The sequence below is a fragment of the Thunnus maccoyii genome, chromosome 9 (assembly GCF_910596095.1).
Source record: "Thunnus maccoyii chromosome 9, fThuMac1.1, whole genome shotgun sequence".
Classification (NCBI taxonomy): domain Eukaryota; kingdom Metazoa; phylum Chordata; class Actinopteri; order Scombriformes; family Scombridae; genus Thunnus; species Thunnus maccoyii.
In genome coordinates, this window is record NC_056541.1 from 2,653,966 (window position 1) to 2,763,729 (window position 109,764).

Sequence of the window (109,764 nt, forward strand, 5' to 3'; positions counted from 1 at the left end):
TGGAGATCCCAGCCAAAAGGAACAAAAGATGGGGAAGTTACTGAGCCAGCCACGCGATGGGCCGTTGCACCCAGCTCATCCCTTTAAACTACTACAAGGGAAAATCTAATCTAAACTTAACCAAAACAAAACCTAATAACTGACTACCGGTGATCTCCACCCCGAACTGAAATAATAAACTAAAATAACAAAACGCAACACTCTAAAACATGCTGGGGAAAAATAACCGAGGGGAAAAAGGGAGAAAGATTCCCCAGAAGCTGTGCTGCAGGCTGTTGGGCATGTGTGTCTCACACACTGCTCCTCAGGTCCCCCCTTCTTCTCTGATGGTTAATTGATTTCAGGTGCTCCACTCCTACAGAAAGGGGCAGGTAGGTGGGAGGGAGAGTACCAGAGAGAGAGAGACAAGCACAAGCAGTGTGCAATAATGCACATGCAGGGCCACACGTAATACTGCTCCTGATTAAAACATCTGTTTTGAGATTGATTTCCTCTCCATGTCAGTGTGTTTAAAGACAAGTACTTCATCTGCCAAACCATCTTTTTAAATCAGTAACACCCCACTGGACTTCTGTATAATGTTCATACTTTCCAAATTGTCACCTCTAACACAGCTGGTGTTGCTAAGCTGTTGCTGCAGTTATGGTTTGGCTGCAGTATAAACTGTAATTGTGTGTGAGATAAAATGAAAGCCCCAAAAATGTCTTTTCTCAGGACAATGTGTGAAACCACACCAGCTCTACCTTTCACTTTACGTGATAGCCACTGTACAAATACTTCCCCTCTACAAAGATTTGAAGAGAGAAGATGCTGATTTTAATCCTCTCCAGGTCAGAGCTGAAAACTTAATATGATCAACTCTATGTTGTATTTTCTTTCTGACTTTTAAATAGGTTTCATGAAAAAATCAGTACTTAAAATCATATTTTAAAAAGTGCTTGTATCATATCTTTTCATCTAAAAGAAGGATTTTGTATAACTGGCTTTTATAGACTATAGATACTCACCGGTCAATAGTACGTGAACAGTTCAGATCCACATTTTTTACCATGTAGTGTATTTACTCTTATAGTTTAGATAAAATTTTCTCTGAGATGACAAATAGACTTTACTGATTGCAGCTCTTAAAATTTCAATCTCTAAGGCTGAGAGTTGTTGACTCTGATTCAAGTTACATCATATGAGGATGGGCATTTGGTGTAACCTTGACTCATTTTCTAGTTTGTACATGTTATAAAACTTCTAACTCCTCCTCCTCTCTTTCTTTACAGTAGCAGCAGCTGAGCTTCATCACTTGACAGAAACTCTTCAGATCAGCAGCTGCGTGTGTGGAGGAGAAGAAGAAAATCGTTTCTTTTTCAAACAGAATAATTTATTTTTATCATGAAGGAACTCTCCACTGACGCCTTGTTCCTGTCTTTTGCACATATATGTTTCCTCTGTAGTTTTCTGGACGGAACTCGCGCTCAGGAGGCAGCTGCTGATGATGACGGGCTCCAGCGGGGGTTGACATGGCAACATAACGGGCAGGTTTTCAGCATCCTGAGCCGCGGTCCTCAGTACCGGCCGTCCAGCAGGAGGCAGACCGGGTCAACACGCCGCAACAGCACTGTGGTCGTCCTGAGCAGCTCTAATGACACCGTCTCCTCAGCGTCCCGGGGCTCCCCGCGGGTCCCCGCAGCCAGCAGCGCTGCGCAATTACGCGCCATGGCGCGTCAGCAGCAGCGGCAGCAGACGCCACCGCCAAACAGTGATGGAGACACTGCCCCGGTCAGACGGGAAGACATGATGGTCGGAGACGATCCGTACAACCCGTACAAGGCTTCTAATTATTACCCCTATTATAACTACTACAACTCGTACTACAGACCCAGACCCCGGGCCCAGCCCCGGCACGGATACGGGACCAGCTACCACCAGCACGGTAGGAAACAGACTGACTGGCCCTTTTACTCTTATATTTCTCTCTGGAAGAAGTATTCATAACTAAATTAGCTGTGAAATACATGTAATGAAATAAAAAGCACAACATTTCTTTCTGAATTGTAGTCGAGTTGAAATATAAGTAGCCTTAAATTGAAATACTCAAGTAAAATATAAGAATCTCAAAGTTGTAGTGAAGTACAATACTTGAGTAAATGTACTCCGTTACTTTCCACCACTGCATGTGTTGTTTTGCTTCATTTAAGTTTTCTTTGACCCTCATGTTGTGTTTCATCTTTAAACTTAATATAACCCCATAGTCATCATCATATTGGGCAAAACAGCCACCATCACCAATATATCCTAAACTGTTATTTTAACCCTTAATTATTATCTATATACTGTAAATATTCAGTAAAACGTTCATGTTGGTTCAAACTGAGTTTATAGTTTATCCTTCATTAAACTGTGAAAGGTCATGAAAGTCTGGTGTCTAAATGCCAGTTTTTATAGGCTCATTAGTATAGAATGTAAGTGTCAGTATATGTTCTCCCTCTCATATGTTTATGTGAAAAGGAGGACTGATCTTTCAGTTTATGGATGCCTGTCTTAAAGCCAATGCTGCCTTTTTTATTTCATATAGATTTGTAGGTTGATATTTCATTTTTTGATCCTTTGAAAAGGTGAAGAAATAAAATTGGCAAATTTGAAATGAATCTGTAAGTACTGTACTGTTGTAATCTGCTGTGAGGACTTATGTTTAAAGGGGAATTCCACCAAATTTAATCTCACGGCATATATCATATGTCATCCTTGCAGGGTGTCATAGTGAGCACTGAATGAGCTACGGTAAAGCTAGGAATCACACCCCCAACCCTGTGATGTCATAATGATGGACAGATATTTATAATGACATCTGCCTGCAAGGTTAAACTCAGGGCATAATGCCCAATAAATTTATAGTACACAAGAAAAAAATAAGCTCTTATAGCTGGGGTTTACAACAAAGTCTCATTATACTCCAAGCAAAGAAATGATTGAGTACAGCCTTCACCTGTCATCCGTCCTACTAAAACAAAACTAACTGTCCTTATGAGGGATCATACATGTCACTAGTTTTCATTCAGAAGATTAAAGAGGCTCCACAGACTGTTCACAGATATGCCTGTCATTCTTTTGCTTCATCTTAGCAGGTCTGAATCCGTTCTCACATGCTACTGTCATGTTAGCAGCTCGCACAATGATAATGCTAGCCTGTTAATGTTTAGCAGGTGTAATGGTTACCATGTTTACCGTGTTGGTTAAGCGTGTTAGTATGCTAGCATTTGCCATTTAGCACTGGGCAGTAGTCCATATTCATAATCTATAATCCAAGAAACAACAGAGCCTGTCATTTTCATGACACCATGAATCTGTTATGAGTTATGGTTAGTGGTTTAAGGAAGTCAGACTCCTTTTCTCCAGGACAGGATTAAATAAGGAGTGAAGAGAACTTTTTCCACCCGGAATCACTGAAGCTTCACACTACTGTCGCTATAATCTGACTGTTCTGTGTCTTTGTCCTGATTGCAGGTCTTCCTGATCTGGTTCCTGATCCATACTACATCCAGATCGCCACCTACGTTCAGAGACTTCCCATGTACAACCTGCGCTGTGCTGCAGAGGAGAACTGCCTCACCTCGTAAGACAACACACAGACCACTGCTGGTGTTTTCCTAATGTCAGAGGGAGGAACACTGTTGACTATGTCTCCTAACAACCCTAATTCCTGTTCTACTAATTACATACTTCTATAAAGAGGCTGAACTAGTCTAAAATCAACCACTCAGCTGTAACTTCAGTTCCCTCCAGTATGGCTGACAATCAGAACAGAAGCTTCTTTGCAGAGACAACAGGTAACAATGCAGGACCCTTCATCTGATAATGTGCTTTAGTTTTTAGATGCATATTCAAATTATACATTTGTGATTAAAGGACAGGTTCACAAATTTTCAAGTGTGTCTTAAAACAACAGTCAGGTGACTCAGTGAACACTGAAACCTGTTTTTTTTGCTGTAATCATTCCATCTGTTCATACTGACCATTAGAAGATCCCTTCATAATGCACTTACAATTAGGGCTGGGAAATAAGACCAAAATCTCATATCCCAATAACGATACCTATCCCAATATAGCACATTTTAATCCAATAAATAAGAAGTTGTTAATAAAAAGCTTTGCAAGTAAAAAGCCAAGAAGAGTAATTTATTAATGTGATCCGCACAAAAGATGGACAGACTCCAAATGACGACAAATATTGCCTTAAAAAGTGTACTTTGCATCACAATGATCGAGCAAAAATGAAACGATAGACATTTTTCTCTCGTTGCACGATATCTATCATCATATCGCACAGCCCTACTCACTATGTAAGTGATGGGGGCCAAAATCCACAGTCCTCCTTCTGTCCTCTCCTTCCCTCTGATATGACTAACTCAGACTGCTGAAACCTCATATAAGCTTCACATCAACTTTTAATGCATTTTTGCACTAAATGACTGTGTGGACACACTGTGGATTTTGGCCCCCATCACTTACTTTGAATGCACATTTGAAGGATCTTTTAATAGCCAGTATGAACAGGAGGAATGATTACAGCGAGGGAAACCTCTCTCACTGTTCATATGGACACCTGACTGTTGTTTTAGACACACTTGAAAAATTTCAGGTGATTGTGAACCATCCTTTAAACCAACTGACACTCAATTCTCACTTTGCCTGATTAGTAAAGAGTCACAGTCAGAATATCAATAGAAATATGAACAGCTAATTTAAACTTTAGCACAATATCCTCAACAATTAGCATCCTGTTGTCCTCTCTTTCATGGTGACCCAAAGAGATTTTACAATATATAAACATATCACTGATATGGTAGCTTGATACTCTCCATAAAAACTAACTTTTATCAAGATCAACATTATGATTATGTCTAAGTATTGCTCTGCATGTCTATAATCAGTGTTGGAGCTGCAACAGTTAGTCGATTTATCAATTTATCACCAATATTTTCATAATCCATGTAATTGTTTTGAGTCATTCTGGGGAGAAAAATACAAAAATTTAATGATTCCAACTTCTAGAATAGTAATATTTTGATAATAATACTATCAATATTCAGTAAACTGAATATCTTTGGGTTGTGGACTGTTGGTTGGGAAAAAACAAGACATTTGATAGACCAAACGAATAATCTATTAATTGAGAATAGAAAAACATTAGTTGCAGCCCTAATCAGTATTGCTTAGCTGTATTTTGTTGCGCTATGTTGCTTGCATGACTACATGCACCAAATAGTGGATATTGTTGCTGTATTATTGTTGTAATGTTTTGCGATTTCCTGTTTCTCTGTATGTATCGTGCACTATCTTGAGAATGCTTGTTTTATTGCTGTTAATGTCTTTATAGCATCTTGTAGTCTTCTATCTGTAATTTTTAACCATCACTTCATTGTTTTCACATCTTGCAAAAGGACTGCAGTTGAGAGACACATTTACAAAAATGTTGATTAGTGAGTGTTGTCCTAAGTAAATAAATTAAACTGAGGTTGGCATTTTTTTTTCTCTTTTCTTGAAATCACTTCAATATATTTGTGAAATTAGCAGCAAACCAACAGAATAATTATAAACTTTCAAAGTGTTTAATTATAGTCCAGTAATAATACAAATTAAATTAATAAATTGATTGATTAATTAAGCATTTTTAGAATCATCAGTTTATTCATATACTATAATTAAACCAGCCTGTCCTCAAAGAAAAACATCAGTAAAGGTCTTAAATTCAGGTCGGCAAAAATGACTTATGGTTACATTTACATCATCTAGCAACTGTTGTAATTATGACCCAATGCAGTGACGCTGTTCAGGGGATGTCAATGTAAAGTGACTTCCTTATCAGAAGGAGGTGGGTAGGGGTGATAGCTAGATAGTTAGCAAGATGGCAGAAAGTTGCCTTTGCTGCAGAAGACCACTGTTCGCCCCCTGCTTCCAATCAAGTGTCTTTCTCCTCGAAATACACCATGAGTCGCAGCTGCTTGGCTGTCCAAACTATGATCTTTCCCTAACCCTAACCAAGTGATTTGGTTTTTGTTACTAAACCTAACCAGACTTTAACCACAGCGTTGTCAGACCATAAAACATCATCATATAATATTATATAATATAAAACAGTTGTTCTGGTCCCCATCTGTCCTCTGAAAACACTCATGTAGTTCATTTTGGGAGTCTTTGGAAATAGACCTATTCTGTCGTTTTTGTATGAGGATGTGTTGTTGATGTGAGCCAACACTTTTTTATTCTGTTGGCACACTCCAGACCCCATAGAGAAAAGTGATTATTTTAAAAAGAACTTCATTAATGATAGGCATGAATGACAAGTTTAATCTGTCTGTTATTGTGTTTAAAAGCAAAAATGTGTTCCATCCACAGACCACTGACACTCACAGAAGTTTCCTTAGATATGTTTATTCTTGATTTTTGCTTTTTAATTTCATTACATTCAAGTCCAGGTTCATTTAAAGTCTTAAAAATGTTCAAATTGGCTTAGAATAAATGTGTCAACTAAAATTTAAACTACAAACCCTCCTCTCCTCTTGTTTCCTCCAGTTCCGCTAGTTATGCTCAGGATTATGACACCAGGGTTTTGTTGAGGTTTCCTCAGAGGGTGAAGAACCAGGGAACAGCCGACTTCCTGCCCAGCAAACCTCGATATGCCTGGGAGTGGCACAGCTGTCACAAGTAGGTAGCTAGTAGAGGCTATAAGTTAGCACTCATATCAGTGTCATTGCTTTCCTCCTTGGTTATGTTGTTGTTGCTGTTCAGTCACTTCCACAGCATGGATGAGTTCAGCCTGTACGAGCTGCTGGACGTCCAGTCTCAGAGGCCGGTGGCTGAGGGTCATAAGGCCAGCTTCTGTCTGGAGGACACTTCCTGCGACCCAGGATACTACCGCCGCTTCGCCTGCACCTCACATACCCAGGTACACACGCACACAAACACTTACCTGCTTATGCCAGAATTATTTTCTTTTTTTAAAATAATCTTTAATAATGATAATGATGAAAAATAAGCATCTGAACATTGATTTGGTGATACATTCTGTATTCTGGAGTGTATTAGCTGTTTTTTCTTGTGTGTATGTGTTCAGGGTTTGAGTCCAGGTTGCTATGACACCTACAACGCTGACATTGACTGTCAGTGGATCGACATCACTGACGTCTCTCCTGGAAAATACATCCTCAAGGTCTGACAGCTACAGAGACACTTCTGGAAAAAAATTGCTTTCCAAATTAAATTAGAAGATATGTGGTTGGTCCATGCCCCCCAGAATGACACATAGAAGCATTTTCAGATCTGACGCCTTTATCATCAAATTCAATAAAAAGATCATGGTTTGGGTTAGAATTACTACTTTGCTAAGGTTAGGAGACATTTGTAGTCTTGGGTACCATAATAACCAGGTGGTCAATAGAACAGATGCTCCAAAAAGTCACTTTATTAAAGACAATTATGATATTTCGACATCTTCATCAGGTAACATTCAACATGTGACCAAGAAGGTCCACATATAGACATCACCTGACTCCACACAGGTGTGGAGCCAATCTATTCGAAACTCTGAGAAAATAGCGATCGACATTTTTCATCATTTTCTAACATTTTATGGACCAAACAACTAATCAATTAATCGAGAAAACAATCGACAGATGAATCGATAATGAAAATAATCATTAGTTGCAGCTCTAAACTACGCACATGGCCAAACGCAAAAGAGGATGGAGTTAAGAGGATTTTCTTTAGAGCTGCAATGATTAGTTGACAAATTAGTCAATTGACAGAAAATTAAAAATGAATGGCCTCTGGGGGGAGCTGTCAATAGAAATTAGACATGTTTTGGGGAACTTGCTGAAATGACTGATTTTGATGTTTTTCTTGGGAAGACAGTCTTATTATTTACTAGAAATACTCACTAGAGCATCGAACATGAGTTATACGCTGCTTTACATCTTCAGTAAGAATCAATGGGCTTTGAGCTGAGAGCCACAGACGATGGATTTGTTAACAGTAAGAAAAGGAGAGATTAACACCAGCCTTATCTTTTAAACTTCTGCTTCAGGAGAAGTTACCTAATACAGGGATGACTGTTGTGTTTTCCTGGCAGGTGACAGTGAACCCGAGGCAGCAGGTTCCAGAGTCGAACTTCAACAACAACGTTGTTCGCTGTGATGTCCAGTACACCGGCACTGCCGCTCATGTCTCTGGATGCACCATGACATCGTAAGAAACTTATTTTACAGATGTTGTGCTTTATTTGATCTTTACTGCGCAGGTTTCCTCTTTTCCAAAGACAGAGAGAAGTCTCCTTATTTACCTTGTTTATTTCAGTCAGTTCAGGTTCACATTATAGATTCAAGATTTTAATTTTTTTTTTTTTGCTTCCCAAGGACTCGTATCTCTGTACCAAATGAAGAGCCATTATGGGCTTGAATACTTTTTGTGCAATAAAGAAAAATAGTTTTCATACTGTGTTGGAAGTCTTTGGGAAGCAGGAATTATCTGCACATTTTTTGGACTCAGAACCTGTACAAGAAAGATGTGATTTATTGTTAATTTATACATTTTTAAATCATGCTTTGCTCTTGTGTATATAACTGAATGTGAGGAGGACAAATATAATCTGTGTTTGCACCAATCTCTCATTTCACTCAGTTGTAGCTCGCTGCTGTCACAGTAAACAGATCATCTCTGTTTTCACTTCACATTATATAAAGAAATAGTTTTAGTCAAATTTAATGACAAGTTCTCACTTGAATGTTTAAAGTTTCAACCCTTTCACATTAATGCTTAAAGTAAAACAGCACTTGTGTATTTTTAAGGCTTCACACAAATGAAATGTCAGCGAGAAGTTTTTGAATTTGTGCAGCTCTTTCCAAAAGCATGATACAGGTGAAACAAACCCTTCAGTCTGTGATTCTGCTGGGACTTAAAGCATCAGCTATTCTGTTGACAGTATATGGGGGCCAAAATTATTCCTACAGAAATCCTACAAGTCAAAGATCCATTCACTGTCTATTTTATATCACACTGATGTAACACATTCAGATGTCTGCAACTCAGAAAACAGCTGTAAATATTCACCTGGAACACAGTGAGAAGAATATCTGCAACTTCTTAAAACACGTGGTTCCCCTTAATAAGACAAAAAACAGATAACAGGACCAAACATTATCTGTCAATCTTTAATGATCAATACTTGGTTGATTTTTTTTGTTTGTTTCTTGCAGCTACTGAGATTGATTCTGCAACATGAGATGGAAACGCAAACAGAGGAAACGGGTGAAGCTACAGAGCAGTGAAGCTTTATGTTACATGTGACATTAATAGTTCAATTTTAACCAGATTAAAGCAAAAACTGATTATTCAAACTGTTGTAAAAAAAACATTTGAAATGGTTTTTTTCAGTCGAAGCATGAACTGATCACTAGAACAAGATTACTCAATAACATTTTATTTTAACGACTGTGGCAGGTGATCAGTTTGTAATGGAAGTAAAATGGGTTTTTTATGCACAAAAGGAGGAAACTAACACCTGGACTTCTGTAGAGTTGCAGGTTCTGGTTCTTTACTTGAGTTTTTCCATTTTGGCAGAATTTGTACTTTTTATTCTCCTACATTTATCTGACAGCTGGAGTTACTGGTTACTTCCTTTCTTTGCAGATTTAGTTTTTACATCCAACACAAAAACAAATATGAGAAATAATTACACTGGAACTGCAACGATTAGTCGACAAATTAGTCGATCGATACAAAATTAATCAGCAACTATGTTGATAATAGTTTCATCTTTTCTGTCGCTTTTCAAAAATGACAAGTATTTTCTAATTTCAGCCTCACAAATGTGAGGATTTGCTTCTTCTCTGTCATATATGACAGTTAATTGATTATCTTTGAAGAATTTTGAGTTCTAGGAAATAATAGCAGCCATCTTTCATATTTTACAGCCAAACGATTCATCCATCATCAATAATTATTATTTGCAGCCCTAATTTTCATATCGTAGGGCTGTACTTGTTTTATGACCTTGACATAACAAGCTTGTTGTCTTTAGATCACAAAACAACAGTTAAAGACACCAAGAAAACCCTTTTATTATCTCAAGATGTAGAGAACATATCTTGAGAAAACAGTTTACTTTTTATTTTCTCATGTTTTTCATTTTCAAAGACTGATCACAAAATAATAATTTTGTGATTTCTTACGTGCATGTTCTCCCTGGCTTCTGTAGACGTCCCTTAACGTATGATATAACTTAAGGATAATTAAATGTTTTAAACTTTAAAAAATCCTGTGAATTCTCAGAGTAAATGTTTGTTTAGAAGTTACCACAAGGAACTTTTAACTGGTTATGAAACAGTCTCATGCTGCCTCTGTATGAACTACATAATCAAACGAGACCATCAGCAAGAAGATATATTTCTATAGAGTTATTCTAAATGTCTGCCACTGGGTCAGATTCTCCGCAAAATCAGACGAAACGATTTACAGCAAGCAGACCGGAAGAGCCTGTGTTTACATTACATGTAGCATTGTAGCATGAGAAAGGACAAAGACGTTACTAGGATGAGGGGAGGACAGGAGGAGGACAATCTTTTTGTTTGATAACGTTAAAAGTAAATTTAGACAGCTAAAAATGATGAGAGAAAAAGAGAGAGAGAGCATGAGTGAGCTGAGAGCACGATTGAGAGAGAGAGAGCAGCGGTGGTCAAAAGAGCTAGAAAGTGAGTGAAGAGAGTGAGCGGCTGTGTTTCGAGAACAAAGGAGTGCATCTGAGAAATAAAAGGTTATTTTCTGATTGTTTCATGGTGGTTACATTTTAAAGCACATATAAACACGCCCACACCTCCGCACAACCGTATTAGAAGGTGCCACATTGTCGGATTTGGTTTGAATGCAGCCTTACATGTAACCTCGCTGTATGAACTGTTTTAAAACAAAGTTAATTTGCTTCGCCATCATCATATTACAATTATTAATCTTACATAACCACAAATAGATACATTATCTCATTGCTATGCATCCTGCAAACAGCTGTGTTTAAAAAAGACAAATAGTATTAAAAATAAGTAGCGTTTGTCTTTCACTCACTTCCAAAACAAATGCACACGCTAGCCAAGATATTACTGCACGAGGCGGTGGTGCTCATGGGAAATGCAGTCTCATTTTGGGAAAACACTACCGCTTTTGTCCACAGGGGCCGCTAAAATCACAACAAGATGAAAGTTCCTTGTGGTAACTTTAAACTTGCTGTCAGGTTTCATTTTAACGGTGCCTCATGGTCCTGTTGGTGCTGTAGAGTAGATCTTTGATTTCTGGTGCTGAATGTGATTTCACTCATTTCACCCAAACTGAATCAATTAAACCAGACAAACACAGAACGAGCTGATGGTGGAAATCCTGTTGATAGTCAGATTAACTAGCTGCTGTGTGTTTTTGTTGTATAGAGTGTGTGTGCAAAGAACACAGTGTGTGTACTTGACCTTCTGTAACCATACATACCTGCAGAGCTGTATAGGCAAGCTCATGTTATCAACCTGCTTCACTGCTTCATATCACACTAATAAAGTTTGCTTGAATGTGAACTGTGTCATCATGTGAATGTTTATATTGCTGGGCCTCATATTCCATGTGCATGAGACAAAGGCAGGCCTGCATGCAGTCACAAAGCCTTGTAACAAGGAAGGACACCAAGTCAAACAAAGGGAGTCCAAAACAGACTCCATCTCCCAGCATGCTCTGCTCAGTTCGCACCTTGGTGTGAACTCTGTGGGAAGCCCCAGACTCTCATCTTTCATTGGCAGAGATGCACCAACACCACCATCAGACATATGTATTTGATACATTGAATTGGGTGAGTACAGACGCGCCAACCTCCAGACGGCGCCATCTTGCTATTGTCTAACCAAAGCACCATGGTCACATCCGCCATTTGGTCCTCGCATGACGTGACTTCCTCCCATAGTCATGTCCGCCATCTAAACCCTCGTGCGACATCATCACACCAGATCACATCTGCCATCTTGCCACCCACACAAGACTACCTTATTGTCTGGTTATAGGTCCCGTTTTCCAGGTGGTGCCCCGCTTTTATTAATTCATATTAATGATTTATTAATGTTAATAATTATCTCTGATAATTAATAATTATTGCTAATAACCAGCCGTGCACCTCACAGATCCAACAATATTAATCATGTTTGCTCTTTTCCACATTTTTAATTTGTATAGTGGAAACACCAGGAATCCACACCAGAAATATTATATATTGCATATTATATGTAGTTACAGGTTGATTTTATCACCAAAATATCTCTGAATGCTGGTCTCTGACTGTCCAGCTGAAAAAACAAGTTGTTTTGGGCTGGTGGACATAACGATTAAGAATAGCACATTTACCGCTTTGAAAAATACATGCTATGCTGGCAACAGCACAAGTCACACAACAGATATTATAACTGGCTGGCACGTAGGGCTGCAACTAACAATTATTTTCATTATCAATTATTTTCTCGATTAGTATATTAATGTGTTAAGTGGTTAAAAAAAATGCCATTCACAATTTCTTGTGAAATGTCTTGAAATGTCTTGTTTTGTCTGACTAAGAGTCTAAAATGTAAAGTTGTTCCTTAAACTACAGTGTATCTATTAGTTTACCATGCAGGAAGAAACAGAAAGATGAGTTAAACAAAAGTAATGTTTTTATTATCATCCTGCATGTAGGTCACTGTACAGACCAAGCTTAGAGCTTAAGGTGGACATACACTTTATAAGAAATAAACATCTACAAGAAGTGTGGCAGTACAAAGTATCTGTTACTACAGCTAAACAAACATGTAGGCTCGTCCATTGTTTGTAACACATGAAAAATGTCAGGAAAACAAATAAATCAGAAATGTGTCTTCTGACGAAGAGAGACAGAGCTTCTGAAATGTTTCCAGTGGACATGATGAAGACAAGATGAAGCCTGATCGGGTAATCAGGACATCTGAGGTAAATTGGCCGCAGATGAACGTGTCCCACAGCAGCCAAGTTTCCATATAAATTAATTCAAATTTTAAATGAATTTCCAATATTCAAATTAATGCTTGTTTCCATCCATTGCTGTTGTGTGAATATTAGCAGATAAACAGTTGGTGACGTTAATTCTCCAGTCGGTGCCATTAAACCATTACAGAAGAAGAGAACACAACGAGATGACATCATTAAAAGAGCAGAAGTCAAAGCTTAAACAATGGAAAACCATGTGGAAAACATGATGAAAATATGACATTTCTGTTTGTTCATGTATTCATCTGAGGAAGGTTACAGTCTCCTCATCGCTCCACACACATCTGATGTTTTCAGCTCTTCAGTGACGTTTAAGTCACATGATTCATGTACATCATCATTTATTCACCAAGTCTGTTTACATTTGCTTTTTATCCACACAACTACCTTTACAACTCAGGTAACAACAAACACCTTTTGTGATATTTCAAGATTTTTTTGAATGTTCTGTGTTTTCACTCAGGTTTTCTTTAAAGCACAAATGCAAATAAAAACAGGTGGATGGATAAACACTGAGTAACAGTAAACTTGTAAACTTCCAAATGGACCTTTAAGTGTAAGTAAACATATGTGAAAATAAGTAAAGTGTTCATAAAATATAGGATGTATCACAGGTTTTCTGTAACATTTTATCTAGTGTTCTGTGGTGTTTTGTATGTGGAGAGGAGTGTCAGTGCGGATATGCTGAGGAAAAGATTGACACAGTCTCTTCCTCTCCAGCATGAACACAAATACTGATGTTAATGTTCAGTTTTCAGGCAACAGCAGGACACAAACAGACAAGAGTTTTTTTAAATGTCTGTGTTGTTCAGTAATCCACTGTTGGACAGTCCATCTGTGCCCAAGGCTTGGATCCAATCCAATTCAATGTGTCTGCAATGTGCTCCAGACTCTTGCTGATGGACCACAACAGAGGAAGAGTTCGATTTTCCATCCTACCGACACTCCATTGCAGAACCACCAGCTCTCAGTGCAGCATGTTGAACCTGGCACGCTGAGAGCTGGAGATGTCCTGCTCAGCCTGCCTCCGAGCCTGACCGATCCTGGTCCTCAGGGGGGAGACAGCGGTTGGTGGTGTCGGTTCAGTCCGCTCTGATGATTCTGTCTGGTTTTCCTTTGCAGGCTCTCGCTGAGATACTGAGAGAACAGAAGATTTATTGAATTATTTTGAGCATCAGTGCAAATGAATTACTTTTAAAAAGTCATATCCCTGTCTGTACCTCTTATGTATTATAATTATATTCATGCATTCAAGTGTTTTTCTGATTGATTCTAAAAAAACACAGAAGGTCCTGTTGGAATATGGAGGGAATAAAACAGCTGCAGCCCCTAAAATGAGTGTCGGAAAATAGATTTAAGCCTAGATATAACATTTGACAAAAATAAATGAGCAGTGACTCTCAACTATTAATCTTAATCAATATTATTAATATTAATCTTAACTATTAACAATTAATCAACTATTGTGATGATTGAAAAATAATTTAAGTGATTTTTTATTAAAGCAGAAATATTTGCTTGTTGAAGCTTCTCAAATGTGATGATTTAATGCTTTTCTTTGTCATACATGAAACTAAATCTTTGGATTTTTGACTGTTGATCAGACAAAACAAGACATTTGAAGATGTCACCATGAGCTCTAAGAAATTATAACGCTCATTTTTACCTATTTTCTGACATTTCCTAGATGATTAATCAAGAAAATAATCAGCAGATTAATTTAGGGCTGCAGCTAAGGATTATTTTCATTATCAAACAATCTGTCAAGTATTTTCTCAATTAATTGATTAGTTGTTTGGTCCATAAATCAGGCCCATAAGATCACTGTTTCCCAAAGTACAAGATGACGTCCACAATAATTACTGTCACAGAGGACTAAAGAGACTAGTAAATATTGACATTCGAGAGGCTGGAAGCAGACAATTTGGACATTTGTTTTTTCTTTAAAAATGGCTCAAAACAATTAATCAATTATCTAAATAGTTGCCGATTTATTTAATAGTTGCTCTAGATTAATTGATAATGAAAATTATCATTAGTTGCAGCCCTACTACTCTACAACCCTGCCATGAAGGACGGCAAAGATGTTAGGAGGAGGGAGGGACACTGCTTTTCGTTTGATGACGTTTTAGTACAGTTAGACTTTGCTGTCGGCTTCCCGACTCCTTTTTAAAAAGATGAGAGAGAGAGAGAAAGCAGCTGTGGTCGAGCGAGCTAGAGAGTGAATGAAGAGAGGGAGCAGTGTTACTGAGAAAGCCTGTGAATAAGATCAATAAAACGTTATTTTCCGATTGTTTCACAGCGGTTTAGTTCTGGGGCATAATCACTCCCACACACTTCCGTTCAACCGTGCGGCGGCGCGCCTCAACGCGTGGCTGCTGGTGTAGAGCCCCATGTGGCGAGAAAGATGAACTAAAATCAACTTTCGGAGAAACGAAACCTAATGTCACGCTGTGGAGGCCAGAGCACAGAGCTGTACAATCCTGCCACGAAGGAGGACCGAGGACTAGACGTCACTAGGAAGAGGAGAGGAAATTTCTCTTAGTTTCAATGGTTTCACAGCGTTAGAAGTAAAGTTAGACTTTGTTGTCGGCTTCCTGAAAAAGACGAGAGAGAGAGGGAGAGAGAGAGAGAGAGAGAGAGAGAGAGAGAGAGAGAGAGAGGAACGGTGGTCGAGCGAGCTAGAGCGTGAATGAAGAGAGCGAGCAGTAGTAGCGCGGAAGCCTGTGAATGAGAGGAATAAAACGTTATTTTCCAATTGTTTCACGGCGGTTACAAATAAACACACCACACCTCCACACAACCCTGGGGAGGAGCGCCGCAACCCCTGATTTGGTCTGAATACTCTGCGAATCCATGCAAAGTTGCACTCTCTCAAAATCTTACAGTTGAGATATGTTGACATTGACATTTGTCTTGTCATTCAACATTTTCTATCTCTCACGTCAGAGAAACAGACACACAAGTTGCAACGAAGAAGGGGGAGGAGGGAAAAGGGAGGGACACTGATAGGTGAAATTATTCAATCTATTCAGACTCCATTTTGAAGTCAACACAGCGGAAGGAGGGAAACAGCAAGTCCAAGGAAGGGTGAGTGTTAATATTAAGGCTACAAATGATTACTGTCATAACCGATCAATCTGCTGATCATTTTTCTGATTAATTGTTCCGTTAATCAAACTGTCAGAAAAATACCCATGCAATATGAAATCACAAGTGCTGACGTCTTCAAATGTTGTTTACTTTTACTTTTCCTGGTTTCTGTGTCCTCACAGCAATGTAGTGTAGCACACTGGTGCGGTAAAAATAGAGAGAAGCCACAGTTAAGAACAACACAGATGTTTATCTGAAGTCTATTTGATGGATTTAAAAAGTTTGTTTTTGTAATGGCTAGAATGTAAACTAATAAGAAGCTACTAATTTGAGAGGTTGGACTGGGATTATAATATTGTGTATGTGTGTGTGTCTCCAGTGTTACTGGTTTACCTGTCAGACTCCAGAAGATGAGTGATTCGGAGGAAGAGAAGGACAAAGCAAAGTCTGCAACATTTGGCTATCTGTCTATGAAGAGTGACTTGTCTAACTATGATCCTCCAGACTTCAGTAATGAACCTGGACCCTCAGACACAAAGTAAGAGACTGTTTCTACCATAAACTCACCTGAAGATGATTCAGTCTTTATTTCATAACCTACAGCACAACACTATTCGCTTTATAACTCAGAGTTTTTAAAAATTCAGTACAGATCTTTTAGTTGGTTGAGCATTGACTGCATTATTTCTTCGTTTATTACTTAAATTTTGTGTGGAAAGAGTTCTTAATTACTGTCCTGATATGTTTATCAGTTGCTTCAACCAATATTTCAAGACCAGTTTGCTTTAGACATGCACAAGTTAATCTGACAGCCCATAATCAGTCAACAGTGTCTTTAATTTAACTGTTAGTAAATAAACTATTACATAGAAATATTTTTTGTCATTCGGCATTTTCACCCTCCACATGTCAGACTTTGTGTTCTCAAACATGTAGATGTTAAAAACTTCAGTATCCAGTCTGTCTATTAAGAGTGACCGGTCAAAAGAAGATCCTCCATGCTTCAGTAATGAACCTGGACCCTCAGACACAAAGTAAGAGCTTCTACTGTAGACTGACGTGAAGATGATGCAGTGAGACTGTTTTGTGAAACAAAGGTTCTGGGGCCTGTTTCAGAAAGCAGATTCAGCAAACTCTGAGTCTAACCCTGAACTCTGAGTTGATGAACCCTAAGGTGGGAAACTCAGAGTTTTCAATCTCAGAACAGCTTATCAGAGTTTGTTCAATCAACTCTGAGTATGTTCACTCCAAGTTAAGCGTGTGCGTGATGAATGAAAAAAACCATCATCAGTACAACAAGTCACTATGGCAACAGGTAAATAAAAGGCAGAGTCTCCATTTTAATCCATTGGACGTAGAGATATTAATGCATGTGTGTGTATACACTGCACATTTATCTTTTTAAAAAAGAACCTATGTCAGAGCAGGAAAAGTGTCAATAAGTTAAGACAATAAAGTTTTATTCAGTGTTGCCCATTAATTCATCATTTAACAGACTTACATTTCCTTAATGATGATAAAGTGGAATCTGACTGTGTATCAGGCTGCAGTTACATTACATTTTAAATATATTTGTTCAGCTTTAATCTGACGGACAAAACACAGGAAGCAGCAACTGAAGATGAAAAATATAGTGAAAGATTTAAAACATGTAGATAAAAGACACAGAGACATGACTGTAAACTCACAGTCTGATCAAGAAATAATGTGTTTGGTGATTTATACTTGAAAAGGTGTCAAGGTTAAAATACAGAATATTTTAAATTTTTATACATCTATTTGTATCTCAGCTCAACATCATTCAGTGACTTTTTTTCAGCTGCTTCAACAAATGTAAATTAAAACATTGTCTCTGAAATGCTGTTAAAACACGTTAAGACTGTGCTCCCTATTTAAAAAAACTCACTTTCAAACTACATTCTGCAGCTGCACCACAATCCTGCTGACTTAGAAATATTAACATCTCCAATATTATAGGAATGATGTTCCATCAGTGCAACCAATGACATCATGACTGATAATTATTCATTGATCCCATGTGTCTAAAGCTTCATACCGCGATCTGTCTAAATTTAAACTGATATTACACATTATATGCAATAAAGATTTCAGCACAGGAGCTGCTCTAACAAACTGACACCTGTCTTGTGTGCACTGAGTCACAGTGTTATAACAGACGGACATGCAGAAGTTTGATTCTTAGCTGAGGCTGAATTCATGCCGTGTAACATTTGAATATAAGAGAAAAAACACTGTTCAAAGAAATGACTGATGCACATAAAAGCAGTATCTTTGGAAAGTCCTGAGGTTTCTGGATACTGAGTCTGACATTTAAGGTTTGGGAAAAGTAAAATATGTGCAACTGTTCTATCAGAGTCACACAGAAGCAGAGACATATAGCAGAAACAGCGACAGAGAGAAACACAAATGAAAAGATGCATTATGAAGAGACTTTACCAGAGGTCTCTGTTCAGCACCACAACATAAGACAAAAGAGCACCAGACTTTTCACAAGTGGAATTTTTCTGTTTTGCTCAGTTGCCTCCTGCTTATTTTTCTTGACTTCAATGGCTCAACGTAACTTAAAGAGGCCCTGTGGAGTTTTCTTTTTAACAAACAAAAGTCTTGTTTACATTGACTTACCTACCAAAATGCATTGTGTATATCCCTGTATGCTAAAAATGTATTGAATCCACTTCCCTCCTCATGAAGCATTACATCTGAAGCCAGTATTTTAAATCCTGCATTGTTTATGTTCATGTTTAGTAGCTTGCAATCTTCCTCTTGGCCTTTGCTGGCGCTTCGTTGTGTCTGTCCAATTACTTTTGAACTCTTGCAATTGTAGTATCCATTAATTTATGTCATATTGAATGTGCTGAAGCATAGAGCCTGAAGAACACAAATGTGTAACTGTCCAAATACTTAGTCTGGACTGTAGAGACAACACGTTCGCACTCCCAACTCATCACATACAGAAGCTTGGTCATGACCCTTTGGCATCACTTTTTTATGTACTGGGGGAACCCAGTACATAAGTGTCAATTTTTAGTGTCAATTTTTAACATGCAGTATCTGGACAGTTCATGTATCTTTCATGCCTGCACCAATTGTTAAATATCACTGTTAAAAAATAATTATGTTTTATGGTGTGGCAATGCTGTGGTTAAGGTCTGGTTAGGTTTAGGCACAAAATCCGCTTGGTTAGGGAAAGGTCATGGTTTCCGTTAAAATTACTTGAAATGTGGTGTGGGTTAAAGTAACTGCTTCCTTAAATTTACACAACCTTTGTCATCATGGCAACAGTAAACACCACGGTTGGAAATGTGACAGTCCTGGTTGGAAACGGAAAATGAACAGCAGTCTCCTGCAGCTAAGTCCACTTTTTGCAATCTATCAATCTAGTCACCCAATCCGCCTCCCCCTAATATGTCACCTTATATCTACATCATCAGTCTCATGGTGTCTATTTCAGACATTGTGGAAGTTCTATAGAGGTCTGTCAGACTACCCTACGCATTAAAAGATTATGCTAAAGGGGTACCCAGTGCGTTAAAAAGTGACGCCTAGGACTCCTGGCTAAGTATCCGTATATGATGAGTTTTGAGTGAGAGAGGCTGGTAGGGAAAGAGCTACATGCAACTTGTGAGCTGTAGGATGACCACCTCTAATGTCATGTGTCATAAAGACTGTCTTCATCTCCACAGAGAGAGGAAAGGGAAAGGTGTCCCTGTGGAGGAGCGGCCATGCTGCTGTTCTTTTTGTCAGGATGTTGAGAAGGACCCAGTCTCTAGGTGTCGACACTGGTTCTGCAGACGGTGCAAGACCCCATTCTGGGAAAAGGCTGCTTCATCAGGAGACTCCTCCTGTCCCCGGTGTGGAAAAAGATCCAGAACAAGACCTAGACCGAAGGCCAGCACTCTACAAAGTAAGACTGTCTGCTGATGTCATAATCTCTGAAAACAGGACAGGAGTCTACCTCCTCTGTCCTGTATTTTTAATCATACATTTTTCCCCTTTCTTTCAATAGACAGTGATCTGCTGAAGGTTTTAGATGAACATAAGATCAATCTGAAGAAGAGATGTGAATGTGTGACTGAAGGAACTGATGGAGCAGGAAGTAGAACCCTCCTCAACAGGATCTACACTGAGCTCTACATCACAGAGGGACAGAGTGAAGACGTTAATACCCAACATGAGGTTAGGCAGCTTGAGACAGCTTCCAAGATGAGGATTCTCCATGAAACTCCAATCAAATGTCACGACATCTTTAAAGTCTTACCAGCCAAAAAGAAAGGCATCATCAGAGTCGTTCTGACAAATGGCGTTGCTGGCGTTGGAAAAACATTCTCTGTGCAGAAGTTCACTCTGGACTGGGCAGCGGGCTTGGAAAACCAAGATATCAATCTGGTGATTCTGCTTTCATTCAGGGAGCTGAACTTGGTCAAAGATGAGCAGTACAGCCTCCTCATGCTGATCCATGTTTTTCATCCAACATTACTGAAGGTCACAGCAGAGAATCTTGCTGTCTGTAAAGTTTTGTTCATCTTTGACGGCCTGGATGAAAGCAGACTTTCATTGGATTTCAAGAACAAGAAGGTTGTGTCTGATGTCACACAGGAGTCGTCAGTCAATGTGCTGTTGACAAATCTCATCAAGGGGGAGCTGCTTCCCTCGGCTCTCATCTGGATAACCTCTCGACCTGCAGCAGCCAATCAGATCCCTCTCACATGTGTTGACAGGTTTACAGAAGTACGAGGCTTCACTGACATCCAGAAGGAGGAGTACTTTAGAAAGAGATTCAGTGATGAAAAACTGTCCAGGAGAATCATCTCACACATCAAGACATCCAGGAGCCTCCACATCATGTGTCACATCCCAGTCTTCTGCTGGATCACTGCTACAGTTCTGGAGCACATGTTGACTACAGACCAGAGAGGAGAGCTGCCCAAGACTTTGACTGACATGTACTCATACTTCCTGCTGGTTCAGACAAAGAGGAAGAAGCGCAAGTATGACGAGGGACATGAGACGAGTCCACAGGAGCTGACAGAGGCTGACAGGGAAGTTCTTCTGAAGCTGGGAAGGCTGGCATTTGAAAATCTGGAGAAGGGAAACATCATGTTCTACCAAGAAGACCTGGAGCAGTGTGGTCTTGATGTCACAGAGGCCTCAGTGTTGTCAGGAGTTTGTACAGAGATCTTCAAAAGAGAGAGTGTGATCTTCCATAAAACAGTCTACTGCTTTGTTCATCTGAGCGTTCAGGAGTTTCTGGCTGCAGTCTACTTGTACCACTGTTACACCAACAGCAACACAGAGGTACTGGAGGACTTCCTGAAAGATGTGGAGGATGAAGAAGATGATGAAGATGTGTATGATGATGAAGATGTGTATGATGATGAAGATGATTATGATGATGATGATGATGATTATGATGGTGATGGTGATGATGATGATGACAGTGACCATAACCATTTCTCATCGCTGGATGACTTCCTGAGGAGAGCCATGGATAAATCTCTCAGAAGTGAAAATGGCCACCTTGACCTGTTTGTTCGCTTCCTTCATGGCCTCTCTCTTGAGTCCAACCAGAGACTCTTAGGAGGCCTGCTGGGTCAGACAGAGAACAGTCCAGAAATCATCCAGAGAGTCATCAACAACCTGAAGGAGATGAACACCCACAGTATCTCTCCTGACAGAAGCATCAACATCTTCCACTGTCTGATGGAGATGAATGACCGCTCAGTACATCAGGACATTCAAGAGTTCCTGAAGGCAGAGAACAGATCAGAGAAGGAACTCTCTGATATCCACTGCTCTGCTTTGGCCTACATGCTGCAGATGTCAGAGGAGGTTCTGGATAAGTTGGACCTGAAGACATATAACACATCAGAGGAGGGACGACGGAGACTGATCCCAGCTGTGAGGAACTGCAAAAATGCTCAGTAAGTCCTGGTGTGATTAACATTATAAATTAGTGTAGATTAGTAGTTTAGTCCTTCAAATATAAACAATGTAAAATTCTTATTATTCTTGAAATAATTTTTTGCTTATTTATTGCAAAGGTCATTTGTCAGTTATATTTAGTCTCAGATGTTCTTGAACTGTTTGAAGTGCTGTGCATGCAAATAATGTTGTTTTTTCAGTTGGTTGTGTTTATAGCTGTCAAGTTAATAAACAGTTATTCTATATATTTCTAATAATTCTTAGATTTTACAGTTTTTTCTTCTATTGGATGATGGAGGTGTCATGCAACCTAGTAAAACAAATGAAGGACTTTAGAGGTTTTGGTTGAGGTTTTATCACAACAGCATTTTACCACAACATATATTAGTATTTTACAGTCCTCAGTGAGTGTAGCTAAGTTATTAATACATAAGTAGGTTCTGCAAATAATATATACGTAATCAGATATACACGTAATACCTGATTTTATGCTACACTTTAGAGTTTAAAATACTAGTGCGGTGCCCATTCAAAATGTGCCTAGTGAGAACAATTTCTCAATACCTGGAGAGAACAGTGTCTGTCCCCTAAGTGCCTCTCATGCAGACTATCTGTACACACTACAATTCACCTATGTTCCCTAAACGTCTCACATGCAGGCTATCAGTAGATGCTACAATTTACCCATTGTCTCTTAATGCCTCACACACCCGTTAGTGCCCATTTAAAAAGTGCCTGAGACACACTGAACAAGTCTTGAGACACAGACACAGAGCTCCTGCGTGTGAGAAATGGAAATAGAGCTTAACTCTCTTTTCAGTTAATTCTCTATGATAGTTCTTATCACTATGGATACAGTCCCATCTCTGACAACAATGTGGGTTGCAATGGCAGAGAGGTGCTGTCCATATTTCTGCTTGTCGACTCCACAGGCAGAGGAAAAAGCACATCAATGTTGTAGAAGCAATGTTGTTTATGAGGTATTTTTATATATTTCTCAAGAACCGTTCATCCAAACAACTTGACACGTCAACATCCACCTGCCAGGTATGAAGTAGATCAGATGAACAGTTCTCGAGATATGCGATGGACAAACATACATACATACAGACAGACAGACAGAGAGATTCCTTGCTCTACATAGGGAGAAGATCTGAACCATTTTCCAAAAGAGATTTTGGAGATCTCTGATTTTCCTTTACACAGACTTTAAGAATTCAACTTTCCATTTCAAAGAGGGACTCTACAGGTTGTGTTACATAGTCTTGCTTTTAAGTCTTTCTTATATTCTATTCACAGAAAGAAACTGTCAGGTGTTTCCTCTCTTGTTGGTATACAGAAGAGTAGTAGCAGGGAATGCGAAGAGGTCTGATGAATAAATGAGAGCAGAATGGTAGAATTCTGACTTTTTAAAGAGATCTTATACGCATTAAAGTGCTGTGTTATATTTTTAATGCTGGTACCACATCTCTCTGATGATATTAATGTTGAAAATGACAATAATTCAGCTTAATTGGTTTGTTAATTGTGTTTGTGTGCTGAATTAGTTTTCAGATTCTCAGAAAAAGAAGAAGGCAACAAAACATCATGCAGTCATCTATCATGACACATAAAATATTTAATTACATTAATATTTAATTATGTAAAGGTATAACATTGTCAAGTCATTTGTTTTATTTGAGAATTGGTCAACTGTCACTAAATTTTTCTGCTAATAGATGTGAACCCGACAGCAGCAGGTAGCTAGCAAAGAGAGATCATCTTTCTCAACTGTAACTGTTTGCTGAGTTGAACTCAGTAAAAGATATCTTGGAGTCAAATAAAAAATAGTAGTAGTAGTTTTCTAGTCAAGATGGCCTCAGGCTAACTTTGTGGAGAAACACATTTGATTAGAACATACTGACAGGCTGTCAATATTATGGAAGCGTCAATGTAACTCCATTTTCTCTCCCTTCATCTGCAAGATTAAAGCAAAGCAAACATCACAAGTCTGCAAGTATATCAAACACAGTGAGATTAGATTAACTGAACCACTGATGTGAAGGGCAGATGTTAATGAAAAGAGGAAATGTCAGTTTGTCATCAAATACATGAAGTAAATATAAAGTGTCCTCTTTCATGATAACTTACATTATAATATATGTGTCATGACAGACTTTCTGGGTGTGGACTCTCAGAGACTCACTGTGGAGTTGTGGCCTCAGCTCTGAAATCCAATCCCTCCCATCTGAGAGAGCTGGATCTGAGCTCCAACAAACTGCAGGACTCAGGAGTGAAACTGCTGTCCGCAGGCCTGGAGAATCCAAACTGTAAACTGGAGAGTCTGAGGTCAGTTCACTGACTAGCTTTGGTAGTATTTTTCTATATATTCAATTCAAAACTTTGACTGAAGTTTCAAATATCTGATTCATACATATTTTGGGATTTTCCTAAGCAGAAAACTGTAGAATTTAATTTTCCAGTGTCAAAATCCAAAGTTGTGCTCTGTGTAAAATTACCTCTTAAGTTTACACTAATGAGGCTTCAGCAGTCTGAGTTACACATATTAAGTAAGTATCTTTGTGTTTCAGCATTGTTTCATTGCTGAGCTGCAGTAGAGGGATTGTAACTCAAGGAAGGAATTTTTTACTTAATAGTCTGTGACTTCGGTCAACAAAATTTAAATTTAAATTAAATTCAAAGATCATACAGAAAGAAATCAATTTTTCAGTTGTGGCTTTTTCTTGTTGTCTAGCACCTTAATTTGACACTGTTGACGTGCAAATGAGTATATACTTCCAGTAACGCAGTGGACACCGGTTTAGTAGGCGGACCTTAAATGTGGCCCAGGACACATTCGCATACATACTGCTAAAAGAATATGGCCGTATGTGTCATGTAACTAAGAAACCTAGTTTCTGTAATCAGGTTCCACATTACCACTGCTGTTATCGGTAAAAAACTTGATGTGAATTGAATCTGAAGAGGCATAAAATCCATTTGAAACATTTACTTAAAACAAATAAAGTTACAAGATTCAGTCTGTGCTCAACTTGGCTCAGTGGTCAAAAACTGTCTTGCTCTGCAGATGATGAAGCCTAACTGAGAGCTATTGGTTATGAAATAATTAGTAGCCTAACTATTACAGCATTTAGATTTAATTTCATTTTTTTAAATTAAAAACAAAATATTTCAATCAGACAGTAATAAATATAATATCCAATATTTTCTTGTTGTAACATTTTTATGAAGCTACACAGAGTTTATACTGACTGAAATATACAAACACAAGATGCTTTGAGTTTTTATGGTGACACCATTCCATTAAATTGATCATCATTTTCTCCCCATTTCCCCAAATTCCATCCTGATATATTTGGTATCTTTGTAAATGTGTGGATGTTGAGTAGGATCTGAAATAAATGTCAGATGGAGTCACTGGTGGAGCTGCAGGATTTAAGAGATGAAGTCACTACATCTTTATTGAAGTAGCAGCATGTTGTCAGTAATATTAATCAGAGCTCTTTTTCACTGTTTGTATTTGACAGTTTTTAACCTGCATCCTATTAGGTTCAGGTGTTTGGAGTTTCCATTTTCTAAATTTCTACATTCTAAACCTTCTTCAGCTCTGAACAGATTATGAAACATTGAATGATTTCAAGCAGGAACTTTGTCTTCTAAAGTGACATAATGTATTCTTTATTCAGATTGAGTGGCTGCAGTATGTCAGAGATCAGCTGTGCTTCTCTGGCCTCAGCTCTAAAGTCCAACCCCTCCCATCTGAGAGAGCTGGAGTTGAACTACAACAAGCTGCAGGATTCAGGAGTAAAGCTTCTGTGTGATTTTCTGGAGAGTCCACACTGTACACTGGAGACTTTGAGGTCAGTTCACTGACTGTCTGTTACTATTGTTGATCTTATATGTTTATCAACTGAACCTAATTTATGTACATTTATAGCTTACATCCACAAAGTGAATTTACATTGTTCCATATTTTCATTTTCTATTGTATTTTATGACTCTGGAAAGTTATCATGCTGCAACCCTGTTTATTAGTGAGCACATGTGACACGTCTGTGTCTGCGGACCTCCGAAAAAAGTATGCTTGGAACTGTGTGTGCATCCGTGTGCAAGTCCATGAATTGGCCCTTCCATTGACAGCACACTGTCATTTAGGGAAAGTACTTAGAATAAAAGCAGAATGTTTGGTTAAAAAACTTTTAATTTACTTATTTTAATGATACAATAAAAGTCAAGTAAATGCTTAAAAGAAGAAAGATATTTTTGTTATCTAAACATTTGACCTCTTTTTTACCATATTGGAAGCAAAATAACAGGTAATGTGGTGTGCTCAACAAATTACTTTACGCAAATTACAACCAACCAATATCACAAAGCATGGTAATTGTAAGCTCTTCTCAACATACAAGGTACATACAGAACACTTTTACGTATAAAAACAAATCATCTGCTGTTTCTGACAACGAAAACTGTTAACGTTTTTCATTTTCTTCATGTTGGTGCTCCCCAGCATTGCAAATTGGCTGGTGCTCTGGGTACTCGCCTGTTGCAATATATGCATAATCCGGCCCAGTCATTTGGTCCATATACCAAGCTAAAATATGTGAGCAGAATAGCACATTGGACCACACTTGAAGGCAATATCTAGAGAACAGTGTGTTGCCTCATGAAGATGTGCTGCCTTCAATGGGCTGAAGAGGAGAGGGGAGCATAATGCACACCATAGCTGGCTGCGGGAGCTGGTATAATCCAAAGATACGCAATGCTTCCTGCAGTTGGGTCGGATTACGCTCATACCTCAAACAAATTGTATCAGAGTTTGTTTGTAACCGGATCAGACTACCTATTTCACAAGGTCTCGGTCTGCTTGTTTTGGTCGGCACCCGCATGCGATTGCTATGTTTATATCCGCCAAAACGAACCAAACCAAAGGGGAAAACAAACCTAAGTTTGAGTCAGCCGAACAAAACAAGGCAGGTGTGAAAGCGCCCTTACAGTATCATACCAGAGGCTTAAAATTATATTATATATATTATAGTATTTTTTGGAAAATTATAGGTCAGTCATAACCAAGAGAGCAAATAGGCATAAACGTGTAATTTAAGAAAACACATATTTATTGAAACAAACCACTTTTTGACACCAACTACAAATGTAGCCACATTATTTAAAAATAAATAAATAAAATTGTTGATGTAGTTATATGATGCGTGGAAGGGGATAGTCTTTCAGGACTTGCTCAAAGAAAAATGTCCCAATACTGAAAACAAAAGGCTGTAATAGTAAACTATAATAGTACAAGTTGTAGCCTGTTCAGCATCTACATAGAAATTAAATAAATAAGTTACCTTATTTGCTTAAATTCCACATAGCCCGCCGTTGTGCAATTTTCAAATAGGATACTGCCACAGCCTGCAATAGGTTTTAACTACTAGGGGTCACTTTCCCACTGTATGTTTGTTGGTTATGCTTACTTTTTGGCTGCTCCAACAACATCTCTGGCTAGCCTCTTCTTCACCTATCCCTATCCTCACCTTCCTGTTCAGCACTCATTTTCTTTACGTTTTTTCACATGGATGCAGCAGTAAGCTCAGTAAGATCTCCCATGCAAACTCTTGGAGAGAACAACAGCTGTGCTCGTGATTCAAGTTCATCATCACAACAATCATGATGAAAGGCGTCATGGAGAAGAGATGCATAAATACAGACATAGGATCCATATTTCACTATCCTGATCGTGTCAGGAAATTAATTACAGTGAGATAGCTTAGACTGATTAGAACCACTAATCCTAAGTGTCACAAAATGATCAAATTATCGTACATCAGAGGGCAAAATTTTTTGTCTGCTGGGGCCCAGCAGAAGGCGCTCATATTGCACACAACACATAAGTCTCAGTGGTAACTTATACATTATAATCAGACTAACAAAATAAAATACTTAATAACATAGTATTAAAATAGACAGATGAATAGTAATAGATAAAATTAAGTGCACATCCAGTAATAACAGCAAAACATAGCTATTATGGCAAGTGGAATCATTAACTAGGTTACATACATGATCATGTGCAGAACAAAAGGCTACAAACAGAGAAAGTAACGGTGGAGCAGCTGGAGGAAAAGAGGTCATTACACAGAGCGATACAGCATTGTATTTAAAATAAATCCAACTTAAGTCTAACTAACAATGACACTAACACAAAGCAGCCTGTAGGTGTCTAAATAAGTAGGTTTCCAGCACTGAACATTGAAATATTTGGTAAATTCTGACACTTTCACATTGTAAGGAAAAGCTCTGCTCTGTCTGTCCTCCTCTCACTATGCTGTCAGTCTGCTTGGACACAAACACTCATACCAGAAACACAAAAAAGTAGCAACTTCTCTGACTAATACAGTTCAAATCAGTGAACCACACTTCTAAAATATGGTGGAGTTTAATGTACTGACCTGTTGCATGTACACAAGTATTTATAGTAACTTGCTCACTATAGTTAATGTAAACACATTTAAAACCTGAACGCATGTGAGTGTATTATAAATGTATTTAAATCTACATAATTTATTTTTTATTCAGATTAAGTGATTGTGGTTTGACGGAGATCAGCTGTGCTTCTCTGGCCTCAGCTCTGAAGTCCAACCCCTCCCATCTGAGAGAGCTGGAGCTGAGTAACAATGAGCTGCAGGATTCAGGAGTGAAGATGCTGTGTGATTTTCTGGAGAGTCCACACTGTAGACTGGAGACTCTGAGGTCAGACACCATTTGTTTTACGTATGTGCTGAGGTTGATATGATGAGAAAGTTGTGGTGGCACTAAACTGCAGACATAAAGCTGATATGCTGATCCACACTATTTTAATGTTAAGGTCTGTTTTCTTCTTAAAGTCAATGGTTTAGTCCATTGACTGTGTTTGAGCAATGTTGAACTTCACATTTAAAATCTCATATAACAAGAAAAATCTACACTGGATAATTCACTCTTTTTCACTGTATTTGACAGTTTTTAACCATTCAATTGGGTTCAGTTCAGGTGTTTGGAGTTTCCATTTTCTTAACTTCTGAATTTGAATCCTTCTTCAGCTCCTAACAGATTATGAAACATTGAATGATTTCAAGCAGGAACTTTGTCTTCTAAAGTGACATAATTTATTCTTTATTCAGATTGTGCAAATGCAGGTTGTCAGAGATCAGCTGTGCTTCTCTGGCCTTAGCTCTGAAGTCCAACCCCTCCCATCTGAGAGAGCTGGAGCTGAGTAACAACATCCTTCAGAATTCAGGAGGGAAGCTGCTGTGTGATTTTCTGAAGAGTCCACACTGTAGACTTGAGACTCTGGGGTCAGTTCACTAATTGTCTGTTACTATTGGTGATCATATTTGTTTAACAACTGAACCTAATTTATGTACATATATCATTTACATAGATGAAGTTAATTTTATTTTTTCCATATTTTCATTTTTTTGTACACAGTTTAGTCTGTAATTATAAAAGATGACTAATTCTTAAAGAAACTGTTGGGATTTTATGGGAGTTACATCTGTTTACAGTAGATCCTCTAAACTTATATGTGTTTAAAATCAGTAAAGGTTACTTGCTGAAGGAGAAATATTTTTTAGTTTTACATTAATTTTAGTATATTTTCATGAATAACAGAACATCAGTGTTGGGCAAGTTACTTGAAAATTGTAATTAATTATTGATTATGTATTACTCATTGTAAAAGTAATAATATTATTTATTTAGCAACAAAAGTAAAGTTACTTGTTACTTTACTTTCATTACTCTGGTGTCAGCTCTGTCAAAGTTTCCTTTAAACAACTTAACAATATTCCACAGCCACATGGTGCATCACTTGTGTAAAAGTGTAGAAGTAGAAAATGAGACATTTGTGGTTTAATAAGCACACAAGAAACAGTTTGGAATGATTTACTGATCATCCAACAGCTAGCGTAAGTGTAGCCTCAGTGATGAACAAAGCACTCCAGAAGTCCCAATCTCAGTTGCACGAGGCACACACCTGTACTATGAACTAAACCAGCATCAGGTGACTCCTGAATGTAGGTGAACATGTGGCTAATGGTAGCATGCTGGCTAAGAACACACAACATGGGAATAAGATAATATTTGTCCTTCTCCGGAGCAGTCTGTCAGCTGAACGCAGACCACACCGATATCAACCCTATATTAATCCCGGTGTAACACCGAAATCTGTGACCACCAAAATCTGTGACTGAAGAGAAAGTTGTTGCACTGGTTAGGTTTAGGCATGAGGAGTGAGATGGTTAGGTTAAGAATATCGGTCAGACTCAATCAGAGGCAGAGAAGGTGTGGGTCATTACAGAATGCGGTGGGGGGAAAAATGATGCAGCCTCTGCGGTCACAGATTTCGGTGTCACACTGGAAGGACAGCGTGCACATGGATCGCCAAGTTTAAAAATAACAGAGCATTACTGGGGTTAGTAAGAGTAATACAATTACTGAATTTCAAATTGTAATTCCTTAAGGCTTTTACACACTGGGGGCTGTTTATTTTGAGGGCCCACATGGGGTGTTGAATATCCTGCTGTATGTTTTTTGAACTTATTTACTGTATCTACATTGATTGATCAGCTCCCGGTCTGTCTGTGAGCTCGCCTGTTTCAGGCAGGCAGGTACGCTTATTCGCTACAGTGGGCAGAGAAATAAAGCCCATGAATCAATACATAGATGTATCATGTATCCTATGCATCATTGCATTGTATTTATAAATACAAACACTGTGGATTTCTTCCCATGTAGCTGACATGCAAACTGTTTTAATTCAGTAAGTTTCTGCTTTCAGTCAGCCTGGTGAAAGCAGTTTGTCCAGCCGCTGTCCTCTCAGCTCCCCAGGAGCTGCAGGTGACAGACGGCTGCTTCTGCGGACAGAGATGCTGAACACAGGTCAGCGATCATCATCATCACTGGAAGATGTCAACATCATCCTGTGATGATGATCTTGTCCTCCTCCTCACTCAACACAAGTAGAGGAGAGCATTATACTTGTTCAATCCACACCGACTCCGACCTGAGTTCAGCGTCTCTGTCCACAGAAGCAGCCATCTGACTGCCTTCACCAGGCTGACTGACAGCAGAATGAGCTGTCGCAAATTCTTTCGCAAATTCGTGTCTCAAATTTGTATCGCTGCCAGTATGAATAGGTTTGATGCAAATTATTCACAGGCGATTATTTTGGATTTCCATGATGTTTATTTGTTATGCCCCCAGTGTGTAAAGGCCTTTACACTGCTTGTTACTGAAAAAAGAAATATTACTGTAAACTGCAGAACACGCATACAGAGGGACAGACAGATCAATGCAGGTGTTAAAGTATGAACATGGTATTTTGTTATGAATCAGTGTTGACATGAATAGGTGTGTGAATGTTGTGGTTACATTTGGATGATGTCTGTAGAAGGTTGACATTGTGATGACCCCTAGTAACACAGTGACAAAGTCACTCTGCTCATTTAGAGAAAAGCTCGTAAATTAGGACATACTAATGTTGAACTACACATTTAAAACCTGACCACATCTGATTGTATTAAAAATGGATTTTTATCTACATCATTTATTCTTTATTCAGATTGAGTCACTGCTGGTTGTCAGAGACCAGCTGTGCTTCTCTGGCCTCAGCGCTGAAGTCCAACCCCTCCCATCTGAGAAAGCTGGAGCTAAGTGACAATGAGCTGCAGGATTCAGGAGTGAAGATGCTGTGTGATTTTCTGGAGAGTCCACACTGTAGACTGGAGACTCTGAGGTCAGACACCATTTTTTATTTCTGTGCTGAGATTAATATGATAAGAAAGACCTGGTCACACCAAACTGCAGTCATAAAGCTCATATTATGCTGATCAACACTATCTTAACGATGAAGTCTATTTTCTTCCCCAGTTGTTTAGTCTATTCACTGTGTCAGAACAATGTTGAGCTGCAGCTTTAAAGCCTTCATATAATGAGAAAAATCTACACTGGATAATTAAACCTCTTAAACTCTGAATCTTTTAAACTCTTGATTTTTACATTCACTTTCATTCATCAAAAACACTGAATCTAACAGTAACAACTACTGTACAGTATGCGGTATTTTCTTGTTGTAACATTATTATGAAGCTATGCAGTGTTTATACTGACTGAAATATACAAACACAGGATGCTGTGAGTTTTTATTGGTGACACCATTCTATTAAATATAACTATTGTAGATATATTGAACATAACTTTCTCCTCATTTCCCCCAAATCCATCCTTACATATTTTGTACATAGACTGTAAAAAAAAAAAAGAAACTGATGTAGCCACTGTGATGTCACCCATTGGTTTGTGGACTCCTGTTTTGAAGCCTTGAGTTTGCATTTTGACTGTCGCCATCTTGGATTTTTGGAGCCAGAAGTGACCATATTTGGACGAGAGGGTGGAGCTGACCCTAACGTTAGCTGCTAGTTGCTAGCTTGATTAGCACAGTGCATTTACAGTCTATGGTGATAATAAAACTGTGACAATGCAAATGCTAATTTTCACTAGAGAAAGGCTTAAAACAGGCTTAAAAATTATTAAAACAAAATGTACTTACTAGAAAAACTGAACATCCAATTCCTTAGAGGGTCTTTTAGTACAACCAAACATTGAACAAGACATTTTTAGGTGACCAAAATGTTACAAATAACTTTTAACTGAAACCACATTGAAATAGGGACAGCTACAGCCACACCTTTACTCTGTGAGTCTGAGGTTATGTAATGGTTACGTGCCTAACCAATATTGTTGGCATGGTAGCAACCTATCAATCACAAGGTAGCCACACCCTAAATCATACTCTGCTTTATCATTTATTTTACTCTAAATGGGACCATAATTTATAAAATGAACATCATGTCATATTGAAGCAGACTAGATACTAGCAATTGTGATCATATACTCGTTAGGAAAATGTTTACTGAGGTAAAATAAATCTAGTGAGAAGTTGGGTAATTTTCTCATAGACTTCCATACAATCTGAATTATTTTTGGAGCCAGTGAAGTCTCCCCCTGCTGGCCATTAGAGAGAATGCAGGTTTAAGTCACATCCGCAATGGCTCCACTTTGCAGAGCCAGAACTACCCGCTTTATTTGGTATCTTTGTAAACATGTGGATGTTGAGTAGAATCTGAAATAAATGTCAGTGTCTCTTACTTGTGTTTGGCTGCACAACATGATTTTGTATAGATGGAGTCACTGTTGGAGCTGGCAGAGTTTAAGAGGTGAAGTCACTCTGTCTTTCTGAAGTAGAAGCATGTTGTCTTTAATATTCATGAGAGTTCTTTTTCACTGTTTGTATTTGACAGTTTTTAACCTGCATTCAGTTGGGCACAGGTGTTTGGAGTTTCCATTTTGTAAACTTCTGCATTCTAAACCGTCTTCAGCTCTGAACAGATTATGAAACATTGAATGATTTCAAGCAGGAACTTTGTCTTCTTAAGTGACATAATTTATTCTTTATTCAGATTGAGTTTCTGCAGGTTGTCAGAGATCAGCTGTGCTTCTCTGGCCTCAGCTCTGAAGTCCAACCCCTCCCATCTGAGAGAGCTGGAGCTGAGTGACAACATCCTGCAGGATTCAGGAGTAAAGCTTCTGTGTGATTTTCTGGAGAGTCCACACTGTAGACTTGAGACTTTGGGGTCAGTTCATTGACTGTTACTATTGTTGATCTTATATATTTAACAACTGAACCTAACTTATGTACATCCAGGAAATTAATTTCCTTTGTTCCATATTTTCATGTTTTATTGTATAAAATTTAGTGTAGTTATAAAAGATGACTGATTCTTAAAAGAAACTAGACAACGTTCCCTGTTAGTTGTTAAAGTAAACTTACTGAAAGAAAAAGATTTTTTAGGTTTATGAATAAAGTTTGTTTACTGATATTGATCCATCAGGTCACACACATACACACAGGGGGGCACAGAGAGATCAATACAGGTGTTTAATTATGAACATGGTATTTTGCTATGAATCGATGTTGACATGCATAGGTGTCTGAAAGTTGTGGTGACATTTCGATGATGTCTGTAGAAGGCTGACATAATGATCCATAATAAGGCAATGACATCATTGCTCATTTTAGAGAAAATCTCATTGATGAGGACATAGTACTGTGCACATTTAAAGCCTGAATACATCTAATTGGATTATAAATTGATTTTTATCTACATCATTTATTATTTACTCAGATTGAGTAGCTGCAGTTTGTCAGAGATCAGCTGTGCTTCTCTGGCCTCAGCTCTGAAGTCCAACCCCTTCCACCTGACAAAGCTGGATCTGCATGAAAACAAGCTGCAGGGTTCAAGAATGAAGCTGCTGCATGATTGTCTGGAGAGTCCACACTGTAGACTGGAGACTCTGAGGTCAGTAGTGAGTTGAAATCAGTCCATGCTGATGAGCCCATTTATTTGTCTCAGAGGTGATATTTGGATGACACAGCTAGCATCCAATCAAAGATCCAGTATGTCCAGGTAGGGTGAATAATTTCTTAGATTAGCTTTGAAGAGGAGAGGAGGAGAATGGAACAGAGCACTGAAGTCATATTTTCATTAACTGATTGGCATCAGCTGCTTCATTCATGCTCCATCATTGGTGGATTGGCTCATTCATCAGCTTCTTGGCCTACAGCTGACCAGTCACATCCTTTCAAATTCATACAGGTGTACAGCGATGCTATTATAACTTGATACTTTTCAATCATCACTCTCCACCACCCCAACATTCTCCATATTGCTAAAGTTTTTATTAAAGCTGATTTAACTAAGATTTAAGATTTAGATTTCATGTATGTTCATTAAGAGGGGATCATTTCTCCTGCTGAGACTCCCTCAAAAAGCAGAGCCTTTTTCTCCAACTCTTAACTGTATAGTCATTTGCTATAACTTGGGGTGTAAAAATTCATATTGCTGGACTATGTTTGTGCTTTGGGACACACCACAAGTCCAGATTACACCCCACTTCATGTAAATAGGTGGATTGGAAAGTCCAGATGATGATTAATAGCTTGGTAGTTGTGTGAATTCACCAGAGTTATCTTTAGTGAAGAGACAGTCTGATTATTTGAACCCTCATCATAAGACAGTCCAGCTAACTTCTGTGTCTGTATTTATTCCTACAGGGTCGATGACGGACAAAACAGCACTACATCTGACAGACATGAAGGATGTGAGTGTTGGGACTGTGACCAGTTCAAAGTGCGATGTGACATGACAAAATACACATCTAAAGACGACAGGTTGAGATTGTGTCTGTGGAACCCTGTGAAGTCTGTTTCACATTACAGAGGAATCCACCATGAATGTGTGTTTGCATGTATGTCATTTGTCAGCACAGCATCTTGCTGAATGACATCATGTTTCATTGCAGCAAAAGTTGAGCCAGGTTCAACTTTTTTGCTGGATAAGCCTGCGTTATGTTTCTGGAGCTCACTGTGTTGCTGGACTGCCTCCATTCCAGGGCTCCAGACTAACTTTTTTCACCACCGTCCCAAAAAACAAGTTTAACCATCCTGAAGTGAATGGAAAACCATCCCAAAATCAAATGTTGTTTCTTTACTTTGTAAAGCAAGACAGAGTTTGCCTGGGGCCTCCACATCACTTAATCAGCCCCTGTTCATGTATGAGTGTTTTAACAATTTACTTCAAAGATTAGAGATGCTGCTTTCAGTAACTGTAAACGTTTCCATGGTGATCTGTGCCATTCCAGTACAGTTTCATACGTTTGCACTAAGTCTGCCGCCTTCTGCGGTCTTGTTTCTGCTCCTCAGAACCCATGCAGTCTGGAAAGATTCTAGCATGCTGGGTGCACCAATTCCTCCAGCAGTCTTTCTTGTATAATTGTAGAAATAGTTGTCATTAGTGTCCGTATATTTCTTATTATTACCCATTGTTATTTTGCTTAGTTTTGAGTCAGTAATTCGTGGCTGACAAAAAATGAAACTGTCCACTGTGGAGCAGTGGCGAACCGCCATTTGAAGACATCACATTGCAGTCTGGGGAACTATAATAGACATTTTTAGAATTTTTTGGTATTTTCTTATGCTTTTTTCTCATCTGACTGGTGGGAAAGATGATATGTTATCTCACTGCAAGAAAGTCTTCAGTTTGAATCTCTGTCATTTCTGTGTTGAGTTTGGATTTTTTCCTTTTGTTCAAATGTCCAAAGACATAGTATGATAGTATGACAGTTTGTTCCACTGCAATAATAGAAATAATGGACTTAATGGACATGTAAATCCACGTTAACTTTGGTTTTGGGGTAAATTTTTTGTTCAAACTTGATCTTGACTGAAATATGACTGTGCTTGGACTGGAACGCTTTACAGTATTTCTTTGCCATTTTGACTTGGAGGGTTTTCCAATAGAGTATAGTAGGAGATTTGAAAAAAGTACCTGTCCAGCCTTAAACTGGGACTTTGTGTTGCAGCTTTCTGTATGTTTTTTAGCCCACTGGGCCACAAGGATGTCCAGAAGTGAGTTTAACGTCTGCTGTCTTCTTCTTCACATCCAATTGCTCTAATCTCCTACCAGATCCTTCTACATTCAACACAACCCTTGATGTGTTTGAGGACAACAGAGAGGATCAGCTGAATCTGACTGAGATAGGTTACTGGCAGGTAGAATCGATACAAATATTCATTTTTCACTTTAACATTAATTTGTTATTGATCAGATTCGGGTTCCTCCATAGGTAATACTCCTTATCTCTACACTCCAAACAAGATTTCCTGTCATCTGTATTATCTTCAAGCCCTCTTTTCCTCTCTTCTCATCCTCTGTTCCTTTCTCCTCCATCAGAAACTCCTTTTAATTCATTTCTACCTCATTTGTGTAAATAGTACTGAGGCAATGAGGATCCTGTTAGCTGTACAACTGTGAGAGCGAGGTGGTCAGTTCTTGTAACTAATGTTGTCACTTTCTACATCTTAGGACTTCACACCCAAAGTGCAGACTGAGTCTGCAAACATTTCATACAGGTAACCCAAACATAAGATGCATCAACCTTCAACCTCATCAGCTCCTTTTAGTGATGATGCTTCACCTCCTTTCAGACTGTTCAACTCTGTTCAGTAGTTTAACTCATTTTAGTGCTCAGACCCAACTGTCGAGTGAACTCCTTTCAGTGATAACACTTCACTTTTAACACTTTTCATACTCTTCATACTTCTGCAGCTGCTGCCTCACTCATATCTTGTCCAGCAGTTCAGTTTGGTCTCCAGCTTTTTAAGCACTGCAGCTCATTTTCTTCAGCAAATTCATTCTTTAGTTTTTATTCATTCAAACCAGATGGATGAGCTTGTGTTTGTGTTGTATAATCAGCTCCTCTGTGTCCTACAGTTTCAGGTGTCCTGGTCCAGGTGTATTCCGGTGTACTTTGACTGGACTGGTGTTTGTTACGGTTCAGGAGGCGGAGCTGCTGTACTGGACTGTCCAATGGGATGAGAGCCTCCTACAACCAGCTGGCAAGATGGCTGCAGGGCCACTGTTCAACATCCAGAATCTTGACGGTGCTGTCAGTCAGCTCCACTTGCCACACTGTGAAACCATGGATGGTAAGCTGATTATTGTGTTTTGTGAGTTTTATTAAAACAAGGATATGGTTCCTGTTAATGCCCCCTACAGGCTGCAGAGTTCACTACAGCCACAAGATGAACAAACACTGATTTATCAGTTCTTAGATTCTTGCCAGCAGTGGAGCTAAAAATTGTGGCAAAAAGGGGATAAGGAAAAAAGAGCAGCATAGCCCATTAACCTCTAGAAGGAAAGGAGAGGTAAGTGGGGTAGGAGGGTAGATAAATGAGTCACACCTGTGAGCCAGGGGTAAGGGAAAAACTGACAAAAGCATCATGGAGAGCAGAGAGGAGGGGGAGTGAGAAGGAGGAGATTACCAAAAATCTTAATCCAGTTTTTGGACTACCTACCTCACACTCATTCACACACACAACTCACCACAATCAGAAACTATTTAAGTGACTTCTGAATTGTGAAATGTGATTCATTTCTGTTTCTTAAATGGATATGGGGTATATACTGTATATTGTTTGGACCTACCTACGTGGGCAAAAGATTTGATTTGGGAGTTTGATTGAAAGACTTTGAGTTAGACTTATACTCTTATTTAATTGGAATGCTTTGACTGTTTTGACTATCATTTGATTCCAATAATATTTAATTGATGAAGATGCTTTGGTAAATTGTGTTTTTGTTTTTTTTTCTCATTTGGTATACTTTTGTAGCTAGGGTAATAGGCTAACTGAGATATCTCACTAAGTTGCATATGTGTGTATATATTACATTTTTTGTCTAAGAAGTGTAACAGGATTGGGATTTATTTATTATTAACCATTTCATTCCCCTATGCTACAACATGTAAATAAAGATTTTCCTGAGGGTGGTGCTAAGAAAATTAAACGGTTAATCATCTGGGGAGCATGAATGTGTTCAGGGAAATATGATATTATATAGTCTAATCTTTCACCTGATGATGGCACTAATGAAAAGCACTGAGATCCTCTGGAGATATGAATAACCACAGCAGATTTTACTTTCTACAGATGCTGTGTACCCTTGTATTTTGACAGTTAAGACTGGAATTTTATGTAACTTCAGAAAGAAATTACATTTTAAAGCAACAGTCTGTAACTTACCCAGAAATTAGTTTATTTTAATACCTTTTCTTTAACAAGGGTCCTTAGCATGAGGGGTTGGGACAGAAATAGAGATAAAAAACATTCAAAGAATTGGTCCTTTTTCACAGCACTAGTCCACATTTAGAGTTGTAGTGGTATAAGGGAAACAGAACAACCAAACACCACACCAACCAATACTGACAGTTGTGTTGAATAAACTGCCCGACATGGGAAACTTTTTAATTCTTTACTGACCAGACTGAGCATCAAATGAGCATTGACATTATAATAAGGATGTTCTTAGTAAAATAAATCTGTTTTCACAGCTCCACTCTCTGAAGGTGTGCTGTCTGTCGTCCACATCACTGGTGATGGAATGAGCATCCTCGAGCCGCTGGAGATTACAGACACTCATGTGGTTGTGAATGTCCCTCACTTCTCTCTCTTTGGCCTGGTCTGGGATTGTATTAAGAGGTTTCTGAACATCACAATGCCAGTTAGTGGCCAAGTTCTGCTGTTTCTGCGACCACCAAACCCCAAAACACAGAGGCAGTATCTCGAGGTGTTTCTCCTGCCGAGGAACATCCCTCTGCAAGAGGTAAAACTTTATGTTGTTATGTTCCAGCTCCACTTTCGGTCCAAACTTGTCTGATCATTCTTAAAGCTGCTAATAGGAACTGAATATAGTCAATATATATTGTAAATGTTTACACAGACAGTCATCATACATCATTGAATGGTAATAAATGCAACAAAACTGTTTGATGACAATAAAACACTGTTTCTTCGATATTGTATCATTTTTCAAGAGTGACCTGGCCAAGAGTAAAGCATAAACACTGTACAATAAACACAACAGTTGTTGCTTATCTGCCTACAAATGCGCTGATGCTGATAATATATGTGCTGAGATAAAGTTGCATTCTACTGAAGATAAACCACTCTTGTAAAAATGTTCTGGTGTCTCTTCAGGTGATCGCACAACAGCAAAATACTGACTACATCAAGGCCCCTCCCAAATGTACACTCATCAAAGATCAAAGTTACAGCGTTCTCTGTCCTGAGGCCTTTAAAATACAGCCTAAAGTGAGTATTTCAAATAGTTTGTAATACCTGATAAAACTCTTTAACAAAATCCATGAAACTGCTGTTGTTACCTTTATTTCACTTTGGATACTTGCATTTCAGAAAGCAGATTTTGACCTGGAGTTTGGACCAAATTACTACCACACGTTTGAGGTCGGCCTGCCTACAAGCACAGACGAAGTGAATATAAAGGTCCAGGACCAAAGCAATATAGAGGTCTGGGAGCATGCAGTGGATCTAACTGGTATTGGCTTCATCCTCCTGCAGTAACACTCCACCTGATAGTTGATTAGAATAGTTATTGATGTATCCATGGTGCCTTTATTTTTCTTCTGCCTCAGATCATTTAGTCCACTTTTTTACTCAGATTTGAGGGATCTTATTGGCCAGTGTTTGTTAAACGTATAAGAAATGTTTTGTAAAACTTTAACTCACAAACAATTCTGGTAACATTTTATAATACAGTCCGCACTTTAGTTTAATCGATTGTATGAATCAGTACTTACTGGTGCTGGTACTTGCATGTAGGTAAAGTGGAAGAAAACAAGACTATGCAGAACAAGTGAGCAACTGGGTATTTTCTAGGAAATGAGAAATAAATTATACTCTGAAACTGAGGTTTGGAAAACATTGTGTTAAAAACTCATATTCTGTGGTAATTATGGTATGTAGGTAATATGTCATTTTACAGGACCATTAATTTTATATTTATTTCCTAGAAATGTGAGTAATTTGCAGGTATGTAATGGTTTTGTGTTTTACAGAAAGGGTGGTGCAATTTGGTGTTGAAAAAACTGAAAAAAGTGTTTGTTTCTTTAGTTGATTTAGTGCCGACTCATTATATTTGGTTTCATACGTAGTTCTTCATTTCAAAAAGCGCTTGATAAATTAGACTCAGATTCAATAGAAATATACTCAGAAAATATGTTCAAGAATATATATAAACAGAAAATATCAGTTTTCAGTGTGTAGTTTTGTGTGTGAAACAATATATTAGCATTTTTGTTTTTTTCAGTAATTTTCTAAAAGTAGCTGCTGTATAACTTCAATCCGAGGACATTTCTTTGAAAGGGTTATGTAATCTGGTACTATAAAGGAAATATACCTGTTAAAGAGGTTTTAAGAAACAACCTTATATATAGTTTGATACACATGACTACACACTGAAAACTAAGAATTTTCAGGCTTCTAAAAAATTGTCAAGAGCCTAATTTATAAAGAATTTTTACAAATTAACAACTACGTATGAACCCAAATATGAGTGGATACTTGCCAACTAAACTAACCACTTTTTCTTATAATTTGCACCAAATTGCACCACCTTTTCTGTAAAATGTCCTAAAAATTAACCATTAGGTACCTGCAAATTACTCAGAAAAATTCCAAGAAATTAGTATAGAACTATACATACTTTACTACCTGTAAAGTAAAGCATTGACAGCATTTTTTTCACAGCTACGCTACGCTGCCTGTGGAAATACAGAGGGTCACCCCATTATTATTGTGTATGGAATAAGGACAGGTTAAGAACAGCATATAGGGTAGAAAACAAACTTACCTTTCTCAAGTGCAAAGCTAGTGAAGGTTCTATTATCATCTGAGGTAATAAAGTAAAGTAATAATACAACATAAATATGTTATACAGTTCAATGAAAAAGTTTTCTTTCCCTCTGTATTATTTCTTCTATTTTTGTATATATCTCAAACTAAATTGTTTCAGACCTTAAATAATGATAAATAATAGTAAAACAAAGGCAACGTGAGTAACTACAAAGTGTAGTTTTAATGATAACATTTTTGCTTCAATAAATCTAATTATCCAACACCTGTATCACCCATGTGAAAAAGTTAGTAAAGTTAGTAGCTGATTGTACCACCTTTAGCAGCAACAACTGCAACCAAATGCTTCTGATAACTGGAGATCAGTCTTTCACATTGCTGTGGTGGGATTTTTGGCCCACTCTTCTTTGCAGAACTGCTTTAATTTAACCACATTGGTTTCAAGTCAGGACTTTGACCAGGCCACTTCAAAACCTTAATTTTATTTATTTTGTGCAATTCAGAGGTAGAATTGCTCTTATGCTTCGGATTATTGTCTTGCTGCATAACCCAGTTGCACTTGAGCTGGAAATCACAGACTGATGACGAGACATTCTCCATCAGGATTTTCTGGTAGAGAGCAGATTTCATATTTCTCTCATTTATGGTTTTCGGTCAGTGTCTTTTTAACAGTAAAGTCATGAACACCGAACTTGATTGATGTGAGAGAGGCCTGCAGATCCTTGGATGTTGTCCTCAGCTCTTGTGTGAGTTTTTGGGTGAGTCGTTGCAGCTATTGGAGGAATTTTGGAATGTCAGCCACTCCAGGGAAGGTTCACTGCTGTGCCAAGTTTTCTCCATTTGAAGATAATGGTTCTCATTGTGGTTCTTTGGAGTCCCACAGCCTTAGAAATGGCTTTGTAACCCTTCTCAGACAGATGTATTTTAATCACCTTCTTCCTCATCTCTTCTGGCATGGTGCACTGCTTATTGTGACCTTTTAACCAACTTCACATTTCTGAAAAAGTTTTATTTATTTTTATTTTATTTTTTTATTATCATTTAGGGAATCAACTACATCATATCATCATCAACTATATTTTGTGTGTACTCAGGTTGCCTTCGTTTTGAGATATATACAAAAATAGAAGAAATAAGGAGGGGGGCAAATACTTTTTCACAGCACTGTATGTTATGAATACATGTGGAACTGAGGAATCTAGTAATTATTAGTTTAATTCTAAAAATTACACAGTAAAAATTAGATGAAGGCTGTAATATCAAGTGTTGTTGTTCTTTTTACACTGGTAGAACAAGTTTGTGAACACAATGTTTCTCAAACCTCAGTTTTGTCTCCCAGCACTGTACCATAGATAATCAGTATTTACAAAAATACTCAGATTATAATTTATTTCTCCTTTCCTCTAAAATGCCTAATTATTAACCCCTTGTTCTCCATAGTCTTATTTTCTTCCACTTCTTCCTCCAGTAGGAACTGGAAAGTATTTTATTCGTACCTCTTCATACAATGAAATTACACTGTAAATCAGAGGCTGTGTTATAAAATGTTTAAACATAACTGCAGGTTATTGAACTAAACCCTTCCTCTTGTCCCTTAGATCCTGCTGTAAGAAGAGTGGATCTAGTGAGGACTCAGAGCCTCTCACCAAGTGCGAGGTTGTGCTCAGTTCGGTTACAGTTTATTAATGGAGTCTCTGATCATATTCTAAACCAGCTGCTGGATCAACTTTTGCAACAAGGCGTTATCATTGAAGAAGAAATGGAGTCAGCCAGAACAAAATCCAAGGCTGACAAGGCTCGATATGTGATTGACACGGTGAGAAAAAAAGGAGAAGATGCCAGTTCATTCTTGATTGATGACTTGTGCAAGTTGGATGCACACTTTTCCAAATCCCTGAAGTTGAGCTGAAGTAGGAATGAGACTCAGAATATGGGTTACCAAAACAACAACAATGGAGATATCTCCAACTTAAACGTTCACCTTAAAGTGTTGTGAGCTACTCTACAGTTCCAGCAAATGACACCACTGTCTCCCATATCATGTCACAGCTCTCACATATGCACTGAGAGGAGATGAATATGTATAACATGAAGAGAAAGGCCTGTGATCCTTAGTAACTCAAAAAAGATCTCATTTATTGTAAGATAATCTTTAGAATGTGTTGGACACTAAGTTCCACAGGGTGAAGCTGAGGGATCACTGACTGCGGAGGGCACTCTGTTTCACATCCTGTGAGCTGCCCCAAAGGTCAAGACTTCTGCTATCAGGTATATATAAAACACTGAGAGGGTAGTAGGTCATGACACACAGTTCTGCCCAAGGTTCTACGCATTCAGAAACCCCTCTCCAACTAAAGATCTGTCTACTACTGGTTTCAGACTGAGTCAGATGCTGAAGAAAGTGTGGCACAAGAGGAGAATCTAGTTTGACCCTGACGAAGGCCACAAGCCGAAACATGTTAGTCTCAAAATAAAGCCTTTCTTTATACTACAAGTGATGGTGGTGTCTTGACCATGACTGTCCCATTCAAATTGGATGCTGAAGAACTGAAAGATGCTATTAAATTTTATATTAAATTCTGTGAAGACACTGTGTCCGGAACTAAAACTGAAAATGTTCCCAAAATAAGTCCTGGCTATCAAAAGAGCTGAAAAGCTCTCTCTGTACTGTATTTAAGAAGTCCTTCATCCCAAAGAGCCATCATTATTCTTAATTCTGAAAAGTGACTAATGAGATTTAAGCCACAGATGTGAACTTTTTTCAATGTTTTAATATTTGTTTTAATGTGTAATATGACCTTGTCTCTTTGTTATACTGACTGTCACTGTCTCTTTCTTGAATCATAGTAGTGCATCTTCATGTTTTGCCAAAGATCATTTTCCACCCTGGTGGACGATAAAGATTATATTCTAAAATAATAGAAAGATACTTCTTGACATCATAGATGTGTTACTCGTTAGATCTGCCTCCTTTTGATTTGTGTTTTTGTTTTGTATTGTACAGTATACATATCTATATATTTCTAATGTGCTTAAAGCTGGATAAATGTCATGGCAGCTGGAAAGAAAATATAAGTTCCCAAACAAAAAAAACTTGAAAAATCTACTTCTGCAGGAAGAATATTCCAGCCTGTTTCCAATAGAAATTATCTTATCTGTTGAGTGTCTATAACTTGAAACAAGAAAGAAGACAGCAGGTGTTGTCACTTGTTTTACAAAAACAAGACTTTAAGGAGTCGATTACAAACAGAAATGCTGAAACAGAATAATCCTTCTTATCTGAGACCTCAGTGCAGCATTTGATACAATCGACCACAGAATTTTAATGGACAGATTTGGGAAATGGGTGGGTCTTTCTGACCACGTTTTAGCTTGGTTTCAATCTTACTTAACTGGTAGACAGTTTTTATCAGCCTGCATGCTTATGTATCAGAGAACTCATGGTATTGAATATGGTATTCTTGGCCCAGTTTTATTTTCATTATATATGCTCCCACTTGGAAACATTATTAACCATCACCATGTCAATTACCATTTTTATGCTGACGACACACAATTGTACATCTCTTTATCAGCAAATGACCCCAGTGCACTGCATGTTCTCATTGACTGTCTCACTGACATTAATGTATGGATGAGAAAAAACATTTTAAAATTAACTGAAAAAACCCTGAAATTATTTTAACAGGATCCAAAGCAGCAAGAGAAACACTATACTCAATGCTTGGTGGTCTTAGCAAACAGATTACAAACTCACACATCACAAACTTGGGAGTGATTTTAGACTGTGATTTAATTTTAATTTTAATTTTAACAAGGTCATTAAAACCTCATTTTTTCATCTCAGAAATATTGCCAAAGTAAAACCTTTTTTAAATCAGAGAGTTGCTGAAATGCTTATTCACGCTTTTATTACTAGCCATTTAGACTACTGTAATTCCCTTTTTTCTGGATTACCTAAAAAGTCTATAAGAAAACTACAGCTAGTTCAGAATGATTCGGCCAGAATCTTAACTAACAACAAAGAAAATGGATCACATTACCCCACTGCTTAAGACACTGCACTGGCTACCTGTATCTTTCAGAACTGATTTTAAAATTCTTTAACTTTTTTTTATAAAGCTTTAAATGACCTTGCTCCCACCTACATCAGAGAATTTCTTTCATTTTATGTACCAGCCAGATCACTAAGGTCCTCCACCACTTTAAATGTTTCTTATGTGTCCCATAAAAGTACCGGTGAGGCTGCCTTCTGTTTTTATGCCCCTAAACTGTGGAACACACTGCCCCTGATATTGGAACAGCAGCTCTCTCTTTGTTTTTAAAAGGCAATTAAAGACCTATCCTCTTAATCTGGCTTTTAACTTTTAATTTTAATTCGGAGTAATGTTATAAATTTTAGCTTTTGTTTTAAGTTTTAATCATTGGTTTCTGTCATTTTATCAATGGTGTTTTGGGTTGTTTTTTTTTTACATTTATTCTATTTTATTCTATTTTCAAAACTTCATTGTTTTATTGTTGTCATTTTTACAAAGTAAAGTTATTTATTGTTTTCTATTTGCCTTTTATTTAATTTTGTTTGCCTGTGTTTTAATCCTATTATGTGAAGCACTTTGGGTTGCATGTTTGTATGAAAGGTGTTATATAAATAAAGTTGAGTCATTATTATTATTATTACTATGAAAATTATTTAATTGTCAGGTGGTCTGGTTTCGTCTCTTTGTGGACATTAGGGTTGGAGTGTTTGACTTCATCTATGGATACAGAACACGAAATGGAAAATTATGATAGAATGAGGAAGCCTGTTTGTGACTGTAGCAAATTTATCAGTAACCTCCTCAATTAACTTCTCTGCTCATATTGCTCACAAACTGTAATGTTCTGAGCGATTTTAGATGGTGATTAGCAGGACTTTAGAAGATTGGAAGGCTGAATTCTGGCAGATGTAGAAGATTGGAAGGCTGAATTCAGACCAAATCAGGCGGTGCGGCAAAAACGCCAGTACTCCCATTCATTTGAATGGGGGTAGTGCGTTGGGGGGGCGGTAGTCTGATCGACGGCTGTGATTGCTACAGCCGTCGATCAGACTGATCAGAGCTTTACAATCCAGCCATGAAAGAGGGAAAAGATGTTAGGAGGAGGAGGAGAGGACATTGCTTTTCGTTTGATGACGTTACAAGTAAAGTTAGACTTTGCTGTCGGATTCTCGACTCGTTTTTAAAAAGAGGAGAGAGAGAGAGAGCACCTGTGGCCGAGCGAGCCAGGGAGTGGATGAAGAGAGGGAGCAGTGGCAGTGAGAAAGCCTGTGAATAAGATCAATAAAACGTTATTTTTTGATTGTTTCACAGCGGTTACGTTCTAGAGCAAGAACACTCCCACACAACTCCAACGCGTGGCTGCGGGTGTGGGGCCACATGTGGCGAGAAAGTTGAACCAGAATCAACTTTCGGAGAAACGAAACCCGACTTCACGCTGCGGAGGCCAATTACGGCCGACATTCAGACTGATCAGAGCTGTACAACCCTGCCACGAAGGAGGACTAGACGTTACAAGGAAGAGGGGATGTGATTTCTCTTAGTTTCAATGATTTCATAATGTTAAATGTAAATTAAGACTTTGCTGACGGCTTCCTGAAAAAGACGAGAGAAGAAGAGCAGCGGTGGTCGAGCGAGCTAGAGAGTGAATGAAGAGAGCGAGCAGTGGTAGCGAGAAACCCTGTGAATGAGACGATAAAACGTAATCTTCTGATTGTCTCACGGCGGTCACAAATAAATACACCACACTTCCACACAACCCTGCGGAGGAGCGCCGCAACCCCTGATTTGGTCTGAATAGTGTGCGAGCTCAAGCAAAGTTGCACCCTCTCAAAACCTGACAGTTCAGTTTAGGCTATCTAGACTTTTCTCTGACTGCAGGAGCTACAGAAAGAGGGAGAAGGAAAATACAAATAATGGAATTACAGTTTGGAAAAACACACACTCACTGTCAGTATTACTTGCTGACCTGTGATGGCTCTTGTTTCTTTGTCATTCAACATTTCCTTTCTCTCACCTCACTCAAAAACACACACGAGTTTCAGTAAAGAAGGGGGAGGAGGAAAGAGGGAGGGACAGGTGAAATTATCCTATCTATTCAGACACCATTTTGAAGTCAACACAGCGGAAGGAGGGAAACAGCAAGTCTAAGGAAAGGTGAGTGTTGATATTAAAGCTACAAATGATTAGTCATTATTGATCAATCTGCTGATCATTTTTATGATTAATTGTTCAGCTGATTAAACTGTCAGAAAAATACCCACGCAATATGAAATCACAAGTGCTGACATCTTCAAATGTTTCCTTTTTCCTTTTCCTGGTTTCTGTGTGTTCACAGCAATACAACGTAGCAAACTGGTGCAGTAAAAATAGAGAAAAGCCGCAGTTAAGAACAACACAGATGTTTATCTGAAGTCTATTTGATGGATTTAAAAAGTGTATTCTTGTGATGGCTAGAAAACACACATGGTTGTAGTTAAAGTAATGTAAACGAATAAGAAGCTACTAACTTGAGAGGTTGGACCGGTATTATTATACCGTGTATGTGTGTCTGTCTCCAGTGTTACTGGTTTACCTGTCAGACTCCAGAAGATGAGTGATTCAGAGGAGGAGAAGGACAAAGCAGAGTCTGTAACATCTGGCTATCTGTCTATGAAGAGTGACTTGTCTAAAAATGATCCTCCAGACTTCAGTAATGAACCTGGACCCTCAGACTCAAAGTAAGAGACTGTTTCTACCATAAACTGACCTGAAGATGACTCCGTTTCCATTTCATAACATACATTACGACACTATTTGTTTTATAATTCAGTTTTTAAAAATTCGGTCACAGATCTTGTTGTTGGTTGAGCATTGACTGCATTATTTCTTCGTTTATTACTTAAATTTTGTGTGGAAAGAGTTCTTAATAACTGTCCTGATATGTTTATCAGTTGCTTAAACCAATTTTTCAAAATCAGTAGCAGAGGACAGATTGTTTTGTTTGCTTTAGACATGCACAAGTTAATCTGACAGCACAGCATCAGTCGAACTGTTAATAAACTGATACATAGAAATATTTTTTTGTCATTCAGCATTTTCACAGCCCACATGTCAGACTTTGTGTTCTCAAACATGTAGATGTTAAAAACTCTTCAATCAAATATATCCAGTTTGCAGCTGTAGATAACATGTTTAGAACATGCAGAAGGAGATATGAACATAACTATTTGTTGTCATTATTAAACCATGATCATGTGCCATGTTTCATGTTACATCTACTTTTTCCAAGAACTAATATGTGTAAAACAATTGTTGTTTCCATAGACAGAGAGCAGAGTCTCCAGTATTCAGCTGTCTGTCTATGAAGAGTGACCAGTCCAAAGAAGATCCTCCATGCTCCAGTAATGAACCTCGACCCTCAAACACCAAGTAAGTCTACTGTAAACTGACGTGAAGATGATTCAGTGAGACTGTTTCATAAAACAAAGGTTCTGGTGTAGATATGGAGGACACACAGTGGAAAGAAATAATTAACTAGCTTACATTCAGCTGTAATCTAGAACAGATCTTCATGTGCATGTTAGTGAGAGACAGAGACAGAGCTTGTATTGATATTTGATTTTCCAGTCAAAAAATCAAAAGTAGTAGTAAGTAAGCCAGGGTGATTTTTACCAAGGTTTAGTAACAAGCCAAATGTGGACTGCACTTGGATTTTGTGCCGGTAAAATGGAAGAAAACTGAGTATTTGGTCTCATACAATACAGAATATGTAACATGTACCTTTTTTAAAAGGCACAAAATATGGGAGGAGGGAATGGAAATGTATACACAGAGCCTGAAGAACACAAATGTGTAACTGTCCAAATACTTAGTCTGGACTGTTTATGAAGGGCCAACACGTTCTCACTCCCAATTCACCACATGCGGAAGCTTGGTCAGGACCCTTTGGCATCACTTTTCAATGCAATGGGGACCCCTTTAGCGCAATTTTTTTTTGGACTAAGGTGCAGTATCACAGCAGTTCATGTATCTTTCATGCCTGCACGAGCTGATAAAAATCACTGTTAAAAAATAATTATTTTTATGGTGTGACAACGCTGTTGTTAAGGTCTGATTGTGTTTAGGCACAAGTTATGGTTAGGGAAAGATCAAGGTTTTGGTTAACATGATCACTCTAAACGGGATGTGGATTAAAGTAACTACTTCCTTAAATTTACGCCACCTTTGTCATCATGGCAATAGTGAACACCACGACAATCGTAGTTACAGTTTTTAAAAAAACTGTCCCGACTTGCAGTTGGAAACATGACACATAGTTGGAAATGAGACGTGACCAGAGGTCTCCTGCAGCTAAGTCCACTTTTTGCAATTTATTTATCTAGCTATCCACTCAACCTGCCTCTTCCTAATATGGAAATTTGTCACCTTATATCTACATCATCAGTCTCATGGTGTCTATTTCAGACATTGTGGAAGTTCTATAGAGTCCTATCAGTCTACCCTGCATATTGAAAAATGACACTTAAGGGGTACCCCGTGCATTAAAAGTGACACCTAAGGGTCCTGACCAAGCATCAGTATGTGACGAGTTGGGAGTGAGAGAGGGCTGGTTGGGCAAGATCTGCATGCAACTTGTGAGCTGTAGGATGACCACCTCTAATATCATGTGTCATAAAGACTTTGTTCATGTCCACAGAGAGAGGAAGAGGAGAGGTTTATCTATGGAAGAGCAGCTGTCCTGCTGTTCTTTGTGTCAGGACGTCCTGAAAGATCTAGTCTCTTACAGGTGTGGACACTGGTTCTGCAGACAGTGTATCACCTCATACTGGGATAAGTCTGCTTCATCAGGAGACTTCTCCTGTCCCCAGTGTGGAAAAAGGTCCAAAACAAGACAGACAGACATTCAGACCAGCACTGCACAAAGTAAGACTGAAGATCAGTCTGCTAATGTCATAATCTCTGAAAACAGGACAGGAGTCTACCTCCTCTGTCCTGTATTTTTAATCATACATTTTTCCCCTTTCTTTCAGTAGACCGTGATCTGCTGGAGGTTTTAGATGAACATAAGATCAATCTGAAGAAGAGATGTGAATGTGTGACTGAAGGAACTGATGGAGCAGGAAGTAGAACCCTCCTCGACAGGATCTACACTGAGCTATACATCACAGAGGGACAGAGTGAAGACGTTAATACCCAACATGAGGTTAGGCAGCTTGAGACAGCTTCCAAGATGAGGACTCTCCATGACACTCCAATCAAGTGTCACGACATCTTTAAAGTCTTATCAGCCAAAAAGAAAGGCATCATCAGAGTCGTTCTGACAAATGGCGTTGCTGGCGTTGGAAAAACATTCTCTGTGCAGAAGTTCACTCTGGACTGGGCAAGGGGCTTGAAAACCAAAGATATCAATCTGGTGATTCTACTTTCATTCAGGGAGCTGAACTTGGTCAAAGATGAGCAGTACAGCCTCCTCATGCTGATCCATGTTTTCCATCAAACATTACTGAAGGTCACAGCAGAGAATCTTGCTATCTGTAAAGTTTTGTTCATCCTCGACGGCCTGGATGAAAGCAGACTTTCATTGGATTTCAAGAACAAGAAGGTTGTGTCTGATGTCACACAGAAGTCATCAGTCAACGTGCTGTTGACAAACCTCATCGAGGGGAAGCTGCTTCCCTCAGCTCTTGTCTGGATAACTTCTCGACCTGCAGCAGCCAGTCAGATCCCTCCCACATGTGTTGACAGGGTAACAGAAGTACGAGGCTTCACTGACATCCAGAAGGAGAAGTACTTCAGAAAGAGATTCAGTGATGAAGAGCGATCCAACGGAATCATCTCACACATCAAGAAATCCAGGAGCCTCTACATCATGTGTCACATCCCAGTCTTCTGCTGGATCACTGCTACAGTTTTGGAGCACATGTTTACTACAGACCAGAGAGGAGAGCTGCCCAAGACCTTGACTGACATGTATTCATACTTCCTGCTGGTTCAGACAAAGAGGAAGAAGCACAAGTATGATGAGGGACATGAGACGAGTCCACAGGAGCTGACAGAGGCTGACAGGGAAGTTCTTCTGAAGCTGGGAAGGCTGGCATTTGAAAATCTGGAGAAGGGAAACATCATGTTCTACCAAGAAGACCTGGAGCAGTGTGGTCTTGATGTCACAGAGGCCTCAGTGTTGTCAGGAGTTTGTACAGAGATCTTCAAAAGAGAGAGTGTGATCTTCCAGAAAACAGTCTACTGCTTTGTTCATCTGAGCGTTCAAGAGTTTCTGGCTGCAGTCTACTTGTACCACTGTTACACCAGCAGCAACACAGAGGTACTGGAGGACTTCCTGAAAGATGTGGAGGATGAAGAAGATGATGATGATTATGATGAAGATGATTATTATGACTTTGTTGATTATGAAGAGGATGATGACAGTGATGATGATGATGATGACAGAGAAGAAAAGCATTTCCCATTTCTCGATGACTTCCTGAGGAGAGCCATGGATAAATCTCTCAGAAGTGAAAATGGCCACCTGGACCTGTTTGTTCGCTTCCTTCATGGCCTCTCTCTGGAGTCCAACCAGAGACTCTTAGGAGGCCTGCTGGGTCAGACAGAGAACAGTCCAGAAATCATCCAGAGAGTCATCAACAACCTGAAGGAGATGAACACCCACAGTATCTCTCCTGACAGAAGCATCAACATCTTCCACTGTCTGATGGAGATGAACGACCGCTCAGTACATCAGGAGATTCAAGAGTTCCTGAAGGCAGAGAACAGATCAGAGAAGGAACTCTCTGATATCCACTGCTCGGCTTTGGCCTACATACTGCAGATGTCAGAGGAGGTTCTGAATGAGTTGGACCTGAAGAAATATAACACATCAGAGGAGGGACGACGGAGACTGATCCCAGCTGTGAGGAACTGCAAAAACGCTCAGTAAGTCCTGGTGTGATTAACATTATAAATCAGTGTAGATTAGTAGTTTAGTTCTTCAACTATAAAAAATGTCAAATTCTTATTATTCTTAAAATAGTTTTTCGCTTGTTTATTGCAAAAGTCATTTATCAGTCGGTTGTGTTTATAGCTGTCAAGTTAATAAACACAGTTATTCTATATATTTCTAATTATTTACAGATTTTTTCTTCTATTATCTTCCTTTGGGTGACGGAAGTGTCATGCAAACCTAGTAAAACAGATGAAGGACTTTAGAGGTTGTGGTTGAGGATTTATCACAGCAGCAGCATTTTACCACAACATATATTAGTATTTTACAGTTATCAGTAAATGTATTATTAATTATGTATTAATACATAAGTAGGTTCTGTAAATAATATATACGTAATCAGACATACACATGATACCTGATTTTACGCAGCACTTTAGAGTTTAAAATATTAGTGGCGCTGTCCGTATTTCCATTTGTTGAATCCACATGCAAAAGAAGAAGCAGAAGCAACATTGTTTGTGAGGTATTTTTATTTCTGAACATTTCTGAGTCATCCTGCATTAAGTCATGAACGTACATGACAAGTTTTGTTCACAGTACACAGTTCAATAGTAGAGCTTAAGTCTCTTAAACTTTTTCAAGTCATTAACACTACGGATGTAGTCCCACCTCCAACCCCAATGTGTATTGCAATGGCAGAGTGGCGCTTTCTGTATTTTTGCTTGTTGACTACATGGGGAGAAGAAGAAGCAAATCAACTTTGTGGAAGCAATGTTCTTTGTTAGGTATTTTTATATATTTCTCATCCAAACAACTTAACACATCGACATTGCACTTCCTTGATTCCCCAGCAATCCACCTACCAAGTATGAATAGATCAGATGAACGATTCTTGAAATATGCGAAGGACAAACGTACATACATACATACATACATACATACATACATACATACATACATACATACAGGCAGACAGACAGAGATTCTTTGCTTTATATAGAAAGATTGGAATCATTTTCCAAAAGAGATTTTGGAGATCTCTAATTTTCCTTTACACAGACTTTAAAAATTCAACTTTCCATTTTAAAGAAGAACTCTCTAGGTTGTGTTACATAGTCTTGTTTTTAAGTTATTCTTACATTCTGTTACTCACAGAAAGAAACTCTCAGATGTTTTCTCTCTTGTTGGTATAGAGAAGAATAGTAGCAGGAAATGCACAGGGGTCTGATGAATATATGGGAGCAGAATGGTAGAATTCAGACTTTTTGAAGAGATCTTATACACATTAAAGGTCAATTTTATGTTTTCAATGCTGATACCCTGATAACATCTTTCTGATGACATCATGTTGAAAATAATAATTCAGCCTTATTGGTTTGTTAATTGTGTTTGTGTGCTGAATTATTTTCAGATATTCTCAGGAAATAATTTTGACAACAAAACATGCAGTCATCTATCATGACACATCTAAATATTTAAGTACATTCATATTTAATTAATTATGTAAAGGTCCAATATTGTCAAGCCATTTGTTTTATTTTTGTGCAATTTGTCGACTGTCACTAGATTTTCCCATCTATGGATGTGAACTTGACAGCAGCAGGTAGCTAACAAAGAGGGATCATCTTTCTCAACTGTAGCTGTTTGCTGAGTTGAACTCAGTAAAATCTATCCCGGACTCAAATAAAAAATAGTAGTTGGTAAAAATTACTGGGATTAGATCACACTGACATACTGTCTACATTATGGAAGCCTCAATGTAACTCTATTTTCTCTCCCTTCATCTGCAAAATTAAAGCAAAGCAAACATTACAAATCTGCAGGTATGAGAGAGAGTGGTGAGACTTATTGTTTCATATCAAACACAGTGAGATAAGATTAGCTGAACCACTGATGTGAAGGGCAGATATTAATGAAAACAGGTAATGTCAGTTTGTCATCAAATACATGAAGTAAATATAAAGTGTCCTCTTTCATGATAACTTACATTATAATATATGTGTCATGACAGACTTTCTGGGTGTGGACTCTCAGAGACTCACTGTGAAGTTGTGGCCTCAGCTCTGAAATCCAACCCCTCCCATCTGAGAGAGCTGGATCTGAGCTACAACAAAATTCAGGATTCAGGAGTGAAACTGCTGTCTGCTGGGCTGCAGAGTCCAAACTGTAGACTGGAGACTCTGAGGTCAGTTCACTGACTGTAGCTTTGGTAATATTTTTCTATATATCCAATTCAAAACTTTGACTGAAGTTTCAAATATTTGGTTCATAAATTTTCAGGATTTGCCTAAGCACAAATCTGTAGAATTTAATTTTCCAGTGTCAAAATCCACAGTTTTGTTCTGTTTTAAATTACTTAAATGTTTAAACTAATGAGGCTTCAGCAGTCTCAGTTACACATATCAAGTAAGAATCTTAATTTCCACATTGTTTCATTGCTGAGCTGCAGTGGAGAGATTGTAACTCAAAGAGGGAATTCAATACTTTATAGGCTGTCACTTTGTTGGACATCCACTCTGTCTAACTCAGACCCTGTTCACACCTGGCATTAACATGCATCTTGGGTGAGTCAATCTCAACTGGACAGCTCTAAGTACATCAGTTCACATCTGGCATTAGAATGCATCTCCACATGTGTCTCAAGTGACCACTTGTGATTGCATCTCACTTCCCTGCTCTATATGCAAATAAACACATACATAATTTCCATTTGCAAAGACCAAATGCATTGTTGTCTTTAAATTAAATTGAATGAATATGCAGAAAGAAATCCACTTTTCCTGTTGTCGTGGCTTTTTTTCTTGGAAGAGACCACTTCACAATCAGTATTGACAGGAAGAATGATTACTGCCAACAATAACTACTATTTTAATGTACATATGGCATGTGGCTGTTGTTTGAAGACATACTATTTATTCCAACATGTCTAATTTCATATTGATACTCTAATTACAGACTTGACTGAGTTAAGCAGAATTTTAGGAATATTTGCTGACATAAATAGTAGTCTAAATGTTGTGGTGACAATTGGATGATGTCTGTAGAAGGCTAACATTATGATAATCCACAGCACAACGACAAAGTCACTGCTCATTTTATGGAAAAGCTCATTCAGTGTGTTTACATGCACTTCAGTAAACAGGTTACAGTCAGCTTTCTCAAGGCAGCTGATTTCTTAAATGTCATTTAACCAAGAAACCTGGTGTCTGTAATCAGGTTCCACATTACCACTACTGTTACTGTTTGTGTATTGGCAGTAAGCTTGATGTGAATTGAATCTTCAGAGGCAGCAATTCCATTTAAAACGTTTACTTAGAACAAATAAAGTTACAAGATTCACTCTGTTTGTGCTCAACATGGCTCAGTGGTCAAAACACTGTCTTGCTCTGCAGACAATTAACTAGTTAGTAGCCTAACTAAAGGAGCATTTCAACATTTTAGCACTTAATCCCTAAATACATCTTATCAATTCTTAATATGGCTCTTACAATATTAATGGTAAAGTCTATTTTCTTCTTCATTGGTTTAGTCCATTGATTGTGTCAGAGCAATGTTGAGCTGCATATTTAAAACCTTCATATAACAAGAACCTCTTAAACTCTTCATTTTAACATTAAATTTCATTTTAAATTAAAAACAAAAACACTCAATCAGACAGTAATAAATATAATATCCAGTATTTTCTTGTTGTAACATTTTTATGAAGCTATGCAGTTTTTACATGAAACCATTCCATTAAATGTAAAACATATAGATATATTGAACATCATTTTCTCCCCATTTCCCCAAATGTGTTTTTTTTTTGTTGTGATTGGATGCACAACATAAGTTTGTATAGATTGAGTCACTGGTTGAGCTACAGAGTTTAATAGATGAAGTCACTATGTATTTATTGAAGTAGCAGCATGTTGTCATTAATATTAATCAGAGCTCTTTTTCACTGTTTGTATTTGACAGTTTTTAACCTGCATCCTGTTGGGTTCAATGTTTGGAATTTCCATTTTCTAAATTTCTACATTCTAAACCTTCAGGTCTGAACAGATTATGAAACATTGAATGATTTCAAGCAGAAACTTTGTCTTCTAAAGTAACATCATTTATTCTTTAATCAGATTGAGTGGCTGCAGTTTGTCAGAGATCAGCTGTGATTCTCTGGCCTCAGCTCTGAAGTCCAATCCCTGCTATCTGAGAGAGCTGGATCTGAACTACAACAAGCTTGAAGATTCAGGAGTGAGGCTGCTGTGTGATTTTCTGGAGAGTCCACACTGTAGACTGGAGACTCTGAGGTCAGTTCACTGACTGTCTGTTACTATTGTTGATGTTATATGTTTAACAACTAAACCTAATTTATGTACATACATAACTTACATCCATGAAGTGCATTTACTTTGTTCCATAATTTAATTTTTTATTGTACAGTTTAGTCTGTAGTTATAAAAGATGACTCATTCTTAAAGAAATGTAGAACTGTAGAAAATGTGCACCGTTAGTCGTTAAAGTAAATAAATGTTCATAATTTTGGTTAAGAGTCACATCTGTATACAGAAGAGCCTCTCAACTAATATCTGTTTTAAACTGATAGTTTACATGTGTAAGAAATATTTTTTAGGTTTACATTAATTTCGATGTGTTTTAATTAATAATGTTTGTTCACTGATATTGATCCTTCAGAACACACACACGCACATACACACAGAGGGACAGAGATAAATGCAGGTGTTTTAAGTATGAATACAGTACTTTTTATGAATCAGGTTTATTGCCAAGCGGGGTTGCACATACAAGGATTTCGCCTCAGTGTTGTAGTGCCTAACAGTCAAACAGTCACAAAACATACACAAAAGTCATCCTAAATAATATAAAAAGAAAGAAATTTACACTGAAAATATGTAAAATATATTCTAAGTGAGAAGAGCTGCTGCAGGTTTAAATTTTAAATTGAAAAGAATGAATGTGTGTCTGAATGTTATGGGGACATTTGGATTATGTCTGTAGAAGGCATTATGACATTATGATTATCCACAATAACACAATGACAAAGTCACTCTGTTTACATGCACTTCAGTAACCAGGTTACAGTCAACGTTCTCCAGTTAGTTGATTTCTTAAATGTCATGTAGACAAGAAGCCTGGTTTCTGTAATCAGGGTCAGAGATTAGAGAAACCTGGTTTCTGTAATCAGGGAGGGGGATTAGAGAAACCTGGTTTCCACAGGTAGATTTTTCCTGGAGAACTCTGATCTGTCATGTGTCCTGTACATGTAACTGTGTTTCTAATGAGCTTTTTACATGAGTGTAGCAGTGGTGTACTCTCTCCTGTGTTGTGTGATGAATGAGGCACACACTATCACATTTTGCTCCAACCAGCTATTTATTCTGATAACAACAGAGTGGTATTAGGTCTCCTACAGCCAGTTTCACAGTAACAAGCTCCAGAAAATACACAGAGACAGGATACAGCAGACTGGTAGTGGAGTTTTACAAAATGAAAGGTATTACATGTACCCCGCTTGGTATTATTGCCAAGCGGGGTTGCACATACAAGGAATTTGCCAGTCTGCTTGTTTTGGTCTGCACCCAAGTGTGATTTTTATGTTCATACCTGCCCAAATGAACTGCACCAAGGGGAAAATGAACCAGAGTTTGATTCAACCGAACTAAACAAGGCAGGTGTGAAAGCACCCTTACAGTATTGTACCAGAGGCTTAGAATTTTTGCATTTTGAGGAAAATTGTCATACATGAATCATAACCAAGAGAACAAATAGACATAAATGTGTAATTTAGAAAAACATGTATTTAATGAGACTAACAACTTTTTTGACACCACCTACAACTGTAGCCACATTGTTTAAAAAAAAATTGCTGACATAGTGGTATGATGCATGGAAGGGGTAGTCTTTTGGGACTCATTCAATTAAAAATGTTCCAACATTGAAAACTAAAGCATAGCTGTTCAGTAAACAAAAGGCTATAATAGTAAACTATAACAATACGAACTGTAGCCTGTTCAGCATCTACATGTAAATTAAATATATAAAATGCTTACCTTATCGGCTTAAGTTCCACATAGGCTACCATTGTACAATCCTGAAATAGAATATTTTCACAGCCTTTTAACCATCCAGTAAAACTGGGGTCACTTTCCCACTCATCCCTGTATGTTTGTTGGTGATGCTTACTTTTTGTTCCAACAACATCTCTAGCTGCCCTCCTCTTTACCTCTCCCCTGTCCTCACCTTCTTGTTCAGCACTCATTTTCCTTGCTTTTCTCACATGGATGCAGCAGTAAGCTATCTCATGCAAACCCTCGGGGAGAACAACAGCCTTGCTCATGAGTCATGTTCATCATCAGAACAAGCATGACTGGCTGGAAAGACGTCACATGACAATAGATTTATAAACACAGACAAAGGATCCATATTTTGCTATCCTTATCATATAGGGAAATGAGTTAATATGAGATAGACTTGACTGATTATAAAATGATCAAATTATCATACATTATGGGACTTTTGGCATTATTGATCATACATTGTACAGAGGGCAAAGTGATCATACAGATATGTTAATTATACATCTGACAGTGCTGGGGCCCTGCAGAGGGCGGTCATGTTGCACACAACACATAAGTCTCAGCCTCATATTTAAAATAAATCCATCTAAAATATGACTAATGCTGAAACTAACACAAAGCAGCCTATAGATGTCTAAATAAGTTGGTTTTGAGTGCTGAACATTGAAATATTTGTTAAATTCTGATACTTTCATGTTGTAAGGAAAAGCTCTGCTCTGCCTGTCCTTCTCTGACCCTGCTGTCAGTCTGCTCTCACAAAAACACTCACACCAGAAACACAAAACAAACAGTCAGAAAGTACAGAAAGAGACTTCTATCACAAATACATTTCAAATCAGTGAGCCACGCTTCCAGATTATGGTTGAGTTTAATGGAGAAATACAGTAACAGTAACCAGGTCACTACAGTTAATGTAAACAGACTTTTAAAATCTGAAAACATTGGATTGTATTATAAATATATTTTAAATTACATTATTTATTCTTTATTCAGATTAAGTCATTGCAGTTTGTCAGAGACCAGCTGTGCTTCTCTGGCCTCAGCTCTGAAGTCCAACCCCTCCCATCTGAAAAAGCTGGAGCTGAGTAACAATGAGCTGCAGGATTCGGGAGTGAAGCTGCTGTGTGATTTTCTGGAGAGTCCACACTGTAGACTGGAGACTCTGAGGTCAGACATCATTTTTTACTTCTGTGCTGAGATTAATATGATGGGAAAGTTGTGGTGACACTAAACTGTGGACATAAAACTGATATTATCCTGATCCACACAGAGTATCTTGATGGTAAAGTCTATTTTCTTCTTCAATGGTTTAGTCCAATTGACTGTGTGAGAGCAATGTTGAGCTGCACATTTTAAAAAAAAACTTCATATAACAAGAAAAATCTACACTGGATAATTCACTCTTTTTCAATGTTTGTATTTGACAGTTTTTAACCTGCATCCTGTTGGGTTCAGGTGTTAAGAGTTTCCATTCTCTAAAATTCTACATTCTAAACCGTCTTCAGCTCTGAACAGATTATGAAACACTGAATGATTTCAAGCAGGAACTTTGTCTTCTAAAGTGATTTTTATTCTTTATGCAGATTGAGTTTCTGCAGGTTGTCAGAGATCGGCTGTGTTTCTCTGGCCTTAGCTCTGAAGTCCAACCCCTCCCATCTGAGAGAGCTGGAGCTGAGTAACAACATCCTTCAGAATTCAGGAGTGAAGCTGATGTGTGATTTTCTGGAGAGTTCACACTGTAGACTGGAGACTCTTGGGTCAGTTCACTGACTGTTACTATTGTTGATCTTATATGTTTAACAACTGAACCTAATTTATGTACATACATAATGTACATCCATGAAGTTAATTTTCTTTTTTTCTATATATTCTTTTTTTGTACAAAGTTTAGTCTGTTGTTATAAAAGATGACAAATTCTTAAAGAAACTGTAGAAAATGTCCAGTGTTAGTTGTTAAAGTAAATTAATGTTTATAATTTTTGGTAAAGAGTCACATCTGTATACAGAGGACCTCTCAACTAATACGTGTTTTAAATCGATAAAGTTTAATTTCTGATGGAGAAATACTTTTTAATTTCATATTAATTTTAATTTGTTTTCATGAATAATGTTTTAATGATATTGATGCTTCAGAACATCAGTGTTGGGCAAGTTACTTGAAAATTGGAATTAATTACTGTAATCAATGTAAAATTAATTATATTACTTTACTTATTATTCAGCAACAAAAGTAACGCATCATATTACTTGCTACTTTTCTATTATTACTCAAGTGTTGGCTCCGTCAAAGTTTCCTTTAAACAACTTTAAAATCCTCCACAGCCACACATTACATCTCTTGTGTTAAATACATTTAGAAATAGAAAATTATATGTTTGTGGTTTATCAAGCAGGTAAAAATAGTTTGGAAGGATGTACTGATCATCCCACAGCTAGCGTTAGCGTTGCCTCAGTGATGAACAAAGCACTCCTTAAGTCCTGATCTCAGTTGCACAAGGCACACACCTGAACTCTGAACTAAACTAGCATCAGGTGATTCCTGAATGTAAGTAAACCTGTAGCTAATGTAAGCACACTGGTTAAAACACACAACATGTGAGTAAGATAATATTTGTCCTCCTCCAGGGCAGTCTGTTAGCTGAATGCTGAGACTACACTGATATCAACCTTCCATTAATGCCGGTGTAACACCGAAATCTGTGACTGAAGAGACAGCTTTTGCAGTGGTTAAATTGATAAGGTTTAGGTATGAGTGAGATGGTGAGATTAAGAATATCAGGGTCAGAGTCAGTCAGAGGAAGAGTAGGGGGTAGGTCTTTACAGAATGCGGCGGAAAAAAATAACACAGCCTCTGCGGTCACAGATTTCAGTGGTCACAGATTTCGGTGTAACAGTGGTAGGACAGCATGCACATGCACTGCCAAGTGTAAAAGTAATGGAGTGTTACGGGGGTTAGTAACTAATATAATCACTGAATTTCAAAATGTAATCCCTTACACTGCTCATTACTGAAAAAGTAATATTACTGTAATTCATGACAAAGTAATGTGTTCCTTCCCAACACTGCAGAATACACACAGAGGGACATAAAGAGCTCAATGCAGGTGTTGAACAAGTATGAACATAGTATTTTGTTATGAATCAGTGTTGACATGAATAGGTGTCTGAATGTTGTGGTTGAAGAAGGCTGGCATTATGATGACCCCTCAATGACAAAGTCGCTCTGCTCATTTTAGAGAAAAGCTCATTAATTAGGACATACTAATATTGAACACATTTAAAACCTGAACACATCTGATTGTACTATAAATTGATTTGTATCTACATCATTTATTCTTTATTCAGATTGAGTCGCTGCTGGTTGTCAGAGACCAGCTGTGCTTCTCTGGCCTCAGCTTTGAAGTCCAACCCCTCCCATCTGAGAAAGCTGGAGCTGAGTGACAATGAGCTGCAGGATTCAGGAGTGAAGCTGTTGTGTGATTTTCTGGAGAGTCCACACTGTAGACTGGAGACTCTGAGGTCAGACACCATTTTTTACTTCTGTGCTGAGATTAATATGATGGGAAAGTTGTGTTGATGCTAAACTGCAGACATAAAGCTGATATTATGCTGATCCACACTGAGTATCTTAATGGTGAAGTCTATTTTCTTCTTCAGTGGTTTAGTCTATTGACTGTGTCAGAGCAATATTGAGCTGCACATTTAAAACCTTCATATAGCAAGAAAAATCTGCACTGGATAATTCACTCTGAACCTCTTAAAGTCTGAATCTCTTAAACTCTGAATCTTTTAAACTCTTGATTTTTACATTCACTTTCATTCATCACTCAATGCAGTGTTCATACTGACTGAAATATCGAAACACAAGATGCTGTGAGTTTTTATGGTGGCACCATTCCATTAAATGTAATATTGTAGATATATTGAACATAATTTTCTCCCCATTTCCCCAAAATTCATCCTGTCATATTAAGTACATAGACTGCAAAAAAATAATGGATGTAGCCACCATGAAGTCACCCTTTGATTTGAGGACTCCCATTCTGCCTCGAGTTTGCATTTTGACCTTCGCCATCTTGAATTTTTGAAGCCAGAAGTGACCATACTTCGACAAGAAGGAGGAGCCGACCCTAATGTTAGCTGCTAGCTGCTAGCTTGGTTAACACAGTGCATTTATAGTATATAGTGATAATAATACTGTGATAATGCTAGTGTTAATTTTCGCTAGCGAAAAACAGGCTTAAAAACCATTCGAACAAAATGTACTTGCCAGAAAAACTGAACACCCGACTTCTTAGAGGGTCTTTTAGTACAACCAAGCACTGAACAAGACTTTTTTAGGTGACTAAAATGTTACAAATAACTTTCAACTGAAAACACAGTGAAATAGCGACAACTACAGCAACACCTATGCTCTGTGAATCTGGAGTTACACAATGGTTACGTTACCTAACCAACATTGTCACAGTGGTAGCGACTTACCAATCACAAGGTAGCCACACCCTAAAGCATGCGCTGCTTTATCATCTATTTTACTCTAAAAGGGACCATAATTTACAAAATGAACATCATGTTGTATTGAAGCAGACTTGAACCTAGTGATTGAGACTATACACTCATTAGAAACTGTTTACTGAGGTAATAAATCAAGTGAGAAGCACGGTAACTTTCTCATAGACTTCCATACAATTGGACTTCTTTTTGGAGCCAGTGAAGTCACCCCCTGCTGGTCATCACAGATAATGCAGGTTTAAGTCATATCTGCATTGGCTTCACTTCTCAGACCCAGAACTACCCATTTTATTTGGTATCTTTGTAAACATGTGGATGTTGAGTAGAATCTGCAATAAATGTCAGAGTCTTTCACTTGTGTGTTTGGCTGCACAACATGATTTTGTATAGATGGAGTCACTGGTGGAGCTGGCAGAGGTCAAGAGGTGAAGTCACTATGTCTTTGTTGAAGGAGCAGCATGTTGTCATTAATATTAATCAGAGCTTTTTTCACTGTTTGTATTTGACAGTTTTTAACCTGCATCCTGTTGGGTTCAGGTGTTAAGAGTTTCCATTCTCTAAAATTCTACATTCTAAACCGTCTTCAGCTCTGAACAGATTATGAAACACTGAATGATTTCAAGCAGGAACTTTGTCTTCTAAAGTGATTTTTATTTTTTATTCAGATTGAGTTTCTGCAGGTTGTCAGAGATCGGCTGTGCTTCTCTGGTCTCAGCTCTGAAGTCCAACCCCTCCCATCTGAGAGAGCTGGAGCTGAGTGACAACAACCTGAAGGATTCAGGAGTGAAGCTGCTGTGTGATTTTCTGGAGAGTCCACACTGTAGACTGGAGACTCTGGGGTCAGTTTCCTGACAGTCTGTTACTATTGTTGATCTTATATGTTTAACAACTGAACCTAATTTATGTACATACATAATGTACATCCATGAAGTCAATTTCCTTTGTTCCATATTTTCATTTTTTATTGTACAAAATTTAGTCTGTAAGTATAAAAGAAACTCTCTTTAAGAAACTTGAAAATGTCCACTGTTAGTTGTTAAATTAATATTTATAATATTTGGTAAAGAGTCACATCTGTATACCGAGGGTCCTCTCAACTAATATCTGTTTTAAATTGATAAAGTTAACTTACTGAAAGAGAAATATTTTTTAGGTTTATGAATAAAGTTTGTTTATTGATATTGATCCTTCAGGTCACACATACACACAGAGGGACACAGAGAGATCAATGCAGGTGTTTAAGTATGAACATGGTATTTTACTATGAATCAGTGTTGACATGAATAGGTGTCTGAATGTTATGGTGACATTTGGATGATGTCTGTAGAAGGCTGACATGATGATCCACAATAACACAATGACAAAGTTACTCTGCTCATTTTAGAGAAAAGCTCATTGATAAGGATTTAGTATTGTACACATTTAAAGCCTGAATACATCTGATTAGATTATAATGGATTTTTATCCACATCATTTATTCCTTATTCAGATTGAGTAGCTGTAGTTTGTCAGAGATCAGCTGTGCTTCTCTGGCCTCAGCTCTGAAGTCTATCCCCTCCCATCTGAGAGAGCTGGATGTGAGTGACAACAAGCTTCAGGATTCAGGAGTAAAGCTGCTGCATGATTTTCTGGAGAGTCCACATTGGAGATTGGAGACTCTGAGGTCAGTAGTGAGTTGAAATCAGTCATGGACTCATCATCATGCTGATGAGCCCATGCATTTGTCCCAGAGGTGATATTTTGGATGATAAAGTTAGCATCCAATCAAAGAGCCAGTATATCCAGGTAAGGTGAATACTTTCAGACATTAGTGTTGAGGGTGTGAAAGGAGGATGGAGCAGAGCACTGAAGTCATATTTTCATGAACTGATTGGAATCAGCTGCTTCATTCATGCTACACCACCATTGGATCATTCATCAGCTTATTGGCCTACAGCTGACCAGTCACATTCTTTCATATTCATACAGGTGTACAGCAACACTATTATAACCTGACACTTTTCATTGATCACTCTCCACCACCCCAACATCCTCCTTATTGCTGAAGTTTTTATCAAAGCTGATTTAACCAAGATTTAATGTTCATGCATGTTAATTAAGAGGGGATTATTTCTCCTGCTGAGTCTCCCTCAAAAAGCAGAGCCCTTTCGTCCAACTCTAACTGTATAGTCATTTGCTATAAGTGTTTCTGACTGAAACATATTATTAATATATATACACACACACACACACATACACACACGCACAGACACACACATATATATATATATATATGTATATATGTATGTATGTATGTATATGTAGGTTCTCTGAAGGTTCACCCATCACATGGACTGGAAACCAGAAGATGAGTGGTTTTGTGGAGGAAGAGGACATATCAGAGGCTACGGTATCCACCTGTGTGTCCAAACATCATCCTCCAGACTTCAGTGATGATGCTGGACCCTCAGACTTTAAGTAAGAGACTCTTTCTACTGAAAGCAGAAATGCAGTTCAGTAATTGACGTTAATGTGACCAGGAACTTTTGCATCTCTTAATCATAAATTTAACTGAAAAGGGAACTTGATCTTCCCTTCAAGGACATTTTCTGGTTGATGTATATTTGGCCAAAACTTAGGGTGTAAATATCCATATTGTTGGGCTATGTTTGTTCTTTGGGACACATCACAAGTTCAGATTCCTCCCCACTTCATGTAAATAGGTGGATTGGAAAGTCAAGATGATGATTAACAGCTTGGTGGTTGTGTGGAATCATCAGAATAATCCTTAGTGAAGAGATAGAGTCTGATTATTTGAACCCTCTTCATAAGACAGTCAAGCTAACTGCTGTGTTTTTATTTATTCCTACAGGGTGGAGGACAGACGAAACAGTGCTACACCTGAAAGACATAAAGGATGTGAGTGTTGGGACTGTGACCAGTTCAAAGTGCGATTGTGACGTGATAAAAAACACATCCAAAGACAACTAGTTGAGATTGTGTCTGGTTCCCTGTGAAGTCTGTTTATGACTAAGCTCTGCCCACCAGTTTTTATTCCACTTTGAATGTACCATGGTGCATACTTATCAGCGATTCAGAGTGAAAACAGCCCTGAGTTAAAACAACACAGGAGGCTGTGTTGGTGGGGTGTGTTGTTAAGGTACAAGTGAGACAGGAAATACCATCCAGGAAGTCCAATCATGCACTTGAAGGTTTATCAGACTCCAAAACACTGCACAGTGGTTTGTAGTATTCAGTCAAGGTTTTACGTCTCTAGAAAGTTATCATGGTGGAAACTATTTTATCTTTTGTTGTGACGATGGATGAGGTAAACTGTCAAAATACAGCATTCACATTACAAAGGAATCCACTAGAAATGTGTATTTGCATGTTTGTGATAAGTCAACACAGCTTCTTGCTAGATGTTGCAGCAAAAGTTGAGCCAGGTTCAACTTTTTTGCTGGATGAGCAAGCATGGTGTTTCTAGAGTTTGCTGTGTTGCTGGACTGCCTCTATTCCAGGGCTCCAGACTAACTTTTTCCACCACCATCCCAAAAAACAATTTAAACCGTCCCGAAGTGAACGCAAATTACCCTAAAATCAAAATCTTGTTTCTTTACTTTGTAAAGCAAGAAAGAGTTTGCCTGGGGCCCTCAAATCACTTAATAGACCCCTGTTGATGCATGAGTGTTTTCTTTAACAATTTACTTTAAAGATTGAGAGATGCTGCTTTCAGTATTTGTAAACATTTCCATGGTGAAATGTGCCTTTGCAATACAATTTCATACTTACTTACTGTACTAAGTATGCTGCCTGCTGCAGTCCCATTTCTGCTCCTGATAACCCATGCAGTCTGGAGGGATTGTAGCATGCTGATTGCACCAATTTCTCCAGCAATCTGTATAATTGTAGAAATAATTGTTAGGAGAGTCTATATATTTCTTATTATTCTCCATTGTTAGATTGCTTAGTTGTGAGACAGTAATTTGTGCCTGACAGAAAATGAAGCTGTCTGCTGCAAAGCAGCAGCGGACCACAGCTCTGCAGCTTGATTTGGCTGTCGCCATCTTGGATTTTTGGAGCCAGAAGTGACCATATTTGGAAGAGAGGGTGGAGCAGACCCTAGTGCTAGTTGCTAGCTTGGTTAGCACATTTCATTTATAGTCTGTGATTAACTGTGATAATGTTAATGCTAATGCTAATTTTCACTAGCGAAAAATAGGCTTAAAACCAATAAAACAAAATGTACTTACCAGAAAAACTTAATGTCGAACTCCTTAAAGGGTCTTTTCAGTACAACCAAACATGGAACAAGATTATTTTACGCAACCACAATGTTACAATTAACTTTCATGAACTGAAAATACATTGTGAAATAGCGGTAGCTACGCCTATATTCTGTGAATCAGGGATTTGGCCATGGTTACATTATGTAATCAACATTGTCACTGTGGTAGTGACTTGTCAGGAACTTGTTAGGAACCATTGCGATCGCAAAATCTTTAAAGCAAGGTTTGACATTTTGTAAAATATGCTTACTCACTTTCTGGCAGAGAGTTAGATGTTCAGATATATATACTTTATCTCATCTCTGTACGGTAAACATGAAGCTACAGCCAGCAGCCAATTAGCTTACCTTATCTCAACATGAAATCTGAAAACTCACATCATAGTGGGAGATTGTGGTTTTTATACTTCAGTTTTTGTACAGATTAAACAAATGAAATATAATGTGTTGGTAGGTGGAATTGTTACTTTTGGATAGGGCCATTTCCTGTTTTTCTCTATTTTATATCATTGTGAACTCAGTATTTTGGGGTTTTGGTCTGTTGGTCAGACAAAACAAGACATTTGAAGACATCACCTTGCACTCTGGGGAACTATAATAGACATTTTTAGAATTTTATGGTATTTTCTTCTGCTTTTTTCTGATCTATATGAGTGTAGGGAAAGATAATGTGTTGCCTCACTGCAAGAAAGTCTTCAGTTTGAATCTCAGTCATTTCTGTGTTGAGTTTGGATTTTTTCCTTGTATTCAAATGTCCAAAGATATGGAGTGATTTATTTAAAATCATCTAAAAAATCATCATTGTTTTGAAAGTTCGTGCAAGACAGTTTGTTCCACTGAAATGAAATAATAGAATTAAAACATCCTTAATAGACACATTTTAAATCCAATTTAACTTTGGTTTTGGGGTAACTTTTTTGTTCAAACTTGGTCTTGACTGAAACATGACTGTGTTTGGACTGGAACTTTTTACAGTATTTCTTTGCCATTTTGACTTTATTGGAGGGTTTTCCAATAGAGAACAACAGGAGACATGTGGAGAAAGTCTCTGTTCAGTCTTAAACTGAGACTATGTGTTGCAGCTTTCTGTATGTGTCTTAGCCAACTGGGCCAGAAGGATGTCCAGAATTGAGTTTAACATCTGCTGTCTTCTTCTCTACATCTGATGGCTCTAATCTCCCACCAGATCCGTCCACATCCAACCCACCACTCAATGTGTTTGAGGACACCAGAGAGGATCAGCTGTATCCTGATGACCCAGAGAGGTTGAAGCAGCAGCAGCAGCAGCTTGTGTGCAGAAAGAATCTGACTGGGACAAGTTACTGTCAGGTAGAGTCAATACAAATGTCAATTTTTAACTTTAATTTGTGATTGATCAGACTCAGGTTCCTCTATTGGTTAATACTTCTTATCTCTACACTCGTAACGTGATTTCATGTCATCTGTATTATCTTCAAGACCTCTTTTCCTCTCCTCTCATACTTTGCTCCTTCTTCCTCCATCAGAAACTCCTTCTAATTCATTTCTACCTCCTCATCTGTGAAACCAACAGCTACTGTCCAACATAGTCTTGCAGGATCATTTCACTGATGAATGTAAAGTTAAAGAGCAACATCAGCAGTCATGTGGACTACTGATAATCACGTAATGAAAAGACAGTAAAGCGTGCAGGTGGAGTAGAATGTGAAGCAGTGAGGATCCTGTCAGCTATATGATTGTGAGAGTGAGGTGGTCACTTTCTATAACTAATGTCGTCACTTTCTACATCTTAGGACTTCACACCCAAAATGCTGACGGAGTCTGCAAACATTTCATACAGGTAACCAAAACACAAGATGCAGAATATTTCAACCTTCAACCTTGGACCTTGTCAAGTCCTCTCAGTGATGATGCTTCACCTCCTTTCAGACTGTTCCACTCTGTTCAGTAGTTTAACTCATTTTAGTGCTCAGACTCAACTGTCGTGTGAACTCCTTTTAGTGAATACATTTCACTTTTAACACTTTTCATACTCTTCATACTTCTACAGCTGCTGCTTCACTCACATCTTGTCCAGCAGTTCAGTTTGGTCTCCAGCTTTTTAAGCACTGCAGCACATTTTCTTCAGCAAATTTATTCTTTAGTTTTTGTTCGTTCAAACCAGCTGGATGAACTTGTGTTTGTGTTGTATAATCAGCTCCTCTGTGTCCTACAGCTTCAGGTGTCCTGGTCCAGGTGTATTCCGGTGTACTTTGACTGGACTGGTGTTTGTTACGGTTCAGGAGGCGGAGCTGCTGTACTGGACTGTCCAATGGGATGAGAGCCTCCTACAACTAGCTGGCAAGATGGCTGCAGGGCCACTGTTCAACATCCAGAATCCTGATGGTGCTGTCAGTCAGCTCCACCTGCCACACTGTGAAACCATGGATGGTAAGCTGATTATTGTGCTTTGTGAATTTTATTAAAATAACAATAAGACTCCTGTTAATGCCCCGTATAGGCTGCAGATTTCATTACAGCCACAAAATGAACGAATACACTGATTTATCTGTTCTCCTGATTCTTAACAGCAATGGAGCTAAACATGTCAGAAAGGGGATAAGGAAAAAGAGCAGCATAGCCTTTTACCTCCTAGAGGGAAATTAAAGGGAAGTAGGATAGGAGAGGAGATAAATGAGACACACCTGTGAGCCGGGGGTAAGGGACAAAATGACAAAAGCACCATGGAGGAGAGCAGAGAGGAGTGACAGTGAGAAGGAGGAGACAACCAAGGAACTTAATCCAGTTTCTGGACTACCTACCTAACCTCTGAAAGAAAAACAGTGAACTACATAAAAGTAAAAAAGAACGGCAGTAGTAAAAAAGAACAGGCTGGATTCTCCTGGATCACCCTGAACAGTCCTGGGCTGAGGAAGTGTGCTGATCCCCAGAACGAGTTTGGGAGGAAAGTTTGTCTGTCTTCCCTAGGATATGCTCGGAAGATGTTCCCAGACAGGGTTGGATGTCAAGAAAGAGAGGCTTAGTGCGATGTCTTCCTGCCTGTAACTCTCTAGACTTCTTTTATTCTCTCCTCTTTAACCCTCATCCTGCCTAACCAAATTTACAGCCCTTTTCCCTGCACCCTGTCTCTTTAGACAGCCATCTAGCCCCCCAAAACTGCATACACACATATTGCACCACTGAATTGAACTCAACTGAACTGAATTTAACCTACTCACACTCATTCACACACACACAACTCATCAAAATCAGAAACTATTTAAGTGACTCCAGAATTGTGAATTTAAATGTGATTTATTTTTGTTTCTTATATGGATATGGGGTATATACTGTGTATTGTTCTGACTAATCTACATGAGCAAATTTAACTGAAAAAGATTTGATTTTGGAGTGTGAGTGAAAGACTTTGAGTTAGACTTATACCTTTATTTAATTGGAGTGCTCAGTAATATCGTTATTGATATCTCACTATGTGTGTATATATACATTTTTTCTCTAAAAAAATGACAGGATTGGGATTTTTTTGTTATTCTCTTTTCTAGTGCCCAACTCTTTGAGTAACCATTTCATTCCCCTACACTACAACATGTACATAAAGTTTTTCACGAGGGTGTGCTAGAAGAAAATCAAAAGGGTTCATCATCTGGAGAGCATGAATGTATTTTATAAATTTGAGGGAAATATGGTATTATAAAATATCTTGTATATTAGTCTAATCTTTCACCTTTCAACTAATCTTTCATCTTTCATCGTGTTGGCACAAGAGAAAAGCACTGAGATCTTCTTAGACCATGAATAACCACAGCAGATTTTACTTTCTACAGATGCTGTGTACGTTTGTATTGTGACACACAGTTTAGACTGTAATTTTATTTAAATTCATAAAGAAATTAAATTTTAAAGCAATAATGTGTAACTTACCCAGAAATGAGCATATTTAAATACCTTTTCTTTAATAATAGTCCATAGCATGAGAGGTTGGGACAGAAAAGAAGATAACAAACATTCAAAGAATCTGTCCTTTTCCACAGCACTTGTCCGGGTTTAGAGTTGTGGTGGTAAAAGGGAAACAGAACAACCAAATTATTATTTTCTCATATTCAATTCGGGCCAAACCACCCATTAAATTCTAATGTTTCTTGATACAAGTGGGAATTTTTCCTAATAGGAAAGCTCAGGAGGTCACATATCGTCAGGATTTATCATCTGAGGATCAGAGAAATACTAAAAACCTTTATTTATCTTCAATCATTTTCCTTTTCTCCTCAACTTTGAATCGCCAGTTTAAACAATTTATCCCCTATAACTGCACCCTATGTTGGATAAATTGCCCGACCTGGGAAACTGTTCGATTCTTTACTGACAGGACTGAGTTCCTCTCCATGAACATTGACATTATAATAAGGATGTTGGTAGTAAAATAAATCTGTTTTCACAGCTCCACTCCCTGAAGGTGTGCTGTCTGTCGTCCACATCACTAGTGATGGAATGAGCATCGTGGAGATGCTGGAGATTACAGACACTCATGTGGTTGTGAACGTCCCTCACTTCTCTCTCTTTGGTCTGGTCTTGGATCGTATTAAGAGGCTTCTGAACATCACAATGCCAATTAGTGGCCAAGTTCTGCTGTTTCTCCGACCACCAAACCCCAAAACAAAGAGGCAGTATCTCGAGGTGTTTCTCTTGCCAAGGAACATCCCTCTGCAAGAGGTAAAACTTAATGTTACGTTCCAGCTTCACTTTCAGTCCAAACTTGCCTGATCATTCTTAAAGCTGCTAGTAGGAACTGAATATAGAGCCAAAACTTAATTGTAAATGTTTATATTGTTATACAGGTTATATTAGTTTACACAGACAGTCATCATACATCTTTGTATGGTGATAAATGCAACAAAACTGTTTGATGACAATAACACATTGTGTCTTTGATATCGTATTATTTTTTCAAGAGTGACCTGGCCAAGAGAACAGCATATACAGTGTATAATAAATACAAACAACATAAGTAGACAAATTCAACTGTCACACACTACAGACAAGTGAATACAATATCCAGTTGTTGCTTATCAGCCTACAAATGCGCTGATGCTGATAAAGTATGTGCTGAGATAAAGTTGCGTTCAACTGAGGATAAACCACTCTAGTAAAAATGTTCTGGTGTCTCTTCAGGTGATTGCACAACAGCAAAATACTGACTACATCAAGGCCCCTCCCAAATGTACACTCATCAAAGATCAAAGTTACAACATTCTCTGTCCTGAGGCCTTTAAAATACAGCCTAAAGTGAGTATTTCAAAGCAGATTGTAATACGTGATAGAACACTTCAACACAATCCACTGTCGTTACCTTTATTTCACTTTGGATACTTCTGGTTTTCAGAAAGCAGATTTTGACCTGGAGTTTGGACCAAATTACTACCCAACGTTTGAGATTCGCTTGCCTACAAACACAGATGAAGTGACTTTAAAGGTCCAGGACCAAAAAAATACAGAGGTCTGGGAGCATGAAGTGGATCTGACTGGTAATGGCTTCATCCTCCTGCAGTAACACTCCACCTGATAGTTGAATAGAACAGTTATTGATGTATCCATGATGCCTTTATTCTTCTTCTGCCTCGGATCATTTAGTCCACTTTTTTACCTGGTTTTGAGGGATCTTATTGGCCAGTGTTTGTAAATGTATTAGAAATGTTTGTAAAACTTTAACTCACAAACAATTCTGGTAACATTTTATAATACCGTCTGGGATTTAGTTAGATTGCATTGTATGAATCAGTACTTACTGGTGCAGGTACTTGCATGTAGGTAAAGTGGAACAAGAGAGTAACAACTGGATATTTTCTTGAAAATGAGAAATAAATTATACTCTGAAACTGAGGTTTGGGAAACATCGTATTTTACAGGTCCTTTAATTTCATACTTATTTAATTTTGTTTATTTTGTGCAATTCAGAGGTGGAATTGCTCTTATGATCATTGTCTTGCAGCATAACCCAGTTGCGCTTGAGCTTCAAATCACAGACTGATGACAAGACGTTCTCCATCTGGATTTTCTGGTAGAGAGCAGATTTTATATTTCCCTCAATTATGGCAAGTTGCCCAGGCCCTGAAGCAGTAAAACATCTCGACACCATCACACAACCACCATCATTCTGGACTGTTGTGTGTGTTTTAGCAAAATTGAGATGAGCCTTCATGTTATTCTGGGTTTGGAGTGGCTTTTGCCTCGCCACTCTCCAGTGGATGCCATTTTCACTCCGTGTCTTTTTAACAGTAAAGTCATGAGCACTGAACTTGATTGATGTGAGAGAGGCCTGCAGATTCTTGGATGTTGTCCTCGGCTCTTGTGTGACTTCCTGGGTGAGTCATTGCAGCTCTTGGAGGAATTTTGGAAGGTTGGCCACTCCTGCAAAGGTTCACTACTGTGCCAAGTCTTCTCCATTTGAAGATAATGGTTCTCATTGTTGTTCTTTATTGTTCATTTAAAAACTATATTTTGTGTTTACTCAGGTTGCCTCTGTTTTAGGTTAAATTTGTTTGAAGATCTGAAACAACTTAGTTTGAGATATATATAAAAATAGAAGAAATAAGGAGGGGGGCAAATACTTTTTCACAGCACTGTATGTTATAAATATATGTGGAACTGAGGAACATAGTAATTATTAGTTTAATTCTAAAAATTACACAGTAAAAATTAGATGAAGGCTGTAATATCAAGTATTGACTGTTCTAAGCTGGTAGAACAAGTTTGTGAAGACAATGTTTCCCAAACCTCAGTTTTGTCTCCCAGCACTGTACCATAGATACTCCTTTCCTCTAAAATGTCTGGTTATTAACCCCTTGTTCTCCATAGTCTTGTTTTCTTCCACTTAGCTTCCAGTAGGAGCTGGAAAGTATTTTATCGGTACCTGATTCATACAAAGGAATTACACAGTAAATCACAGGCTATATTATGAAATGTAACCAAGATAAAAGTTAACAGTATGACTGAGGAGCTTCTTTGCATGAAGCTTACAGTAACTGACCAAAGTGTCAGTGTGGGCTGTAGTGAAAATGTCTACCCACAAGTGTGATGAGTCAGGTCCACATCACATCAGTCATCATAGCTTCAGTCGACATCCATTAAAGCTAACATACAGTTTGTACAGTGACAGTTGTGGGTCGAATAAACACAGTGGTCAAATGGTGCTTTGTGTCCTGTCTGAACACAGTAAGAGGTCTGCATTTAAACATGACTGCAGGTTATTAAACTTAACTCTTCCTCTTGTCCCTTAGATCCTACTGCAAGAAGAGAAAATCTAGCGAGGACTCAGAGTCGCTCACCGAGTGACAGGTTGCTCTCAGTTCGGACACAGTTTGTTGAAAGAGTCTCTGATCAAACTCTGAACCGGCTGCTGGATCATCTTTTGCAACGGGGTTTTATCAGCGAAGAAGAAATGGAGTCAGCCAGAGCAAAATCCAGGGCTGACAAGGCTCGAGACGTAATAGACATGGTGAGAAACAAAGGAGCAGAAGCCAGTTCATTCTTGATTACTAACTTGCGCAAGTTGGATGCACACTTTTCCAAAACCCTGGACTTGAGCTGAAGTAGGAATGAGACTTAGAATATGAGTTACCAAAGCAACAACAATGGAAAGACCATGTCACAGGTCTCACATTAGTACTGAGAGGACATGAATATATATAACATGAAGAGAAAGGCCTGTGATCCTTAGTAACTCAAAAAAGATCTCAATTATTGTAAGATAATCTTTAGAATGTGTTGGACACTAAGCTCCACAGGGTGAAGCTGAAGGATCACTGACTGCGGAGGGCACTCTTTTTCACGTCCTGTGAGCTGCACCAGAGGTCAAGACCTCTGCTGTCAGTTATATGAAAACACCGAGAGAGTAGTAGGTCAAGAGGCACAGTTCTGCCCAAGGTTCTACGCATTCAGAAACCCCTCTCCCACTAAAGATCTGTCTACTACTGGTTTCAGATTGAATCAGATGCCAAAGAAAGTGTTGGCACAAGAGGAGAATCCAGTTTGACCCTGATGAAGGCCACAAGCTGAAACATGTTAGTCTCAAAATTTAGCCTTTCTTTATACTGAAAGTGATGATGGTGTCTTTACCATGACTGTCCCATTCAAATTATCCAGGAGTTTAAATGGAAATGGACCAATGTGGACTTTTTCTTTCAATCTTGCCAGGATGCTGATGAACTGAAAGATACTATTAGATTGTATATTAAATTCTGTGTCCGGAACTAAAACTGAAAATGTTCCCAAAATAAGTCCTGGCTATCAAAAGGGCTGAAAAGCTCTCTCTGTATTGTATTTAAGAAGTCCTTCATCCCAAATATCCCAAAGAGCCATCAGTATTCTTAATTCTGCAAAGTGACTAATGATATTTAAGCCACAGACATGAACTGTTTTCAATGTTTTTAATGTATAATATGACCTTGTCTCTTTGTTACACTGACTGTCACTTTCTTGAATTGTAGTAGTGCATCTTCATGTTTTGCCAAAGACCATTTTCCACTCTGGTGGACGATAAAGGTTATATTCTAAAGTAATAGAAAGATACTTCTTGACATCACAGATGTGTTGCTCATTATATCTGCTGCCTTTTGATTTGTGTTTTTGTTTTGTATTGTACAGTATACATATATATATATATATATATTTCTAATGTGCTTAAAGATGGGTAAATGTCATGGCAGCTGGAAATAAAATATAAGTTCCCAAACAAAAAAAACTTGAAAAATCTACCTGTGCAGGAAGAAAATTCCAGCCTGTTTCCAGTAGAAATTATCTTTGAGTGAGTGTAACTTGAAACAAGAAAGAAGGCAGCTGTCGTTGTCACTTGTTTTACAAAAACAAGACTTTAAGGACTCAATTACAAACAGAAATAAGTTGATAATTTTTTTCTTGCAATTTACTGTCTGATCTTTGATTGATGTTCAGTTCTCTTTTTTGGAAAATTAACTATGAATAAAGTTATAGATTACATATTTGTTTTAACAGCTACAGACCTGAGTGTTGTCGGCAGGTCTACCTCAGACTGCCAAGAGTTTTTATGCTGCTAATTTTCTTTGATATTGAATTGACTCAGCTGGTGAATGGGTTGTTTTGACTGATGAACTGATTTATAGGAGTCTTAAAACAACAGTCAGGAGCCCAAATGAACATTGAAACATGTCTTGCTGTAATCATTCTTTCAATTCATATGGACCATTAGAAGATCCCTTCATAATGCACTTACAGTGTAAGTGATGGGGGACAAAATCCACACTCCTCCTTCTGAGCAGAAATGTGGTCTAGTGTTTATCTGAAGAGAATATGAAGCTTCTGAGTCTGAGTTTGAAGCTTCTGAGCTGTTTGAGTTAAACAAATAATGTATCTTCAAAGCCCTTTTAGTACAAAACTCCATCTTTGTTTCCCTGTTGAGGTGCAGTGCAGGCATAGTCACAGAAAAACCTTTTGGCTGGACCACAACAGAGACCCAAAATTACCCCATGAGCAAGCACTTGGCGATCGCAGCAAGGAAAAACTCCCCTTTAATGAGAAGAAACCTTGAGCAGAATCGGGGTCTTGGTGGGCGGCCATCCACCTTGACCAGTTGGGTTGAGAGAGAAAGAAGGAGGGGGAGAGGGGGGATAGACACACAGAGAAGCACAACAACAACAATAATAAATTTTGTTTTTGTTTGTTTTTGTAATTTTAAATTCTATTCTGGTATTTACAGGGAGCCAGTGTAAAGAAGCTAGAATTGGAGAAATATGATCTCTATTTCTGTTTCTATTTTGTCAGTTCACATGCAGCTGCATTCTGACCAGCTGGAGAGTCTTAAAAGACTTGTTAGGGCAACAAATGCATGGACTAGTTTTTCTGCATCTTTTTCAGACAGGATGTGACTGATTGTTGCAATGTTACATAGGTGAACATGGCAGTCCTTGAAATACATTTTATGTGGGAGCTGAAGGACATAACCTGATCAAAGATAACTCCCAGATTCCTTACAGTGGTGCTGGAAGCCAGGGAAATGCCATCTAGAGAAGCTATATCATTAGATAATGTGTTTCTAAGGTGTTTAGGGCCAAGCACCATAACTTCAGTTTAGTAGCAGAAAATTGTAGGTCATCCAGGACTTTATGTCCTTAAGGCATGCTTGGAATTTAGTTAACTGATTGGTTTCATCTGGCTTCATTGATAAGTATAATTGGGTATTATCTGCATAACAATGAAAATTTCCTGCATGGAGACTTCGTAAGTAAGTAACTTTATTTATATAGCACCTTTGAAGAGCAGAGACGTAACAAAGTGCTTCACAGAGGAAATAAAGCATGAACATACATATAGACATAAAACAATATACAGAATAAATAGAAAACAGAAAAATTACACAAAGGCAAGTCTGAACAAATGGGTTTTGAGCTGCTTTTTAAAGGTGTCCACAGTGTCCACAAACCAAATAGCACCACATACCACAGTCCCCAACCCAATGGGAGAGAGTTCCAGAGTTTCAGAGCCACACCCTCAAAAGCAGCTTTAGTTATTAGCGTAATTCTAGGAACAACCAGCAAACCCTGATCAGAAGATCTTAGTGACCTGTTGGTAACATAGGGTTGCAGTAGATCTCTAACAACAACAACAACAACAATAATAATAATAATAATAATAATAACAATAATCTTTATTTATATAGTACCTTTAAAAACACAGTTTACAAATGTAATGTGTCTAATGTAGGCAGGTGCCTGACCATGCAGAGCTCTATAGGTGATCACAAGAACTTTGAATTGGATTCTGAATTAGATGGAGAGCCAATGAAGAGCAATCAGAATTGGTGTCACATGAGACCTTTTGGAGAACCTGGTCAAGAGTTTAGCAGCAGCATTTTGGACCACATGTAAACAATCCAGGGATGTTTTGCTGAGGCAGGTGAAAAGGGAGTAACAATAGTCAAGGTGGGATGATACAAAAGCATGAATTAACATTTCCATCTCCACTTAAGACACAATGGGCCTGAGCTTTGCAATGTTTCTCTGCTGGAAAAAACAAGATTGAATCAGACACTTGACAGGTTGGTCCAGAGTCAGAGCCTGGTCCATTGTGACACCTAGATTTCTTATGGAGGATTCAACCGAGGAGGTAAGAGACCCAAGACCATCCCTTATCTTAGGGACAACACTAGGAAGGGCAGAAGTAAGAATTTCAGTTTTTTCTGCATTTAGCTGTAAGAAATTATATGCCGTCCAGTTTTTTATAACATCTGTACATGAAAACAAGAACCTTAAAATGAATCCTAAACCTGATGAGAAGCCAATGTAAAGAATTTAAAATTGGTGTGATGTGAGATGGTTAACAGCCTTGCAGCAGAATTATGGACCGTTTGTAGACAGTTCAGAGATGACTTGCTGATACAGATTAAAAGGGAATTACAATAGTCCAGCCAGGATGATATGAAAGCGGGAATAATCATCTCTAGCTCAGGTTGGGATACAACAGACCTGAGTTTTACAAGATTTCTTAGCTGGAAAACGTTAATGATGTATCAATGATCAATCAATATGTCAATGATTTAATATGCTGATCGAAAAGCATAGCCTGATCAAATATCGTAGGTAAGAGATACAGTGGTCCACAGTACAGAGAGAAGTCTTTTGTCCAATGCAATTTGAGATCATTTGTAACTTTCACCAGTGCTGTCTCTGTACTATTGTGCACTCTAAATCCTGACTGAAAATCCTTAAATAAACTATTGTTATGTAGAAAGTCACACAACTGATACAAAAACAATGAGGTAGGTAAAAGATACCAATACAATTAACAGCTAAAATACTGTTTACTCAATAGACTAATTCAAATATAGATAAAAAACAGATTAGAGACAAGAGATAGGTCCATAACTATGATGTACTACTACTATACTTATCTCTTTACATGGAGGTTAAAACACAGTTTCAAAGTGTTATGTATGAATAATAATAATAAGTTTAGTAATGATGAATATTTTATTTTTTGTTTGCCTGCAGGTAATCAAATTCAAATATGTTGAGTTTAAAAATAAGAATGAGCTTATAAAACATAATGTGTTGTAATCAATAGGCTATAAATGATAAATTGGTGTTAGTTGTTTTTAATAACATTTATTCTATAACATTACCAGTGTAGTAGCCCAATGATTATAACAATAAAGAAAACAAGATCTTCATATCCTCTAAATCAAACACTTTTCTCCTGAACAACTGCATTAAATCATCATTAAGTTAATGTCTCTTAGGCTGTAAATTAGTTCAAGATCGAGAATTTAAAAAAAACTTTATTAACAGAACAATATGTACATACACCATATGTACGAACAATATTAATCATACTAGGGATATAACAAAACTATTTTATAAAAAAAGGACGTTTAAAGAAATACAACAAAAACAAAGTCAAAATAAAACATCCTGTGCACACTGTATTTAACTAAAATAAGTTTTAACTGCTTTTGGTTTTCAACACATGTAATTGCAGAGACAAAATCCCCAAAATATCCACAACTTGTAAACCAGTGACAGTGTCAGATTGTACCAGAAGATGATGCTGTTGAGTTTAAAATGAGCTGCTGGATGTGAAACAAACCACACAAACCCAAAGTGGAGGCTCAGAGAGAGTTACAGACTGTCATTATGGAAACAGTTCATTTATAGACCCATCTGTGGTGCAACTTCACTGGTTTTTCTCCCCGACAGACTGAAAGTTATGTAACTGGATGTAATATGATGTCAAATTTCTGTTTTTGTAGGATGAAAACAGGCGGCTCACTCTGAGTCTGCCTGATGTGAAAATGTTTAGATATTAATACAGTGAATTAAATAAAATATCATACATAGCTACACGGTACCAGTCAAAAGTTTGGACACACTTTCTATTATCCCTTGAATAATCTTTTGACTGGCACTGTTGCTTTTATTATTAGTTTTTTTTATTTGTTTGTTTTTTGTTTTTTGTATTTTTTTTCTTCTTCTTCCTTTTAAAAATATAATGCCATAATTTCCATATTCTTTGTTTGACTGGATTTTGTGTGATTTAAACTTAAATAACTGTTCACTCTAAAAGGAAAAAAACAAAACAAAACACACACACACACACACACACATAAAAACAAAAACAAATAACGAAACTCAATAGATTTCACACCAAACTTGCAATGGGGAAAGACATTGCTAATACTATTAAAACTACTGTTATTACCAATATTAAGCAATGTATTACAATAATTATTGTTGTTATTTTTGCTTTACATGGAGTCATAAAAACAAGTAAGTTTGATAAGTAAGACATAAATAACAATCTAAAATAAAACTGTATGAATAGAATTCAATCAGTGGCTTCATTTCAGGATACATACACGCTATAATGAGAAATAAAACGCTCTCCGGGCTGTAGTTATACTGTAGTTTTTATTCTAAGGATAACGGACCATCTAACGGCACCACTTCCTCCGTCTGAGCGGCTGCCCTCTTCGGAGATCGTCTATTGAAACGATGAGTCACTGGTTAGAAAAAAAGGAACAGCTTTCAGTGTGAAAGTGGGCGTGCCGACACGCAGCTAGTAACTGCAGCAACATTGCTTTCCAGAAAAGATGCTATAAATATTGTTGAACAGAACACTGAAGCCTGTAATATTATAATAAAAAGCACATCACATCACATTTTTTATGTGCAATTTGGCCATAAATAAAGAAGAAAAAAAATCACATTTTGAGAGATTGAACATTCTTGATTGGTTTTCAATTATAGGTCAATAATTTGTTGCAAATCCCTGCTGTGTGCATGTATACACAGGTTAACAATTTTTCAAGTCTGTCTTAAAAGAGCAGTCAGGTGTCCACATGAACAGTGAAAGAGGTTTTCCTCACTGTAATCATTCCTCCTGTTCATATTGGCTTTTAAAAGATCCCTTTCAAATGTGCTTTCAATGTAAGTGATGGAGGCCAAAATCCACAGCGTGTCCACACAGTCATTTAGTACAAAAATGTATTTAAAAGTTGATGTGAAGCTTCAGCAGTCTGAGTTAGTCATATCAAGTGGATATCTGCCACATTTACAGTCTTTTTAGAAGGGATGCACTGATATGACTTTTTCAGTCCCAATACTGATACCTGGGCTTTGGGTATCAGCTGACACCCAAAGTGGACCCATAAGTACTGATCTGATACCAGTGTTTAATTAATAAGCTGTATGCCTTACTGTGTGGAAGAGACTGGGACCATTATTTTATGTGTATGGCACCATCAGGCCTGACTTAAACATTGCTTTCCTAACTTTGTAAAACAAAATGTAACAAATAAACACATAGATATAAATTTACTGAATTGTTATTTATTAAAATAATGGTATCTGATACCAGATCAACCCATTGTCACCGATACCTGATCCAGCTATTTGAGTCAGTATTGGACCAATATCCAGTCAGTATCAGTGCATGTTCCCTTAGTTCAGTCTCTGTCTGTCTCTTTAAAGGACCAGTGTGTAAGATTTAGAGGGGTCCATTGGCAGAAATGGAATATAATATTCATAAGTATGTTTACATTAGTGTACAATCACCTGAAACTAAGAATCTCTGTGTTTTTGTTTCCTTTGAATGAGCCTCTTATATCTACATAGGGAGCAGGTCCTCTTCCACAGAAGGTGTCGTGTTGCACCGCCATGTTTCTACAGTAGCCTTAAATGGACAAACCAAACACTGGCTCCAGAGAGGGCCTTTCATGTTTTTCATTCAGTTGGTTGCATTCTGCAACCCCATGGCTAGATGCCACTAAATCCTGTATACTGGTCCTTTAAATTTAAAATAGGCGTACAAAAGGCTGTGCTGCAGCCATATCTAATTGATAATCAAGCCAGAGTCAATCAGTAACTGCTACATATAGTGGTCAGTTGCTTCAGCTGAGTTCTGTGTGCAAATGCTACTAATCGAAGAATTCATTTGTTAATTTTCATATTTTGGGGTTTGTTGAATTTTGTTTGTCAAACCACAATTTATGACTTTGCTTTAACTTAATTGTCATGCTGAACATGCTTTCTCTGCCAATGTTGTCAGCGTAGATGGACTGTTTCAGTAACTATTAAGAAAGTTAATTCACAGTATGGCAGACTTTCATTTTTAAACTGTATTTCATTTGTTAATAAGCCAGTCTATTAATAGTTTTTTTCACTGGTATTATTTGGAGATGCGTTCAGCCATTTTAGTTGTTAACCAGTAAGTGAGCTTATTACAATATCTCAGTGATTCCTGATATATGTATATTGTTTATTTTCTATTATTTCCAGACCACACACACCTTTACAGAATGAAAATGTAACTCATTGTGACATCCAGAAACCACAATGCCTAAGAAACACTGTTCATGTTTGTGCAGATTAAATTTATTTGCATTTACACTTTACACTTTGCCCAAAGCGATGTAAAAATCTGACTATCAATAGAAATTAAAGTGCATTATACTGTGTGTGTAGTTCATCCTGACGAACATGGTCCTCAGAAATATGTTCAGAGTGAGCCCTCCTCTTTTTTCTCGTCTCTGTGCTGCCCATATGTCAAAGTCTTTGTGCTTTTCAAGACAGCGAGGCGACAGAAGGAAAAAAACAGCTGGATCCAAGGATCAGCTCAGCTAGCTATCAGCACATCAAGCTAGCTCATTCTCCTCGGCTGCCTCACTTCGACAAGGTACAGTATCCTAAAACTGTCCGTTAACCCGTAGAAACAGCTCTTTATCCCGGCCCCGGGGTCGTTTTTACCTGAGCTTTCTGTTTTGACCCAATTTTCCAACTGCCTGGCTGTGCTAGTCAGTTAGCTTCCACATTAGCTTGTCTGGATGCTGATTAGCGAGCTAGCTTAGCTTAATTAGCCTCCTGCTGCTACATGAGCAGGTATCAGCGGATTAAACTGGAGGGATGAGGAGAGGAAAAGCCACCTCAACTCACTTTACGGTCAGATTTTTAATCTGTGAAATAGAAATTACGCAGCTTCAGTGACTATTGTGTCTGTTTCATAGTAATTCTCAGTATAATACTAATTATTCAGGTAAATTACCTGGAAATGAAGCCAAAATCACCCCAAACTTAGTCTCCAATGTTATTGTTTTGTGTTTTCTTTATCCTGCTGGTAGTTTTCTTTTGGTCATTTATCATAAAATGTCATGTTGTCAACACTTTTGTCATTAAAACAGAAATTAAAAGTAGATATTTACCAAATAACCAAGCTTGGCACTTACCTTGAGGCAATATTATCTCCAGTGGTGGAAAGTAAGTTAATACATTTACTCAAGTACTGTACTTTAATACAGTTATGAGGTACTTGTACTTTATTTGGGTATTCCCATTTGATGCTACTTTATACTTCTATTTCACTACGTTTCAGAGGGAAATATTGTACTTTCTACTCCACTACATTTATTTGACAGCTTTAGTTACTTTTCAGATGAAGATTTGACACAATATTCCCAATATTTCACCAAAAATAAAAGATCAGAGGAAAAAGTCCAAAAACTGAGAATAGATTTGTGTATCAGAACTTTGTTTTTTCTTCTTTCTTCTCCCATTAATTATCTCACCCTTCAGATTTATCTGGTGACCCTTTGGAGGGGCCCGACCCCTAAGTTGGGAACCACTGGACTAAACTAGCTAACTGTATATAAAGTAGTGTAAACTAGCTCCACCTCCAGCAGCTACAACAGTAACATGCTGCTCTAACACTGATGCTTCACTATTAATAATCTAATGATGTCATATATAATAATATATCAGTCAGAGGGACCAAACCACTACTTTTACTGCAATACTTTAACTACATCAAGCTCATAATACTTATGTACTTTTACTGCAATACTTTAACTACATCAAGCTCATAATACTTATGTACTTTTGCTGCAATACTTTAATTACATTTTGCTGCTAATCAGAAGTAGGACTAAGTCACACATGTGCACAAGCAAGTCTTAAGTCGAGTCAAGTCGAGTCTCTACTATAAGTAAAATAAGACACGTCAAGTCATACAAGATTCTGATGATCTACCTCAGTTTCCACATTTAAATCAGTTAAACGACATTAGTGGTGAAAAGTTGAGTTTTATTTTCAACATTAGCGAGAACTGTAGCAGCCTGCTTACACCTTATCAACCTTACTGATATTTTTGTGGCAATCAAAAATAAGCCTCCTAAATGGACAACAATGGAGAGTGGGGCTCTGAAATTATACTAAAGCCATATAGCTCTAAACCTAGAGGATTGTAACAGAGCGGGCACACAATTCAAATTAATAATGGCATTTCATGAGAAGACTAACGTTACCTGTAACCATTTAGTCATGAGCTGTGTTAGCTAGTAATGTGCACACACAGTCTTCTCAATAAAATGCATAATCGATTCAAAGCCAAGTATAGCTCAAACTTAACGTTAGCTTTCTAGCTAACTCATTTTGTTAGTTTTTAATCACACTTTGCTTTAAATGATTAATTAGACAAAACTATTTTGTAAAATGTTAAAACTTTATGATCATATCTACCTCATGAAGCTGGTTGAGAGAAGGCCAATAGTGAGGAATCTACAATATGAAACATTTTTGTTAACAACATTATTCCACATGTGTTATTTCATAGTTTTGATGTCTTCAGTATTGTTCTTTACAATGTAGAAAATAGTAAAAAATAAAGAAAAACCTTTGAAAAGCTTCACATTTCAGAGGCTGCAACAACTAAATGATTGGCTTTTTATCTTAAAAAATGACGATTATTCAATTTTCAAAATAGTTGCAGATTTTGTCAATTGACTAATCATTCCAGCTCTAGTGCATTATATTGAAAGGTTTTCCTAATGTTTTATCCATCCCATGTACATACATGAGGGATGTGGGTTAAGAAACAGCTTCAACGTGAACTGCTGCTAAAACCAGAATATTTCCTTTTCTACATTTCTGTTTCTACACCTGCTCAATAACCAACAAACACCATGTAAATTAGACCAACTTGAGTCGTTAGAAGGAGGATTTTCACCTGACCTCTGAGGGAAATGTGAAGAAACATTTATCTTATTTCACTGTGTAGAAAAAGTAATCAAATGTCCTCAAATCTCCCGTCTTGGTCTCTTGACTCTGCTCCAGAACAACATCTGATCTCTCATCTGATTGTTTTTGTGTCTCACTGCCTGGAGGGATTTGGACTCGTCACATAAACACAGAAAGTAGACGTCCTCCTCCTTTTTTTGGATCTGTCTTATTTTTGATGTCGGGTACAGGGCTAAACTATTGTTACCAAGGATGTTAGGCTTAACTGTTTCTCAAAGCTGCAATCAGAGGTTTTATTTTGACCCGTTTAGTTCTGCGGTCTCTCCCACACAGTCTGAAAACAGCTCCACTTATACATGGAAACTCTTTGGTGCTTTCTGAACTTCCTGTGGCTACAAATAGAAGTTTGATAATTTCTAAACATAAAGAAATGGTTGTAATGTGCTGAGAGTGGACACAAACAAGTTGAATGAACACCTCTGACATTCTTTACAAAAACAAACATTTGCTGCAGTTTGGCTCTTACAGTCACAGTCATGAGAGAAACAGTAAATCTCAGGTCATCAGTCTAAAATTTTTGTCATGTAGAGCTGCAACAACTAGCCGAGTCGATTAATTAGTCGCCTGTTTTGATAATCGATTAATCATTTGGAGTTTTCTAAGAAAAAAATGTCCAAATTCTCTGCTTCCAGCGTCTTAAATGTGAATATTTTCTGGTTTCTTTAGTCCTCTATGACAGTAAACTGATCCATAATGAAAATAATGGTTTCGCAGATCGAGACGTGTACACCAACAGCTTCAGCAACTGTGTCAAAATTCTGACTGGAAGCACTGAAGTAAGAAATACAAGACCAAATTCTCACAGTTTGACTGCTGCTATGACACATAGCTGCAAACCAACCAATCAGGATAAAGCATTACATGACTCATAATAAAGTAAAAGAAAAAACTGTGGCCACAGCTTTTGATTTGCCACACTTTGAAAACATGAGAGCAGTGTAGGTGGATGACAGCGATTTGATGACACGTCTCTTGTTGGCCTTTCTTAAAAAAATTTCCACTGTAGCGCTACGATTCAGCAGATACTGCTGACACCTCAAAACTGATAGGCAGCGCTTATTTGGTTTAACTTTGAAATTCATTCAGATGAGGCTACACAAAGTCATTTGTTGGTAGTTTTGTGCAAATTAATTCTTAAACATTGTGCTGAGAATGGACGTAATAGAAATACTGGCTGATAGGATTTTTGAGGTTGATACCAATATTGATATTTGAGACATAAAGAAATCTGATGATTATTGGCTTTTTGGGGAGCATTTTTGCCTTTGTTGGACAGTGGATAGTGAATTGGCAGACAAGGAACAAGGGGAGGTTGGGTAGGATGGGTATGACATCCAACAAAGGTCCCTGTCTGGAACTGATCTACGGACGTTGCGGTTATGTCGGCTGACATAAACGTTGCTACCAAAATATCTGCAATGAGCTAATATTTAGCAATGAGCCATTTATCAGTTGGGCTCTACTCAGAATGACGTGTGTTACTGGCACAAAGTCTCTGCTGACAGTGAATGCCTCAACAAGAGCAAACTAAATACTTTGAGAAAATGTGCAGCAGTAATAACACTCCCCGGCCAGTAGATCAGTCAGTAAATCAGCCTGAAATTGATCTATAAATTATTATCAGTGATCTTTACAGTATATGTGTAATATTGCACTGGAAGCTTCTTAATAATAATTTAGTCATGTTACAGTTTTTCTGTGTTTTTCTGTAATTTGAACCTGTTGAGTCAGAATTTTGGCCTGAAAAAATAAATAGTTTGAAAACTTCTTTTGGGACTTGTGATAGTTGTGAATTGGTTGTTGTTGTTTTTTTGTTTTTATGTATTATACACTAATAATTTAATTTATAAAACAAAAAAGCAGTTCAGCAAAGAATATAATAACAAGTTAGAACCCTTACTAGCACTTTTATCACAAACAGAAGCTCAGTGGTGCCAGTTATTTCTTGCTCGGGGGTTCTTTGACAGATTGTTTGGGGTCGGTACTTGTTCTTGTGTTGGGTGAGGCTGCGTCTTTAAAGCTTTGGGCGCGCTGCGAGTCATGCTGCTCTCTGATTAGTCCTGATTATCCTGCTGTTTGTTGCCTTTGATCACAACAGCTCAGGCAGTTTGTGCATTTGACAGTTTGAGCTCTAAACACTTTTAAACCTCCAGTTTCACTGAGCAGAAGAGGATTTTACTTTCTTCAGAACAACACGTTCTACATTCAGCCTTTGTTGGTCGGTGAGAGGGAAAAATCCTCCTCAGAATAGAAGTCAGATTTGTTGTTTCCACAGTTTCCTCTTTATTCACTGAGCAGCAGTTTGTCATCGCAGTAAGAATAAAGTTACAAAAAATAACAAGAACACAAAAAGCTTTCAAACACAAGTTTTCCGCAGGACTGTTCTGTTTCCTGCAGCCAGTTCCTGTCTTTTATTTCCTGCTGATCATATCACTGTTACATTTATACCCAAAGGTGATTTTCTTTATTATATTTTATGGGTGTGATGTAACGATGCTGCTACATAAAAATAGTACAAGCTAAAGTGTATTCTGGCTTTTATTCAGTGGTTACCAAAGTATGTGTTTTCCTCAAGGCCAGGAAGACTCACAAAAGACTTAAAAACAGAGAAGGTAAAAAATATACATTTCCCTAGTTAACATGAGAGATAGAATTGATTGTGTAATTGTATGTCATGTTTTTCTTTATTCAAATTGTCCGTGTAGCTTTGAATTTTAGCTCACCAATGAAATAACAGCACATTTATTCATTTATCACAATAAAAATAACACATTCAGAGCTGTTCTTAAACTAAAATCATCTGCTGACACTGTGCATTGATGTCAGTAAGTCAATGGGAATGAAACACTCATGAACTTGATGTTTCTTACAGGTAATAGGCAGGTGAGTCTTCTTCTAGCTGCCGATTGCCTCTGATGATGTTGTTTTGTGTGTTTTGTCTGCAGCTGCTCGTGAGGCTGATGATGTGGTGTGAAGATGGAGGCTCCTGAATACCTGGACCTGGATGAGATCGATTTCTCTGATGATTCAGTGGTCAGTACGACAGGAACAAGCTAACAACTGACACAACTGCAGCTACTGCAACCAAAGTGAACTTTTATCTGCCTTTTATGTAACTCCTACACACCATTAGTGCCGCAGCTTCACCAAACTGCTGCTATGTAAACATATGCTAAACAGCAGGCTTGTAACCAAAACAAAACTTACTGTAACTATCCTACTACTATATACTACTGTAACATCCTACTACTATATACTACTGTAACTATTCTACTATTATATACTACTGTAGCTATCCTACTACTATATATTACTGTAACTATCCTACTACTATACACTACTGTAACATCCTACTACTATATACTACTGTAACTATTCTATTATATACTACTGTAGCTATCCTACTACTATATATTACTGTAACTATCCTACTACTATACACTACTGTAACATCCTACTACTATATACTACTGTAACTATCCTACTACTATACACTACTGTAACATCCTACTACTATATACTACTGTAACTATCCTACTACTATACACTACTGTAACATCCTACTACTATATACTACTGTAACTATCCTACTACTATACACTACTGTAACATCCTACTACTATATACTACTGTAACATCCTACTACTATATACTACTGTAACTATCCTACTACTATATACTACTGTAACTATCCTACTATATATTACTGTAACTATCCTACTATAATACACTACTATCACTATCCTACAATTATACACTACTGTAACTATCCTATACTATATATTACTGTAACTATCCTACTACTATACACTACTGTAACTATCCTACTACTATATACTACTGTAACTATCTTACTATTATACACTACTGTAACTATCCTACTACTATATACTACTGTAACTATCCTACTATTATACACTACTGTAACTATCCTACTACTATATGCTACTGTAACTATCCTACTACTATACACTACTGTAACTATCCTACTACTATATACTACTGTAACTATCCTACTACTATACACTACTGTAACTATCCTACTACTATATGCTACTGTAACTATCCTACTACTATACACTACTGTAACTATCCTACTACTATATACTACTGTAACTATCCTACTACTATATACTACTGTAACTATCCTACTACTATACACTACTGTAACTATCCTACTACTATATGCTACTGTAACTATCCTACTATATACTACTGTAACTATCCTACTACTATATACTACTGTAACTATCTTACTATTATACACTACTGTAACTATCCTACTATATACTACTGTAACTATCCTACTACTATATACTACTGTAACTATCTTACTATTATACACTACTGTAACTATCCTACTATATATTACTGTAACTATCCTACTACTATATACTACTGTAACTATCCTACTATAATACACTACTATCACTATCCTACAATTATACACTACTGTAACTATCCTACTATATATTACTGTAACTATCCTACTACTATATATTACTGTAACTATCCTACTACTATATACTACTGTAACTATCCTACTTTAAAACACTACTATCACTATCCTACAATTATACACTACTGTAACTATCCTATACTATATATTACTGTAACTATCCTATACTATATATTACTGTAACTATCCTACTACTATATATTACTGTAACTATCCTACTACTATATATTACTGTAACTATCCTATACTATATATTACTGTAACTATCCTACTACTATATATTACTGTAACTATCCTACAATTATACACTACTGTAACTATCCTACTACTATATATTACTGTAACTATCCTACAATTATACACTACTGTAACTATCCTATACTATATATTACTGTAACTATCCTATACTATATATTACTGTAACTATCCTACTACTATATATTACTGTAACTATCCTACAATTATACACTACTGTAACTATCCTACTACTATATATTACTGTAACTATCCTACTACTATATACTACTGTAACTATCCTACTTTAAAACACTACTATCACTATCCTACAATTATACACTACTGTAACTATCCTATACTATATATTACTGTAACTATCCTACTACTATATATTACTGTAACTATCCTATACTATATATTACTGTAACTATCCTACTACTATATATTACTGTAACTATCCTACTACTATATACTACTGTAACTATCCTACTATAATACACTACTATAACTATCCTACTATAATACACTACTGTAACTATCCTACAATTATACAATACTGTAACTATCCTACTACTATACACTACTGTAACTATCCTACTATAATACACTACTGTAACTATCCTACTATAATACACTACTGTAACTATCCTACTACTATATACTACTGTAACTATCCTACTATAATACACTACTATAACTATCCTACTATAATACACTACTGTAACTATCCTACTACTATATACTACTGTAACTATCCTACTATAATACACTACTATAACTATCCTACTATAATACACTACTGTAACTATCCTACAATTATACAATACTGTAACTATCCTACTACTATATAGTACTGTAACTATCCTACTACTATATACTACTGTAACTATCCTACATTTATACAGTACTGTAACTATCCTACTACTATACACTACTGTAACTATCCTACATTTATACAGAACTGTAAATATCCTACATTTATACAGTACTGTAACTATCCTACTACTATATACTACTGTAACTATCCTACTATAATACACTACTGTAACTATCCTACTATAATACACTACTGTAACTATCCTACATTTATACAGTACTGTAACTATCCTACTATAATACACTACTGTAACTATCCTACATTTATACATTACTGTAACTATCCTACTACTATATACTACTGTAACTATCCTACTACTATATACTACTGTAACTATCCTACTATTATACGCTACTGTAACTATCCTACTATAATACACTACTGTAACTATCCTACATTTATACAGTACTGTAACTATCCTACTATAATACACTACTGTACCTATCCTACATTTATACAGTACTGTAACTATCCTACTATAATACACTACTGTAACTATCCTACATTTATACATTACTGTAACTATCCTACTACTATATACTACTGTAACTATCCTACTATTATACGCTACTGTAACTATCCTACTATATATTACTGTAACTATCCTACATTTATACAGTACTGTAACTATCCTACTATAATACACTACTGTAACTATCCTACATTTATACATTACTGTAACTATCCTACTACTATATACTACTGTAATTATCCTACTATTATATACTACTGTAACTATCCTACTACTATACACTACTGTAACTATCCTACTATAAAACACTACTGTAACTATCCTACTATAATACACTACTGTAACTATCCTACTACTATATACTACTGTAACTATCCTACTATAATACACTACTATAACTACCCTACTATAATACACTACTGTAACTATCCTACTACTATATACTACTGTAACTATCCTACTATAATACACTACTATAACTATCCTACTATAATACACTACTGTAACTATCCTACAATTATACAATACTGTAACTATCTTACTACTATATAGTACTGTAACTATCCTACTACTATATACTACTGTAACTATCCTACATTTATACAGTACTGTAACTATCCTACTACTATACACTACTGTAACTATCCTACATTTATACAGAACTGTAAATATCCTACATTTATACAGTACTGTAACTATCCTACTACTATATACTACTGTAACTATCCTACTATAATACACTACTGTAACTATCCTACTATGATACACTACTGTAACTATCCTACATTTATACATTACTGTAACTATCCTACTATTATACACTACTGTAACTATCCTACTATTATACGCTACTGTAACTATCCTACTACTATATACTACTGTAATTATCCTACTATTATATACTACTGTAACTATCCTACTATAATACACTACTGTAACTATCCTACTATTATACACTACTGTAACTATCCTACTACTATACACTACTGTAACTATCCTACTATTATACACTACTGTAACTATCCTACTATTATACACTACTGTAACTATCCTACTATTATACACTACTGTAACTATCCTACTATAATACACTACTGTAACTATCCTACTACTATATACTACTGTAACTATCCTACTACTATATACTACTGTAACTATCCTATTATACACTACTGTAACTATCCTACTATAATACACTACTGTAACTATCCTACTATAATACACTACTATAACTATCCTACTACTATATACTATCGTAACTATCCTACTACTATATACTATCGTAACTATCCTACAATCATACACTACTTTAACTATCCTACTACAATACAATACTGTAACTATCCTACCATAATATACTACTGTAACTATCCTACTACTATATACTATTGTAACTATCCAATTACAACACACTTTACAATAACACTCCAATTTTGCCTTTTTTTTTTTTTAATGTAAGCAGATCATCCAATGAATAACTTGGTAAATGGTACAAAGGTAATTAGTAAATTGCCAGAGATAAAAAAAAATAAAGTCTAGGCTACCAAAAACTGAAAAATAATGTAAAAGTTCAAAGTTTTAAAAAGGCCTTTTTCCTGGATTAAGTAATATTAACAACACAGCTATTCTGCAGCAATAGACGTAAATTAAACCTTGGTGCAAACAATTCCTGCAGGTGTCTTAACTTTAGTTTATTTGTTTTTTTTAACCTTTATTTATTCAGGGGAATTTATTTTTTCAGGAACATACTCGCTTACATTCATACAGTTACACATTGATACCTGGAAACTTCCCAGTACAAGCACAGTCTGATCTACTGCCACTAAGCAGCTCCACTGGAGCAGTTTTTGGGTTAAGAGTCTTGCTCGATGGCACCTCAGTGGTGGTAATGAAGGAGGGGCATGCGCTGCTTCTTCACTGTCCCCACCCAGATTTTTCCTGCCAGTCAGGGGATTGAACCGACGACCCTCAGGTCACAAGCTTGCTTCTCTAACCTTTAAGTCACCACTGCCCCATACAACATACAAACCCTCTTTCTGTATAAAATCATGGAGGAGGAAGCATGATGGTCTGGGGCTCTTCTGTTGGATCCAGACTTGCACAGAATGACTGGCAGCATCCTGCAGAGCCATGCAATACCCTCTGGTTTACACGTAGCTGGTCAGGGGTTCATCCTACAGCAAGATAATGATCCAAAACAAACCACCCGGCTGTCAGAACTACCTTAGAAGAAAAAACAAGATGGTCGGCTTCAGATCAAGGAACCAGCACAGTCATCGAGCTGGTTTGGGATGAACTGGACAGAAGGGTGAAAGCAAAGCAACCTACAAATGCAACACATTAGTGGGAACTTCCGCAGCAGTGTTGGAAGAACTTTCCCAAAAATATTCGATTTCCACTGTAGAAAGAATGTGTGTTCTATGTCCAATTGTTTATTTCTTCAATGCTTTAATTTCAGAGCACGTTGAGACCTTAAACCCGAGGTCAGCAATTAGGTTCAACCATTGGCCAGATTTTTTCAGTACTGTTTATTTGAGGGCTGCCGTTGTTAGGGCACGATGATCACAAGTATTTTTTGATATGTTTTTGTTTGTATGAAGCAGTTATAGTGTTTTATCTGAGGGCGGATGTCATAATTCCCATTAGTCAGCCACACACAATAAACAGTGGCCTGCTTCATTTGTGGTAGAAACTGAAGTACTGTTATTAGCACAAATCTGTTCTGGTCAGATGGGAAAAAGTATGTGATGTGTGTGTTATTCATCTAAGTGTTACAAGAGGTTACAAGCTCATATTTATTGGGATTTTGACGAGCCTTGTATTTACATTATCTACTGTAGATTTGTGAAAAGTGATGTAAAGGACTTGATGCAGTCTGTAAAGGGGAAAATCTCAGTAGGAGGGCCAGATTTGCCCACTAGAGATGTACCAGTATACTGTTTCTATGATATACCGCAGTGAAAAATTCCGCAGTATCAATACTGTCAACCATTTCCATTACTGTGATTATTGTTGTATTCAGAGGACACCATGACAAAGAGCAGCTCGCCTGCCTTCATTACCAGTTTCATTTTATTTAGCCACAAGGAAGGGGCTTTCTACTGGTCATACAGAGACAGAATAACCAGAGAACAAGGCTCCTGTCTGTCTGGACAGGACTTTCTGTATTAACGTTACTTGTCAACCCACTGAAGTGTGGCTAACTCACGGGTGTTCAGTCATTATGTTCAGTGAAAGAGAGCAAAATTTTATCTGACTGACAAACTGCGTCAAGATCTCAGGTGTTCTTCCTCACTGGTTAGCTTCAGCTCTGCCTGTAAGTATACAGTATAGGCTACCTGTTATTATGCTCTGTGTGCGCTTCTAAATAAGGATATGTAGCATGTAAGAAACACTGTCTTGAACTTTGAACAACCTACTTTTGTTCAGTGTTTAAATTGTTTTTAATGTTATTTCTTATGCAGAGTCCCACAATCTGAGGCGATCATGGTGTGAAATAATTTAACTATATTTTAGCATTAATAGTAGGATTATTGCAATAATATCGTTTACTGTGATTTTCGTGTGAAAATTTGATACCGGCACATCCCTACTATGTACATGTCAGTAAAAACTTGTAAAATGGAGGTGTTAGTTTTAGTGTAACTGCAATATCTCATAGTATTTTGTATTTTTATTTAGTGTGAATCTGCAGGGAGGTTTGAACCAGAATTTAAAAGCGTCTCCAGCATGAACGAAATACTAAAGTTCAGGTGCAGTTTTCAACCAACATGATGCTCCTGAAAAATAAAACTTTTGTTCAATTTTATCTCTTTGCAGGACTGTCTAATTACAGTTTGCTGTTTCCTGATGTCTGTCTGTCTCTGTCTTCCTTTTTGCAGTATTCTGTGACGTCTCTGAAGAGCATCCCAGAGTTGTCCAGGAGGAGCGATGGCCAGGCTGAGGAGAGACCAGGTAACTGAGTATAAAAATGTTTTTTTTAGTTCGAACTAAGTTTAGTTCAACTTAAACTGTGTACCAGATGATGTCCTGCTACTTTTTATACATCTTCAACTTCAACAAAGTCTCTGTCTAATCTCTGAAGCACATTGTCTAAACTCATCTCCTCGTCCTGCAGCTCCCGCCATCAACTGGAGTCGTGGAGTTTCCTCTCACAGTGGAGGGGGAATCAAACCCACGGGGCTCGCCGAGGTCCACAGTAAGTTCCGGCCGGTGAAGAGGGTCTCCCCTCTCAAACACCAACCAGAGACCACCGACTCAGACTCTGATGGGAAAGTCCAGAGCCAGGGGCTGGGCCTGGGGGAGCCGGGGGAGGACAACAAGGATGACCAAGGCTCCAACAAAACAACTCACGCCTCCTCCTCCTCCTCCGACGGGCCAGGAGGGAAGGCGAAGAGCCTGGGTGGCGGTGTGGGCGTTGTCGGAGGGAACAACCCTCAGGCTCTGTTTGGGGAGCTGGAGCACTACGATCTGGACATGGACGAGATCCTGGACGTGCCTTATATCAAGTCCAGTCAGCAGATGTCCACGCTGCCTCGCGTCCCCCACGACAAGCGCTCGGTGACGGGGAGCAACCTGAGCGGAGGCACCCTGGAGAGGAACCGTGGTGGAGGGCTGAAGAGTTCTGCGTTACCCCACAACGAGCCTCTGAGCCTGGGCAGCAGCAGCTCACAGACTCCGGTACACACTACAGATTTATAAATTAATGTCTTACCAGCTAAATGGAAGTACAGACAAATAACATAAAATAGTGCATATTCTATGATATTCAGTATTCTACACATAATGGACTCAGCCCAAGTGGAAACTCAAAATACCTCCCCTGACCTGTACGTCTCATTACATATAAATTCTGCATCATTAATCAATGCAGACTTGCACAGTGTCTAATATATACACAGTTCTGAGTGGCTGATGATAAGTCTATTAAATGCAGCACACAGGATGCATTTTATAGCTCTTACTAGTTCTCCGGCACCTGCTATCAAAGGTTGGTGCTTTTATTCAGTGGGGTTTAAGATTAATAATTAAATTACAATTTTTCAAAGCTAATAAATCCCCAACTCCTTTTCTTCTGTTCTCTTTCTCATCACACTTGCACCTGGTCAGCTACTTGGGAATTATAAAATGTAAAATATGTGCCCAGTTAGGGCAGGATTTTTTTTTTTTTTTTTTAAATTACAATTGAAATTTAAAAAGTGAAGTTTTTATTTGTTACCTTAAGGTGAAGAGCTGTCAACAGTTTGATCATGGTTCATCACTCAGATATTGATACTCACATTTTACGTGGCTAAACGGCAGTTTTCTTTATTACATTAATATGTGGCAACAACAGTTTGTACCTGTTATCTATAAATGATAAATGTAATTTAATTTTTGAATATTATTCGTTTGGAAAATCTGTAAGTATACTACCAATATATTATTTTGCTAAATGAGAGTGAAACTGGTAATATTTCCTGTAGAAAACTTAAGTTAGTCTGTGTTTACGCCTGACACCAACTTAATAACTGGAGTTACATTTATAGAAGATAACAGCACTTTAAATTGCATCTTCACATGAACTGATGTAAATTGTAATTACTTTAGTATATTTGTATATTAATGCAGCCACTTCGTTTCCTTGAATTATATTTTTTGCCAGTGAGGCTTCAGGTTTTCAGTTTACTCAACATTTATCCCATAAACATGTAACTCACAATAAAGTTTGTGTTTCAACATTTAAGTTGTTTAAAGCATTAAAAACAGGTTAAAATATTGAATTGTAATTGTATTTCTTGAATTGAACGTGACCCAGTTGTTTTTGATGTTTTTTTGCAGTATTGTGTTCTGTCTCCGGTGAAGTGGTCGGACCTGAGGAAGTCCAAGTCAATGGATCCAGATCTGCACCACCTCCACCGTGCCCCGGCTGGAGGAAGTTACCAGCCAGAGCTGCACTCCTCCGGCCTCCTCAGCTGCTCCTCCTCCCTCTCGTCTTTCTCTGATGCAGGTAATTCACAAAAATACTGTCATCTTTTCTTCTTCCTCTTAACCCTCTCCTGGGGGACAAAAAATGTGTCTAGAATTTCCTAACATTGATAATGTAAGGGTGTAAGATGATCTGAAATGTTTTGTTTGTTAAATGATGTCCAGACAAGCTGCTGTCTGCGCGGGTCTACCCAGACTCTCAGAGCCAGAGAGCAGGCGTGGAGCCTCCAGGGGGCCCAGGGATGATGTACCCCCTTCCTGGGTGCAGTGTGAGCAGGCAGGATAGCTCTAAGACCTGGACTCCAGGACAAGGAGGAGGTGGAGGTGGAGGTGGAGGTGCAGGAGGAGGCGGTGGTGGACCGAGGGGGTTTGGTGGGGGCGGAGGAGCAGGAGGGGAGGTGGACGAGGAGACCAAGAAGAACCAGAACATCATCAACATCGTCAGAGAGGGACAGATCTCACTGCTGGTGAGTGTGACATCATCAGAGGGAAGTAACGTGAGCGAGCCGCCGATGTCTGATGTTTTGTCCTCCTCTTCCTCCTCCTTTCCAACCGCCGCTCTTCCCCTTGTTGCTCTCCCTTTTCTCTTCCTCTGCATTTTCCTCCACCTTCATCTCACTCTTCCTCTCCGCCCTGATGTTCCTCCTTCTCTTTGATTCCTCTCCATCCTCCTGTTTGTCCTCCTCCTCCTCCCGATGCTGCAGCCTCACCTGGCGGCTGATAACCTGGAGCTGATCAGAGACGAGGACGGGAACAATCTGCTGCACATCTCGGCCAGTCAGGGTCACGCTGACTGTCTGCAGCATCTCACCTCTCTGATGGGCGAGGACGGCCTCAACGAACGCAACAACCAGCAGCTCACCCCCGCCGGCCTGGGAGTCAAGGTCAGTCTGTGTGTGTGTGTGTGTTTGTTTTCATTCTCAGGCGTTAATGTGAACGTACACAGAGACAAACAAGAATGTATGTCTTAGTGTGTTGGTGTTTTGGTTTTTACACAGGTTTCAGCTGCGAGCTTTAAGCCTCTTTCAGACCTGCATGTCTCATGTCTGAATGAACACCTCACCTGAGTAACTGTTACGTTAAAGTCACAAGGACGATCTCACGAGGTCGGACCTGAAATGTTTCTGTAACGCTTTTGTCAAACGGGCATGAAGGCTGCAGCAGCACGAGTTCAAACACGCAGAGAGAGAAATGCACGTCTTGTTTCACCTTCTAACTTCACTGTAGTAAATGTAACATTTCAATCATCATCTCTTACGCACAAAACCAATGTTAAAAAACTAGGAAACACTGTAAAATTAAACGTGATTTTAAGGTGTTGAGGAGATTGATCTCCTTATATCAGATCAGTCTATAAAAGCAGTTTTTCCCCTTGTGGTGCAACTTACAACCACTGTAATAATCAGACCAGCATGCCCTCTCTATGTTCTCTATTTTCATTCATGCCAACTGTTTGATAAATGAATATCCAGCTTTCCGTACAGCATGTGAGCGAACAGGAATGAAACTGAACGTCTTGTCATTCAGGGCTTGTGCATGTGGGACTTTCTAAAACAGGCAGCAGAATTCGCTCTCAAATAACATTAAATGATTAAGCCGATGTGAAAAGTGTATCAGTGGATTCACTGTGATGCTCATTCACCAGGACTTCAACAGCAAAATATGTTTTAAAATCCGTCAGCGATGCAGCCTGAGAGAGAGACTCTTCTGTCATCTCTGATAAAAGCTGTAAGGAGCATTAACATAAAACTCTCCATCACTTAAATAGATAGATGAAGCCAGGAATGTTAGGTATTAAATGTCTGAAAAGGGATTAAGAGGTAAAGGATCAAACAAAAAGTGAGCCGTACTGTTGTGCTGGGTGTCATATTCCTTCACTCTCAGCTCGTCAAACTAGCAAAGCAGCAGAAACAATGACGTGTCTACCCAACATGGAAATGTTGACATAGAAATTACACTCGACACGCTGATTGCAATGAAGGAATATTTCACCTCATGTGACGCTGTGCCTCTTTAATATGTTTTTGGATGATGTGAAGTTCTACAGCACAAATGCAGAAGCTAAATCTGCTAAATGAAGAGATAAAATCCCGATCTCATCCTTTAAAGCAGTTGTAATCAATATTTTAATAATAATAATGTGTGTAATGTGTTGGTTGTGGATCGTAGTGATGAACTTACAGAGAATTATCAGTGACTCTGCAGCTCCTCTCGGCTTTACGGAGCTTTACAGTGAGTCTCAGCTCATTGTTTATCTGTCCGGCTGCAACTTTAATGTTTTGTTTCACTCTCAGTGCTCTCATAGCTTTATTTTTGGCCGCAGCAGGCAGCTGTTTTCAGAGAAAAAGCTCTTTAAAAAGCCACTGTTCACTACCTGCTCTGCACCAAACAGCAAACAGACACAGTTAGCTGTAGACTAGCTGGTGAACATAGTGGAGCATTTAGCAGTTAAACAACTGTTTGCTATCAAGTTCAACATATCAACTTAAAAGCTGATGAGATGTCAGTGTCGTGTTCACTACTTGTTTCTGAGCAAAATGTGTGGACAAAACATCACTTATTGCAGGTTCAAGTCTTCTAACAAAGTGGTTGTTAGACAACAACAGTCACATGTTTTTCAGTAAAATAGACAAAGGTATACATTGATAAACTGAATACATACATTTAAGTTACCCTTCAAATAAAGTCTTCAGAACTGAGAAGCTTAAAATGGTTCAAAGAATCCACGAGGAACTTTGGACAAAATTACCTCAATTTTCCTCAATCTTGAACTTGCAGGTGAAAGCACTGAAAGGCCTGGAAAAAACTTATCACATCTGTATTATAACAAGGACCTGCAGACATTTGATTGGCTGTCAGCAGCTGGTCAGTGAGATCATAAAGTTTGAAGATGGAGGTTTTTGATAAAATGATGTAAACTTTTACATCAGCTCTGTTGGCAGCAGCAGCAGGAAGTTAAAAATGAGTCTGTGGAATGAAACTGAGGAAAAATGAACGCGGTAAATACTGAGCAGTCCTGTTTTGTTTTGACCTGCAGTGGAAACGTAGCTCTTGATTGGCTGCCAGACAGGATGTGTGTTATCTAGAGACAAGCTTGGGCAGCTGTGTGCCGAGTCCTGATTGGCTCTTATCTTCAAGCGTCTTGTTTATTCACTCAGATTAACAGGATGACAGATTTCTAACTACCTGGTCCTCTGTGTAACATGTTGTTTAAAATGTGTGTGTGTGTGTGTGTGTGTGTGTGTGTTCAGAACGGTCATCTGGAGTGTGTCAGGTGGATGGTGAGTGAGACGGAGGCCATAGCAGAACTGAGCTGCACCAGAGAACATCCCAGTCTGATCCACTACGCCGCCCGCTATGGACAGGTAACACACACACACACACACACACACACACATGCATATAAACACACAGGTATCAACATGAATATCCACAAGTCCTTGGAAAGTATCTGTAAATGTTTTAAATTGAAGGCAGCAGAAACAGTGTGTCTCTTCCAACCTTTTGTGTCCATCAAATATTTGACTCTAAACCAATAACTCTTTGACCGTGTTTAACATCTGACATCAGAACAGGATATAAGTACACATACACCCACACTATGTTCATGTAAAAGACCTTGATCTGTTTTAGAGGGAGGACTGTGTGCAGTTTGAGGGAACTCATCTGGTTATCTGTCTTTAACAAGGACATTGTGTGTGTTTGGTTAGATTGGAGGATTGTGTTTTTTGACCTGTTTTGATAGAGGAGGGTAAGATGTCTCTCTCTCTCTCCCTCTTATCTTTCTCTCTCTATCTCTATCTGTCTCTCTCTCTCTCTCTCTCTCTGTCTGCAGGAGAAGGTCTTGTTGTGGTTGCTTCAGTTCATGCAGGAGCAGGCGATCTCTCTGGATGAAGTCGACCAGAACGGAAACACCGCCGTCCACGTCGCAGCGCAGTACGGACACCTCACCTGTATACAGGTACGACCGCAGGAGAGTCACAAATCTCAGCCAGATGATGTTGTTCTTCTTGTTGTGTTTCATTAGATCAGGGGTTTACAAAGTCTGACACTGTAGGTCTGCCTATTTGGAACTGCAGTCCCCATAATGCTTTGGGGCATGTAAACAGGAAGTATAGTGTTGCTATAGATTCTGTGAGTTAGCTGTGGACTACAACTTGAGCCCTGTCTCTTTTTTTTTAACCAATATTTGTTTACATTTTGCAAACTGGCTCCATTGCAGTGTAGCCATAGATATACAGACATCTAGTCCTGAAGCCTCTTTTTTGTAATCTATACCTGTAAGCAGATTTATGGATGTTTATTCGTGATACATATCAGAGATGATGGTGTAAAATATGTGTATCGTGTCTGTTATGACTCAAAGAAGGAGTAAGTTTTAACACAAATTGTGGCCTCTTGCCAGTGTAAAAACACTTGCTCTGCTCTCCTTCAACTCCCTTATGCCCCCCCGGGGAGGTGCATCTCACAGTTCGAAATGCTCTGCATTAGGTCTTTTGACATCCCCTCCATCACCTTTGCCTCAGCACTAGCAGATACGTAGGTAGCACCATATGTCACACAGTTTAACTTTACCTGTAAAACGAAAGGGGTTCAGCCTGAGGGGAGGATTTTGTTTATATATGACTTGCATTTTAAAAAATGTTAACACATCACCTGACCTTCCACCATGTGCACTGTTTTGGTGTAAATGTCAACATAAAGCCCAAATTTTTGTGTTCCTGACCTATTTTTCCAGACGTCAGACCCTTTTCAACCTCCACTCGTTCACTTATTAACTTATTATAAAAATCCAGTTTTTCACTCTGAAGCTGGTTTTCCTACAGTGGAAGCTGAGTGTTATTTTCCTGGTAGGTGGCACACCCTGCTGACGGAGAGGCGGATGTTATCAGTCTCGTCTGCTTCCTGTTGGCCAGCCAGGCCGCCAGTCAAAATACTGATAATTAATGATCTGTTATAAAGAAAAGAGCTGCTTTTCCTCCGCAAGCAAAGTAGATCTGTACTGAGGCGGGAACATTTTACGACACAGAAACAGAACTACTAATAAAAGAAGTAATAATGGAGATAATGATGTTTGTGTTCTGAGTCGTGATGGAGAAACAAGCTTCAACGTCTCAGATCTCAGAGCAGCGATTGTAAACTTCTCCCTCTCCGTGTCCAGACTCTGGTGGAGTACGGCTCCAACGTGACGGTCCAGAACCAGCAGGGGGAGCGGCCCTCCCAGAGCGCCGAGCGGCAGGGACACACCACCTGCGCCCGCTACCTTGTTGTCGTGGAAACCTGCATGTCGCTTGCGTCGCAGGTTGTTAAACTCACCAAACAGCTCAATGAGTGAGTTACAATGTTTTAACATTTGAAGTTTGTGTTTTATTTATCGTTACTATGAATCCTCGTTACCAAAGCAAGAACTTCATGACCTGGAAGTTAACGTGTCGCCGCTTTCACAAATTCTGCCGTGTTTATGATGTTTCCAATCCGCTTTGGGGAAGAGTTCCTGGAACTAAATGTGGGCTCTGCTCTGAAGTCAAACTGATGTATTGTAACCACAATTTATGTCATCTTGTTTTGTATGTATACATAATGGGAAAAGAGGCTTTTTAAGTACTATTTCAGTTTCAAGTAGACCAGTTGACCACAGGTCTGTGATGCAAACTGTTTACAGTTGCTGTTGGTTGAAATGTTTCTGTTTCACTGCAGCTGTAGTAACATTAGCTTTCCCAAAGGTAACTTTGCTGATTTAACTTTGTCTTTGTTTGTCTCAGCTACAGCGTCACACCATTTCATTCACTATGAATCAGAAGTGATTTGCCTCTTGAGGCGTTGTAGCCGACAGTGAATCATACCCACTAAAACGTCTGCATCTGTTGTATTCTATGTAAAATCCAACACACAAACATTCTAGAAAAGCACCAGTACCAGCACTACTTTCTCTGTCTGTATGGTGCGTCCAGTTTATACTACAGGCACTGGTAAATGATGCGATGCTACATGATGCGGCCAGTAAAGTTCATTTACATCTTACATTACATTTTGTCATTTGGCAAACGCTTTTATCCAGTGACCCATAAAGAGCATCCCACCTGAGTAACATCACATACACCCTTAAGTGATTTTAATTACACTGACATTTAAAAGTGATAATGTTAACATGTGATTTGGTGGCAGTTTGTGAAATACAGTGGAATTACAGGTTCTTAGCGGTTCTGGGTTATGGTCATCTCCAGGATACAGATAGTGAAGTTTGTTTCAGTTACAGTAACTGAAGCCTCTGCTGAAGAGTCTTTCAGTTATTGTTTTTCTTACTGTTAATTTTTCTAGTTTTTCGTCCCTTTGTGTTAGTTGGAACCATTGAGGTCAAACTTAGCAACAGCTCATCTGTTACAGTTACAAATAATATCATTTCCAACATTACTATCACTGTTAAAAACTTCACAGCTGTGTGTAGGTTGTGTGTCTGTCGGTGTTAATCCTGTTGTGTGTGTTGTTGGTCATGCAGACAGGCAGCAGAGAAGATTGCTCTACAGAAACAAATGCAGAGACTGATGGACCCCAACAAAGCAGAGGGGACACCTTCCAGATCACCCAAGTATAACACACACACACACACACACACACACACACACACACACACACACACAGCTCTAACATGCTGCTCATCAACTGTAGAGTCTTTAGTTATATCATTTTTATGATGAAGGGAGTGTAGATAGTTTTACACCGGGGAGTAAGTCTGAAAAATGACAGCTTTTGACCAGATAAACCAATCTCAGCAGGGCAAAGATTGCAGTGCGATGATAATAACTTCCCTCTAGGAGAACTTGTGCTTATGAGATGCGATATGAACAACAGTGGTTGTGGCAGCAGTAGTTGCAAGTGATCACAGTAGTAACAGCAGTTTTCAAGTGAGCAGTGCAAAAGAAACAGCTGAAATATTTACCGCCACCATGCAAAGGTTTTACATTCTGTATATGTTGCAGCAAGTAGAGTATATCGTGTGTATCATACAAGTGTAGGAATGCAATCAAGGTGTGAAAAGTTAGAAAACATGCAGGTCGTGTTATTTTATTACAATTTTGTAATACAATAATAATTATAATTTTAATTTAATTTAATTGAAACAGGAGGTCCGGCCCATTTCAGAGTTAAACTAGGTTGATTGCCTGTGTTGAACTTGTTTGCACAAACCCAATGTGTTTTATTAGTTTGTTTTTTAGAGTAGTAGTAGTAGTAGTAGTAGTAGTAGTAGTAGTAGTAGTAAGAGTTTCAGTAGTAGCATAAATAGCAGCAGAGACCAGTAATGGTCAAAATAATTGTGGCAGCAAAACAAATACATACTATTTGCAGTATCAGTAATGATGTTAATAGTAGTAGCAGCATTGTAGGTGTTTGCATTAGTAGCAGTGTTGTTAACAATTTAAGACAATAACAACATAAAATAATAAAAGGATGTAAAAGTAAAGGAGAATTTGTGTCTCTCTCTGTGGACTACAGCTCCCATCAGCCCTCAGTGGAGGCGTGGCCAGAGATGATGCTGACAGCGGAGGGGACTCCTGGGGACGGTCATTGGTTGGTTCGTCAGGGAGGGGTGGGGCCAGACTCAGTGCTGCGGCAGCTGCTGGGGAAGGACGCGCCGGAGATGCTGTGTCCCAGAGAGAGGCTTCCTCTGGCGGGTGGCCTGAGCAGAGACGGCCCCGGGGCCCCTGGGGCCCGCAGGACCGGGCTGGTGGAGAGGAGAGAGCTGAAACTAGCAAGACTCAAACAGATCATGCAGCGCTCTCTGAGCGAATCAGATTCAGACGGTTATCCACCGGAGGAAGGTAAAAGTCAAGGAGCCCCAACCACAAACACATTGCGACCTGATAGGCCGTCCCATCTGCCAATCACAGAGGAGGAGCCAGTTTCCAACCATCTCCACTTGATGATGAGGAAGCACCTCCCCTCCTCCTCCTCCTCAGCAGCAGAGAAGAAGCAGGCGTTTTCTGTCAGCGGGTCAAAGTCGGTGGACAGTGGTGGTTACAACCCCTCCCCCACCTCCAGTGACCCCGACGCCACAGACGGAAAAACACCCGATGCAACCAGCGACGCCCACGACGCCGCCAATGGCCAGAAAGTCGCCACCAGCCCCAAGAGCGCCCTGAAGTCGCCCTCCTCTCGCAGGAAGACATCTCAGAACCTCAAGCTGAGGGTAACGTTCGACGAGCAGGTCCACAAGAGCTCCAGTCAGGAGGCGGAGCCAACCAAAGGGCATCATGGGAAGGAGAGGACTCCAACAGGAAGCTCTGAAAGCAAGCGGCCATTCGGGGCGTTCCGCTCCATTATGGAGACGCTGAGCGGGAACACAAACCACAGCAACAACAACAGCGGTGGCCAATCAGGCGCCGCTGTGAAAGTTTCTACCTGTCAGAACTCACCTGGCAGGAAGTCAGAGAGTAAAAGCAGCCCAGGAGGAGGCAAGGGCAAGAACAAGACCAGTAACGTTTAACTGGGCAGCGAGCACATAAGGAACACGCCACGCTCAGGAGCAAACAGCAAGAGGCAGCAGACATGAGAAGTTTATAGTGAATTAACCCAAATGCAAAGAAACGTCATGTGACATCTGCTGGAATCAACAGGAATTAGTTTTTTCCATTAATATTAGCGTCTCTGTTAAGACCTTCACAGTCAACAGTTTCTCATGTTCTTTGCCTCAAACGTTTGACTCGACAGTTTTTATACAGTTTACGGACTGAAAGACAGAAACAGAAAATGTCTCAGCTGTTATTGTCTCTTTGTCATCTTGTTCAAATGTATTTGATGCTGTTAAACAGACAGAATCACTTTAAAATGAACGAGAATCATCAGTGTATTGGTGAGACTCGAGGATTTGTTTTTAATGACGAAATGAAAATGAAGGACGTTTATTTGTGTTGTAATCAGCGTTCCTGCAGAAACCTCACATTTCCTGTCCTCGTTAGTTTGATTTTACACCAGAACGCAAAACATTCGTCTTCTAAAATGAACCAAAACAAATGTATCATTTTTAAAAGATTAACGGTTTCTGTTACTGTTACTGTACTTTGTCCTCTTTACACTAAAGATGAAAAATATTTATGTTTAAGCACACAGTTATATGATTTGAAATGTTTAAAATGTGGTTATAATCACGCACGTGGTCAATGCACCAGCACAAAAAATCTTTTTAAAACCACTGTATATATATAGTAGTATTTAAATGTTGTTTTTTTTTTCATTATATTCCACACTTTTTTATTTTTTATTTCCATGGTTATTATCTATGCAGTATTTTTGGCATGAAGTAGACGTTAGTTGTGTGATGTGCTTGCGACGGGGAGGTTGGAGGACGCACCTTCTACAGCGGCTGACAAACAGACCGATCATATAAACTTTTAAGAGAAGAAGAAGTTGAAACATGTCGATTCATTCCAGAGATTGAAACGAGAGATTAGAGAAGATAAACTCAAAGCTGGAAACTAAAAGTCCGAGGCTGTAAACTGATGGTGTCGTCTGTCATATTCTGGACCTCCGATAGTGAATTTTCAGACACAGTGTTTATTACTCACAACAATCTCACTGTAGAGGATATTAAAGATAGAAATAGAGGTGCAACAGTACAAAATCTAAACTGTTCTCTGTGAACCTCAGCTCTCTGCATGTGGTTTAGCACATTTTTGGCACAGCAAGTGGCCAAAAAAGTAATTATTGGCACTCAAACATTGGCACTGATGCTCAGTCATTACTGCAAAAGACTGTTATCTGCATGTTTTCAAATAGAAACTGTAAAAAATGTTTACTGAGACCAGTTGCATATTTATAACTAACCACAAAAGACCACTCCGTCGATTTATCGTTATCCTCTAGAGCTGCAACGATGAATTGATAGTCGATTGAAAGAAAATCAATCATCATTAATGTTACTAAGTTATTTTTCAAGCAAAAATTTCTAACATTTGCTGGTTCCAGGTTTTCAAATGTGAGAATTTGCAGCTTTTGTTATAGTAAATTGAATATTTTTGGACTGTTGGTCGAATAAAAAACAAGACATTTGCAGACGTCACATTATGCTTTAGGATATTGTGATCAATATTTTTTATTTTTTTCTGAAGTTTTTACAAACATGAATCTGCAGATTAATCTATAATAAAAATAATATTTAGTTGCAGCCTTAATGCTGAACCGAACTTCTTGTACAGAACAGTTCAGAACTGATAAAGATGTAAAGTTTGTCCTGTGTGTGGCGCTGGAGGAAAGGTCATGAGTTCATCAGAATCTAAAATATGTTTTAATTTTACAAACCACCACACCCTTAAAGGAACATTTTGGGACATTTGCTTATTTGATGTTTTAATGAGAGTCGGATAAGATTGATATTTTGTGCAGCTCTTTGACATGTTTCATTTCATTTATTTAGACAGAAATATTCTTCATATGTTTATACAGTATATGGGCTAAATTATACCTACAGTATTTTTAACAGGTAATTTTCAGTATAAGAATACTGCATTTAACAAAAAATAGCAAAAGTAAACAAATTTTAAATGTTAAAAAGTTGCACAGAATTCAAATTGGATGAAAAATTGGATTCAGAAGAAGGAAATCTGTGTAAATTGTTGAAATTGTAAGAAGGAGGAAGAATTTCTTATGTGGGATTTTATTCCAAATTTTAGTGTATGTCCAGAAAAATGATCTTAAACCATAGTTATTAAAAGCAGGTGTGGGGTTCAGTTCAGTAAACTTATCTTTGCGCAAAAACTGGAAGCAAATGTTTAAAAAACGTAGCAGCCATCCCATAAACCTCACTACTAACACAGCAACATCCTTTTCCTGCCTGTTTTAGTTTTTATTGTGTGTCTGTGGTGTGGAAACACTCGCAGGTTACAGCCTGGACTCTCTGGTTCGTAGTTTTGGGAGAAACTGGATCACGACTGTCGTGTTTTCTCATGTTTATGTTCAAAACAACACGTAGCAGAACGTTCCTGATCCAAACTCATCAGACGGTGAAGAGTTTTTCTGTTACATTCTTGTGTGAGACGTTCACATACAGTCAGGATCAGTAAGAATCTGCTGTGCAGTTTACTCACAGTGACCTCTCTACTGTCTCTGTAGGTTTACACACTCACGCTCGGGAGAATTTAAAGGAGCAGTCCAGTATTTTTAGTGACTTCTCCAGGGTCAGATGAGAAGATGAGTATCAGTTTTATCTCTGTGTGTCCAGTACAGAAATACACTACATAGCCAAAAGTATGTGGACACCTGAACATTACACCCTTAGGTGATAGAGTAACAATAGTGTAACGTGATTGAGACACCATGTTCATTAATGCTGCTAACAGCCGTCAATCTTCTGGTTTCCAGCAGATGTTGGCACCCGGCTGAAGGGGTTTGCTCCCATAGTGAGGTCCAACACTGATGTTGGTGATGAGGTCTGGTTCATTGGTGTCGGATGGGGTTGAGGGTCAAGTTCTTCTACACCAAACTGGCTCTTTATGGAGCTGCTTTGCCTCCTAAAGATAAAAGTAAAGGAATATTGCAGGAAATTTGGCAATTTTAAGTTGAAATGAAGAGAAAATGACGACAGCATTTGTCTTTTTTAAAGGTATGTTTGTGGGGAAAAGTTACTTTTTTCTTCTTCTGTCACAAAATCATCTTTTCTGTGTCAGGTTGAAATTAGCTCATTGTTTCTGGTGTACAGATACAGTAATCTTACAGATTTTCAGTGTTTGCAAAGATGTTTAAAAAGATTTTTAGCTGAGCATATGTAAAGTTCAGTCCTAAATCACCTCACATTTAAAGCTGGGTTTGTGCACGGTGGCATTGTCATGTTGTAACAGGACTGATGACACAAAGTTAGAAGAACACTTGTCTAAAATATCGTTGTGTGTTGTAACTTTAAAATTTCCCTTCGTGGGAGAGAAGGGGCTCAAATCAGGAAAAACATCCCCAGACCAAAAGTGCACTAAAGTACTAGATGCACAGAGATGAAAGTGATATCAATCCTCTCAATCTTTGCACCCAAGGGACACAAGTTCAACCTCAGAATCATAACTTTGCTCATTCACACACTGTAAAAATCTAACTTAAGATCTTGGCTCATGATTGTCAAATTTCTAACTTTTTCCCCTGTAAACACACTTGGATGTGTAAAATCAGTGAAGTTCCTCTTTAACAATAAAGAAAGAAAAGGTGAGCACAGTTATCAAGTTAAAACAGGAACTTCACTGGTAAATGTGGTTCTTCTCCATCTTTACTCAGATCCGGACAACAACTTTGGCTCTTATGTTTACTTTCAGGACATTTTCACGTTCTCTTGGCTGGAGTTTGCAGGAAAATTATTCCCGTCTGCATCGCCTCAAAATATTACAGTTGTGTCATTGCCAAAAACAACCAGTATTCTGTCTGTGGGATTGATCGTATTGATGAGATTGTCTTTGAAATGCAGTTTGTTTTATTTCTTCGTAACCACTCCTT

General features: G+C 38.2%; 5 protein-coding genes across 5 annotated transcripts; all 5 read left to right on the forward strand.

Moving 5' to 3' along the window:
* The first annotated feature begins 668 nt into the window (after positions 1 to 668).
* LOC121903398 (protein-lysine 6-oxidase-like) lies at positions 669 to 10,593 on the forward strand. Its single transcript, XM_042420394.1, has 8 exons — positions 669 to 830; positions 1,272 to 1,924; positions 3,496 to 3,604; positions 6,565 to 6,696; positions 6,781 to 6,937; positions 7,106 to 7,201; positions 8,120 to 8,235; positions 9,243 to 10,593. Exons 2-8 carry the CDS (start codon positions 1,384 to 1,386, stop codon positions 9,247 to 9,249), a joined length of 1,158 nt encoding a protein of 385 aa, XP_042276328.1. The 5' UTR covers positions 669 to 830; positions 1,272 to 1,383; the 3' UTR covers positions 9,250 to 10,593.
* A 5,207-nt stretch (positions 10,594 to 15,800) lies between these two features.
* LOC121903382 (NLR family CARD domain-containing protein 3-like) lies at positions 15,801 to 24,398 on the forward strand. The gene is made up of 5 exons (XM_042420341.1): positions 15,801 to 16,152; positions 16,535 to 16,693; positions 19,860 to 20,080; positions 20,183 to 22,097; positions 24,278 to 24,398. The coding sequence occupies exons 2-5, from the start codon at positions 16,566 to 16,568 to the stop codon at positions 24,306 to 24,308; spliced, it is 2,295 nt and encodes a 764-aa protein (XP_042276275.1). The 5' UTR covers positions 15,801 to 16,152; positions 16,535 to 16,565; the 3' UTR covers positions 24,309 to 24,398.
* A 2,462-nt stretch (positions 24,399 to 26,860) lies between these two features.
* Positions 26,861 to 44,323, forward strand: LOC121903777 (NACHT, LRR and PYD domains-containing protein 1b allele 2-like). Its single transcript, XM_042421165.1, has 13 exons — positions 26,861 to 26,877; positions 29,280 to 29,432; positions 31,700 to 31,867; positions 33,756 to 33,770; positions 34,323 to 34,496; positions 35,252 to 35,298; positions 36,663 to 36,748; positions 37,062 to 37,108; positions 37,470 to 37,684; positions 39,088 to 39,359; positions 39,734 to 39,847; positions 39,950 to 40,091; positions 43,006 to 44,323. The coding sequence occupies exons 1-13, from the start codon at positions 26,861 to 26,863 to the stop codon at positions 43,314 to 43,316; spliced, it is 1,761 nt and encodes a 586-aa protein (XP_042277099.1). The 3' UTR covers positions 43,317 to 44,323.
* Positions 44,324 to 47,047: 2,724 nt separating this feature from the next.
* Positions 47,048 to 76,153, forward strand: LOC121903779 (NACHT, LRR and PYD domains-containing protein 12-like). The gene is made up of 21 exons (XM_042421166.1): positions 47,048 to 48,161; positions 48,748 to 48,852; positions 50,120 to 50,346; positions 50,454 to 52,353; positions 54,375 to 54,492; positions 54,893 to 54,927; positions 56,476 to 56,649; positions 59,431 to 59,604; positions 60,021 to 60,194; positions 61,783 to 61,956; positions 63,615 to 63,788; positions 64,439 to 64,612; positions 65,254 to 65,406; positions 65,801 to 65,847; positions 68,403 to 68,545; positions 68,989 to 69,035; positions 69,411 to 69,625; positions 71,634 to 71,905; positions 72,365 to 72,478; positions 72,576 to 72,717; positions 74,470 to 76,153. Exons 1-21 carry the CDS (start codon positions 48,034 to 48,036, stop codon positions 74,778 to 74,780), a joined length of 5,001 nt encoding a protein of 1,666 aa, XP_042277100.1. The 5' UTR covers positions 47,048 to 48,033; the 3' UTR covers positions 74,781 to 76,153.
* Positions 76,154 to 82,764: 6,611 nt separating this feature from the next.
* Positions 82,765 to 107,227, forward strand: LOC121903378 (synuclein, alpha interacting protein). Its single transcript, XM_042420333.1, has 12 exons — positions 82,765 to 82,894; positions 88,233 to 88,320; positions 95,214 to 95,286; positions 95,450 to 96,012; positions 97,153 to 97,321; positions 97,465 to 97,766; positions 98,004 to 98,183; positions 100,551 to 100,664; positions 101,135 to 101,260; positions 102,461 to 102,630; positions 103,796 to 103,885; positions 104,791 to 107,227. Exons 2-12 carry the CDS (start codon positions 88,264 to 88,266, stop codon positions 105,779 to 105,781), a joined length of 2,835 nt encoding a protein of 944 aa, XP_042276267.1. The 5' UTR covers positions 82,765 to 82,894; positions 88,233 to 88,263; the 3' UTR covers positions 105,782 to 107,227.
* Positions 107,228 to 109,764: the final 2,537 nt, after the last annotated feature.

Excerpts from the sequence above, each read along its gene's own strand:
- LOC121903378 (XM_042420333.1), top strand. The coding sequence starts at position 88,264 with ATGGAGGCTCCTGAATACCTGGACCTGGATGAGATCGATTTCTCTGAT. Across the intron at positions 96,013-97,152 it reads GCAGCAGCTCACAGACTCCG|TATTGTGTTCTGTCTCCGGT; the intron begins GTACACACTACA and ends GTTTTTTTGCAG. Across the intron at positions 102,631-103,795 it reads CTCACCAAACAGCTCAATGA|ACAGGCAGCAGAGAAGATTG; the intron begins GTGAGTTACAAT and ends TTGGTCATGCAG.
- LOC121903398 (XM_042420394.1), top strand. The coding sequence starts at position 1,384 with ATGAAGGAACTCTCCACTGACGCCTTGTTCCTGTCTTTTGCACATATA. Across the intron at positions 1,925-3,495 it reads GACCAGCTACCACCAGCACG|GTCTTCCTGATCTGGTTCCT; the intron begins GTAGGAAACAGA and ends TCCTGATTGCAG. Across the intron at positions 6,697-6,780 it reads GAGTGGCACAGCTGTCACAA|TCACTTCCACAGCATGGATG; the intron begins GTAGGTAGCTAG and ends GTTGCTGTTCAG.
- LOC121903382 (XM_042420341.1), top strand. The coding sequence starts at position 16,566 with ATGAGTGATTCGGAGGAAGAGAAGGACAAAGCAAAGTCTGCAACATTT. Across the intron at positions 16,694-19,859 it reads CCTGGACCCTCAGACACAAA|AGAGAGGAAAGGGAAAGGTG; the intron begins GTAAGAGACTGT and ends TCATCTCCACAG. Across the intron at positions 20,081-20,182 it reads GAAGGCCAGCACTCTACAAA|ACAGTGATCTGCTGAAGGTT; the intron begins GTAAGACTGTCT and ends TTCTTTCAATAG.
- LOC121903777 (XM_042421165.1), top strand. Across the intron at positions 35,299-36,662 it reads ATCTGACAGACATGAAGGAT|ATCCTTCTACATTCAACACA; the intron begins GTGAGTGTTGGG and ends ATCTCCTACCAG. Across the intron at positions 36,749-37,061 it reads CTGAGATAGGTTACTGGCAG|GACTTCACACCCAAAGTGCA; the intron begins GTAGAATCGATA and ends TCTACATCTTAG.
- LOC121903779 (XM_042421166.1), top strand. The coding sequence starts at position 48,034 with ATGAGTGATTCAGAGGAGGAGAAGGACAAAGCAGAGTCTGTAACATCT. Across the intron at positions 60,195-61,782 it reads TGTAGACTGGAGACTCTTGG|ATTGAGTCGCTGCTGGTTGT; the intron begins GTCAGTTCACTG and ends TTCTTTATTCAG. Across the intron at positions 68,546-68,988 it reads CTGGGACAAGTTACTGTCAG|GACTTCACACCCAAAATGCT; the intron begins GTAGAGTCAATA and ends TCTACATCTTAG.